At 36.2% G+C, this 144,179-nt stretch overlaps 2 protein-coding genes across 2 annotated transcripts; both read left to right on the forward strand.

Annotated features, from left to right (window-relative positions):
• The first annotated feature begins 6,236 nt into the window (after positions 1-6,236).
• Positions 6,237-93,957, forward strand: LOC149230282 (transcription factor bHLH36-like). The gene is made up of 5 exons (XM_089381264.1): positions 6,237-6,391; positions 92,790-92,863; positions 93,060-93,253; positions 93,401-93,768; positions 93,849-93,957. The coding sequence occupies exons 1-5, from the start codon at positions 6,237-6,239 to the stop codon at positions 93,955-93,957; spliced, it is 900 nt and encodes a 299-aa protein (XP_089237390.1).
• Positions 93,958-120,398: 26,441 nt separating this feature from the next.
• On the forward strand, positions 120,399-121,731 carry LOC149230283 (transcription factor bHLH36-like). The gene is made up of 3 exons (XM_089376029.1): positions 120,399-120,851; positions 120,999-121,361; positions 121,456-121,731. Exons 1-3 carry the CDS (start codon positions 120,468-120,470, stop codon positions 121,543-121,545), a joined length of 837 nt encoding a protein of 278 aa, XP_089232155.1. The 5' UTR covers positions 120,399-120,467; the 3' UTR covers positions 121,546-121,731.
• The last annotated feature ends 22,448 nt before the right edge of the window (positions 121,732-144,179 follow it).

A 144,179-nucleotide genomic window follows, 5' to 3' on the forward strand; every position in this document is an offset into this window, starting at 1 on the left:
AACTTCTAACGTGATGTTTAGTATCTATTTTTCACACACCACACCTAATCCAAAGCCATAAATCCAACAAATAGTATATATTTGTATCACACCACACCTTAGCCAAAGCCATAAAATCCAACAAATTCATGGAAATTTTGTGTTTGAGGGTATAAAGTTGATGGACACTCTTAACTTTTAAGTAATTATTTTTGGGATGGTATTTACTTACTATTTCTGTTTAGGTGATGTTTAATATTTATTTTTACTCATCATTTAAATATGATGCATTATATTTATTTTGCTAATTTTTTGTTGTGAATATAAAATCATTTTTCTTGATATAAGTTTTTTTGTTCTACTTTATATGGAAATATTTTTCTTCTACTTTGACAATAAAATAAGATTCAATTAAGTAAAATCATAGATGAATTTTCAAAACATCAGACATATGTCATTGTTGTCCATTTCTATTACAAAACTCATCAATGATTTGTTGCAATTATATATAGTAATTGTTTATGTAATTTCAAATATTTTACATATAATGTAGGTCAAACCCATTAACAATGATGCATTTTGAAGAGGGACAATGAAGCTCACTTTTCCTATGATGAGTTGGATTAAATAAGTTCCTTATAAATAATAAAACAAGTTTAAATATGCTTTTATATAGGAATTTGGGACGATTCCAACATTTCAAGCAATAATAATACACAAAGTATGTGAAGAAATTATAAATGTTACATAATTATAAACACCCTGACTCCAAAAAGGCTAAAAATGAGTTGTCTTCACATTTATCTATTAATGTAATGAACAATCATAGGCATGGGGTATTAGAGATTTGAGATTTCAATATCCAGCCATGAAATGAATCTATTTTCTGATCAAATTATAAAGTCATACAAAAAACTAAGATCTATCACCAGCACACCAACACTAAAGAAACTACACCAAATCTCTTAATATTAAATAAAGTATAGCTATTTCACCCATACAAAATAAAATGGTCATTTTTATTACTTCTATTTAGAACTGAAAATCCCTTCCATTTATTTACTTTATCCCTTAAGTTAATGTTGTATATAGCACACCAATAGCTCATGGGTGTGGGCATGCTACATGAATATCAACATTTAACCTTCAAGCTTCTATGTTTAGGCTTTAGGTTCAAGCATGCACAATAAAGATTGAACGATGTAGCGAGACACAAAAATAGACATTTTTTAATCAAAGACCTGTTGTGAATGAGTCTATGTTTATCTTGATATCTTTGCATTTGAATACATTCTATGCTTGAATTATTTTATTTTATCTGCCAATCCTATTTAAAAATATATATATATATATATATATATATATATATATATATATAGAAAAGTAACCTATCCAATCAAAAATATATATTTTTAAATAATCTATAAAATTAAAAAATTAAAAAATTAGATAAACATCATCAATAATTTTTGAACTTAGACTTTTGTGATCCATAATAATTATCATAACATTTTTTGGAAGAAATCACATAAGAGAGATTCTCATCGACGCGTTTCGAACCAGCCAGTGTGGTTCATCTTTAGGACAAGATGAGGAATTTGGTCTAGGCATTTAGATAAATAGATGTAGGGAGCTGCTAACTAGCCATTAGGGATAACAACTAGTTTGACTTAGGGTAGGAAATAGAAAAGGTTAATGAACCAAAAAGGAAGGGAAAGAAATAAAACGGTTATTATTATTATTATTTTGGATTAAAAAAGTTATAATTTAGAAAAATAATAACCATTTATAACTAAATTAATTAATATATATTAAAAATAATTTTAAGAGTCATAAATTGGATACTATTCTAAAAGGAATTAATATTTTAATCTTATTCATATAACTATTAATTAATATTCGATAATCAAGCTTATAAAACTATATAATATAATCATATTGAATAGGGAAAAAAATAGAAAGGGGTTTTACCACAAGGTTAAGGGAAACTAATTAAGGATAATAAATTACCAAAAAAAGGTTAAAAAAAATTACATTTATTTTAATATATATAAATATGATAAACACCTCATTAATGAATATAATATTATGTTAAATAACCTCATTAATGAATAAAAATTACAAAAATATTAAAGATTATTCATAAAATAATAATAATAATAATAATCTATAAGAAAAAAAAAATTAGGAAGAAAGCTTAGGAATCTATTTTCTACTGATACTTCAACCATCATCTCTATTTAAATTAATAGGTCTCTTTTTAATTTCTAAGGCCTCCCTGAATTTACGATGATGAAAATGATCAATCCTCGCAATAACTTCAGCTTCTTCGATGTGGATGTGATGATTTGTTTTTTCTGCATGCTCTGCCAAAGCAGAGGAGCGAGCTCTTCGGTGCCTAAGGTTGGCAGCATGTTCATAAATCCTTTGGTTAATGGATCGACCAATCTCACCAATATAAGGATTTCCACAAAAACAACGAATAATGTAAACACCCTTTCCATCCCTAGGATTAATCAGGTCTTTAACAGAATGAAGAGAACTTCAGATAGTGTTAAGGGGTCTAAAGGAAGAATGAATCTTATGCTTCCTTAAGATCCTCGCGATTCTATCTGTGGTCCCTTGAATAAAAGGCAGATGAACATCAAAAGACCGATCCTTGGGGTCAATTTTATTCTTAGGGCCTTTTTTAGCATTTTGAAAAGCATTAAGACCTTGGGACCTACTATAACCATTCTTATTAAAAACTTTTAGGAGGTGGGATTTCTCATCTTCGAGGTGATTATCAAATCCAAATATTTATTCAGATTATCATAACACTTCTTTCGATGCTTGTACAACTTTTTCCTTTCACTTGTTTTTTGTTCGTGATGCTCCTAAAGTTATTTGACAATTGAATCTACACAACAAAAAAGAAAGCCATTAAGAAATATGTTTTCATAGTTTATGACTATATAATTTTAAAATTTAAGGTTATGAATGCTTACCTCTTTCTGAACCTTCACATTTGTCCCTTTTTTATTTAAGAGAAGAACGTTTACTGGAAATCCCCATCCTTGTCTTCTTAGGAATACAGACATTGTTGAATTCTTTCTTCCATACCTTCACAAAATATTGATATGTGATAAACCGACCATGTCCCTTAGCACCTTATCCATATTCTTTGTATAAGTTGTAGATTTCTCGTGTTGAAAAATTATATGGAATATGTATTGTCTCTCTATTTGGTATACACTCTCCATGCTTTGAAAAGAAATCTTTCATCCATGAAATTGCAGTATTTGATAATGGCCCAAACTGTCGTTTATGACGTACTTCTGAATAAAATGTGGGATCCTTTTCCAAATTTTCTTGGATTCTCGAGAGACAAAAATTACCCATCGAATGAAATGTTTTAAAAGCCTTTCTATAGATAAATAAAAACCCAATATGATAATCATAACCTGACAATGTAGATTGCATGCACCCAACTAAATATGAATTTTGCATGCTTTTATTCATTGACAAATATCTCTTCCTTTTCTTTAATGCAAATTTGAAATCCATATGTTTCAAGAAATATTTTTGACAACATTCACTTGAAATGAGAGCACTGATAGAACTTCTTCTCGTTAGATATTCTACTCTACCCCTTGTATAACTAGAACATATTTCACTGATACGAAAAGGTTTTCTCCTACTCCTCAATACAATATTTCTTGGCAACATCTCCATCATTGGATCATCATTTCTATAAGAATTTTCATCATCATTCTGAGGAATGTTATCCACACTATGATCAGCTATGCTTTTCAAATACTGACTTGGAGGATATTCTTCATCTTCTCCTTCTTCAGTGCTACTGTCATAGTCCTTAGAATTGGGACTAAATGGAAAATTTGACTCGATATTTATTGGATATTCTTCCTCATGTGCATTGCCAGTGTTGTTCTCATAGTCCATAGAATTAGGACTACATCGAAAATGTGATTGTTTACTTACTAAAAATGCTACATCCTACCCTTACTCACTACTACTCTCATAGTCCTTAGGATTAGAACTAAGTGCTGCATCCTTTCCTTCATCACTACTGCTCTCATAGTCCATAGGATTAAGACTAAGAGGACACTGTGACACTCCATTCTTTTGAAATTTTTCATCATGCTCTTCATCACTGCTGCTCTCATAGTCCATAGGATTAGGACTAAGTGGACATTGTGACACTCCATTATTTTGGAATTCGTCATCATGCTCTTCATCATTGCTACTCTCATAGTCCATTAGATTAGGACTAAGCGGACACTATGACACTCCATTCTTTTGAAATTTTTCATCATGCTCTTTATCACTACTGCTCTCATAGTCCATAAGATAGGACTAAGTGGACACCATGACACTTCATTCTTTTGAAATTCTTCATCATGTTCTTCATCACTGCTGCTTTCATAGTCCATAGGATTAGCACTAAGTGGACTTTGTGACACTCTATTTAGTTGAAATTCTTCATCACTGTTGCTCTCATAGTCCATAGGATTAGGACTAAGAGGACACCGTGACACTCCATTCTTTTGAAATTTTTCATCATGCTCTTCATCATTGTTGCTCTCATAGTCCATAGCATTAGGACTAAGTGGACACCGTGACACTCCATTCTTTTGAAATTTTTCATCATGCTATTCATCAATGTTGCTCTCATAGTCCATAAGATTAGGACTATGAGGACACTATGACACTCCATTCTTTTGAAATTTTTCATCATGCTCTTTATCACTGCTTCTCTCATAGTCCTTATGATTACAAATAAGTGGACACCATGACACTCCATTCTTTTGAGATTCGTCATCATGCGCTTCATTACAGCTACTCTCATAGTCCATAGGATTAGGACTAAGTGGACACTGTGACACTCCATTCTTTTGAAATTTGTCATCATTCTCTTCATCACTGCTACTCTCATAGTCCATAGGATTAGGACGAAGTGGACATTGTGACACTCCATTCTTTTGAAATTCGTCATCATGCTCTTCACCACTATTGCTCTCATAATCCTTGGGATTAGGACTAAGAGGAAACCATGACTCTTTATTTATTTGAAATTCTTAATCCCCTCTTTCATCAGTGTTGCTCTTATAGTCCTTAGGATTAGGACTAAGTGGAAGAATTGGATTTCTATTCATAGTGGAAGAATTTTCGTTATATTTATCAATATGAATATAGTTGTTACGTGATGAAGGTGTTGATGCTTCACAAAGAGAAACTTCACTATAAGAAGAATCCATCCCTTTCAAATAGAAGAGGTTGAATGATACAAATGCAGACTCTCCTAATGATATTATATAGCTTAGAGAATGAAATTTTCCCTCCAATTTTTTTTTCCAAAATTAATCCCTTCAAAAATTTCGTTTCATGTATTTCCCTCCATTATTTTATTCTACAATTTATTGAAAAATGTTAACTATTTTTTTTATGAAATAAATCTTTAAATTTGAAATTGTAAACTAAATCTTTTACTTGAACTATATAATATTTACTAGACAATTGAATGTTTTTTTTTAATTTTTATAATACCTTCTAAAACAAATTAATCTCACATTCACTGAGCTATAAAACAATTCCATAATATTTGCTTTATCATAGTTTCCTATATCGCCGTAACAAAATGAACATGTTAAATTTTTTTAAAAACAAATTAATCCCACATAATCGTATGGTAAAACATTTATGTAATTTCACCTATATAATAAATTTCATTATCACTATTACTCACATCACATCAAGGTTTTCTGAGATTCGTTAAAAGACTTGGAGTGAATTTGTGGAGTAGCTACATTGTTATCAACAACATATTCAACAGAGCATTCTGGCATTTGAAAAGCTAGCTAATTTTTCTGCTTTGCAAATTTTAAAATTAAATAAGTTTAATGAAGTTTAATTTTTTTTTTTAAATTAAAAATTTTTGTGGGTCAAATTTACCCACTACGTTCGCAGTGGGCATGGTGGGCCCAATAATGCTCACAGTGGCCAAACGGGTTCATAGGTCAGGGGTGGTGGGGTTGGCTACTCGGAACCCTACCCCACCCCAATGGCCCAACAGCCCACGGGGTCGCGGAGTGATTCCCCGAATCGCCCTGCCACCCCCACAAGCCGTTGGGCCGCCGGGGTGGGACGGGAGCTAGTAGCAGCCCCCTGCCCCACCTCGATGGTCGAACGACCCGTGGGGGTGTTGGGGCAATCCATGGAATCGCCCCGCCACCCCCACAGGCTGTTGGGTCGTTGGGATGGGCCGGAGGCTGTCTGCAGCCCCCCGCCCCACCTCGGCAGCCCAATGGCCCACGATGGTGGCAGTCAATTCTAGGAATCGCCTCGCCACCTGCGTGGGCCGTCTAGGGGCGAGACTATGGTTCGGGATGGGGGGTAGAAGTTTGGCTCCAAGGTGGGCTAGGGGTGTCGGACCCAAAGGCTGGCTCGGTTGGCCGGCCGATTTTCAGGGTGCGATGGTAGGGCGATGTATTTTTTTAATTTATTAACTTTTTTTTAAAATTGTTATAGTTTATAAAATTAATTATCATTTATCGTTTTTGTTCTTAATTTAAGTTATTATTTTTTGTGATTTACTGATTTATATGTGTTTCTTTTCTTTAGGAAAATGGCATCAAAGAAGATTTTTGTGAATCTTTCTGGACCAAAGACTCTTAAAGGTGGATCTTCAAAAAACATTGGTGAATGAACCCCACCTGAGCTGATGGCTATAAATATTTTAAGTGCCTCAAACGATAAGAAGATGATTTCATACTCGAAGAAATCAAAAGAAGTGAAACTTCCATCAAATGTCTGGTATGTGAAAGAAACAAAAAGCCAAAATGTGTAGATATATCTATATGTTGATATACCTAATGATCATGGAATTTATAAGGTGATGGGAAAGGTCATAGACATGTGTTCAGTACTGGACAATGAAGTTATTTACATACTTACAAAACCGCCCAAGTCACATGAAATGATTAAATACCAATTATCACATTCATTGTATGACACGAGAGAGGTATCTACAAAGTTGTGTGAACAAATCGTAAATGAGATGACACAAAATATCGTAAGTATTGTTATTTATATTTGTGTTTTGCATTCTTGTAACTGTCTCACTATATTTTTATAACTTTGTTTTTATTGACATATGATATTTTGTTTGGTAGAATTTTGTTGAAAGTTTTTCAATTAGAATGGGAGACATTCATTTCATAGAACATGATATTATGAAAGTTGTCAGCAGTTTCTACTCAGTGTTAGAAGAAGATATGCCAAACAAGAAAAATGTAGTAATTCATGATGCTACAAAACTACATCCAAGGGATCAGAAAAAAAAAGCCTCTAGTGGATAAATCTAGCAAAGGTAGACAAATTACTTTTGAAGACGAGGAATTTGAAACTGGCAGTGAAGAATATGTTGTTGTTACTGAGGATGAAATTGGAACTGAGAAGAGCCATAAAAGACCAAAATTAACAATGCCCAAGAATAAATTTGTTCCAATTAATGCTGAGAATGTTATGAGGAAGAAAAGTAAAGTTGAACATTTTGAAGTAGTCATTACCAATAGTCAAGAACCTAGTGAAACTTCAAAAGAAGGCAAAAAATCATTACAATAGGAGTTGATTTAGAAGATGGCATTATCAAAACAAAACAAAATGTCATTCGACAGAACTTGACAAAGAGAAACTTAATTGAGGGTGGTCGTACATTTCAGCTTAATGTTAGACAAATCTATAAGGCAAGTGAAGGACAATGTAAATATCAAATCAGAAAGCCACACCATCTGCATGTTCACAACTTGAAGACATTGATGAGGTACAATCCATATGCTTATGTGGTTAATTATGTGTTTCCTTTTGATCTAGTTCAAGTTCCCAACAAAGAAGCATTTGATAAGTCAAAATGTTTTGAATTCAATTATTATGTGCTTGGGGGGAACCATTCTGTAGAAGCTCAAAGACAATTGATGAAGGAATATCCCAATAAACCACGTTTTGGAACAATTAATTGTACCATTTATGCTGGTTTATCAGATACAAAAGCAAAGTTAGTGGCATGGGATCATAATTTAGATAATGAATATAGGATGTCTATGACTTTTATCCAAAGGGTTAGATTTTTTCATAGTGAATTTGAAGAAAAATGTGGTGGGATAGGATAAATGTTACTGTAGATTTCGGAAAGGAATGTTGTATGGAAATAGGCTATCAAATTGAAGAGAAAATCAATTCAAAAGGTAGAAAAGGCGGAAAAGTTAGTGATTTATTCAAAGGTGTTGATAACATTTTCCAGTTGGCATTTAGAACGAGAGAGATATGGGAGTTGATTAATGAGATTTTTAGCATGTGGGAGAACATTAGCATTAAAAACCAGAAGGTCAAAAGGTCTAAACCATTGATATGTAGTAACAGTAAATTAGGTCCTAAAATGAAGAAGCTTCTAGAAGATATGATTATCACACCTTGGAGAGCATTGCAAGGAGTGAAGGATGAGAATCTTGTCAAAGAAATATTATCTTGTGTGAGGTCAAGGGAATTATCATTGAAGGAAATGTCTGAGGAATTTCAAAAGTAAGTTTGTTGAATTATTTTTATTTATTTCTAAATTATAATTTTATTTTAAATATAACACATTGTTATTGGTAGTATTTGTTATGCATATCATTATATTAACTTTTTTTACTTTATCTATGCGGTGACAGATTTTACATGAAAAATCAAGAACAAAAGGTTAAATTGTTGAATGAAGATAGTTGGGATGATGTTGTACTCAATTATCCAGATTCAAGTTCTACATCAACGTTAAAAAAAATTATCTTGCATTTAAAAAGTTATGTTGATTTATCCATTCATTTTATTCATCTGTATACTATTTTTAATTATAACTTACAATATTTTGTTTATTTTATAAAATATGAAGAAGGATGCAAATGGAGCACCAGATAGTTTTAGAACCTTTACTGAAAAAATTAAGATGGAAAGACTAAAGAAGCATTTTTTTAAGAATGTTGAACTTGATCCAACTCTTACACATTTCATTTGGAATGGGCTTGACACTATTCAATATCATGTAATACAAGGCAACTGGGAAGACATTGCTAAACTCATACCTAAAATGGATTATGGCCCAGTTATTGGAGATATTCCCCATGGTTTCAATATTTCAAACATCCACTATGATAGTGACCCTTATACTTAACAAGCTCTTAGTAAAGTGGTTGTGGGATTTCCAGAAGTCACGTCATCACCATTATGGAGATTTGTGACATTTCATCCAGACACACAATTGGAAATGTTATTGTCAAGCTTCAAGGGGAGAACAAATTCAAGGATGTAGCTTACATGGTAAGACGTTTAAAATGTATATTTGATTAATGTTAAAAATTTCATTTACATACTGTAAGTTAATTGAACTTTTACTATTTCATGTTATAGGCAAAAGTCAAATCTTCTTAACCGTGAAGATCAACTATTTATAAATAATTGTGAGTTTATTCATATTGATAGTTGAGCAAAAGATGATAACTATATGTCTATGATTTTTAATCGGGTAGATGGAAAGAGTCATAGCCAAATACTGACTTATGATGTTGCTGTGAGAAACCTAACATATGAAGACAAAGAAGCAAAAGGAGAGATAGTTAACATTTATCAAAAGCCATAGTTATTGATAAACTATCTGATAGACATATGTTCAAATGAAGGAGATTGGATTATGGATTTATTTTCTAGCTCAGGTAAGTTTTATTATATGGAATTGAATTTCAACATGTTATTTCTTAGTTTATATGTCATTGTAGTAATTTACTTCATTATTTCTATTGTGCTTGATAATTAGGTACAACACTAGCATGTTGCCTTCAAAAAGGAATAAATTTCATTGCCTTTGAAAAAGATCCAATACAGTGCAATTTTATTCAGCGAAGAATTAATGCTCTTCAATTTCTTCTAGATGCAATACAAGAAATTGGGTTGAATGAAGGGGACTTTAGTGAATCACATGTGGCAAAAATGAAAAGGAAACCCAACCACCATTACATGGAACGATTGGAAAGGCATACATTGGGAGATTTGCAGACATCAAAGATCCATTAGAAGAGGAAAATGAGCAAAATGAAGCAAAAAATATTGTGGAAGAAGACAATGATGAAACTCTAAACGACGAAGAGTTTGGATTACATGACATTGTTGATTAAATTTAAGTTATGCTTGGAAATCAAGATAATTTTTTGTAACTATTAATTAGCTATAATTGTAATATTTTGACTTTGACATTTTATGAGAAGAATCAGCACTCAATTAAGGTTGTTATGCATTCAATATTTGTATTATGTGATTTTTACATTAATTTTTATGTTAATCATTATTTTTTGAAAGAAACAGTGATTATTATTATTATTATTTGACATGAAATTCATAAAAAAAACTATTATTTAACCATTTTAGTTAAAATTTTCCGATAAAAAATGTGATTTTCACATGTCATTTCTAGCAAAAAATTATCAAAACGTGTAGTTTTTTAGTTATATTTATATTAAAAATGGTTATTATTATGTCAATTGTTAAAAATTCTTGTTTTTTAGAGACGATTATTTCATGTGGATTGAAAATTTAATTAACGGTGTATTAATATGTAGAATTCAAAATATCGACCTTCTTCTTTAAATATGAAAAACAATAAAAACCTCACTACATATATATATATATATATATATATATATATATATATATATATATATATATATTGTAGTGAGGTTTTTATTGTTTTTCATATATATATATATATATATATGAAGAAGAGGACCACTTCAAAAATTATTAAATTTAGAAAATAATTATTTACTTTCATACATTAGAAAATTTAAACTCAAAAAATAGGTCTTTTAAAAAAAGGGTCTGATGTAGAATTACCACTTTTTAAAATTAGCATGAAAATCACTACCATTCTAAAATGCAATGTACATAAAAAAATTTAAAGTGCCAAAAACTATGCTCTAAAAAAACATGTGTGTTCTGCATCACCCTTTTTCAAAATTGGGTCACTTTTTTGCTATCTCTTCGAAACAGGTAACAATATCAATTCTCATTTCAAAGTTTACATTTTTCTCATTATCATGGGTTCTAATTGGTTGTTTTATTTGTGTTGCTCGAATCTACTAATAAAGGTTTCCCAGTGTACATCTCATTATCATGGGTTCTAATGGGTTGATTCATTGTGTTTCTCTAATTTTTTCATACAATTGCTAGTGTGCATTTCATTATCACAGGTTCTAAGGGGTGGATTGATGGTTTCCTTTAATTTGGTGTTGAAATTTTTGATATGATTTTCAGTTGGTTTGTGTGGGGTTTAGTTTTTACTGTTCAAATTTTATAAAGAGGGGTGGAGAATGGGAGCCACCTTTAAGGAAGAGAGAAACATAAAAAAAAATGTTGAGATTATAATTGACCATTTTAATTATATTTTTAAATATAAATTAAAAAAATGGTGTTATCTAACTATTTTATATTTTAGGGTTTTGTATGTAATTTGATTAATTTATTTTTAGTTATATATATATATATATATATATATATATATATATATATATATATATATATATATATATAAACGTATTCAATACCAAGAACTCAATTGACAATTGTTGCTCATAGTTTTGCATCAACATCTGGACCCTTTCTTTCTCTAGCTTTGCCTAAGGCTTCATGATCTCTGGAAAGTGAAGCAAGGCCTCTTTATACTGCATTGTCTACTCTTGCACATGGGCGATGTCAGCATGTATTTTCCTAAGAGTTTGAACAAACTCTTTGCTCCTCTACTCCAAGGCATGCACATGGACAACTTCTTTATGCACCGTGACAAATCCTTCATATAGCTTCCACATGGTGGTCTCAAGTGTTGATACTTCATCAGGTATCGCTTTCCTCATCTCTACCATTGCGGAAACTGTGCTCTGCCATTTGAATTGTTCTGCCTCTTTCTTGGCCACCAACAAATTCTTTTTCATTTGTTCATTCTCGACCAACGAGAAATTAACATTCGAGCTCATTGATCCTGCATAAGTCAAAGTGGAATTGACAATTACAGCTAGATGCTTTCTGACATCTAACACTATCACCCTTTCCTTCATGAATGCAGGTGACACATGATCATCCGAAAAGTGTTTCCTCCACACCTGTACAATCTTCTTTTGAAACTCGTTAAATGAAATATTATACACATAAATAATTGGATCATCATCATCAAGGAGAACAATGTATCCTTGCTCATTCAAGACTCGTTCAGACACTGGAGGTGGTGGAGACTAAGAGGTGACCTCTCGTTCTCATGGCATAAGGTAAGTGTCTTCATTATATGTCGGAGACTGGGTTGTGACCCCAGGTGCTCACGACATAAGGTAAGTGTCTTCATTCTGTGTCTCCTGGTCCCACTCCATGTCTGTCACTTCAATCAATTTCTCAATTTGTTGAGCCAACTCCCAATCCTACATATGTTCACCCTCTTCTTTAGCTGCTGGATTTTTTGACTCCTCAACATGTATGGGAGTTTTTTTCTCTATGATCATGCCTTGCCTTTCTTCTCCCTGTTGTTTCTTCTACTATTCCCTTTCCCTCCTCATCCCTTACTCTTCCTTCAACTTCTTCTTTGCTTCCTGCAACTTTCGTTCTACTTCCTCCAACCTTTGTTTTTCTTTCTTCCTTCACTCTACCCTCTTTATCTGCTACTCCCTCTTTACCTCTGCTGCCAAAGCTACTTTCTTAGTGATAGGAATACTCTCATCTTGTACCTTTTCTCTGCCTCTGGGTTTTGGACAATCTTCCTCTTTCCCTTTTCCTACACCGGATTGCTACTTATTATTGATGTTGTTGTCTCTTCCTACACTACTACTACCTACAGAGAAGCCTTCCAAGTTGTGGCTATACTAATTGACTCATGGGGCTTGGAGTCATTGTAACAGTATCTCCAAGGGTCCTCCTCGTGCGAGTGAAATTTCCTATGGATCCATGGATATTACACCTTTGCACAATCGTTATTGAAAATACCATGGGGATCATACGAGTAGAAGTATTTGGTACAGAATTCAAACTTGAATATATCCTTGGGTTCGAGATCTTCATCTTTCAAGCTCTTAATCATTTATAACTTGATCTACAAAGGAAAAGCGGGCCATGGGGCCTTCTTCTTCCTATGTTGTCCTCATAATAACCCTATGGATAGGTGATATGAGACCTCTTGCATGACCAACTTGTTCGTGGCATACCTTGGTAGAAAATATGGAGGCCTCTCTCGACCAAACACTAATGAATGTGCCACTGGGAGAGGCATACTGTTATAGAAATTTTTGGGAACTACAACCCCAAGCATGAAATGTGCATAAACCAAGGGATCCTAAGTCCCTAAAAGTGTTGTTATAACCCCTAAAGGAACAAGGTCCGCTGGTTACAGCTTCTCCCAGAAGTTCTCCATGAAAAACTGCTGAGAATTGGTCAAAACAGGATCATTTCAGCTGCTCCACAGGCCAAGTGCGTTGCATCTTACCTAAATACTCTGTGTTGGTGCGTTGTATTTCAAAAATTCCTTCTATGGGGTGCGATGGGCGAGAAATGACAAATGGCAGTGTCATTCGGCGAGGTGGAGAGGCAATGGAAGCTTCCAGAAACTTCTCCTGTCACACTTGCCTCTCTGAATTCGACCAAGGATGAGTAAGAGATCATCAATCTCCAAGTGGAAGCAAGAACTATCAGAGGGAAGACACTAATCAAATCACAATCTCACTCATCCCCCTTACAGATATCTATATATGGATCCCTCATCCCAAAGATCCAAAGGCTGGAATTTTGCATATTGTAAGGAATTGTTGTTGGTTTCTTGAGATAAACACCAGATTGTTGGGTGATCTAAGCTTTGTATGAGGTGAAGAGGGGCTTCCTTGCTAAGAGGTTGATGATGGGTTAGAACAACTGGTTGTAACTCCTCTTGGCTCTTTCTTGTTTATCAATAAAAGCTATTCAAGTTTTCCTCCATACTCTTGTGTCATTTATGTTTGCTGCATTTGTATGGTCAATTTACATCTGATCATAGATTGTTTATGATTATAGATCCATGTTCTTGTATAGTGCTATGCTACTGTGATCTTACAGGTACTCTGTGAAGCTGGGCGTGCAAGAGAACAAGTAGCGAAAGACTATCAAGGAAGAGAGGAATCGAACCAAGAGATTAGCGCAAGACAGAGGTCGGTCTTCTTTGTTCCTCTCTATCTATACTTCATAAAGGAAAAACGAAAGTAGCTTTACTTTGTTTTTTTCTAAGGCAGCTATCACACCTTAGTGGGATAAGCAGTTCTGAGTAGACACTTTTCCCTGTAACAAAATGGCGAGTCCACTGGGGATGAATTAGTTTGTTTGTTTATCTTCCTTGTTGTCTATTTCATAAAATTACAGACGGAGTCTGAAGTTGTGCTAGGTAGCTTTCGAACTGCATTTGCTATGCAAATGCAAAGTAGATAAATGCCGCTTCAGTCAATCTCTGGGATCTTTTTATGATTTAAACAACTGATTCACAAACTCTCTGATTGCCCCTTGTGGTAGCTCTTAGATCCTCCTTAGATATACCCCTGATTGTTGCATTACTGATTACCATTTTCTCAACCAAAACCCATGAACTGAACTGCAAACTATGACCTGGAACCCAAGCAAAGTCTCATTTCTGGCCCAGCGCAGGTACTATTCTGAGAATCTGAAATTTAGCGCACTTCCCGAGTGTAGTAGGTGCGCTGCATTTCAAATTACCTGTGTTACAGGTGCACTGATCAGACTAGGCATTGTGCAGTTTTGGTTTCTGTTATTCATTCTTTCCGGTTCTATTCATGAATTTTGCTGCCAGTGATCAGTATATCTCTATTTGAAACCCCTTTTCCTTGCTGTTATTCCGCCTCCTTTGTATAAAAGAACTGTGAATGTTTTTATGTGTTTGTTGAGTCATTTTCAGTTCTCCTTTACAAAAAGTAACATCATCGCACTGTCGTCCTTTGATTAGAAAGTGTCGATTTCAATCATAGGAAAGAGTTTGATTGCTGTTGATAGTCGGTTATCTTGTTAGTATTGTTTTGGGTCTGAATTTGTAATTTTTCTAGTGTCGAAAACAAGTATTCATTTCCAAATCGTAAGGTGTTGTGATTGCCTCCATTTTTTATTTCAAAAAGAAACTTGTTGATAACTGTCGCTTGAAAAGAAATTCAGATTTGCGCATCAACTTTCTTTTTATCTTCCATATACTAAGAAAGTCGAAAACAAATACATGCATGTGCATTTGCATTTAGACAGTCTGATTGGTTTGATTTAGGAAAGTTCATTTAGAGTGTGCTCTTTTCTCTTTGTGAAAGGATTCTGTCTTTCTTTCCTTAGTAGCTAGGATTTTCATTGCACAAAGAAGATAAAAAGATTGTTTATCATCTTAGATTGCATTTTAGGAATTAAATCTACATCTCGCAGTGAACCTGAAAGAAAACTTCATAAACAAGATCAACTATAAAATAAATTCAATGAATCTAACAACGCTTTGGAACCTAACGCACAACATTTAGAAGTCTAGGCTAGAGACATATTCCGGCGTCGTAAAACCTGGTAACTGTTGTTCTCACTGATGGTTGGGTGATTCCTCCACTTTGAGATGATAAGTGCCAGTACGGACTTGTGCTCCCACGTACTGTTGAGTATATTTTGGGAGACCACAATAGACTTAATCCTTTATCCATAGGAAGCCGTGTTTGCCGCCCTATCGATCGCAATGCACTGAACACAACATTCAGGAAGATTGACTGTCGTACCGTAAAAAGTATTCTGCAGTTTTGCGATTGGTTTGGTAATCCCTCTACCTAGATTTCCAGAACAGTCCCTTTCATTCCTTTTCAGAATCTTTAACAGAATAGGTCCATCTGAGCACTTGTCACTTCAGGCTCATTAAAAATCGGAGGCGACTAGAGTCATCTTTTGTTTTTTCTCAACTCTTAAAAATTGAAAAAACAAGTTGTGTCAAAGCGTCTAAAATTCAGTTTAAACGGAATATTCATCACCCTTTCCTATGTTGATCTTGGGTTGAGAAAATGGAATCCACCAACCAAGGAATTCCCCTTGGAGGAAATCCTAGTCCCTTCTCCTCTTGGGGAGATGTTGGTGCACCCCATATGGCCACATTGTCACTTCTAGGACTGACAATCGGCTTTCCTGTATGGCTCTTCTCAACCTCTGTCATTCAGAACACCGCAATTCCTGAACAATCAAGTCAGCAACTAGACGAGTCTAGAGTTACCGACCGACCTTCTACTTCCTCCAATTCTTCCTCTCCTCCTTCCTCTTCGCTTGATGGGGATGATAAAGCCAAAATTCAAGTACCTGAGAAGAAGAAGGAAAATAAGAAGAAATAGAAGAAGAAGAAGGAGCCAAAAGCGAAAGGGGGCAACCAAGCATCGTCTAGCGAAAATCCACACACTGCACCGACTAGGCCTAAATCGCCATGTGTCATTTGCAAAGGAGACCACTATCATAGAGATTGTCCTTGCATCCCTCAGATCTTAAGGGACTCGTCTCCTTGTTTGCACAACCCGGTGTTGTCAACCTCTGATGATCATGTTGAAAACACATCGTCGACTAGTGAAAGTGAAGCCCCAGGACAAAAAGGAAAATATAGATTTCCTTGTAAACTGTGCGAAGGTGATCATGCCGTCCATCGTTGTCCCTTCTTAGACGAGGCTACAAGAGTTTTGGACGATTGTCTGGTTTCACCGTTACGACTTCCTCCTGGATATAAAAAACTCTTGCCGAGTCCATCACTAGTTGAAAATCCGGCTGGCCCACTCAGGTGGTTGGCTAAAGCATCTATCATTGAAGACAAACCATCTAAACCCATACCAGACGAAAGTCAAAAGGTCAAGGTGGCAGTTGACCCGGTCTTGCCTTCAGAGGTTCCATCTTCAGATGATATAGTCATCGGGGAGAACAAGGATGACACCATCCAAATTTTTTTCGTAAGTACAGACTCCGATGAACATGGGGGCAATTTACCCATTCCTTTACCGCAGGAAGGAAGTTCGTCAGAGTCATACCCGGCCGTCTCTTCGGTCCCACCTCCAAGCAACCTAGTTGTCTCCTTTGATTGGAATCAACTAGGCAGACCCCATTTACCAGCTAGTATACCATTCCGAATCATTGTTCAAATATATAGAATGGTTATGGCCGGTACCATCATATATGAAGGGGCTTCTGTGAGTATCCTTTCCTCAACTACTTGGAAAGCACTTGGTTCACCATCGCTTTTGCCTGAGATGAGAAATCTAACAGGCTTTGACAAAGGAACCAGTTGACCGTTAGGGATCCTTCCCAATGTACCCATAACATTGAGAGGGAAAACCATTCAAATGAACGTAATGGTAGTTCAAGGGCCCCTGAATTATAATCTACTCCTTGGGCGAGACTATATTTATTGCATGGGAGCGATTGTCTCCTCACTCTTTAGAGTAATGTGTTTTCCACACGAAGGAAGAGTGGTCAAGCTCGTAGACCAGCTTTCATTTCCCGGATCACACAAAGCAAATAGTCATATACCATCCCTGAATGGTCTTTTCACGCAACAAATGTCTCAATCCCCAGTCTGTCTGCCCGATGAGCGCGAGTGATTCGAGGGACATGACTGAAACCCAGGGGGCATGCACCCTGGTCTGCTTCAGCAGGAAAACTTCAGGTATAGGGTACGTTTCCGCGAGAGTATATGACCTTCGTACTCCCGTCCGAGATTGGAAGAGGGAGTTGGACTGGAATAAGATCCTGTTTTCAAAGTTATGTGGGTTGGCAGGCATTGTCGCTCACCTTTGTTTATTTCGATAAACATCGCCGAAGAAGTGTTTTGTTTACGCCGTGAATAGAACAATCTTTGGTAACCTGTAAGAGGTATACCTTTCCTGATAAAACAAATGTTTTGTCAGTGATTTGAAGGGTGACCTTGAAACTCTGTTTTATACCTGAGGACATGCAAACCTTTTGGCGTGCAAGTGAAGAGCGACTATTTATTTTTTTAAATTTGTAGGTCCTCTAACCCTTTAAACTCGTAGGATTGGTCGTATCCTAACTTGCATAAAGGAAGGATGTGGGGCAAAACTCTATAAATTGCCGTTTTTATATATGAGACATTCTTATTATATGACTAGATTAATCGAGCAGTTTTAGCGCGAACTTCATGCTCGTTAAAAAATAAACATAAGCAATGAGCACATGTTCCTCCAGAGTTTAAGCTCATTAAAAAATGAACCAATTTCCGGTAAATAACCATCGTGAATGTAATACTTTAGCCTTTAAAGCCCTGGTCGTGTTTGCACCGTCACCTCCACTTTTGCATTGGCTGATCATTCACCTCCATTTGATTGTTTACCTATTTTGAGGAACAACTGCGAAGAGTGATCTCACTAGCCATCCTTGTAACACTGTCGTGATTGGAAAATTCCAAACCTTACCTCGAATCAGTTGCTACCCATTTTATCACTCGTTCCTCAAAAGACGAGTCTCCTTTGAGCTCTTTTCAGTTGACTCATAAAATATGAAAAGATTGCCAAGCCATTGGCCTCTCCAGCTCGTTAAAGGGACTGGAAGTGCTATCCCTCCTCTAAATTTTAATCTTTTTGGACATGAGGGATTATTACACAAAAAGATCGAGCGCTTGTTTTGTTCGGCTCGTTAAAAGTATCGAAAATTCATCCCTTCTGTATTGTTTTATACTTTTTCGGACTTAAGGGATTAGATGACAAAAAAGGAATTTTGGAGTTTCCTTTATGTTCCTTTTCAGACTCTCTAAAATTGAAAAGGACTGAGTTATCTTTGTCGTTAAACTCGTTAAAATTTTAATAGCGACAAATTTGTCTATAGACGAGAACGAGTTTCACTATCGCTAGGCTCATTAAAACATAGCGATGGGTTTGACCGAAGGGAAAAATATAGAACAAGCATATGTTATCCTCCTCAAGCTTGATAAAAATAAATAGGTACTGGTCAGCAATGACTGGGGAAAATTGGGAAGAAAACTTGAAGAAACTTTGTTGGTAGCAAGTCGCTCTTGAACATGACACTTTCACTCCGCATCCAAGTCGGGTTGGGTTGTTTCATTCACCGGTCACATCACCATGGTCCCATCATACCATCCACATTTGGGGTTAATGCTACCAATCCATCACGTCAGTGTCGCCGATATGTTCAAGAGAAGTCATTCAGAGAATTCACCTGTGTCTCACCCACTACAATACATTTATACTCCGTTCTTTCATGACCGCCACCTTGAACCTTATATCACTAGATCGTTTTCACCTCCATTAAAATCATTTGCTATGTTCCATGTCATTGATGTGGGATTCATTAAGGCCCTCCTGTGACGGATCGCTTTTTGTCGACATCAACTCATTATCCAAGAAGTTGATCTAGGAACACCCCATTCAGTACTTTGAAGCTTGCATGCCTCAATGGCAAGTTTCTCACTTCCGGCGACAGGTTTACATCAATTACCTTCGACCGAAAGATTTTGCGTGGTGTTCAATGCCAAGTCCTTTATTCACACCACGTGAATTGTACTGCAGTACCTTGAGGGTCATTATCATTATCGGTGATTCCTCTCGTGCTTGTTAACAACTTATATCATTGGCTGGTAATCAAGTGATGTCTTTCCATGTTCGACTCCAGAACATCTCTCACATGGATAGATTTGTACTTCGAGTGAAGATCGAATGAGATTGAAGACCCTGGATCTAGTTTCATCCATCTGGGCTGAGATATATATTCAGGGAAATAAAGACATCAAATGTACATCATTGCTGCACAGATAATCATCCAATCAAAGGGATGATGGCTCTATCTGAATCATCAGTCTACACTCAGACGATTGTCTGTCCTATGTACATGAAAATGAATTTATAATGTCGAGCATGGGAATGCCCACCTCATCTAGATCATGAAAATATTATGAAGATAATGTATTGTATTGTATCTTATTACAGGTCTCCTCCCAGCTTGAAAGAACTTCGGATCCTCATAATAAAGCATTTCACCCGACATCAAAAGATTAACGACCTCATGCTTTAGGGGGCAACTGCTATAGACATTTTTGGGCACTACAACCCCAAGCATGAAATGTCCATAAACCAAGGGCTCCTAAGTCCCTAAAAGTGTTGTTATAACCCCTAAAGGAACAAGGTCTGCTGGTTATAGCTTCTCCCAGAAGTTCTCCATGAAAAACTGCTGAGAATTGGTCAAAACAGGATCATTTCAGCTGCTCCACAGGCCAAGTGCGTTGCATCTCACCTAAATACTCTGTGTGGGTGCATTTCATTTCAAAAATCCCTTCTATGGGGTGCGATGGGCAAGAAATGACAAATGGCAGTGTCATTCCGCGAGGTGGAGAGGCAATGGAAGCTTCCAGAAACTTCTCCTGTGACACTTGCCTCTCTGAATTCGACCAAGGATGAGTAAGAGATCATCAATATCCATGTGGAAGCAAGAACTATCAGAGGGAAGACACTAATCAAATCACAAGCTGACTCATCCCCCTTACAGATATCTATATATGGATCCCTCATCCCAGAGATCCAGAGGCTGGAATTTTGCATATTGTAAGGAATTGTTGTTGGTTTCTTGAGATAAACATCAGATTGTTGGGTGATCTAAGCTTTGTATGAGGTGAAGAGGGGCTTCCTTGCTGAGAGGTTGATGTTGGGTCAGAACAACTGGTTGTAACTCCTCTTGGCTCTTTCTTGTTTATCAATAAAAGCTATTCAAGTTTTCCTCCATACTCTTGTGTCATTTATGTTTGCTGCATTTGCATGGTCAATTTACATCTGATCCTAGATTGTTTATGATTATAGATCCATGTTCTTGTATAGTGCTATGCTATTTTGATCTTACAGGTACTCTGTGAAGCTGGGCGTGCAAGGGAACAAGTAGCGAAAGACTATCAAGGAAGAGAGGAATCGAACCAGGAGATTAGCGCAAGATAGAGGTCGGTCTTCTTTGTTCCTCTCTATCTATACTTCATAAAGGAAAAACGAAAGTAGCTTTACTTTGTTTGTTTCTAAGGCAGTTATCACACCTTAGTGGGATAAGCAGTTCTGAGTAGACACTTTTCCCTGTAACACATACCAATATGCAATGTCAAGTATCACCTCGATTGCTTCTTGGGACATGCAAGGTGGATCCTACTAAAAGATCAACTTGTACAATGAGATGATGAAATGGTCATTCAGCCTTGTCATTACTCCTCAGTAGCTACAATCAGAAAGAAATTTGCAAGAAACGGTGACGATAATCTCTTTCGGTGTCCATTTCCATCTCATGCGATGAAACTGTTGTTGGTCATAGATTGCATCCAGTAAGTATGCAAAGTTGTATAATCTCACTTGCTCATCCTTGGGAATATTTGTGACATCAGTCATATGTACTTTCAACTGATAAGCCAACAAGTCTGACAAATTTAATGGCCTTTCATCAATCACCAACAGGTCCAATACAAAAACCAAACCTTAAGGAAAGGTCTTTGTGCTCTCTTGACTATATATTCAGCATGCAAAGATGATCAAGAACTGGTAGGAATTCCTAAGATACTTTGTCTTGTAAACAAGATTGAGTGTCTATTTGAACTTTGATTGTTCTTTCACCCAGCACTTGACTATATCTCTCATGTTCACCTCGTTGTTGGTGGCAAAGAAAACTATGTCCATCCGCCTAGCCAAAAAAGGTAAATGATACATCTGATGATAGTTCTCTACCCTGAAGGTGGAAAGATTTATTCTGTTGGCACTAATCAGTGTCATAGTCTCTCTATTTGTGTGTGAGACAATTCAGCTGATAATGTATGCACATGGGAAGGCCGGGTACCTCCACGGAACCTTGTAAGAGCATGATCATTGGATAGTAATATAAGCATGTTGGTCCTCTATGTCTTTCCTGAAGTCCTCTACAAAAGTATCCTTAATCTGATTCCATGTCAACTTGGTGCCCTTATCAATGAATAACTAAGTGTATGCATAGACTAGCAATTTAATTAAAACTTTCTCAACTGCTTCCCCACTACTACTCTTGACATTTTCCTTTGATGTAGCTCTCTTGGAAGCCATGTTTAACTATAACTGCTAGAGAGATGCTCAACAACTGTTTTTCCCAAAGGCGGAGAGGACACTCATGGCATGCAAATGTTAGCTTAAAACTAAAAGCACTTCAATACAAGATCAAACAACAAAGCACGATAATTCTGGGAGAGATTGTGCAATCCTGGTTCACAAAAGTGACTAGTTGATTGTTAGAACTATTCACTATGCAGTCCTAATAGTCAGTGTAGGAGGCTTGTTGACTAGAACTGTGTAATGTGTTGTTCAGTCTAGGTACATGCTAGAAGAGACTGTGCATTGTGCAGTCTCATTGGCCAGGAATGGGAGACTTGTTCTTGGAACTGTACAACGCGCAGTTAGAGCTAGGCCAAGGCAGCCTCTACGCAGTTCCAGAAGCCAAGTTAGAGGCCTTGAGCTCCCAGAATGCAAAGTGCATGCAAGGGAAAGTGAGATCCAGGAAAGGGAATCCCAAATTTGCCTAAGGGGAGTGTGAAATCATGTAGATATGAAGGATGGTGAGATTTTCACTGAAGATATGACTAAGTGATGATGCATGCAAGTTTGCAGGAATCAATCAAACTGAAGGAAAATGAAGCAAGTGGAGAGAGTCATCGCAACGATGACCGTTAGTGCAAAAACTGGGTAATGCATGCGATAGTTAGGAAAGGCAATGAAAAACTTAAAACAACACTTCTACAAGCTAAAAAAAAAAGTTAAATGCCAACATTCATTCAAAAAAACAAGTGAAACAACAATCTCACAAGCTAAACAAGAAAAAGCAACAAAAAAACGGCAAAAGGCAAGAAAAGCAAAACATACCAAAAATGTGATGACGATCACGATGAAGGTTCCTTGATCTCCTTGGGAATTCCAAAGATCCAAGATCGAATTTGAAAATGAGATCTGGTAACATCGATTAAATAGTTTTGGCTGATTTAGGGTTTATGACGTGAAGGAAAAAAATAAGGAAAAGAGACACTTGGAGGCAGTTTCCAAAATAACTCAAGTGCCTCCTTCAGACTGATAAAAATATATCCCCATTTTCTAGGGATGATTTTTCTCTTTTTTAATTTTTATTTCTTTTTTGGGAAATGTTGTCATGCATTACTTGGAGATATTGTGCAGTTCTAGGAAGGACTAGGCAACTCACCAGCTCGTGCATTGAGCAACTTCTAAGTAAGAGGCTTCTGCACAATATCTGGGTTGAGTGGATCTGGGTTGCCTCTCATGCTCTGCACAATTTCCCATCTCAAGGTTGGCTGTCAACTAGCTCTGGGAAAATTTGGATTTGAACTCTCACTGTCAGCTTGAAGTGTGCAATTCCCCAGAGCAAGGTCGGTTTCCCTTAAGGATTGTGCAGTTCTCTTAAGCAAGCCTAGAACTGGGTGGAAGCCAAGTTAAGAAATCAACTTGTGGTTTAGATAGTCAATCAAGTAAGAAAGAACAAGCCATGATGCAAAGGATGAAGCATAGTCAAAGCACAGGTACTTGGGTCAATGCAAGATGAGTTGTTGTAGTTTAAAAGGGAGGATCCAAAATCAAGCATGGGAAAATTATTGGAAGGTGGTTGTAGCAGCTACAATAGGACCCTCTCTAAATTGTTTTATTTTATAATATTTTGTAAATAAATAATTTTCCAAGGAAGCCAAAACACAAAAAAATTCTAGAAAAATTAATCAAAATACTTAATAAAATTTTGGAATTGAGGAGGTGAGACCATTTTTAGCTCTCAATATAGTAAATAAGAGCCAACTCCTGACTGATTGGTCACTCTGACCTATCATCGATGGAAGTTAGACCTAAAACACTTTTCTTAAAAAAAACATTATTTATCTCCTTGACTCCTGACTTTGACCCTATCTTAACTCAATCTTAAGTTGGAGTCAGAGTCAATAAAGTCATCATCTGTTTTGAAATATTTCTCGACCTCTTGACTACTCAACTTGCAATTGTTCTAATTATGAATAAAATAAGTATTTTTCGATTAAAGCGCCTGATATTTTTTTTTTTAATATTTTTTGGTAGATTAAGTAGTTAGTTACATTTTCTTATAGGTTTTGAATAAAAAAATTCCCCGAATTCAATCTTCACAACCTTGCCTCGTATTTTGAAATTTGGTTGAATGTCCTTTATCATTTATACAAAATTCAATACTTGTCATGCGAATTAAATGTCCCAAATTTCAAGATTTAATCAAATATTATCAAAGATTTTCCCATTCCGCGTGTTTAAAGTTTGCAGTTTTTCATTAACACCCTATCTCAACTATTCATTGAAACCACGATCTGGAACTCTAAAATTCAATGAGAAGTAGTGACATCCTGCTCCATACCCTATAAATTATAGTAAATTCTTATGTTCTAAAGGTTTTTAATCATGGAATTAAAGGTTTTTAGATAGATAAATTGATTGATTGATTTAGTTATTTTATTTCACATGTAGGACATAAAAAGGGGAAAAATAGAAAATATACCGACTCAAGACAAGAAGTCTAGCAAATTAAGGAAAGACTTAAGGAAGTAGAAAATCTAGAACATGAGGACTACAATTTTAACCCGAGTGTTATCACTGAAACCACTTTCAAGACACAAGATGAAGGTACGATGAAATGGTAAGAAATTTAAAATTTCTTGAGGATAGAGAGTGATTAAAGTCAGAGAATTCAAGTAAGGAGAAAAATACTCAATTTAAGAAGATTAGAATAACAAAATTACACAAGATTGCTACTAGGGCTAAAATATTTCCATAGTATGACATGATAGCATGAATTTTAGAACATGTACACATTCATACATGCTTAGTTGTATACTATAATAAAAATGTGATAGAATCCTCGAAGCGAGAGATCCTTACAACAATTTATAAGCTTAGTTCCCATAAGGTCTTCTTTACTACTCAACTTCTAGAAAATTTCATTAATACAATTCTGAAACAAAGTGGAAAAGATTATGATAGAAACATTGAATTTTGGTTGTGATAAGATAAATATGGATACAAACATAAGTAGTCTAAGGATTATCTGGCTATCATTTAAAATACCTTTTAGGTTTATCATCAAAAAGCTGTCAATATTGTATGGAGAATAGGGCTCTGAACATTGTAAAGTTTAGTGGATGTCTTTAATTCACAATATTCACCATGTGTCAAATTTTTTTAATTGGGATAACATTCTATCTCAAAACCTGACATACTCCTAAAGTTATCAGTGTTATCAAATCCAGGTTATGAACAAGTGTTTTGTATGTTTGTGTATCTTATGGATTTTTTCATTGCCTCTATCCATTTTCCTCTTATGAAATTGAATTTTCCCACTAACTAGTCATTATATATTCAATATTATGCTTTAATTTTGTGGGAAATTAATTACAAATTTCATTTTTATGAATTTCCAATTATGTAAGGATCCATTCACGTGAGGTCATTTTTGGGAATGCTCCTCCAAGGATTAGTCAATACCTTAAAGAGGCATTGGATAAAGTAGGAGTCTAGTGTGTTGAATAATTGTTGACCTACATTAGAATATATGGAAGTGAGATAGGCCCTCATGAATTTCGTAGATATATTCCTGAGAGAATTGCTCTTAGAGAGGCAATGAAACAAACTACAATGAATGGTCAAGCACGAAAATTAAGTAAACTTCAAAAGAAAATGTAGCTAAATTTTCCAATCAAATTTGGAAAATAAGATTGAAGGACAAAGGACATGCATTCAAAGAATATGAAGAAATAGAAAGTGTTTGGTTTTACCCATTACCCCATTATGATTATAACCCTAGTAGAATAATAGATTATCATTATAAGGATGTGAGTTATATTCAAACTTTCACACATCAAAATCCTCCTTTTGATGATGTTTTTATAAACATTGATGATTTTAATCAGGTATTTGAAAGGGGAAATTTAAAGAGTAATAGAGAGAGCCAAACTTCAAATGTTTAGAGAAAATAATTATGAAGAATTTCTAAAATATAAAATTCTCCATTCTTTTGTCTCTATTCAAAATTTAATATCTCTTGAATATTTGAAACATAGATTCAATAAGATCCTTTCAGAGCCATCATCTACTTCTGAGCAATTTCAAGAGATTAAAATTGAAAGTGTGCCTAATTCTTATGTTACATTCGAGGAATCAACCAAATTAGATTCAAGAAAGCATTATAGTGCTAAAGAAAATGAGCAAAAGAGTTAGACGATACAAAAGAACCTGACAGATGCATAGGTTAAAGATCAAAATAAAGAAACAACAAATCAAGTAGAACAAATAGTCAAACAAGGCACTCCTCTACTAGATATTATTGTCATTGATTCCCCTGAAAAAACATGTCAACAAAATTCATAGTTTAAAAAATACCCTGCACAGATTGAGGAAATGGAAATTGATAAAAACAAGGATGAGAAAGAAACTTCTCATACAACATTGAGAGATACTTCTGCTAAAGAAAATGATTCAATACAACAATAGACATAATCTACTGATATTTGAGTACCAGAAGTATCTCCCAAAACCTCCATGACTCCCATTTCCATGAAAAGTCCTTTGATCTCTTTTCTTTTTAATCCTGTTACTAAAATGGAACCAATGTATGAGACTATTCCTTCTTTAACTGAATATTATTTTAATTCACAAACAAAATCAGCCATAACAAGAACCAAAAAGACAAAGTTTCATAGTTTTGAAATAATTTCATAATATAGTTGGCAAGATACATGTGACGTGAAAGACAAAGCTAAATAATCTTCAAAATCTATAGGAGCCTTTGTTAAGTATCAACAATATCATGTCAATGAACTTGCAACAACATATGAAAACAAGCTTCAAAGAATCAAAGAGTTGGAAATGCAAATAGAGAAGAGAAAAGTGTTCAGTGGGGAAAATTAGAAAACCCATTATGCATCCCTTGTGGCAGGATTTGTTATTGAACAAGCCAATTTACGAAGTCAATTTCAAACTAAATTGAATTATTTAGAGGTCAAGCATTCCCGACAAATTGAAGAAATTAGAAAATCATATGAATATCAAAGCCATATGTTGAAAGAAGAATTTGAAAGGAAGTTAGAATATGCAATCAGGGCTTGGTTTTGCAGAGTGTATAGCCATTTAAACGAAAATGAGTCTAATTAGGACCTTGATTGGGCCAATACAAACTTGTTGCAGCTAGGAATTATTCCCGCTATCAACACAAAGAAGTTTTAAGCTCTCTCTCTGTCTCACAGGTTATGTTCTACATAATCGTGAGACCCACATGACTATCTCTGCAAAATATTGCGATACTGGCTCGAAAAAAATAACCATAGGTACTTTATGGCCATGCTTAGGTCCAAGGGAGGCTTACAAAACTGTAGAAAGGTTATGGGATAAATACATAGTGGAATAAAAAATAAAGAACACTTGAAAACCAATTGATTAGACTAAAAGAGGCAAGCAAGTGGAGTCTCCATTTTTATGGTGTGTTTGGTTGCTTAAGAGTCCCAAAAACACCTTCCTTGTAGTTTATTGCTTCTTACAAGGAGCATACAAACAAATGAGAGATGTTAGTGAGTGAAGATGGACTAGAAAAACATTGAATAGAATGAAAAGAATTCATGGAAAAAACTAAGTTAAAACTAAACAAAAAAACACAAAACAAACTTGTGAAGAAACACAAAGGAATAGGAAAATGATCCTCTTTATGGATTGTTGGTGGTGGAAGAGTTACAATAAATGTATGAAAGAAACTTGAAAAGAGTTTTTTGAGCAATTATTCTCAATAGATCTCAACAAATATTTCACCTTTTCAATCTCTTTTGCAAGTTTTTTCTCTCTCAAAGAAGCATAGAAAACTCTTTACAATGGTGGAATTCTCCTCACAATGATATCCTAGATTTCTTGGGAGCAATTTTGGGAGCATAAAAATGAAAAAATTCTTGTTTTCAGCTCTCCTTGAACTTGTATTTATAGAATTTCTAAACACTCATTTCCTCCTTTGACTCATAAATGTGGTTGTTTGCCTCATAAATGAAATGAGAGCTACCATCCTCTTTCATTAAGGCTTATTGGGGCTCAAGGATTGAATGCTCAACCCATCATGTCAAGAAGTGAAGTTCTTTTAGAGAAATTTCGCATCTCGAGGTACTAACTAGAGTTCTCGTGACCCACGTGACTATCAAAGGAATAGTTGTGATGTAGTTAACTTCCAGTTTTTGTGCACCCACGAGGATTTCTTTTTTAATACCAACCTTTGGGAAGCTTTTGATTTTTTCCTTTCATAATTTTTTTAGCTGGAAAAACAACCCCTGTCTGTGTTGATCAGTGACTCTGAGTTTCTTCTATTGTGTACATGCAAGCGCACCATTTTTGGTGGTAACATATATGTATCTCTCTCAATCATTTAGCAATTACAATTATTTACAATAAGAGAAATATTAATCAAGGGAAGTCACATGTAGGTTGATTCAACACCATTACTAAAGCAAAACCATATCACCTAGAATTACGCACTGGTATTTTGTAAGCGAGAAATATTTGGCTCTTTCTAGATGTCTTTGGGTCATGGGTCGTTATCCTAATTCCTTACATCATAAGAAGACAAGATCTCACCTTTATTTGACTGAGCGATGTGAGAATGACATCAATAGGAATATATTTTGAGGTGTCACATGGAATAGACAATGAATTCCATGTGGATGCCTATAATCATAGTTTTTATAAAGAATTTTGAGGTGTCACATGGAAGAGATAAATAAATCCATGTGGATTCCTATAATCATAGTTTTTATAAAGAATTCTATGTGGATCCATGTGGAATCTTTGTGAAGGTGCTTTCCATAAAGACTGCCGACTTAACTTTATGCTCGTTAATTTCGAGCGTTGGACCTTAGCCTTTGGATAGGTTGGACGGAAATTGTATTAAGATGGGTGTACAACTCTACTGCAGGAAGGCAAGGCAGACAGAATCTACACATTTTCTGGAACAAGCAGGCAGTAAGGGCTTGAAAAAAAAAATTGCGCAATTTTCTGGAGGAAGAGGTCGGGCTGCATGGAGGATCAGCAGGTAGAAATTGCACAGCTTTTTGGAGGAACTGGCCGGGGGCCTGGTAACAAAAACTACGCAATTCCTAGAGGGAACCATCAGCTGGCTCCTAGGTCACTGGCAGTAGAAACTGTGCAATAGAAACTACACAATAGAAACTATGAAATTCCTAGAGGAAATAGTCAGTCTGCTGCTGGCGAGAGAAATTGCACTAAGGCTGGGAGGTCGACCTTCTGATCATATCTGCACAATTTATGAGCTAAACATACTGTTGGGTAGCAGAAGGCCTACTCATGAAAACTCCGCAATTTCTTGAATGAGTAGTTGGTCAATTGTCAAGAGGATTGACTGAGAAAACTACGCAATTTTCTGAGGCAGACAGGGACGGGCACTAGGTGTCTGTCCGATCTTTTTGTGCAATTTCCTCAATTGGCAAAGTAGCCAAGGTCAGTAGCCTCTATGCAATTTTTGAGCGGAGTCAGTCTTGGGGTGGCTATTGGGTCTGACTCTCCAGGTGGCCAGTATGAAGGTTGAGTGAAATGCTTGCGAGCAATGCAACTTGAGAAGATTTTCTTGGTGCTTCTGCATTGTTCTGGGTGACAATCGATCGAGTCAATGGTGGGGTGATGGTTCAGCTATCAGAGGGGAGTCTGGTCACTAGAAATTTAGAAAAATGACTAAGTGTGTGAATGAGTGAAAGATGCAAATGTGATCTTACAAACCCACACCCTCATGACTTGACGATGAGATGACTCAAACCAACCAGGCACACATGTTCAACATGACTAACCGACGGTGCAAGCGACAAGCACGACACTCATGATTGATCATTGATCGACTGTGACAACACTTCCATGACAGTGAATGTGACTCTGTGTGTGAGTGTGACAGATGTTTTCATAGCAAACGTAACATGTACACATGAAGTGAAGATGTTGAGCATGACCAAAACATGGTCGCAAGCAAGATATTGACATCACATGCAAAAGCTTGGGTGGAATGAACAAGAAAGGTGGGTACGAAGGCTCACACAAGCTCATGGAGTGAACTCGAGTGTATGCAACCATCAACTGAAACTCTTGAGGGAGGTTTCGAATTTGGGTGCAGAACAAAATTTTTGGCGGTGGTTGTGGCACTACAACAAAACATTATTTTATTTTTGGGGCTTATATAGGCGAAGAAGTTTAATTCAAACTCCCCATTAGTGTATAAATACAAGTGAGATGAGCTCATTATCTTATCATCACTTTGGACTAGATCTCTTCTCTGTCTTGATAATTTGACACTTTTTCTTAGTGGATGAATTCGAATTTTATGGATGAATTTTGATGTGTGGATTTGGTCTATCTTATCTCGGAGCTTCTCTCTTGTAAAATTGTGGATGGTTGGATATATTACATTAGATGTAAATACATTCTTTTAATGTTATTCTTTTTTTACTTTTTCATATACATTGGACTGTCATTTTCATTGTTCTTAGGGCTAACTATTGCGTGCATTTTTAGCTTTATATTGTGGAATTTTGTCTCTATTATAACATCTCCCAATGTATGGGCCATGTAATGTGAACAAAATCTCCTAGGGGTAGTTCTATCATTGAATTTATCTCGATAATCCATCAACTTTTTTCACATTGAAGTATAAAAGTTGGAAGATTGCTTCTGTTTGACCTAGAAGGCTAGAGAAGTATTCTTGAGGCCTCCTTGACCAAAAACCAAAGGTCCTCACTCATATTCATCATAGACCCCATTCTCCTATGACCAAGGCATTGATATACCAAAATTTGGTCTCCTTAAACCAACTTCTTTCACCTTTTTCTAGGTCTAGCCAAGTTGGGTCATCTAGGGCATGATTTCCCCGATGAACTAGCCCTCCAAAAAGTTTTATCTCCTAACCCTTCCTGGGCCAGTTTTTCCTCTAGACCTCCTCAAAATTTTTGGTCATTCTGATGGTGGAGTTGTGAAAAAATCCAAGCCCTTGCTCTGAGATCAAACTTTTCCCTAGCATCCCCAAAGGCTAATACCTTATTGGATCAATTCAACACCTTCAAGTGATTATTATTTCTTTAATATTTTCCCTAACCTTTCCTATGTTAAGGACACGATTGGTTTCTAAACTGCTTCCTACTAACTGAGACTAGGTCCACTTGGTTCGTGTGGTCCTATTGCTTTAAAAGGCAATTCTTATGTAGGTTTTAACCCCGTACAGAAATTACCTGCATACGAATTCTAAAACGCAGAAAATAAACAATGCAAGAGAATAACACATAAAACACATATACACAGAGATTTTCCCCTAGATCCCAAAATCAGGACTACCAGATTGATTTTTCATTATGTTCATCTCAATGTAACAATACATATTTATACATGTCGAAGCATCCAATACCATGGACCGAAAACCATTGCGGCCAAAACCATGGACCAAAAACCATCACATCCAAAACCATGTGCAAAAATCATGCACAAAACCATAGGTAGGTCCGCCCAACCTAATATAGGGTCTAAAAAAAAATCATGGGGCGCTGCCCCAAACCCCATAGAGGGGGGCTACCCGCCCCCCTCAAACCCCTGTTGTGCAATCGTCGCAATGAAGGGGGCGCGGGACCTCCCCTCTAACCCCGTGGTTCACTACATGGGCTAGTCGTGGAAAGAATATAACACAATCCAATATTCTCCCACTTGTTGTTTTCTTTCCACATGAGAGCTTAGTCATTTATCTAGCCCTACAATGCCCATTGTTTCTCTACACCAAGAGAACTTATCAGAGCTCAAAACACCTGTAGTATTATTCAAAGTTTCCACCATTACTAGCAACACCTTTTTTTCTTCTATCATATCCCTCACAAAGTGATACTGAACATCAATGTGCTTTGCCTTTGAATGGTAAGCAGGGTTCTTTACCAAGAACATTGCACTTTGGCTGTCACAGTCTATCCTTATAGCTCCCTGTACTAACCCCATACTTGAACACAGTCTCTCCATCTAAACTGCTTCATTGCTTGCATGAGTGGCTGCAATGTATTCTGCCTCTATAGTTGATAGTGCCACTACAGATTGTTTCTTAATCATCCAATTGACGACACCTCCAAATAGGTTAAACACATACCCACTTGCAGATCTTCTCTGATCCAGATCTCCAGCCCAGTATGCAACAAAAAAGCCACGAATATCCAACACTCTGTCCAATCTTGGTCTTCCTTGGTAGCACAAGCAATAATCACTAGTTCCATGCAAATACCTGAAAATCCGTTTCACTGTTGTCTAGTGCTCCTTCCCTGGTTTTAACATAAACCTCCTCAATACTCTCACTACATGTGCAATGTCTGGTCTAGTACAGACCATTGCATACATTAGGCTACCCACTGCACTTGCATATGGAACACATGACATGTCCTCTTCCTCTTCTTGTTTCTTTGGACATCGTTCAGCAGATAACTTCACACCTATAGGAATAGGAACCTTCACCAGTTTACTATCCTGCATATTAAACCTTTCTAGTATTGTGTTGACATACCTCCTTTGGTTTAACTAGAGCTTCCTCTTTGCCTGATCTCTTTTAATTTCCATGCCCAAAATATAGTTTGCAGCACCAAGATCTTTCATGTCGAATTTGGAGGACAATTCGGTCTTCAATTCCTGGATAATTTCTTTGTCATTTCCAACCAGCAACATATCATCTACATACAAGATTAGATAAATAACGCAGTCGCTAATTAATTTAAAATACACACAATGATTTTCTTTGCTTCTGGTGAAGCCAAGTCCTCATATAAATGTATCAAATTTCTGATACCACATCCTTGGTGACTGTTTTGACCCATACAAAGACTTCTTTAACTTGCATAACTGTTCTTTCCTACCCTTCACCGCAAAGCCTTCAGGTTGCTTCATGTAGATCTCCTCTTCCAGATCCCCATGAAGAAATGTTGTCTTCACATCCATCTGTTCTACCTCAAAATCAGAAGCAGCTACAACAGATAAAAGTAATCTAATAGAAGATACCTTGGCAACAGGAGAAAAGATATCACCAAAACCAATTCCTGGCACTTGGGAATAACATTTTGCTACCAACTAAGCTTTGTATTTCACCATCTTTCCTTCTACATTTTTCTTCTTCTTGAACACCCATTTGCTGCCAATGGGTTTCCTTCCAACCGGTAACTCCACTAGATCCCAAGCCTCATTTTTGTGCAAAGATGTCATTTCATCAACCATGGACTCTTTCCAGAGTTTGCCATCCTTTGAATCTACTGCTTCCTTCACAGTTCTGGGATCATTGTCAATAATAGATAAAGAAAAAATTAAACAGAAAGCAGATGGAATATACCTTTCTAGCTTCCTTCTTTCTCGAACTGGTCTTCTCACACCCAGAGTTTGTGGCTCTTCATCTTCTGATTCCTCCTCTGCTGTAGACTCTGATTCTTCCTCCTTAAGCTCAAACTCTATCTTCTCAGGTTCCTTTGGTTGGACTTCATGTTTAATAACATATTTTACCTCTCTGAACACTACATCTTGGCTATACACAACCTTCCTTGTTGTAGAAATTTCACCTATAGAAAAAAACCGATATATGCAATGTCCTAAAGCATAATACTTGTTCTACTTCTACAAAACATTAAGCGGAAGCATAATTGAATTCATGAGCAACATCAAGTAGAAAACATGCATAACCGATCAAGAGAAATCAATCACACATAACACAGAATATATCACTCTTGAAAGAACCAGCATAAAACCCCAACACTGTATTATCAATTAAGTGGAAATCCTATTCAACATACAAAAAGAATCAACTCAATAGCTATCCTGCTCTCTCTGTACTCTGATGCTCTTCAATCAGAAGATGAAAATCATGGACTACATAGGCTCAATATATAGCCCACAAGTCCTCCAATCTCCTATAATATATCCTTCTCCATGCAAGGAATACTTACTAGAAATATCCAAGCATCTGATAGTACACTATCCCATATTTTATCTCAACTGGGTCTCTGACAGAACTGACATGCAATAGTTATCCATGAGTGAATCTTCACTTATCTAAAATAATAGTTGTCACATGCATGCAAGCATTAACAAACTATATTTTATTATTTTAACAACTTATGAAAATAATCTAACTGGACTTGTCTAGTTAGAACTAAGTCAACGGATTCTCTCATTATAGAACTCATACTTATTCCCTCAATCAGTGGAGGAAATTAAGGATAAATTCCTCAATCAGTGGGACAACTCATGTGCATGCTCACAAAGACTTCAAATTCGAATTTCCTTAACTAATTAACTCAACTGAATTAATTAATTAATATTTCTAACTGTTGTTAAGACCAAAACTAATTTTACTTCCTATAGACAGACTAGGGAAGGGACCCAGAAATGCTATTTTTAGAACTTTATATTTTTAGCAATTTCACTTTTCACCCAATGTGGCCATTGACCTCACTGACCAAACTGTTATTTTTAGACATGCTATTTTTAGCTAGTCTATTTTTAGCACATTCTAATTTAACATTTCTTGTTGCACATTTTTCAACACTCACTCTCAACAAGAAAGGCTTTCTCTCGAACCTGATCCTGTAACTCTAGAATGTTCTGCATGCAACACATCTACCTGGTAAACTTGCTCCAACAACACTTGGAACAAAAACACTCCCAACCGACCACTCTGTTGGGCTAGGAACATACTCTGATACTGAAGCTCTACCTGTTGCTGACAAGTGCTCCCTATCTGACATCTGCACTACTGCAACATCTCCATGAATCTCGCACCATTGCACACCTCTCTGTGCCACCTAGCACTGTGAAAAAAACTTGTGCCTCTCGCATTGTTGCAGCCTACTAGCTATGTGTTGTCCTGGGATTCCTTGCACTATCGTTCTCTGCTGCTCCATCCGCATCTGCCTCTACCCAATAAGTCAGTTCCTGCTACTCCACATTGGGGCTCCTGTAGCAAGGTCTCATCCAAGAGGTTGGGTGCCTCAAGGATCCTGCCTCTCCTCCTTGGGATAATCACTCTATATCGCCCCACTCCTACCTGGAGGTATGGCTGCAGGCGATCCCTCCACCCACTTGGCTCAAAGTTTCCCCCTATTGGAAGTCTCTGTATGAGTAGATGCCTCTACTCGATCTCCTCTTAGCTTCCCCTGTTGTGGTTTCTCCACAACCTCCTGAAGCTGCTACACCAATCGTGGCTCGTCCACAACCACCAAGTCTCTAACCTTTGCCTTGCTCCTCAAGGCTTTGCATGCATCTTGTACCTCAAGTGCATACAGGTTCTTGGCTAGCGCACTAGTCTATTTCCACTTTCCCGCCATCACGAAATTTTCTAGAAAAGGAGCTGATTTTAAATCAGCGATATCTCCCTCATCCGAACTCCGATTTCCAAATCTGCTATTTATTTCTGAAAATTTTGTACAGAAATTTTCAGATCTACTCTGCAAACTTTCAGCCCAAAACTCAAAACTTTGAAATCTCCTCTCAGCATATTGTTCTCTCCTTGATCACCTATGCTCTGATACCATGTAGAAATTTCACCTGTAGAACAAACTGATATATCCAATGTCCTAAAGCATAATACTTGTTCTACTTCTACAAAACATTAAGCGGAAGCATAATCGAATTCATAAGCAACATCAAGTAGAAACATGCATAACTGATCAAGAGAAATCAATCACACATAACACAGAATATATCACTGGGGAAAGCACCAGCATAAAACCCCAACACTGTATTATCAATCAAGTGGAAATCCTCTTCAACATACAAAAATAATCAGCTCAATAGCTATCGTACTCTCTCTGTACTTTAATGATCTTCAATCAGAAGATGAAAATCATGGACTACCTAGGCCTCAATATATAGGCCACAATTCCTCCAATCTCCTATAATAGATCCTTCTCCATGCAAGGAATACTTACTAGAAATATCCAAGCATATGATAGTACACTCTCCCACATCTGATTTCAACTGGGTCTCTGACAGAACTGACATGCAATAGTTATCCATGAGTGAATCCTCAGTTATCTAAAGTAATAGTTGTCACATGCATGCAATCATTAACAAATTATATTTTATTATTTTAACAACTTGTTAAAATAATCTAACTGGACTTGACTAGTTAGAACTAAGTCAACTGATTCTCTCATTATAGAACTCATACTTATTCCCTCAATCAGTGGAGGAAATTAAGGATAAATTCCTCAATCAGTGGGACAACTCATGTGCATGCTCACAAAGACTTCAAATTCGAATTTCCTTAACTAATTAACTCAACTGAATTAATTAATTAATATTTCTGACTGTTGTTAAGACCAAAATTAATTTTACTTCCTATATATAAACTAGGGGCTGTTATAAATAGGAAGGGACCCAGAAATGCTATTTTTAGAACTTTCTATTTTTAGCAGTTTCACCTCTCACCCAATGTGGCGAATGACCTCACTGGCCAAACTGCTATTTTAAGACATGTTATTTTTAGCTGGTCTATTTTTAGCACATTCTAAATTTAACATTTCTTGTTGCACATTTTTCAACAACTGTGTTTCAAAGCTTATAACCCTTTAAACCATCCTTATACCCAATAAAGATGCACTTTTCAAATTTAATATCCAGCTTGGTTCTTTTCTCCTCTGGAACATGTACATATGCATCACATCCAAATACCCTCAGATGTGAAAGAGAGGGTTTCTTACCAGTCCATACCTCTTGTGGAGTCTTATCCTCCAACGATGATGAAGCTGATTTGTTGACCAGGTAACATGTTGTCTCCATCGCCTCTACCCAGAATTCATGTCCTAACCTGGCACCACTAAGCATGATTCTTGCCATTTCCATCAACATCTTGTTCATTCTTTCTGCAACTCCATTTTTATCAGGTGTGTATGAAGTAGTATTCTGTTGTGCTATACCACACTTCTTACAGAATTCTTCAAATTCCTTACTACAAAACTCTCCACCGTTATCTGTCCTCAACACCTTGATCTTCTTCTTTGTCTGGTTTTCCACCATAGCCTTAAATTCTTTAAACCTGTCAAAGACTTCAGATTTCTTCTTAAGGAAATATATCCATGTATTCCTTGAGAAGTCATCTATAAATGATACATAGTATATAGACTTACCCAGTGATGTAGACTTACCCATTGATGGAACCTTCATAGGTCCAAACACATCATTGTGCACAATCTCTAATATCTGTTTCGCCCTCTTACCACCAGAGAGGAAACTCACCCGATTTTGTTTCCCATATACACAATTTTCAAAAAAATCAAAATCTAGAGAGCTATTACTCATACCTTATACCATACCTTTACCATGAAGTATTCGAAGGCCCTTCTCTCCAATATGTCCAAACCTTTGATGCCATAACATGGCCTTCTCTCCATAGACCACAAGATTTTCTGCTCCACTTTCAGGATACACAGAACTGTTGCACCCATCAACAACAGTGCTACCTTGCAGCTTGTACAGAGTTCCAATGCGAAGTTCCCACATCAATACTAGTGCTCCCCAAACCATCTTGCAGGTATCCTTCTCCAACACTATTTTTACACTTGCATCATCTAGCTTTCTTACAAAAATCAGATTTCTAGCCAATGCAGGAATTTTCAGAACACCTAGAAGTGTTCTAACCCTTCCACCTTGCAACTTCAACATCACTTTTCCGCGACCAACAATTCTAGCCTTCCTGTCATCCCCCAATAAGACATCACCACCATCATATTTCTCATACTCACAGAACCACTCTCTATGGGGAGTGAAGTGAAAGGATGCACTTAAGTCAATCAGCCATGCATCATGATCTACATGTGTACTTGAAGAAGCCAAGTACACATCCCCACCTTCATCTGAGGTGGTTTTTGCATCTACAGAAGGAGCATCATCAGATACCTTCCCTTTCCCGGAAGCTTTAGATTTACAGTCCCTTTTGTAGTGCCCTTCCTTTTCGCATTTCTAGCACACCACCTTTATAGTTTTTCTTGGAGATTTAGATCTCCCTCTAGATTTAGGTGTCCCACTCAATGACTTATTTTTGTTTCTGTTCTTGGACCATCCTCGTACAGACAAGGCATCACCATTCTGGCTCTCCATATTTTTCCATTTCATCTCCTCCATCAACAAGGATGAAACTAATTCATCAAACTGCAAGGTAGTTGCATTGCTACCTATTGTAATAACCATACTATCCCACGAATCTAGTAGAGAACAGGGCAAACTGATGCACTTATCTTCATCTGAAATTTTAATATCAACAGATAATATCTAAATTACCATAGTATTAAATGCGTTTAGGTGCTCTGCCACCGAGTCTCCATCTTTCATACTCAAGCTAGATAGCTTTTTACGTAGGAATAGTTTATTCACTTGAGACTTAGATTGGTACAAAGTCCCTAACTTGTCACACAAAGCCTTAGTCGTAGCTTCCCCTGATACATTCAGCAATACTGAATCTGAGACACACAATCGTATTGTGCTCTTTGCCTTCTGATCCACCTTCTTCCATTCTTCATCAGACACTCCCATTGGTTTAGTACCTGGATCTACCGCGATCCACTGGTCTTTATCCACCAACAGATCCTCCATCTTGAATTTCCACAACTCAAAACTCTAACCATTAAATTTCTAGATCTCTATCTTTTCACTGCTCGCCATCTTCTTTCACCACCAAAATCAATCCCGCAGATCTCCAACTGAACAAGGTCTACCACAGGCCTAAGCGAAACCCCTCATTAACAAAGGTGTCCCCTTGAAGCCAAAATAGCTCTGGTACCAAACGTAGGTTTTAACCCCATACAGAAATTACCTGCATATGAATTCTAAAACACAGAAAATAAACAATGCGAGAGAATAAAACATAAAACACATATACATTGATATTTTCCCCTGGATCCCAAAACCATGACTACTGGATTGATTTTTCATTATGTTCCTTTCAATGTTACAATACATATTTATACATGCCGAAGCATCCAATACCATGGACCAAAAACCATCACATCCAAAACCATGGACCAAAAACCATCGTGTCCAAAACCATGTGATAAAATCATGCACAAAACCATAGGTAGGTCTGCCCAACCTAATATAGGGTCCAAGTGGAAAGAATATAACACAACCCTACATCAAGAACCATTAGGGATACCAAATTTTAAAAATAAGTTTAGGGATTTGGAAACACGTTCACAAGTCATATGCCATAAACCTAACCCTCAAATCCTCCCTTCCTTCTCCTAGAATACATTGTACCTTTCTTAGAAAGAAATCAAGCTATATCTTTCAAACTCTTCTTGAAAGTGATTATTTGGGTCACTCCACATCCATTCATTGATTTATCCTTCACCAATGACTCCATAATATATCGAGTCTCCTCCCATCAGTGAAATTCCGTAAATAAAAGGGAGCCTTAGCTGAGGTGACAGTGGGCTAAGTCTCCATTTGTTGCCCTTGATCTAACATTTTCCCTTTAGGGATCCCGTTCAGGTCCCCTACTATTTTGAGCGGTAACGGGTCCCATCAGCCCCAACACTTTGTGCAAGTGATGGTTTTACATTATAGGACTTATCCATCCTTCAGTGGAACTAGCCTTCAAGCCCCACATAATCTCACCCTGTCTTCTCTCTCGAAATTTGAAAGGATCTACCTCACCGAGGGCCCACGACTGAGATGCAAATTTTTACTCCTTGTCAAAAAATGGGGTCCAATCACAAGGTTTATCAATCCTGAGCCTCACCATGGCATTCCACAATGGGTTTACCCCTATGAACGACTGTTATGAGACATAGAAATGTCTACCACTTAACGAGAACTTCCTCGAGCTTGTGCCTTTTTTGATACATAATTATTTGCAATCTCTTTCGGATTCAACAATAGTTCGATTGATAGTTAGGGTTTTCTACCCCTTGGTCAAGTTCCTCTTGACACTTGGATAATTACAATTGGCTCCCGAGTTCTATGCAAACACATGCATATGTTATGTTAATTAGGTAACCGTGATACTCAACTATATATATATATATATATATATATATATATATATATATATATATATATATATATATATATATATATATATATATATATATATATATGGTTTTAATGTGACACCCTCGAAACTTAGTTAAACACACGGTGTCCCTCCTGAGTTTAAATAATGTTAATAAAGTAATTAGCCTAGCTCTCAAGCATTGTATAGCTACTCTCGCCACCAATTGAACCATAGTCATGCCCATGATTCTCCACAGTTATATATATATATATATATATATATATATATATATATATATATATATATATATATATATATATATATATATATATATATATATATATATATATATATATATATATATATATATATATATATATATATATATATATATACTGACATGTAAGGGCATAAATTCGTCACATTTATCTCAATGACACTAGGACCTCGATGACACAATCCATGCATCACAGAATTAGCTAGTGAAAGTAGACTTTACAAATGTATGACACCATGGAAATTAATAGGAATCAATCTCTTTCATAATCACAAAAAATGTGAATTCCTCATCAAATTAGATATGGATAGATATTCCTTTTCAAATACACAGGAATATGCATTCCCCATTAACAACACAAGTTATATGGTGATACAAATTTTTGTTACATTGAGATACACAGTTACACAAGTAAGAAAATTATCTTATGAAGTAGATGGATGACAACTAGGATTCAAACTTCAACTCTCCACCCAATTGTAGGCGGGCTGCAATATTTTTCCTTCTTACAATCAACCACCCCTAGGGCTGATACAAATCATATGAAGGGAAGTGTTGAACGGATATTCACACCAGTCATATGCATATTCACATGGGAGCCCAAAGCCCATAGAGCCTCCGCTTGACTTCGAGGAATCCAAAGTGCATCGTGTCTCCACCCAAAATAGTGAATGTAGAGCATCTGAAGCTCCACATCAAAATAGGTTTAGGGAATCCATAGTTTTTGTAACACCACCCCATAACTAGTTTAGGGTATCCAAAATTTTAGTGCTCCACACAACACAATAAAATTGGAATCTACAAAGTCTAATATCCACACTATAACTAGATCAAGGAATCTAGAACTGCTCAAGCTCCATCCCACAACTAGTTTTGTGATTTTGGAACACTATTTCTTCACTGGAACAACACGAAAAGAGTACAAAGTCCCAATATTGTCCACCAAATTTTCACATTATAAATCCATAACACATTCCCTCTACCGATAACACATTCCTCCTACAGGAATCCAAAGCACACTATCCATTCCACTTGGAAGCCTCCATGGGAATCCAAGGAGCTAGCCTCCACCTATTAACTAAGAACTAGATATCAAGATTTATATTGAAGATTAACTTGATACCTAAGAGGGATTAAAAGTGATCACTCCACATGCAAATTTCCACCACAATCATTGTTTCCTCTTGCCCTTGCACTCATCTTAGGAACAATGCTTTCTTTCATCTTTATTGTCTCTTTCCAACACATTTTTTGATGGCTTATTGATCAGAGCTTGCCATATCAGTGGGTAGTCTCGTCCTTAGTTATCCTAGCCCAAATGTTTCCTTTAATTTCCTATACATTTTTTTCCCTTTTTTCAACAACGGCCCATACACAAGCTTAAATGTCATGACCTATGATTTGGATGCTATGTTGAGTTTAACTCAAGGGAACGTTAATGTAGTTTCTAATTGTAACATCCTCGGTAAAATATCCATGTAATAAAGTTAATAATGTAAAAAATAAAACCAAGGCTATGGGACACGTATTCCAAAAAAATGTTAGGCAAAACATGCTTGTGGGTGTTCATTTTGGTTATTATGGCTAAAGGAAATTGGTAAAGGAAACAACAAAGGATTTGAAAAGGAAAAGTGGAATTGATTGGAATTTTGTTTATGAAAATAAAGAAAATTAAGAGAACAGGAAGGTGAAAGGTCACAGGTTGCATGTGCGAAGAAAATTGAAGGAAAATAATGGAAAATGAAGAAAATAGAGTCCTTATTAATAAAAAGGCTTCTGAGGATCAGTTCACATGTTTTTTGATAGTTTTTGGGTGTATCTCTCTCTCCATTCTCTCTCTCACACACTTAGATCATTCTTAGAGCACTCTAGCATTAGATCAAGGAAAGAAAAGGAATGAAAAAGAAGGCAAAGGGAAGTAAATATCAAGCAAGGAAGAGCAGGATCAAACTGGTACAATAGGATTACATGCAGGTATCAATTTGCATGTGTGATTTCCTTTCTATATTTGGAATGAATGGTACATGCATGTACATGTGTGTATGTGTATTTGGTTCTCTTTCTGTCATTGGCATGGGTTTTTCCGAGTGTGATAGTGGTTTTCAACCTTTCCTTTCCATTTCTGAATAGCCATGGTGTGATGGGTTCTCTTTTATTTGGTTCAGATGGATTGTCAGATGGTTTTGAAACTAAGTGAGGTGGTCTCAAAAGAAGAAAACATGACCTAGGAATCCTCAGCCGGTGATTGGCGAGATATAAAGTTTAGCCTAGAGGTGTGATCCCTTGATAAGGCTTTGGAATCCTCGACCATTGAATGGCAGGATATAAGGTAAAGCCTAGAGGGTGGATTCTTGATTAGACCTAAGAATCCTTGACCAGTGAATGGGGAGATATATGGTAAAGTATAGAGACTAGGAGATAGAAAAATTCATCATAGTGAAGGTGGAGAGATTAAGAGGAATCCATGCTTGTTTAGGGCCTAGTGATCTGGTGGGGATTGCGGTAAAGCCTGAGGAAACCTAGAGCTTTTTTCTTGTAGTCCCACATTCATGCTTAGAATATGGCACATGCGTGATTGGCTAAAATAAATATATGGTTCATCCCATTCTACAGTCGTGTGGGTCGTGGAAGTTCTAGATGTAGTTGGATTATGAATTCATTAATAAGAGATCCTTATCCTTGGTATTACATCTGTAAAATGTATTGGTTCATATGTGATTTTTATGGTTGTTGTATCCTTGTTATTTTTGTTGGTTATATGCTGGTTATGAGTATGTTTTATGACAGACTTGATTTATGGCTATGATCATGCTTTGATTAGTAAATGAATGTACAATGAATATATGACCTAATAGATGATAATGCAGCTATTGTGATAAGGCAACAATGCTTCTTTATGAATCTTAGATAAATATGAGACCCCTATGCTCAAATCTATTGTTATGACCTATAGATTACATATTTGTGACATGTTTGACGAAATTCTTGTCATGGATAGTATGGTAAGACCAGGTACTTGTAACAATGATTGCATTAGTATCCTTATTACGTTGTTATTTATTATTTCTGAAAGTTACATGAGGTTCTGGATAGTGACATGAGACTTCGCCCTAAAAAGATGGCTCTGAATCCAAGGTCGCTGGCACAAAACTGCCTAAAAAGTGCATAGTCACTGGCATGCCTTGCTATGGGAGAGACTGAAATGCCTCAGTCACATACATGGATTGTCATGGGTGCAGCTGAGGGTCTAGATTAGTAAAATGTCAAGTTGTATCAGAGGTTGGTCACCTGGAAGGGTTGGTTTGATCCTGAAGGTTCTATAGCATGTGCAAAAGGTTAGAATGATTTTTTTGTCGGTTCCACTTCCTTAACTGTACATGGGGAGTTGAATGACATCATAGTAGTCTCTCATCACATGTTTTCCCCAGTGGACTACTTAGCTTGGGTAAATGTGGCAGAAGGGTGTTACAAAGTGGTATTAGAGGATGGTTCAACATGTGGACTAGATGGGCGGAATGTGTTTTTCATGCATGCATAAGGTTGTATATGTGCTTGTTATGTATGCATGGTAGTAGTCATTGTTACAGTTGTGTTTCCATGTAGGATTTTATGATGTTGTTGTTGGGATGTGTTTTGCATGAATACAGGTCAATTGTATATGCATTTGTTATGCATGTTAGTTTCTATATGTTGCTATGCATGCATTGTCTTGGTTATAGTTATGCATGTATAGTAGGTCAGACATGCATTGGGAGGTCATTGTATGTAATTTGTGTCATCATGATGTTTTTGGTTGTTATGATTTTAATGTGTTGGCTGAGATAGAGCAGGAGATGCATATTATTAGAGTGAGGTTGCATCACTAGACCTTAGGGTAAGAGAAGATCGTCATACATGTATTATATGTTTGGCATACAGGTATGTGGTTATTCATTGTTATAAGCATCAAGATTACTTATATGCTTGCCATTCTATTATTATTATGGTTACATGTATGATAAATGATAGTTGATTAGTGTATTCATATGAACATGTGTCAGATAGTCATAAATGATAGTAACTTGTTGTTGTATGCATTTTGATCATCAAGAAAAAATTTCAGGGCTAATATTCGTAGGTGGGCCAATTTTTCATGTTTTTTTGCAAAAAAAAGGATTCACCAATTTCCAGTTTTTCTAAAAAATATTTGCCAAAATTTTATACTATAATTTTTTTTCACCTTAAAATTCACCAAATTTTTTTAAAGGTTGTATAAAATCATCAAATATTTGAATATTTTTATAAGAATATTGCCAAACATTTTATAGTTTGTATGTCTGAAACTAGTAAGGTTCGCTACCGTTTCTAAACTTTAAGATAATTTCCATCCTTAAAATTTTCACTGTTGGTCATATGCCTAATGATTATGGTCATTGCAGTTGAGGTATTGATGTTATTATGTTTTCTACTAATTTTTATTGACCTATGTAGATGATTATGGTTATGACATTCAGGTATGAGCTAATATATTGTGATATTACGTCATACTAATCTAGACTGACTGTGCATATGTGATTTTAATGCATGAATGAAATTTTTTTATGAGCTTATGAGGCGAACATGTTAGCTAGTTACAGTTATGAAGATCATGGCCTTATTTATGTTTGATTTGATGTGTTGTGAAGTTATGTCATGCTAATCTAGATTGATTGTGCAGACAAGATGGCCTCCCTTGAGATAAATTAAGGTATGAGTTTGATTATGTCTTCTATTTGGTGTTTGAGTGTTTGATTATGTCATCTAGTTGATTTATTTAACATGGTATGTTTTCAAGTTATCTGAATTTTTTATTAATTACATGATATGAGTATGTGTTTGTAAGATTGCATGAATGAATGGTCTTGTTTTAAGATGGTTGTACTAACGCATTATGTTCTTACACAACTGATATGTACTTGAGTGTAAGTGTGTGCTAGTTGTAGTATTATGATTTTGACTATTAGTTGATTAGGACATGGTTGATTAATATTGGTAAAGGTTGATTTCAAATTAATAGATATGATGTCGTGATGTTTGGAACATGTGATTGACATATGTGAACAGTTGTACGGAAACATGCTTGGTATTAGCATGACACGATAATAGTTGATGTGTTTATATAAATAACAATTGGATGATGTGATATTACATAATAAGACTCGGTTGCAGCAAGGAAAAAGTTAAAATGAAGGAATTGGGTGAGAATTACTTTGGCTCTGTTTGGAAACCACAATTCCACATGAATGAGTTCTTTCCATGAATACAAGGATTCTTCTTAACCTTGATTTTTTCTGACATTATGTGGATATGTGCTAGATTCATGAACATGTATTTGATAGGTATAACAACTGGTTTCTAGTTATATCTAGATTTGTCAAGGGAATTGGATTCCCTTGACAAATAATATATGTACATGTTCAGTTACAAGGGAACTTGCTTGGCACAACAAGTTAAGGTAACTAGTATGTTGTTACGTTTATTTATGCACTAACAATTACGTGTTTATGGCAATACGATGTAGGGAATTACATGGCAAAAGAGACTGTTATGAAACCTTGAAGAAGGCTCGGGTTGAGCTTTCCCTTGTAAGAATTGGGAATCCATGTGGATTGAGTCATGGTGTCTATTAAGAGCCTTGTGATTTCAGTTCTTTGTGATTTATTTGTGCTTGATTTGAAATTTTGTTTATGACTAGTGTATGACCATACCACTTTTCTTGTGTTGTCGTTTTATTATTGGTTTTCATGCTTTTATTCTTGTTTTTTTCCTGTTATTTCATTTTATGTTTGAGTCTTGGGAATTGGTTGGGAAAGAGGAAATTTAATGGGTCTTGGGAGGAGCTAAATGAAACCCATCAAGTAATGTAAGACCCAGATGTAGCTTAGTGCATGAGTAAAGGGAAGCTTAAGGCAAGAGTATGATAGTTAGTTGGATTGGTTGGGCCCATTGGGGTAAATGGATGGTGGCAAGATAATCATGAGAAAGGTAACACGAAAGGTAAAGTTAATGGATGTGAGGCATCTAGTGCCTTAGATATGTTGGGAACTGTTGTTCTCAATGTTGTACATGTTGTGCACAGATAAGGGGAGTTTTCTTAAACTTGACCTTATGATATGTGGTAATTATGTTGTGATCATGATTATGATGATGTCTATATATGTATACATGTATGCATGTATGTAGTTGTTTACTGGGGTCATCAGAAATCATAATTTTTTAATGCTAATGTCTATATGTATGTATGTATGTTGTTTCTTGATAGAATCATGATTGTTTTATGCTAATGTTTATATACATGTATGTATCTATGTTACTATATGAAAGGGTTGTAAGGGATCATTCTTGTGGAAGAATGGTTGCTTATGCATGTGAATGGCATGAAAGAGGTTCCTGGTTTTATGGGGAATCAAGTGGGAATAACAGACTCAACAAATTTATGAGGTCAATATCATGGGGATATGAGTTGATATTATGTGTTTATATTATGCCTATGTTTACGTTATGGATAGGTAATGTTGAGAGATACATCAGCAGAATGAAACTAACGTAATCTAAGACATGCTAAGATAAGCATGGACAACAAAGAGACACTGGAAGCAAAGTTGCTTAGTAGAGACAATGTGGTTTTGGATGTGCAGTGCTACTGTGGTGTATATGTTGTGCATATTGTATATTCAGTGATTGTAGCTATGGTGTTGTGTTCCTGTTGTATATACGGTGTTGCGTGAATATTGCATCTATAGTGTTGTGCACAAGTTGTATATGCAGTGCTATGTACATATGGTGTTGGATGCATGCTGTGCATGTTGTTCTATGTACATATGGTGTTGTATGCATGATTGTACATGTGGTGTTGTGTACATGTCATGCATATGGTGTTGTGTATATGTCATGCATGTGGTGTTGTGTACATGTTGTACAGTTGGTGAGGTCTACATGTGGCATTGTGTACACGTTGTACATATGGTTCCATGTACATGTGATGTTGTGTACATGTGTAGGTGGTGTTCTGTACAGATAGTATTGTGTACATGTTGTGTTTTGTACATGCGGTACTACATATGTGCATTGTGTAGTCATGGCATCGTGAAATGTGTATTCGTTGTGTTGTACTCTGTATATGTATCTATATTTTGTTGTACACCGAATGCATGAGTATGTATTGTGTTGTGTTCTACATCGAGTGTAGGTGTATATGTCACAATGTATATCAGGCATAGGTGTATTCATTATGTGGTGTCGTACACTGTGTGTAGATGTATTTGTTGTGATGTACATTGTGTATGTGTATGTGATTGAACAAAAAAGAGGCATTGGGTTCTTTCCAGATGTGGCAACTGATCCAATGTGCACCATGTACGAAAGGGATAAAGGTATAAGCAACAAAATTATTGAAGGATAATTATCAATATTTTATTTTGGTTTTACTATGCATGTTATCTATGATTCTGATTTATGATGGTTACATGTGATCTATCATTCTAGTTTATGATGATTGCATGTGAGTCATGATTTTGATCTATGATGGTTGTGTTTCAAGCTAACCAGATGTGATATGTTTATACATGATGATTTGATCAAAGAGTTAGTTTGACTTGTTGTGATAGGAAGTAAACAGAGTTGCAGAAATACCTTATTTATGAGCTACAAATGAGGTATGATTTGAATTTAGTTAAATTTATTTCAATCTAATGGCAGTTATGTGCTTGGTATAGGAAAGCATGAAAATTCCCGGTTTGGGTGGTTAAAACTAAGTGCAAGGATTAGCAGCAATAACAAAAGGAATTGGAATAGGAAAAATAATGTTGGTCAAGCACTTCAGGAGCAAGGCCATTGTGGGAAACGGGTACCCAATATTCTCCATTGATTTCCATGAGCATGCTATGACCTGTATGATGGTTTTGAGGTAGAGATATTCCTTGGCTTTTGGACCTTCTGATGAGAGGAAACCTTTGCCAAGGGATGGATCACCTGGGATAAAGGATGTCGAGGAACTTTGAAGGTGAGTGATTGCCTAAAAGGGGGTGACTAGATTTCCTGACGAACTATGTAGCAAAGAAGGGAAGGTTGGGAAACAATGAGCTGGTAAATCTTCATTGATAGACAAGTGGCACAGGATTGTAGAACTAGACATTAGATGTAGCTTTGACTTTGGCAGTGTATTTTGGACTTCCTGGGAAGGAGGTGAATCCAAGTACTACTTTTGAGGGTGGTGGTGTGAGCCTTTGGATTCCCTTGTTGAGGATGTAGACATCATATCCTTTTATTTGTTGGTTGAAAAAATGTGCATATGTGTATATGTGTATATTATTGTAAATACTATATCAAGATAGATTTATAAAGCTCCATATACAGTATGATTATTTGTTGGTTGAAGAAAATGTGCATAAGTATATGTGGTGGTTATTGTAAATACCATAATGAGTTGTGTTATAAACCTTCAGTAAATGATATGCTTGTCATATTTCAGTAGGATGTCATTGTAAATGCAGCAACAAGCTATGTTATAAAGCTCCATGGGCAGTATGTTTTGTTTTCAACAGTTTACTAGTTTATAGGTGTCATTGAACACCGATGATGGTGTTCCCCCAAGGGGGAGGGTTTCGTAACAACCTCGGTCAAAGATCCATATAATAAAGCTAATAAAGGAAAAAATAAGACCAAGGTCACGGGACATGTATTCTAAGTTGAATATTGGGAAAAACATCCTATTGGGTGTTCATTTTGGTTATTATAGCTAAAGGAATTTGTAAAAGGCAATGGAAAAGGCTTTGAAAAGGAAAAGTGGCATTAATTAACATTTTATTTATGAAAATAAATGAAATTAGGAGAAAAGGAAGGTGAAAGGTCACAAGTTGCATGTGAGGAGGAAATTGATGAAAAATAATGGGAAATGAAGAAAATAGATGCCTCATTAATAAAAAGGCTTCTGAGGATTAGTTCACAAGCTTTTTGACAATTTTGGGTGGAGCTCTCTCTCAATTCTCTATCTCACATTGTTGGAGAACTCTTGGAGCACTCTAGCATAGGAGCAAGGAAAGTAAAATAATGAAAATGAAGGTGAAGGGAAGAAAATATTAATCAAGAAAGAGTGAGATAAAGTGGCTACAATAGGATTACTTACAGGTATAGATTTGCATGTGTGATTTCCATGCTAGATTTGGCATGCATGGTACATGTATGTGTGTATTTGGTTCTCTTGTTGTCATTAGCATGGGTTTTTCTCAGTGTGACAGTGGTTTTTAGCCTTGCCTTGCCATTTCTAAATAGCCATGGTGTGATGGGTTCTCTTTTATTTGGTTAAGCTGGATTGTCGAACAATTTCAAAACCGAGTGAGGAGGCCTCAGAAGAAGAACAAAAGGCCTATGAATCCTTGGACCGAAGAAGGTAGGATTTTACTAAAGTCATATTTTGTGTACCTCAGTGGGGGTAGGAATCCTTGACTGGTGAATGGAGGGATATATGGTAAATCCTAGAGGTGTGAGCCCTCGATGAAGCCTAGGAATCCTCGAGTGGTGAATGGCAGGATATACGATCAATCATGAAGGGTGGAGTCTCGATTAGGCTTATGAATCCTTGACTGATGAATGTCGACATATATGGAAAAGCATAGAGATTAGAAGATAAAAAAAATTCCTCATGGTGTAGGTGGAGAGATCCAGAGGCACCCATGCTTGTTTAGGGCCTAGTGATCTGGTGGGGATTGTGATAAAGCCTGAGGAAACCTAGATTGGTTTTGTTGTGAGTCCCACATTCCTGCTTGGAATATGGCACGAGGGTGATTGGATGAAATAAATATTTGGTTCAACCCAATCTATGATCGGGTGGTTCGTGGAAGTCCCAGACCTAGTTGGCTTGTGCATTAATTAATAAGAGCTCCTTCTCCTTGGTATTTCATGTGTAAATGTACTAGTTCATATGTGATTTTTATGGTTGTTGTATCATTTTTATTTCTATTGGTTATATGTTGGTTACTATTATGTTTTATAACATACTTGATGTATGGATATCATGATGTTTTGATTAGAAAATGAATGTAAAATGAATATATTACCTAATAGATGATAATGAAGCTATTTTGATAAGGGATAAATTCTTCTTTATGAATATCAGATAAGTATGAGACCCTTATGCTCAGATATATTGGTATGACTTGTAGATTACCTATTTGTGACATGTTTGACAAAGTTCCTTTCATGGCTAGTAGGAGTCATATCAATTACTTGTACCGGTGATTGCATTAGTATCATTATTCCATTGTTATTTATCATTTCTAAAAGTTCCATCAAGTTCTGGGCAATGGCATGAGAGCTAGCCCTAAAAAAGTGGCTCATAATCCAGGGTTGCTAGCACAAAAATGTTTGAAAATGTCCACATTCATTGGCATGCCTTGTTGTGGGAGCAACTAGAAGGTGTCATTCGCATGCATGGTAGTGAATGAGGGTCTAGATCAGTAAAATTTCAAGTTTTCTTAGGCATTTGTCACCGAAAAGTGTTGGTTAGCTCCTAAAGGTAATGTAGCATGTGTTTAAGGTCAAAATGATATTTTTTTCTTAGTTCGACTTCCTTAACTATACATTGGGAGTTGAATCACATCATAGTAGCCCCTTGTCACATTTTTACCCAAGTGGCCTGGTTAGATTGGGTAAATGTGGGAAGATGGTGTTACACCAATAGCACACTATTCTTAGTCCTTTTACTTAAATATAGCTCAACGACACCATTCCTCAAGCCATAAAAAAAAAGTGACAAATTAAATACAAGATTGGCTTCATAAGAAATTCCCCCAACAACCCCCCCCCTTCCCCCTTCACCTTCACAAACTCTGAATTAATGTCCCTCTCAATCCAATCATCAATTTTTTTATTTACATTAATTTACATAATTATACACATTCATGTGCATAGAAATTCTTACAATAGGGTGACCATGGCGTTGTTACATCCCTCTGAGGAAGTAACCCTTTATTTTTCTCGAACACACTCTTGTACACATATAGAAACTTTTCTAGTCATTTTTTGTTGCTTAGCACACCTCTCTATGGATGAATTGGATTTTCTATTAGAAAAAACAAAGCATACTTCTTATTAGAACTGATCAATATCTTAGTCTCGTTCGCACTTACCAATGATATATTTGATTTTCATTTGTGCATGTTGATGATGAGTAATTTTTCATACTTGATAAGGCGGTACTAGTTGGATCTCTACATGAATATTGCATCCAACATTTATATATAAGAACTCCCAAATACAACTCCAAAAACATCAAGTTGAACTATATCCAACTATATTTTATCAAAAAAATCATCAAAAATAGCAAATTTAGTTCTACACTATTTGGCCGCCTTTATCTTCTCCTCCTTTTTTATGCACTCAAATGAATATGGGATAGGATGGCCATGAGCATCCATTCCTAGTTTCTTTACTAGATATGTTGCTATGATATTTTCCTATTATCCTAAGTTAAAAAGATCATCAATGTTTGTATTCCTAACTTTTCTCGATGTTTGGAATATTATATTTGTTTCCTTCTCTTCTTGTTGTTGAAGGGTACTCATATTCATCTACTTTTTCATTAATGTACAAGGAATCTTTTCATCCATGTCTAAGCTACATTCCACCTAGTTTCTTGAATCAGCGCCATAATATTCTTCATCTTAGCATATTTATTTACATTCTTCAGGTTGGGCTCTAAATGCAACTTCTAATACTTCTTCTTTGTATTACCATCAAATTTGCATTGGTTGTAGTGATTACTAGTATTTTTCTTTGGTGTGTTGTGGTTTTTTTCTTTCTGTTTTATCCCCCTATCCACTTCTTCTTCCCCTCCTTAGAAGCTTCCTAGTGCTCCTTCTACTTTGACCCATTTGTTTTCTTTTCTTTTGGCCGATGTTTTCTAGGTGTTGTTCCTATACAAAAGCCCCATCCATTTTCCTAGGTTTGAATAACATCATTTTATTTCATATATGGATTTGTAACCCCCCTAGATACTTGAGGTGTACATCTTGGTTCATTGGGTAGATATCTAACATTATTGTCATCATCTTAAATTTGGTGGTGTACTCCTATACACTCTTCCCCTATCTCAATAAGTAGTAATGCAACTAGATCCTCTATTCCTATAAATACTTGATAGGGTATATCTTTAAATTTATGAGATCTTTGAAATCCTCCCACTTATTTACTGGAGGATATCCCTCCAATATTAAGGATTTCAGGTGACTTTCCCACTAGGTCAAGGCATGTCCCTATAATTTCAAATGCACAAATGAAATTGTCTATTCTTCCTCTACGTTGTGAACACTAAAATACACCTCTAACTACTACAACCAACGATTTGACTTCAAATCATCAATATCACCTTGATACAACTCGATGTCATCCTTCACTTCCATCTTAAATTGGGACTCTAAATGGCTTATGACACATGAACTGGGTTGTCCCTTTTTGGGTCCCTTCTTAAGCTCCCTCTATGGTTCTTCTTGATCCCCCAATATCCCCTCTGTTATGACCTCTGCATTATAACCTCCATCCTCTCCAAATAGCTTGAGTTTATTCATGAATTCCACTATGAAGACGATCACATTATTGTGTATATCTATGAATTGTGCTTTCAACTGCACAAACCTCTCCTCTATGAGTTCTTGATGGTTATTAATAGAGTCATTGACCATGGCTGGGGTTTTACAACTTTCTACTTAAACTAATATGGACCCCCTACAACGTCCCACAAATACCCAAATAAATCTTCTCTAATACCAATATTATTTGTAAACTACCATGGATATTCCACTATATATTTTGTCACAATAGATCTAGAGAAAATATATTTTAAATTTGAAATCTCCAATATGAGGGTTAATATTTACTTAGTTTTATTGATTCATTAATTACTATTTAGTATGTATACATATGATTTATAAATTTGTAGAAAATAGAGAAACAATATAACAATAACTCACAAAACCATAATAACACAAGATATGACTTGGGAAACCTTTTTTAGAGAAAAATTAATTGGACAATGATGCTACTCTCCTCTTTCTTTCTCTAAATGAAAATGGATGCAAGTAGTAAGAGGTGAAACATGTGGCTCTTGGGATGCCACAAGACACAAATGATCTATTTTTGTTCTCTCCCTCGATCCACTCTCAACTTCTCTTGTTATCTATGGAAGAAAATGCATTAAAATATAATGAATCCCTTTTCCTCCAAGTGGTCTAGTTATAACACAACCCAATAAAAAACTAGGGGTTAAATTTGACCCATTCAAATCTCAATATGAGTTACAAGTCAAAAATTTGGGAGTCTTCTTCATAGTTCCCATGTGGCTATCCCATTTTCCATGAGTAACAATGGCTAATATGGTATGTTCTTCAATTATGGTGGTCAATTTAAATAGGTCAAATTTCGAGAGGCGCAACTTTCAAATTTGAGTTTTGATTGAGGGGATTATTGTGCCATTGGAAATGAATCCATGTGTATATTATGGAATCAGTTTCAATGGTAAGGTCCATACCATAAAAAGCAATCATTTAATGCATCAAAATGGATCATAATGTTTTTCACCTAAAATTTCCAAACTGGGACGACTGGTAAAAATGACATTGCAATATGATTCCTCCACATTTTCCACTATAAGAGAATCAATAGGCATGAGAAATAATATGTTGATCCAATATATATAAGCGAGTAAAAGTGGTTTCTCTATGTTCATAGATATTGGTGTAACATAAACCATCTACCAATTAATGTATGCAAATGAATGCCTTATGAAAAAAAATGTTTTATCATTCATCAATGCAATATAATGTATTTTTAGGTATTCAATCAATAATTCAACATTACTAATGCGATGTTTAAGATAATTTTACCATCTTCTTATCCAACATTTATCTAATTTTTGAAGCATTGAGTTAGTGATTGATTTCAACCCTCAATATAGTAGCTTTTATTAGGAATTTTTTTTTGTATATTTTCATCCATGGATATTACTAACTAGAATATACCAATCTTAACTCTGAGTCTATCAAGTATTGTGAGCAATCAAATCTATTGAGTTGCAAACCTTTCTCCCTTATAAAGTTTTCACCTTTATAGATTTTTCCTGTATTAACACTCTATAGAGTTAAAATTAAGATGAATTTACGTATATTAATTGCATTGAGAAGCATTCTACAACCTAATATAGGGTAGATTTGTGGCATTAGATGTAAATATTTTTGCATTCTACCACCCAATATAGGGTATATTTGTAGGCGTTAAATGTTACATGTTACATGTTACACATTAGATGTATATATTTTTCAAATTGATTTTTTTTATATTTTGATTTTGTTTTTTTAAATAAAATTGGAACACTTTTTTAGATAAAAGAAAATCATAATATGCATATGAAATTAAAATATATAACATATAGATAGTAGTTACAAATTAAAATAATTATTTTGTAACCATATTTAAATTCAATTAATAAACAAATAGAAAATTAATATTTACAATATCACAAGATTCTTAACTAGGAACATTCACCCAATTTTACCATGGATAGCTTTCTTACAATACCATGGCCATGGCTTATGAATTTGACCATGGATATTAATAATTTGCAAATAGGTTTTGTTACAACATCATGGGCCAATATGATGACTTATCAATGCCACTTGGCAAAAAACCATAACTCATTTCAAAATCTAAACACTTTCTTTTAACTTTATTTCATAACATTTTTTAAAAATTAAATATAAAAGCAAATATCCATGGGGCAAATGTTGTAGTGGTGTAAATGTTTGTAAACATTTACATGTGGGCTCAATTAAAAAATAATAAAACCTTAAAAGTAATTTCCTAGAGAGGAGCTCTCGAACCCAGTAGGTAGAGATGTTGTAATGTCCTCTAAACATTTTTTGTCAAATTACATAAAACTAATAAAGATATATATATAAAATCTTATATCCATCTTAACTCTCGATCTAGCAAGCACTAAGAAGGATCAAATCTCTTAAGATGTAAAACTTTTGTTAAATCGAAAAGATAATTGATCCCTCTGAACACTTGGTAAATCCACATTTAAAATAAATCTAGATGAGTATTTATCACATTGAATACCAAAAATACTTTCCTATTTTATATATCCTATTTATATCCTCTTCATGTTTAATTTAAATATAATCCATTTAATTAATTTTAATATATAACATATACGCATAACTATAATCGTTCATTGTCATTAACTATAATCGTTCATTGTCATTTTAATTGGTGTATATTAATATATACACAATACTATAATCCTTCATTGTCATTTGAAGACCTTGATATTTCTTTTTTTAAATGACTTTCATGATTGGTACGCAAACCACTATTGACCTCCTTTCTATGAGATCTTATGGTGAGTTTTATAATGACAATATGTAAAATATTAGTGCGACATCAACGAGAATATAATAGAGATAATGGCTATCCTTTCTGAATAATTTGGCTAGGTAGCTTTGCGTTTAAATATATTTTTAATTTTTTTAAATAATAAAATTATATCTATATATATTAAATTAATAGTTGCGACAATTATTATTGTTTGTTAGCTTAACTCATTATCATTATGGAGGGAAAACAATGCTATTTGGAATTACCCACCAGTGATATTTAAGAAAGTCAGATTTCATTCATGCTAAACGCCTTTAGGACTTGAACCTTTAACCTATTTTCTTACATCATAAAAAACAAGAACCTCACCAAAATATATATATATATATATATATATATATATATAACTCAATTAATTTATTAACATATTTAAATTTAAAATTATATGTGTACATATGTGGTTGAGGAAAGAAAATGTTTTTCTATTATATATTAAAGCTCTAAATTATATATAAATTGATTAGAATGATCATATATATATATATATATATGAAATTTACTATGAATAAAAATAAAAATATATTATTATTAGTGATGATAAGATATTCAATTTTTTTTCACTTTTAATTTTTTAAATATAATGTGAATAAAAATATAATTAATTATAAATATGTAAATTATTTGTTTTTGCTAAAATAAATAGTAATAATTTTATAATTTAATAAATTCCAAATTTCAGATTTTTTTTGTTTGACATTATGTATAGAATATAAATTCTTTTCATTTCAATTTATTGAAATGAGGTTATATGTGAAAATGAAAGTGTTCAAATGCAAATGCACATGTCATCCCTCACATCATGTGTGAGGATTGGGGTAAAGGTAAAGGTGTTTTGACATCTTTACTCTAGTGATGGTTATAAGGTGTGTCAATATAAATTTCCACTTTAACTTCCAAGTCTATGAATTTAGGGTTAAGGAGTTTTCACAATTTTTTTTTTACAAATCTTATTCTTGATGTGAAGTCACCCCTTCAATTCCCCTCCCAATCGAAGCAATATATTGAACTTGATAATGATAATGATGGAGTCTAACCCAAACTTTAATATATGTGTGTGTGTGTGTGTGTGATCAAAGTAGTGTTTACAAAATTTCTCTATTTAAACTTGTAACATCTTATAAAGAACTATATATTCCTAGCTATTAAATCTATTTAAAGTGTAATATGTTATTTTTTTATGATACATATAGTAAAACAAAACCTTAAAAAAAGCATTAACTTAATGAAAATAAATAGAATTTTATTTTCCAACATTTTCTAAAATCAACACCATACATAAATAAGTAGAATGATTTCTTCCTTGCATTTTCTAAAATCATGTACAATCAAAACCTCATACTGCATGATGTCACCAGTATTTCACCAAGCGATATCAAAATGACTTAAGTGGGAATAAATTTTGAGGTGTCATTAAGGGAGATAAACAATTCCATGTGGATGTCGATAATGGTATCTTTTATATTTGACCAGGGGATCTTTGCAAAGGCAGTCTCGTCCTCTTTTTATAAAGACCATCCACTTAACTTTATGACTGTTAATTTCAAGCATTTGACCTTATCCTTTCAATAAGTTTGACGGGAATTGTAATAAGGTTGGTTTACAACTCTACAAAAGAAAAATAAAATATTTTCACTCACTTGTTGCCCCACAATAATTGCACTATAATATTAGTAATGGTCCTATAAATAGTTTTTGATACTCTTGAATGTTTGGACAATTTTGTTAAACACACGAAGTGGAAACCAAATAAACCATATATTATTGATTTCAATAAATGATTTACAATGTGTACATATTAATACATGCACGAAATAGTTGAATTAGTTCCTGGGCCTTCTTAGACTCCAATAACACCCAAACTAACCATATCATTAACCCTGAGGATGATTTGTCTAACATTCCCCCCTTAATTAGAAGGGATGTACCAAAGTCCAAGAATGAGAGCTCAAAATGTAAAAATTCATCTCAAGCAAGAGTTGAATGTCTCTCAAAAAATGGTTTTTAAGGATAAGCACAAACCAATATGGGAGAACTCAAGGTCTCAACTAACACCAACTTTGGAACCTTCACAACAGTTCTCAAAGAAAAAAATTATGTGGTTTTAAGGTGACCACAAACTATAGAACTATCACAATAGTTCCTCGAAAAATTCCAAATATGGAAGTGATCAATCAACTCAATCAACTCCACTCTGACTTAGGCTCACTTGACATCTCGAAATCGAACCTATAGTAGTCCATCGACAATTCCCCCCTTATCGGATACAAGGTGAGAAGTATTCTTCATCACTGCAAAGATGGTCATCACTCTCGAACATATTCTTCGATATGACTTGTAAATATTCTTGGTTGTTTTCATCCAATCCCAAGAAGAAATCCATCTGAAATTTAACTTCTCTCTTGCAATAGTCTTCTCTTTGGAACAACTATTCATATGATTATTTCTCTTTCCACAATGCTCACACGGGCGAATATCAAAACACTGATCTTTTACATGTCCAACTCAGTGAATGTGAAAAGTTACATCCATAATATCCTTGTTGTAACCCAAACCAGTTCTGTGTTGATTGTTTGTAATCCCTTTCCATGGTCTTATAAAGGTCTTGGGAACTATATGCTTCACATCTATCCACAAATGACTCTTGCATATGCTTGCCTAAGCATGACTTTCCACTGCACCCAAATTTTCCTTTGAAATCACATCATTACTCTGATCATTCTGATGATCAGGCTCAAACAAATTGTTGCTCTGAACAAGAACACGTTCAAAATTATTCTTTTGTAGTTCTTCTCTCTATAACTGCGACTCTAGTTGGAGAAAATAAAATATCTTTCATACATCACGTAAATCAGATTTCATATCTACAATAACAAATTTGTTGATAATTACTCTATCACTTTCATTAGATTTAATCATTGTATTCAATACTTTTAACACTTTATCAAGATTAGTGAATCTAAGGGTGTTGGCTTCAACCAAAAATGCACCCATTTTACAAAGTAATTTGACGGATAAAAATACAGACAACTTTAAAAAAAATTGGTCAAAATTATCTCATAAAGATTTTAACTTGTGACCTTGTGATATTTAACATACCAAATGATCTTTTAACCGTAATGCCTTTCCAATGAATTTGTATCTATGACTTGTCACACTAATGAAACACAATAATAAGCTATCCAAATCCCTACAAACTTCAACATCCAAATAACTCTAGGAAACATTTTCTTTTACTAAACAATATTCATTCTTTCAAAAAACTTCTTTGGCCATAAAAATATTTTTGTCTACTTTATAATTTATCTCTCCAACAAAATTATTCCTCCAATAATGTTTTGATTTCAAAATATGTGTGCTACTCTATTCCAAGGTCTCACGACTCAAACACTGCAATTTCACTTTCATCGATTTGAAATTAGTGAACCATTAAAAGATATGGAATATGTTCATACCCATTGGGCCATCGCGTACTACCTACCGTTTAAAACATATCAAATTTGTATGGATTGCCTTTGAGAATAATCAGTCATCATCCATATAATCCCACTATAATTTATACAAACCAATGCATTACATCAAGGCTACTTGTATGCAATTTATCAATGCATATATTAATGCCCAAAACAACCCATATATGAAACCATAACTCCAAGTCCACAATTAGAAATATTGCAAACACTTCAAAACATATGTGTAGATATGTAAACTCAAAATAGTTCGATGAGCTTCCCTTTATGATTAAACAATTCATTGGTCACTGCACCAAATCTTCGTCAATTATAAATATTTTTTCACAAAGGTAGAGATGGGCATTCAACTTACCGCTCAGTTTAATGAATTCACTCACAGTGGTACAAAATGTTAGTCTTCCCTTTCTCACTAATACGCCTCCTATTGATGCTTGTACCCCTTTGATAATATGTTGTTAACCCATCTTGTGGCTTCTCTACTCACAGATATTACGAGAAAGTCATCCTTAGTGCCATTATTATTTCATGTCCAGGTCCAACGGGTCTTATTTTCTATGTTTTCTTAGTAGCCAAGCAAGACTACAGATGATGGCTTTCGTCCTCACACTATCAAATTCATAAGAAAGAACACATAAGGTGGTTTCTGCAACAAATCTCTATTTAGCCAATCTTTGTCCTTATCACTGAGTGCCACCAACACAATTTTGCAACCAACTCAAACATTTGAATGGCACAGCACCTAGATAGGTCCAACTTGGCGTCAGGACCAACCCCTTGAGTATCGTCTAGGTAGGGTTCCACAACTTCTTTCTAAAAAATTATGTTTTATCTGGTAAATGACTTTCTTTTCACTATCACTATTCTGGTCATGGAGTTTGATGTTTGAAGAGGTAAGAAAATTCTAGAGAAAACACAAAATGGAAGGTTCAATTCCTCCAGCTATTTACTTTGCTATCCACAACCAGCCGATGCACAACCAATTATTGGTGCTTTGAAAATAGAGTACCATTGATTTCATCTCACAAAAATCTAATTGTCCCCACAACAAAAAAAGAATCCCTCTAAAGGAGAAGATTCAATTACTACACATCGCTGATAAGCCATAAATCGAAATTCAAGATATTTTCTCCAGAAATCAGCCAAAGGCCCTCATTATTTCCTCATCTAAGCTTGTGTTGTCACCAGAATTTTTTAATCACCAATACCAATAGAAACTCCAAAAACCTTTAATTAACAGTCTCCACAGATTCAGAAACTTGGAAGATGAAAGAAAATGTCGAAAATGCTAGACGATTATTCCAACCTTTAAAGATTTTGTTACATATAACCAATTAGTATCTAAGGAAATCCGAGTATGTATGTAAATATTACGAGAAGGCTGATTCAAGCCCATCAATCCTCGTTTCTAATGCGAAATTCACCCAGGCCTCTTCACTTCTAGCAGGGCTGCATTCTACATATACAATTTCTCTCCACCATTTACCCATCATAATAGAATTCAACCTGGTTTCAACGACCTTTGTTTCTAGGTGAAAATGTAGACACATCCACCATAGATCCACCGACACAGTCTCAATATGATTCTTCTTCTTTTTTATGGACTAAATATTTCTTGTTTTGCATGCCCAAGTTTTCCATACAAATATTCAAACTAGGAAGCCACAAATCTAGTGGCTCAATTGACAGAGCATTTTTACCCGCTCTAATACCACTATTAGACACATGAACTGGAAACCAAATAAACTGTATATTAATGATTTCAATAAATTATGTACAATGTGTACATATTAATACATACAGGAAATAGTTGATTTAGTTCTCGAGTCTTCTTGGACTCCAATAAATACCCAAACTAACCATATCATTAACCCTGAGGATTAGTTGTCTAATAGATTTCCTTTTATTTTTCATATTGCTCATAATATTAATAATTGTGCCATCAGATTGGGTTATTGATACTCTTGGGATGTTTGGACGATTTCCTCTTATTTTCCATATCGCTCATAGTATTAATAATTCTACCATCAGATTGGGTTGTCAGCAGTTTTTTGTACAAGTGAACATCTGAAGGACCCTCTCTTATCATCTTTGACCACCTTTTGTTTCATTCATGGGGAATAAGTCATATAAGAATTCTCCACATATTTATTCACATGTTATTGTGATCTGCATATGTTTCTTAGGATTCAATTCTAGATCTGGTCGCTTACTAAAAAGACAGAGCAGATCAAATAATAATCTTAAGGTAGAAGATCACAGACCTAGTTGCCCTTTTAAATCATTGGCAAGGTCTCATTCGCTTTTTAGGTATCACAGGTTTTTTCTCACCGAAGAGAAAAATGAGCATTCCTTCTTGTGTGGATTCACAATTTCTCTCTTATAGCGATGTCATAGAAAAATTCAATGGAGAAAGTGTTTTAAGTTCCAATCCATTTCTATCAACACAACCTGTTGAATATTCCCCAGCTCATTATGCCCATCACACATCCATATGTAACTTTTTTCATGGCTCCAACTTTGGAACCCTAACCGGTCATTCCAGTCTTTTGAATCCTATTTTAAAGGCCACATTTTGTAGTTCTAGTCCTACAAATAATAATCAATCTCAAGGCTTGGTCCCGTCCGACAAAAGGAAGAAAAACATGACTGAAAGGAAGCATCGTAAAGAGATGAATGGTCTCATGTCAATTCTCATATATTTTCTCCCAGAATAAAATCTCCAGGTATGTATTTCTTCGAGCAATCACAAGGGTTTTCTGCATCATATATGTCAACAATACTCACTAGGTTTTATATGTTTTCTACATTAGAGATGTCAACAGTACTGACTACGAGTTTATTTTAATGGAAGTTTTGTCTTGTGCTATGTAGGGAAAACGTGCAGTGTGAGACCAAGTGTAGGAAGTTGTGAAACACCTTCAACATTTGCAGCGAAAAGTAGAATATCTTTCGATAGAAAGAGATGAAACAAAGTCTAACTCTAATGATATTGGAAAAAAATAATTAGAGGAAGCACGATTGTCATGTAACGATAAATTTTTCCATAAATCTCTGACGATTGGAGGATCAGATGAGGAATTCCCTATGGTGAAAATTAAATCTATAAGTTTAGATTATCAAGTCTTGACGAACATGTTTAAACATTAGATTGTGTACTCTCATCTACTTATGGCATTGGATGATGGTGGGCTTGAAGTTGTGTGCACTACTTTTTCCATCGTTAACAACAGAATCTATCATACCATATATACCAAGGTACTATCCTATATTATGTGGCAACACTCTTCTGTCGTGAGTCTGGTGCAGCGAATCTGGTGGAGTGATGGGGTTCTTAAAGAAATCTACCTATCCTAGTGGTAGAAAATATTTGGTCTCTGCTACGCAAATGTTAGGGCTTGGTGCTTCACTAGATGAAAATTGTTTTTTTGTTAAGAAAAAAGAGTGATGATACATGTTGTCCCAAGGGAATTTTGGTTCCATCATAAGCTCTAGAATATCCTTATCCGAATGAAAGAGGTTGTTGAAAGGTGATAGGGATGGGTGAAGGTCATGCAACTCGGTTTGGCATCTTGAGGTGCTAGTTCAGAAACATGAAAATGATTCAATGGTTACTACTATAGAACCTAATGACGTTGAAAATGAATAGATGGAATGAGTCAAGGAATTCATGGGTGGTGAAACCTTCACAATGGGAAAAGCGATCTCGATAGTGAAGAATGATGAGAAAAAAACATGAATCGGGGTTCCTACAGTTGAAGATATGAATAAGATGTGGTGTTGGGTGTCATCTACACTAGGAGGTGGGATTATCTCTGAATGGTCACCTGAGGCTAAGTGGGAGAATGTTCCCAAGAAGGTGTCAAAGTATTAGGAGGCAAGGGGTCTTCCTCTCTAAGAGGAAGATATTTAGGAATTGTATGGAGGGAGCACTGTCTATACTAAGATGTCCAAATCTTTGAAGAATTGACAGGTAGCTAAGATGTGAAAGGTGCTAGTACAAATATCACAAGGATGCATTACATTTAATCCAGGTCATGTTCCTATGTAGTAGATGGTGTGTGTGGTAGCATCTCTTGTAGCTCACGACGATGATTGGTGAATAATGTCATGAGGTGGGGTGCTTGTGGAAGGTGGAAGCCACCTATCGATCTTAGCTTTAATAATGGGAAGAGGGACCAAGGCCCTTTGTCAGTTTGTTGCAATGTTGTCCATGCCTTTTGAAATTGAGGGAGGTATGGGAACTTCTGTGTATGGTGTAATTTGCAAGAAAATGAGATAATTATTTCACTCCTTCCTCAATTTATTTAAGAAAATAGGTTTAGAGATATTGACGACTAAGAGGGAAATCCCCCTAAGTGCTTTTAAATATGTACATTGGTTGATCATATTTCTAGGTCCGTCACATAGGGTGATGTGTGGGGAGGTTTTGGTGAGGATGAATTGGGTTGCTTCACTAGTCTAGTGGAGACTCACATAGGGTGTCTAGTTGAATGGAAATGAGCACAAGGGTGAACCATGCATAGAGATTCTTCCTCAAAGAAACAAAATTATCTAAGAAATGTCATCCAACACAGGAGTAGGTGGAAGTGATGGTGTCATTGTATTGGTCTGATGGAGAGCCACCAATGCATCCTGATATATGGGGAGTTTGAGGAAATGTTGTGTGTAATGATCATGCTATGCGTAAATAATGCATGGGTGGTTAGTGCATAATCCCTTACTATGATGGTGTGGCCTTGTCTCCTGAAGGTGTAGGTGGGGCCACAAATGCCTTTAGGGCATGAAGGAGGGCTATCAATTCTTCCAACGTTGGGAATTGGTTGGTAGGGTGTCCCGTTAAATTACATAATGCACATAAGGGAGACACTCTAGGAGAAGAGTTAGTAGAGGTGTCAATATTTTTACCTTTCTATTTATCCCTCTTGAAAGCACCTATTGGTGCCGATGCAGGTATGATTCCTTTGGGTGTGGTTTCTTGAGGAGTGCTTAAGGGAATCACACTAGTCAAAGTAATACCTAAGCTTGTGGACATGGCTTATGGGGCAAAATGCCAAACAAGTACCACGAGAGCCATATTAGGAAATTTGAGTGTTGCCATGACTTGGTGTGAGAAAAACGTGGGTGGAAGGTATAGGAAATGTTCTTGGGTTATTGTGTAAGGTAACAAGGGAGGTTCAATAGTCATGTCACTGGGTGTTTCTGGAGTTGGTTGAGAGTCCTGGGAATGGGTAGTATTTGATGAACTCATCATGCATACTAGTGTTGTGAAAACTGATGTGACTATTGGTGGATCTCCTGGATATGTGCCAAGGGGTGATGATGCTTTAAACATCCATGGAATGACTTTGGTTAGGGATGGGACCAATTAATTCTGAGACCCAATAAAGGGTAATACACCATCAGGGGAAGGAGATGCTTGCATCTTGTAATGTATCAATTACTCAATGGTGATGATTTTCTCATTGTGTGGGAACGTCATGGTGCAAAATAATGATGACTCTATTGCTTTCATCACATACATATAGTTATGTCCCAACAAGGTATTGTAATCTAGTTGAGTGTTGAGGACCTCAATATCTATGAGAATGGTTTTGCAAGCAAGCTCTACAGGAATGTTCTAAAAATGTATTATGGGTGATGAAGGGAGTTTATCATATGCCTTCAAAGTGATAGGGGAAGCAATGAGCTCAAGGGATCCAAGTTTTTGACAAACTAACTTGGACATGATACAAGTGGATTCCCCCTCATCTACAATGCACTGATGGATGGTGATATTTCGAATGGTGACATGAATATGAAAGGTTAATATTGATGGTAGTCGTGTTTCTGATTTGTCAAAATCAAATGTTATCAATCATGAATCATATGGGTTGATTGCACCTAATGTGGAAAGTAGGGATTTTCGCTGAGTTGGACAGGTCTGTAAAAGCTCTAATGCTGACATGGAAAAGGAAGAATACACAAGGTCATCAATAATATTGTAGCTATGAACATCCTTTGAATTATAAGTAGTAGTACGTAATGCCCCTTTGACCATCTTTGGGATGGGTTCGATAGGGGGTCATGGAAATGTCAAAGGTGGTGTAATTGTAGTGTTAGTTGATGTCGAAGGATTTGTTTCTAGAGGGGTTCCATAATCACAATTTCGTGTTTGTAAGATAATGTTTGTCCCTACCATGTAAATTTCATGATTTTCCATGTCAATATAACTACCTCTAGATTGATTTTGATATGGTGGAGGGATGACCTCGCGTTGCATGGCTACTACTCCTTGGTGAGGGAAAAGATTCTGCATTACTGTAAGTTGTTGGTTCATTCTGCCTTGCCTCCTAGCCTGCTTCAACTCAGGGAGTTGAGGGAAATGATGGGTGTAATACCCTTACTCTTTATAAATAGCACAAGCATGGTTGGTCCAAAGAATGACATTCTTGTTTTTATTTTTTGGGTTATTTGTACCTTGATTATGATTTAGGTTTTGGTTAGGGGGGTTTCCCCCAGTTAGTTCCCATGGAGGTTATTGTTGCTGGTTTTCCCCTATCCTTGTTCTCCATTTCTTTTTATTAGCATTTAGATGGTTTGTAGTGTTGAGTTGCTTAAAAGAATGTTTCTCTTATAGGGGGTTAGTTTGTTGAGGTGCTAGGAAAGGATAGTAGGGAATTCCTTGACAAGGATTAGTGTAACTAGTTTGGGAGGTTGAAACCATGTCTACAGTACGTGAAGGGTATTGGTTACCCTTAATGGGAGGATATTGGTTACCCTACATGGGAGGGTATTGGTGACCCTGCATGGGAGGGTTCTGAGAAGAAAAACATTGATTGGTCTAATACCCCATGTTTGATGGGACTAGTGTTGTGAGTGGCCCACCAAATGATTGGAAGTGAGGTTGAGAAGCATACACATTTCTATGTTGTTGGTAGGTACTTCCAGATTGACTTTGGGTGATGTTCCTAATTAAATCATCCATGACATTTGATGCTCTAGTTTTATTCTCTCTAAAAGACTATAAGAGGCAAGTGTAGGAATTTACAGGGTAAGTTCCTCAGACAGGACACCAAAGGACACCGCTCACAAATAGATCAAAGATCAATACACCAGTATTTTTGACGTGGTTAAAACCCTCAAAGAGGGAAACAGTCCACGACCTAAGCCAACACGGCCACTTCAGGCAATTTATTAATAAAAGAATGAAAATTTACATAAGCTTCTCTCATGGACAGTTGCCCTAGAAATGACCCTCCATTCTCTTTAAATAGAGATCATGGACCAATCAGGTGTTAAGCCATGGATCAAGTGTCGGTAACACTGAGGAGAGAATGAATCGTCGGATCACCACATCTCATGACCATCAGATTGTAAGTTACAAAAAGTACATAGTAAAGAAACACACTTTACCTAACTCTACAGTAGACCAAGTTATACTTAACTACTTCCTATGTGTCGGAATATCCTAACATCCCCCATTAAGAACAACTTGGGATAGGATTGAAGGATGTACAAATATGACACAATAGGAGAAGGAAGGAGGCACTAGAGCCTATCCCCCCTTAGTGACAACTTCCTGAACTCCAACCATAAATCGAAGTTTAGTAAACTTCGCCTCTGTGAGAGCCTTTGTAAAGATGTCTGCAACTTGATCATCTGTTGAACAATATTGCACTTCAAGAACATGGTCATGAATGAGCTTTCTGATGAAGTGCATGTGCAGTTCAATGTGTTTGCTATGCTGATGTTGGACTGGATCTTTGCATAGTTGAATGGCACTTTGATTATCACACCAAAGTGTAGTCGGATGTTGCTGCTGAAAGCCAAACTCTGACAGGATCTAACGAAGCCACGAGGCTTCCTTACTAGCTTCTACGGCACCACGGTACTCTACTTCTGCTGAAGAAAGAGAAATGGAACCTTGTTTCTTGCAATCCCATGTAATAGGCCCTGAACCAAGAGTGAACACATAACCTGCAGTAGACTTCTGATCATCAGGGTCACCAACCCAATTGGAATCAGTGAAACCAACAAATAGAGGAGCTGCTTCGGCACTGTAATGATGCCCAAAATGAACTATACCTCGAACATAACAAAGTATTCTTTTAGCTGCTTTCCAATGACTTTCATGTGGGTTTTTCATAAACCGAGCAACAAGGCAACCAACAAAGGAAAGGTCAAGATGAGTATGGGTTAGATACAAAAGTTTTCCTACAAGTTGACGGTATAAGGTAGCATCAACTTCAGGAGAATTACAAGTGACTGAAAGTTTGACTCCAGACTGAAAGGGAGAAGGGGCTAGCTTACAGTCTTCCATGTGAAAATGGCGTAGAATATCACAGGCATACTTGGACTGGGAAAGGGAAATACCTTCCTTGGATTATAAGACTTGAAGACCAAGAAAATAATGTAAGTGTCCTAAGTCTGTCATTTCAAACATCCTTTTAAGGCTAGAATTCACATGGTTTATAGGGTTGGGATCACTACCAGTTAGGATAAGATCATCAACAAAAAGAACAAGAATGATAAGAGACTTGCCCACTTTCTTGGTGTAGATAGTATTGTTAGAATGACACCTAGAAAAGCTAGTTTCCAAAAGAAAGTTATCCATTTTGGCATACCAAGCTCGAGGAGCTTGCTTGAGACCATAAAGGCATTTCTTAAGCCGACATACAAGGATGGAGTCTGTTTGTATAAAGCGAATAGGTTGGTCCATATATATTTCTTCATGCAAGTCCCCATGCAAGAAGGCAGATTTAACATCCATCTGATGGACTTCCCATTTGTAAGAGGTAGCAAGGGAAAGAGCAAGGAACATAGAGTTCATTTTGGCAACAGGGGAGAAGGTTTCAGTGTAGTCAATGCCTTCAACTTGTGAAAAACCCTTAGCAACAAGACGAGCTTTATGTTTATCAACTTTCCCATCTGGTCCATACTTGGTTCTGTAAACCCATTTGCATCTAACAAGTTTTCATCCCTTTGGTAGAGGAACAAGATCCCATGTATCATTTGCCAATAATGAATGATATTCTTCATTCATAACTGCTTCCCAATCTAGATGGCTTGAAGCTTTTGCAAAGGTGTCAGGATCATAATTCACTGAAGCTTGATCCAGTAAAGAAGAGGCTCTATGAAACTGAGAACTTGTACGTCGTTGATCTGTAGGATCACCGGCAAGATCACCTGCTACATCTCGAGTAGCATGAACCCATTTTGGAAGCTGAGGAGCTAAAGGAGGATCCTGAGAAGGTGGGGGAGGATTTTCATCCTCGCTTTCATCATTTGAAGAAGAAATATTTTCAAAAGTAGAAGAGATAGGGAGAGGTGGCACATCCGCCGAACTAGGCTCGTAGGCCGATATATTTTCAACAAACTTTACATCTCTTCTAAGGATAACATTCTTGGACTTAAGTGGAATAAGTCTATATGCTTTGACATCTTCAGAATATTGAACAAAAATACATTTTTCACTCTTAGGTTCTAAAGCTTTATGTTTCTCATCTGGCATATGGGCCCATGCTTCACTTCCAAAAACACGAAAGTGACTTACATCTGGTTTAATTGAGCTCCATGCTTCTTCTGGAGTGATATTATTGAAAACCTTAGTAGGAGTGCGATTTATTATGTAATTTGCATAGTTAATTGCTTCTGCCCAAAAATTAAGACCAAGTCCTTTAGATTGAAGCATACAATTAGCCATTTCCTTTAAGGTGCGATTCTTCCTTTCAGCTACACCATTTTGTTGTGGAGTATATGGAACAGTATGTTAAATTTGAATTCCATTCCCAGTGCCAAAGTTGATGAATTTGTTGTTAACATATTCTCCGCCATTATCAGATCTTGGCTTAAGAATTTGATGTCCAGATTGTTTTTCAACAAAGGCCTTAAAGGCCAAGAACATGTTAAATACTTCACTCTTGAGTTTTAAGAAGTATACCCAAGTGCGTCTCTAGAAATCATCAATGAAAGTTAAGAAATACTTGTAGCCAGATAATGAAACAATTGGAAGTGGACCACATAAATCACTATGCACAAGCTGTAAGGGGCTGAGGCGTGCCAAGAGGCACATTTTTCAAAACTACCCCGATGATGTTTTCCAAGTACACATCCAGAACAAACATCATCTCTGCAAGATACCATTGGAAGAGCTGTCACCATATTTTCTTTACATAGATTTTGAAGGGAGTGAGTGTTTAAGTGACCAAATCGCTCATGCCAAAGTTTGCTCACTTCATCGTTATGAGCAACAAATACCGAGGGAAGATTTGATGACCCAAAGTTTTGAAACTTATACAACCTTGTAGAATCATCAGCAATGCCAATAGCTAAAATCTGTCTAGGATCTCTTAGGTACTTAATTACAACATCATGAGGTGAAAATTCAACGATTTTACCTTCACCTGAATGAGTTATCTAATATATAGATAGAAGGTTGCAGGATAAGGTTGGAACACATAATACATCATTAAATTGACCATTGTCTATATGAACAGTTCCAGTCCCTACAACACTAAGAGATCTATCATCACCAACATATATATTTTTGGTGTTACAATCATTTAAAGAAGAAAACATGGCTTTATTTTTGGCCATGTGATAAGAGGCTCCAGAATCAATGAGCTACTCATGAGAATGAGAAGAAGAAGATACATTTAGTGCATAGCCAGACCGAGATGCTTGACAACCACATGCAGAAAGTGCTATTCTTGAAGATTAAGTTGAAGTTGAAGAGTGCTCCAAATGGATGCTATGCTTCTTAATTGCTGCTTCCAAGGCTTCCATATTCTTAAAGCATTTGGATTCTAAGTGGCCATCTCGATTACAAAAGTTGCAATGTCTATCAGTCTTCTTCCCTTTGTTTTTATTTGTCTTATCATTTTGTTGAAATGATTTTTCATTTTGAGGCTGAAATTGCTTAGGACCCTTGTTTGGTTTAGGACCATTCCTTTTAGGATACAAGTTCATAGGATTCTTTGAATTTGGTTGCTGCTGGGCGGCTAACACTTTCTTAGAAGAGTTTCCAAGATTAAGAAGACCAAGGTGTAAGATTTTTTCTTGTTCTCTTATTGAAGAATCACAAAAGGAATCAAAGGAAGGGGACTTGTAGGCTTGTCCTTGAGAAATGAAGGCTTCTCTTGTAGAATGGAAGGTGGAAACAAACACAGAATAGGCTGGTCCCAACTTAGTAAGAATGGAATAAATAAGGTTACTATCTTCTTTCTTAACCTTAACACCTTCCGAGAGAAGTCTAAGGGTCTTGAAATTGGACAAAAAATCTTCAATGCAAGAAAAATTATTGGGGTCCAATGTAAGCAACTCATTTTCGAGTTGATGGGCTTTAAGTTCATTTTTAATTCCAAAAGCTTTAGTAATCTGTTTCATTTCTTCATAAGGAGTGTCAAGTTCTACAATATGGAATCTAAGATCTAGAGAAATAGACATCCCTATCAACCCTCGTGCTTGATCTTGCCTATTTTCCCATTTAGCTTCCTTCTCTTCATCTTTCGATTTGGTTTCTTGGCCTGAGGCTATTCTGTAGAGACCTTTACTTCTAAGTAAATCAACAATGTAGGACCACCATTGGAAGTAGTTGGTGCTGTCAATAATAACTTGGCATGGACTTTCCATTTTAACAGAAACTGAAGCTATAGATGCTAAAACTAAGTGCTCCAATGGAGATCTTGAAAAATTAGGCTGGTTAAAAAAAAGGCTCTGAAGACGGCTTCCGGATGAAGAAGTTATGGCTTTTTGAAGAAAACTTGATGAAGATACCGACGAAGTGCGGGAATGTGCGGAAATGAACGATAATGTTAAAAAAAAAAAATCCTCCCCCTTTCCAAACTTAATCTAATTAGCTCAACAAAAAGAAGACTTGAACTCAAGACCTCTACTCTCATAAAGTAGCTTTGGACCAAGTGAGTTTTTTTTTTTTAGTTGTTGAAGCTTTGGGCTGCATGCTTACTTGAGAAAACTATTTTTCCCTACAAAACAGAAAACAGAAAACCCAACACGGACATACAAAAAAAAACAAACCTCACGGCTTGAAGTTAGCTTTACCCAGAAACTAAATATTTTCCTCAATGTTTCTGGATTTCCGAGATCACACTAAGGCGCGGCGGAAAAGAGCATACACATGAGAAAAATCCTTCCTCTTTGTTTCTGATTTTCCCAGATCGCACAGAGTCGCGGGGCAAAGAGCATACACAGAAATGAAAGGTATAGATCCGGTAATAAAAAAGGAGCTAAATAAACCGAAATAATAAACAGAGAGAAAATAACTAGAAACTGAAAAAAAGCATTGTATACCTCCAGATCTTAAAAATGATGTAGCTAGGGCTACTAGAAACCTTTTCGCGTGAAACGAAAGGGGTTCCTCACTAGAACAGATGCTCCTAAAACAACAGAGCATTCCTCTCGGCCCGAAAGCAGTCAGAAACAGTAGATCTAGGAAACGGTAGTCAGATGCAGTTCTATCGGCTTCAGATTTGGATCACCAATGGACGTGGCCCTCAAATAGCTTTGATACCATGTAGGAATTTACAAGGTAAGTTCCTCAGACAAAACACCAAAGGACACCACTCACAAACATATCACAGATCAATACACCAATATTTTTGACATGGTTAAAACCGTAAAAGAGGGAAACGGTCCAGGGCCTGAGCCAACACGGCCACTTCAGGCAATTTATTAATAAAAGAATGAAAATTTGCATAAGCTTCTCTCATGGACCGTTGACCTACAAATGACCCTCCATTCTCTTTAAATAGAGATCATGGACCAATCGGGTGTTAAGCCACGGATCAAGTGTCGGTAATATCGAGGAGAGAATGAACCATCGGATCACTACATCTCGTGACCGTCGGATTGTAAGTTACAAAAAGTACATAGTAAAGAAACACACTTTACCTAACTCTATACTAGACCAAGTTATACTTAACTACTTCATATGTGTCAGAATATCCTAACAAGGAGCATCGAGGAGTACAAAGTAAATGTATCCTGACTATGTCTAGATAAGCTTAAATTGTCCTCTTCCTCTGTCTGGGGCATAGTTGTAACGACGTATTTTTTGATTACTGGAAAAAAATATTTCAAAAATAAATTGAGGTGGAGGTCCTTTGATATGTTCACTCTACAAAGAATACAATGGTTTCACCATTCATGGACATGGTTTGAAATGTATGTGGAGGTAGTTTGTTGGAGTGTGTTTAGACAAACTGAGAGCTAGAAAAAAGTGAGGAATTATCTAGCTAAGGAGACAAATGCTCCAAGGGAATGAGAAACCTAGCCTACATACCATTTCCTTGCAGGGTTGATGAAGGTGTGCATTAAAAGTCTTAGGCGAATTGATTCCTCTATGATGCTATTGGATGAGAACCATAAATGAAAAGTGATAATGTGGTTGGGAAGGTCCTCCCCCTGTTTTCCTTCAATCTTAGGGATGTCTGAAGAAATTTGGTTGGCATAGGGGACCATTGCTCATTGTGAGAAATGTGATCATTTGTAAGCTTGGTTAGATCTGGATGATATAAGGAAGATAAAAATGGGATTCGGTTTTTATTTTCCATCATAGGATTACTTTGAAATGGAATGTGCAATGAAGTCCCTTGTGGGAAGGTATGATTAGGACTACCTGGAGGGGTAGTATGTGGACTTCTCTGAGGGGTGGTGAATGGGGTGCCTTAAGGGGGAGGGGTCCCAATCAAAGTGGCACTAGGAAAGGCTCAACTAATCAAGGTGGATGTCTATTTTCTCATGCGTTGAAATGGAAAGAGACCTGGCACAACTCCTGGTAATTGGGGGAGATTTTGGATGTGTCTAGAGTGATGTGTGACTCTTGTGTCCCATATGGTGCCCTAAAAAGTGTGGGTTACTTATATATGGTGAGGGAATATTTTTAGGAAATCAAATGAATCACATACATAAAACAAAGCAAAAAATAAGTGGTTAATTTTCCCTTTATCTAGCTAATATGTGAAATAATCAACAAAAAAGGTTTTGTGTTTTTTACATATGATAAAAATCCTATAAAGACCTAAACATCCTTTTCACTAAAATAGAAACTGGGCCATGAGAAGATTCCATTGTAGGATGTTGGGGCTATGTCCTGAAATTATTGGTGATGTTTCCAACAACCAAGAATCAACCAATGTAAGAGAGGGTTATAGTGGGGGACATTGGGGCTACGTCCAAAAAGAACTAGAAATTCTTCCAACAGTCTTACCAAAATCGCCTCAGCACACCTCAACCTATAGGGAAATATGCCCTAATTGTTTGCCACTAAGTCACCTGCGTCTTGTGGGAATGAGTGAATTTGAGCTTCTGGTTGTCAAGTTTGGACCCAATACCCCTACCACGTATCGGGAGACAACATGAAGGTATGTGACAATTCACCCCCTATGCCTTACCCCCTTCACGTGTTTCTTCTCATATACCAAATTTGTCACTAGATGATACAAGATTTTCAAATCCCTAAAAGACAACTTTTATGTTTCAAAATTTTAAACAACCATGGTGTCTGTTGTGTTGCCTACCCCCGTGGTCCTAACCTAAAATATAAATTTATCTTGTGGTCACTATGGGGAATTTAAAATGTTCAAGTTAACATTAATTTTAGAGTATTTTCTTTATATAGGGTGTGGAAAATGTAAGCTTGATGAAACTAAGTACAAAGTTTCCAAAAGGAGGATACTGTTTATACAAAATTTAAGTTAGCTTAGTGTGTGAAGTGTAAATGTGTGCAAGTGAAATTGTGAGCATACAAAGTGTGAAGTGATGTGGATATGTGATGATCCTTTACAAATCCCCTAATTACACTATGTTATGCTTGTTCCTTGCAAGAAAATAAATAATGTGTTGATTATGGGCCACTTCCTTCCTAATTACGCTATGTGAGCATATAGGGAGATGGAAGCCCCATGCTTTGAGAAAGAATTTAGATGCAACCAAAGCTTTGCCACAAGGACATAAGGTAAGCATGGTCAACTCTCTATATTTACTAACACCAAGTCATTGGTCCCAATAATAATTGAAATGAAATAAAAATCTTTAGTTATAAAAAAATATGTGCATATTTAAGGCCACTTACTTTCATTCTAACTAAGCTAGGTGTGGTGTGAGTTTGAAATGAGAAAAACAATTTGAAAAGATATGTGGACTAGGGCCACTTACATTTCTTCTAGTTAAGCTATGTTTTGATGCAATTTTTTTTGAAAGTAAAAGATAAGAAATTTCCCTACTAATAATGGTTAGAAACACAAATTGAAAGCCTATCTGATCTAGAAAAAATTGTAAAAGTGCAAGAAAATTGCTAAAGGCTACCACAACACTCTAGAAAAGGGAATTACAATGTGTTTTTAGGGCTACGATAATCTCTTTTTATTCATTCTTTTGTTTGTGTAAAATAAATAAAAAGGGACCTATTGACGGTTTTCGACCCGCCAACATTCATGGGATCTCCCCTATAACAAGCCCCAACTAGATCTCAGGCCGTTTGGAGTAGGAGTCCCAGGAGTGGGTGGTAATGTAATGCCTTGATCATAGTATCGCGTAGAGATAAGTATGATAACTTTGGACTAAAGAAAGTATGTGACCTTGCAGCGATTCAAGTAGGATTTTGGGGGTTTTAACACATGAAGGGGAAAGGAAGTGTGCCCCTTAGAAGCCTGAAATAGTACACAACTTGAAAGGAACACACAAGTGGAATGAAATCACAAGATAAAATGCAGAATAGTACACAAATTAAAGTGATGGGTTAATCCAACAACACAAATTCAAAAATATTCATACACTTGCATACAAAGTAGTTCATAAGCAAATGCGTAAGTTAAACAAAATACATTGCTAAAGTAACTAGAATAGTCCAACTACATACACCATCCATACATACACCATGGACGACCACTAGCCCCAATACATACACCATGGATGACCACTAGCCCCAATACATACACCATTAATGACCATTAGCCCCAATAGTGCAACATTACAGTCAAGAAGACCTACTCCTCCAAATAAGTACACCCTCTCTACACTGTGGAGAAGCCAAGGCTCATCATAATATTCCCAAGTCTTTTCTAAGCCTAAACTTAGCCAAAAGCTTGGCTCCCAAAACCCTGTTCTATAAGTTATGAGGTTCTATTTATAACAAAGGGTGGGGTGACCCTTGACATTCCCCTTTGTGACTCTTTGACTACCCTCTTTACGAATAACTCATTACATGACATGATGAACTTTCACATTCCACTAATGACACTTGGAATTTCACTTACAACATATTTACAAATAATATTACATTTTCCATATGTACCCATGTGAGACAAAATAGGCTAGAGATAGCCAAGAAAAAATGTATGAATCTGAAGTTTGGGGAAAGGCCAACTCAGAAACCTTCACTTTGTGCTTCTCATTCACATACTCATGCGAAGCTTGGTATAGTGTGATGATGTCCCCAAACTATTTGATATTTTTTATGATAGTGGACTCTCTCCTCCATAGCATCTTGGTATATGGTCTTAGAACCTGTATCCAACTTGTCCTGAAGAAATTGTAGCATGGTGTTGACCATGATGGGACCACCAATGTATTTCTACATGTGATATTTTTTGAGCTCCAAGTCATTCCTAGTGGCCTCTCACCTTAGCTATTCCATGTACCTGTCGATATCTAGTCAGACTTTGTACTTGTGTTTAGTGTCAGTGAGGGAACAGATTGAAGGGATCCTATGGGTTCTCACCATGACATCCAAACTCTTGTACAACCACGCATATGAGGCCTATATGTTGGTGATGAATGGGGGCGAGTTGCTCATACTTTTGGATCAACATCTGGACCCTTACTTTCTCTAACTTGTCCTGAGGCTCCATGATCTTTGGAAAGTAAAGCAGGTCCTCTTTAAACCACATTGTACACTCTTGTACATGGGTGATAGTAGCATGTATGTTCTCGAGAGTTTGAACAAACTCTTTCCTCTGCTGTTGTAAGGAATGCACATGGACAACTTCTTTATGCACGGTAATGAATCCTTCATAGAGCTTCCACATGGTGGTCTAAAGTGTTTATACTTCATCAAGTATCGCTTTCCTCATCTATGCCATTGCAGAAACTGCGCTCTTCTCTCTGATTTGTTTTGCCTCTTTCTTGGTTGCCTGCAATTTATTTTCCATTTTTTCATTCTCGACCACCAAGAACTTAACATTCAAGGTTGTTTCTCCTGCATAAACCAAGTTGGCATCGACAATTGCAACTTGATGCTTTCTGACATATGACACTATCACCCTTTCCTTCATGAATGTAGGTGACATGTGATCATCAAGAAAGTGTCTCCTCCACACTTGTACAATATTCTTCTAGAACTCGTTGAATGAAAGATTATATACATCCATAACCGGATCATCATCATCAAGGAGAACAACTTATGCTTTCTCGCTTGGGACTGGTTCTGACACTGGAGGTGGTGGAGACTGATAGGTGACCTCTGGTAATCATGAAATAAGGTCAGTGTCTTCATTCTGTGGTGCCTGCTCCAACTCCATATCTGTCACATCAATCAGTTTCTCAATCTGTTGAGCAAGCTCCCAATCCTGCAGTTGTTCACGCCCTTCTTTAGCTGCTGGATGTTCTAACTCCTCAACATGTATAGGTGTTGTTTTCTCTGTAATCATGCCTTGACATTCTTCTTCTTCCTGTTTCTGCTACTCTCCCCTTTCTCTTCTTCTCAGCCCTTTCTCTTCCTTCAACTTCTTCTTTTTTTTCCTACAACTTTCATTCTACTTATTCCAGCCTTTTTTTCTTTCTTCCTTCACTCTACCCTCTTTATATGTTTCTCCCTCTTTTCCCCAACTACCAAAGTTGCTTTCTAAGTGATAGGATCTACTATAATCTTGTATCTTTTCTCTCCCTCTGTGTTCTCGACAATCTTCCTCTTTCCCTTGTCCTAAGTCAGATTGCTGCTTATTGTTGTTGTTTTTGTTGATTCCTGCATTGCTACTGCCTACAGGGAATTTGTGGCTATATTGAATAGCTCATGGGGCTTGGAGTCATTGTAATAGTATCTCCAAGGGTCCTCCTCATGTGAGTGAAATTTCCTGTGGATCCATGGATAGTACACCTTCGCACAATGGTTCTTGCAAATACCGTGGGGATAATACGAATTAAAGTATTTGGTACCGAACTCAAACTTCAATATCTCCTTGACTTTGACATCTACATCTTTCAAGATCTTAATCTCATATAACCCGATCCGCAAAGGAAGAATGGGCCATGGTGCCTTATTCTTCCTATGCAGTCCTACTAATAACCCTGTGGAGAGGTGATATGAGACCTCCTGCATGACCATCTTGTCAATGGCATACCTTGGTAGAACATGTGGAGGCTTCTCTCCACCAAACACTTTGATGAATCTACCACTGGGTGAGGCATACCAATTTTCAATGTTAAGTATCGCCTCCATCGCTTCTTGGGACATGTAAGGTGGATCCTTCTCAAAGATCAGCTTGTACAACGAGATGATGAAATGGTTAGTCGGCCTTGCCATTACTCCTCGATAGCTGCAGTCATAAAGAAACTTGTAATAAACGTTGATGATAATCTCTTTCGGTGTCCATGTCCATCTCATGCCAAGAAACTCTTTTTGGGCATATATTGCATCCAGTAAGTATGCGGACATGTAGAATCTCTCTTTCTCATCCTTGGGCAGATTCCCAACATTAGTCACATGGAATTTCAATTGATAAGCCAACAAGTTTGACCAATTGAATAGCCTTCCATCACTCACCAACTGGTCCAATACAACTACCCAACCTTAAGGAAAGGTCTTTGTGCTCTTTTCACTGTATATTCAACATGCAAAGATGATCAAGAACTGGTAGGCCTTCCCAAGAGACTTTGTCTTGTAAACATGATTGGGTGTCTATCTAAACTTTGACGTGTCTTTCACCCAGTGCTTAACTATATCTCTCGTGTTCACCTAGTTGTGGGTGGCATAGAAAGCTATGTCCATGTTCCTCACCGCCTGAGGTTAATGATACATCTGATGATATTTCTCCACCCTAAAGGTGGCAAGCTCTATCTCACTGGAACTGTTGAGTGTCATAGTATCTTGATCCGTGTGTGAGATAATCTAGCTAATAATGTCTACACATGGGAAGGTAGGGTACCTACATGCAACCTTGTAAAAGCCTCACCACTGGATACTAATATAAGCTTGTTAGTCCTCTATCTCTTTCTTGAAGTCCTCTACAAAAGTATCCTTAATCTACTGCCATGTCAACTTGGTGCCCTTCTGAATGAATAACTAAGTGTCTGCATAGACTTGAAAATTAACTGACACCTACTCAACTACTTCCCCAGTACTACTCTCGACAGTTTCCTTTGATGCAACTCTCTTGGAAGCCATGTTTAACTGTAACTGCTAGAGATATTATCAACAAATTTTGTACCTGGAGACAGGAGACAGAGAGGAAACACATGGCATGAAAATGTTAGCTTAAAACTAAAAGAACTTAAAGACAAGATCAAACAACAAACTAGGCTAATGCTGGCAGAGATTGGGCAATACTGGTTCATAGAGGTGACTAGCTGGTTGTTGGAGTTGTTCACTATGCAATCCCAATAGTCAGTGGGGAAGGCTTGTTGATTGGAACTACACAATGCGTAGTTCAGTCTGGGCACATGCTAGAAGAGACTGTGCATTGCGCAGTCTCAATGGCCTGGATTGGGAGACTGACTCCTGGAACTTCATAGTGCGTTGTTGGAGCTAGGTGAGGGTATCCTCTATGTACTTCTAGAAGCCAAGGTAGAGGCCTCGAGCTCCCAGAATGCATAGTGCATGCAAGGGAGAGTGAGATCCGGGAAAGGGAAGCTTAGATATGCCCAAGGGGACTGTGAAATAAAGAAGATATGAAGGATGGTGAGATGTTGAGTGAAGATATGACTAAGTGATAATGCATGCAAGTGAAACAAGTGCAGGAATCAATCAAACTGAATGAAAATGAAGCTAGTGGAGAGAGTCATCGCAACAATGACCATTAGTGCAAAAATTAGGTAATGCATGCGACACTTGGGAAACTCAATAGCTAAGAAAAGTTAAAATGTAGTCGTTGTTCAACAAAATAATTGAAACAACACTCTCACAATCTAAACAAGCAAAAGCGGTAGAAAAAACAACAAAAGGCTGGAAAAGAAAAACTTACCTAGAAAAGTGTCAATGATCATGCTAAAGGTTCCTTGATCTCCTCAGGAATCCCAAAGATCCAAGATCAAATGTGAAAATGAGCTCTGGTTATGTCGATTAAATAGTTTTGGCTGATTTAGGGTTTATGATGCGAAGGCAAAAAATCAAGGAAAAGTGACACTTGTTGGTAGTTTCCAATAGTTTCCAAAATAGCTCAAGTGCCTCCTTCAGAATGCTAAAAATAGATACCTATTTTCTAGGGATGATTTTTTTCTTTTTGTTTTTTATTTATTTTTTGGGAAAAGATGGCATGCATTACCCAGAGAGATTGTGCAGTTCTCAGAAGTACTGGGAAACTCACCGGCTCATGAACTGAGCAGCTTGTGAGCAAGAGGCTTTTGCATAATTTATGGGTTGAGTGGCTTTAGGCTTCCTCTCATGCTCTACACAACTTCGCAGCTAAAGGGTGGATGTCAACTAGCTATGCGCAAATTTGGATTTGAACGCTCACTATCAACTTGAAGTGCGCAATTCTCGAGAGCAAGGCTGGTTTCCCTCAAGGATTGTGCAGTTCTCTTAGGCAAGCCTAGAACTGGGTGGTAACCAAGTTAAGAGATCGTCTTGTCATTTAGGCAGTCAAACAAGTAAGAAAACACAAGCCATGATGCAAAGGATGAAGCACAATCAAAGCACAAGTACCTGGGTCAGTGCAAGATGAGTTGTTGTAGTTTAGAAGGGAGGCTCCAAAATGAAGCATGGAAAAAAAATTGGAGGGTGGATGTAGCAACTACAATAGGACCCTATCTAAATTTTTTTATTTTTATAATATTTTATAAATAAATAATTTTCCAAGGAAGCCAAAACAAAAAAATTTTGTAGAAACATTAATCAAAATACTTAATAAAATTTTGGAATTCAGGAGGTCAAACCATTTTTAGCTCTGAATATAGTAAATAAGACCTAACTCCTAACCTCTCAATTGCTTTCTCACTCTCACCTATCATCAGCGGAAGTTGGACCTAAAACACTTTACTTGCAAAAAACATTATTTATCTCCCTGACTCTTGACTTTGACCCTATCCTAACTCAACATTAAGTTGGAGTTAGAGTCAATAAAGTCATCAAAGTGTTTTGAAATAGTTCATGTCCTCTCGACTACCCAACTTGCAATTGTTCTAATTATGAATAAAATAATTTTTTTTGTTCAAATGCCTTTTATTATTTTTTAATTCCCTATAATATTTTTCGGTAGATTAAGTCGTTAGTCTCATTTTCTTATAGGTTTTGAATAAAAAATTTCCATGAATTCAATCTTCACAACCTTGCCTCATATTTTGAAAAATGGTTGAACGTCCTTTAGCATTTATATGAAATTAAATACCTGTCATGTGAATCAAAGGTCCCAAATTTTGATATTTAATTAGATATTATCAAAGATTTTACCATTTTGTGTGTTTAAAGTTTGTAGTTTTTCATTAACGCCCGATCTCAACTATTCATTGAAACCACAATTTGGAACTCTAAAATTCAACCAGAAGTAGTGTCATCATGCTCCATACCCTGTAAATTATGGTAAATTATGTTCCAAAGGTTTTTAATCATGGAATTAAAGGTTTTTAGATAGAGAAATTGATTTATTTATTTATTTATTTTATTTCACATGCAGGACATAAAAAGGCGAAAAAGAGAAAATCTACCGACTCAAGATAAGCGATCTAGCAAATTAAGGAAAGTATTAAGGAAGTAGAAAATTTGGAACGTGAGGACTACAATTTTAACCTCACTATTATCTCTGATGCCACTTTCAAAAACCAATATGCAGGTATGATGAAATGGGAAGAAATTTACAATTTCTTGAGGATAGAGAGTGGTTAAAGTTAGATAATTCAAGTAAGGAGAAAAAAGTCAATTTAAGAAGATTAAAAGAACAAAATAACACAAAATTACCACTAGGGCTAAAATATTTCCATATTATTATATGATAGCATGAATTTTCAAACATGTACACATTCCTACAAACTTAGTTGTAGACAACAATAAAAATGTGATAGCATCCTCAAAGCCACATATCCTTGCAACAATTTATAAGCTTAGTTCCCATAAGGTCTTCTTTACTACTCAACTTCTAGAAAATTTCTATAATACAGTTATGAAACAAAGTGTAAAGCATTATAATAAATTCATTGAATTTTGGTTGTGAGAAGACAAATACAGATACAATCTTAAGTAGTCTAAGGATTATCTGGCTATCATTTTTTAAAATACCCTTTAGGTTTATCATCAAATTGTTGTCAATATTGTATGGAGAGAAGGACCCTGAACATTGCAAAGTTTAGTGGATGTCTTTAATTCATAATATTTACCACGAGTCAAATTTTTTTAAATGGGATAACATTCTATCTCAAAACTTGACAAATTCCTAAAGTTATCAATGTTATCAACTCCAAGTTATGAACAAATGTTTGTATGTTTGCACATCTTATGGGATCTTTTTGCATCTATCCCTTTTCCTATTATGAAATGGAATTATCCCACTAACTAGTCATTATCCATTTAAAATTATGCTTCAGTTTTGTGGGAAAGTAATTAAAATTTTCATTTTTATGACATTTCCAATTATGTAATGATCTGTTCACATGAGGTCATTTTTGGGAATGCTCCTCCAAGGAGTAGTCAAGACGTTAAAGAGGCGCTCAATCAAATAGGAGACTAGTTTGTTGAATAATTGTTGACGTACATGAGAAAATATGGATGTGAGATAGGTCCTTATGCATTTCAAAGATATATTCCTGAGAGAATTGCTCTTAGAGAGACATCGAAACAAACGACATTGAATGGTCAGGCACAAAAATTGAGTAAACTTCAAAAGAAATTCTATCCAAATTTTCCAATCAAATTTGCAAAATAATCTTGAAGGACAAAGGACATGCATTCAAAGATGATGAAGAACTACAAAGTGTCTAGTTTTACCCATTACCTCATTAAGATTATAACCCTAGTGGAATAATAAATTATCATTATAAGGATGTGAGTTATATTAAAACTTTCACACATCAAAATCCTCCTTTTGATGATGTTTTTATAAACATTGATGATTTTAATCAAGTAGTTGAAAGGGGAAATTTAAAGAGTAATAAAGAGAGAGCCAAACCTCAAGAGTTTAGAGAAAATAATTATGAAGAATTTCTAAAATATAAAAATCTCCATTCTTCTGTCTCTATTCAAGATTTAAAATCTCTTGAATATTTGAAACATAAATTCAGTAAGATCCTTTCAGAGTCATCATCTACTTCTGAGCAATTTCAAGATATTAAAATTGAAAGTGTGCCTAATTTTTATGTTACATCTGAGGAATCAACAAAATTAGATTCAAGCAAGGATTATAGTGCTAAAGAAAAGGAAAAAAAGAGTCAGATAATACAAAAGAACCTCACAGTTGCATAGGTTAAAGATCAAAAGAAAGAAAAAACAAAGAAAGTAGAAAAAATAATCAAACAAGGCTCTCCTCCAGAAGATATTATTGTCATTGACTCCTCTGAAGAAACTAGACAACCAAATTCATAGTTCAAAAAATATCCTGATCAGATTGAGGAAATGGAAATTGATAAAAACAAGGATGAGAAAGAAACTTTGCATACAACATTGACAAATACTTATGCTAAAGAAAAGGAGTCATTACAACAATAGACAAAAGCTATTGATATTTCAGTACCAGAAGTATCTCCCAAAACCTCCATGATTCCCATTTCCATGAAAATTCCTTTGAGTTCTTTTCTTTTTAATCATGTTACTAAAATGGAATCATGTATCAAACTATTACTTCTTTAACTAAATATTATTTTAATTCGCGAAAAAAATCAGTTGTAAGAAGAACCACAAAGACAAAGTTTCACAGTTTTGAAATAATTTCAAAATATAGTTGGCAAGCTACAAGTGACGTGAAAGACAAAGCTAAATAATCTTCAAAATCTCTTGGAGCCTTTGTTAAATATCAACAATATCAAGTCATTGAATGTGCACCAACATATGAAAACAAGCTTCAAAGAATCAAAGAGTTGGAGATGAATAAATAAAAGAGAAAAGCGGTCAGTGAGATAGAAAACCCATTATGCATCCCTTGTGGGAGGATTTGTTATTGAACGAGCCAATTTACGAAGTCAAATTCAAAGTAAATTGAATTATTCAGAGGTCAAGCATTCTCGACAGATTGAATAAAGTAGAAAATCATATGAAGATCAAAGCCATTTGTTAAAAGAACAAGTCAAAAGGAATATTGAAGTTATGACTACAACATTAAAAGAACAATTTGAAAATCTTCAGTTTCAATTGAAAAAGAGTAATCGTGATGAGAAAAGTAAAAATGTTTTCAAAGAACATGTTGTTGAGCTAATTTGTGGACCTAAATTAACACAATTATTTCTTATCAATCCAGGTTGTTTATGCTTTGAGGCAAGTTCACTATATGTGAAGATCAGATGTAATCAAACCTTGAAAGATAAGTTATTCAAAAGCTAAAAGTAATACATTCTATAACTCTAATTCAATCAGCTTAAAAAGAGAAAAACATTGAAAGGGTTCTTGACCTCAAGAAGTCCACCTTCACCTCATTTATCACTTAATGAATCAGAGATTGAAACCAAAAGCTTAAGATGGATAAATTATTAATGAAAGAAGCTCTTAACTTAAGAGACACATAAGATATTCCATCATAATTCATTCATCTCAATATCCAAATCTCAATGAAAAACTACTTGCATGCAATCAAAAGAAACTAGTTTTGATTCATCATTTTAGCAGAAGGGATGCTCAACTTGAACACCTGTTTTTACAACTAAATAAAGTGATGAATAAGCTATTAAATAATGAAATCAATCACTATGCATAAACCATAAAGCAAACTGAAATAAAGCTTTGAAAAACTAGTGCTACAATCAACCGGATTACAAGGAAATGAAACTAGTTAACAAGGAAGTGTACTTAGCTTGGAATGGGGGCCCTCCACCCTTGCCTTGCACACTTGAGAGGTGATATCAGAAGCTTAAATTCAGTCACACATCCATAGTATTGAATAGAAAAATAATAATAACACAAGTCTTCAAATTAACTCCTTAATCCAAAGATGTCACAACATAAAAGTATATCACAAAATCAATACATAAGCCATCAAAGTTTTGGCTTTAAATAAGAAGTCTCATGAACAAACTGATCTATATTCACTCAAACAAACCCATCTACTCTCATCCACCTATCTAAGTCGAATTCATTACTCCCATCCCAAGAAAGATGACCATTCCTATGAAATCTCAAAACTGCCCTATTTCTATGGGATTCCTGAATGACTAGTCATGGTTGACTAGCACCAAATGGGCCTAATAAAGCTTGTTCTGTTCGAACTAAGCATTGCTGGCTTAGTCCTAGTTCCCAAGCTGTCCATACATGCATTCCATTTGTGCCCAAGTGTCCTGCAACCATATCAACCATAGAGCTATTACGAGAATTTCTGAATCTGCCAATTTTGCACTAAAAACCAAAATTTCATAAAAACTTTAGAAATTGAAAAATTAAAATTAAATACCTGAATGGATATCAAATATACATCAAAATGGGATAAATGAAGGGAAAATGGATGGAAAATAGATGGATAAGTAAGTTTCTTTGAGCAAAAATAAGACCAAAACTAAGGCCCAACATCTCTCCCTTGCTTATCATCAAGCATGTCCCCATGCTTGCTTGCTCCTCTTTGACCTTCATCTTTCTGTAGTAGATGTTGTACCTGTAGATGCTTCCTGTTGTGCTGCCCTGGCCAAACAATCCAGACCTGTATCATGTCTCTCCCTAAACAAAGCTGCCTTGACCTTTTGTTTTTCATACTTTGCTTGCCACATGTTCTTTTCCTTTAACCATTTAAATGCTTGCTTAGAAAGTAGATCATTTTTCCTTTTCAGCCTCCCCAATTCTTCATTTAATTTTTCGTTTGCCTTAACCAATTTAGCATTATCTTTCTTATTTTCCTTGTTTTCTTCTTTTAATTGTTTCTCCAAGATTTTGCTAATTTCCAATTGGTCAGTTAAATCCCTGATTCTTCCCATATTGATTTCCCTCTCAAAAACTTGTGTTGTTTTCATTTGTGATGCTACTGCTACATCTTCATATGAAGAATCCTTCTCAAATACCTCTTGTGCAATATCATTTTCTACTTGCTGTCTAGGGGAATATGTTTCTACTTCCTTGTCTAAATCAATGGGACTTTTATTCCTAAATCTTCTAGGAATAGACATAACAGATGTTTCATTTTCTTTCATGGCCATGCTATTCTGTTGTTTGGCTCTTGTTCTAGGATACAAAGGTGAGTTCATTAATCCTCTATTTTCCTGCTCTGTTTTATCCTGTACCTCATTAACCTGTTCAATGAATTGATTTTTAGAAATGAATTCTCGCCACACTATGCCCTGTGATCTCACCTGATACTCAACTAGGATTTTGATTAATCCTTGGTGGTAAATCTGTCCTGCTTTAGGCCTGTGTTCATGTTTGACTGTTTCAATCATTCTCAAAAGGCTCCTATATAGGAAATAAGGCAAGTTAATCCTATCCTCCCCTTTTATATGCTATAGAAGTCGACATGATACAAGTGGGCCACGCTATATCCTTTATCACAGGTCAAAAACTTTTGGATAACCAAAACCAACTCACCCCATGGTTCATTAAACCATTCCCTGGGTATCCCTTTTGTTCTATCAAATGTCCCTTTCTGGTTCTTCTCAAGAAAGAAAGTCCAAGCTTTCTCCTTGAAGTGCAGGCCTTTGTAATACTTCTCACCTATCATGGGTAGATCTAAAGCTTGGGAAAGATATTCCTAGGTTATAGGAATAATGACATCTCCCACCCGTGTCTGGTCTTGTCTGAAATTGTTTATAAAATCCCTGGTTATTTGTTCAGAGTGGCCATCAAATTTTTGTAGGAAACTTATCATCCCTGCCTGGTAAATTTTTTCTATAGTTTCCTTCCCCCAGCTCTCTATCTGAAATTTTGGCTCTACTCTGACTGACATTGCTTCTGTAAACCAATGAATGAATTCTTCTGCTATTACTAATTTCATTTTGACACAAAAAAAAAGATATAATTATTTGTTTGATTTCAAAATGAAATTTTTGAAGGCAAAGAACCTTACCTTCCTCCTTTCAATCAACTTAATTCTAACTTTGTTAACCTATGTTTGACTCTGCTCTCAGCAACAACCCTGTTTTAATTCCCTTTTCAATGCAAACAAATGCCTGTATACCCCTGTCAATATGCTGCTCTCTGTTTTTGAAAACAAAAATACATATATAAACATTGTTCATGTATGCTCATCGCCTTATTTCATTGCCGAAATTCAAACGATTGTTTTACTGTGTGTGTGTTCGACCAAGAAAACTTGAAGGAGTGTTTATATGGCATTCGGTCTCATCATAAAATAAAACAATTTCCAACATGCTCTCGGCCTCATCAAAATATTTGCAAAAACTGCTCTCGGCTGTATCATAAAAACTTAAAACTCTCGGCCTCAAAACACAGATAAAAACAAATAACAGCGCATTTAAATTAGATTTTAAATGGCTCGGCAATCAATCCTTCTTTGGAAATCAGAAATTTCACATGGCATTATTCATTCAATCCTCAAGCATTTCAATCCTCTGTTTTGGTGCAAATGAAAACTGCAAATGAAAACAACAGTGCGTAGCAAGGGTATGGACGCATGTCATTTCATGTTTAAAACGGCGCATAATCAAACAAGGTGTGACAACAACAAAGCGCAGTGCGCATTCTACAGCACTTCACATTACCATTCACCGCCATTCAACATAACAATTTAAGTTTCGTGCCTCCTCTGTTCATAGATTTCATTGTTAACACGGCAAACCATAACAATTCCTCATAATAATGCCAAATCCTAACATGTTAACCATGCACTGCATTCGCATTTAAGTGAAGCGTGATCCACTAAGGGTTCACACCAAGATTCACGCAGCAAATCAACGGATTTGAGGCTATGGTTTCGGCTTACCTGTTATTAACGAGCGCTTTGAGGGATATCCGGCACTCCAAATCCTTGTTTCAACTTGTGCAATTGGCTGGTGGCAGGGACAGAGCAATCGTAACCATTAATTCAGATAGTTCATGACCTTGACTTACTATATGCCGAGCTTTAAACAACTAGCACTTACTTGGTTAAATCCCTGAAAATTTGCTCTCTCTGAACGTCAAACACGGGAAGATTTTCTTCTTTAAATTCACCCAACTCAGTTCACTCTTCTTTTCACTAGGCTGCGGCTTCAAACACCATTTCTCTGAGCTATTCGGCAATGAGGATTATGGTTTAAACAACGATGAGGCTTATTGTTTGAACAACGCAAGAGCTTAGTGGGTTCATGACCGTTTCAGGGCTGTACTGCACTTTGTGTCCATTGGTGTTTACAATGCGTGGTTTATATGGCCATCCTGTTTGACCAGTCGCCTGACTGTGTCATGAGGATGGCCGAATTATTGTTTTCATACGCATGACCCCCTGCACAGTATACTGTCCAATGACCATGAGTTGTCGTGCCACCGTGTTAAGCTCGTACCTGTGTGCTGGTCGGTGGTTGTTTGGGGTTAACGTTTTATTTATTACGGTTGTTTTACCATTATGCCCACCGTCATGCACTTGCAATGATATATAACCATTGCTTGTTTTGAAATGATTCACATGCAATGATATTTCAACCTCCCCGCCGTAACGTTTCAATTGTTGTTTTATATGCGGCCATCCACCATTTATATCATACCATTGTGTTATGAACCGTCACTTATAGCTGCATCATATACCATATGTTATGTTGTGCACCACTTATCGTATGCGCGTTGGGTAATATAAATAATTTGAGCGCATTCACACATTTTGTTTTGAACTATGGTATATGTTGTATGACATAACTTTTGATTTCCATATAGCGCATATTTGATTTGTATAACATAACTTTATAATTTTAAAATGACCATTTGGGTCATATTTAAAATTATCACCATCACTAATGCTTTGAGTTGTATGTGCAGGTTGAAGGTTGTCCCAGTTTGGTCTTTCTAAGCTCGTAAAGAAAATACTTTTAGGAGTAATAGGGAATATGTATGGAAATGAAAGGGAATAGGGTTATAAGGTATAAAAGTATGGAAATGAAAAGGAATAGGGTTATGATGTATAAGGGTTATAGGATATGAATGATAATGAATATCCTCAGGTACTAATTTCAATTTAACAAAAACTAAAAATTTCTAAGAAAAATTTGAATTTTTAAAGCACAAAATGACTATACATATACTCCCCTAGATGATGGCTGTACAAGTGAGATGAAATCAATTGATCAGATGTTGTAGATTGATCAAAATGTAAACTTTATTGCTACTCCTTGTTCTTCATGTTCTAGTTCTTGAATTGATAATCAGGTCCCTCTGTAATGATTCGTTGTTTCAGGTCCCTTTCACTGCTTACAAAATATGCACATGTTGTGTTGACATTGGCAGGTCTTTCAGGTCCCTTGGCAATGATTTGTTATGTCATGTCCCTCTATTGACAATACAAGTCCTTCAGCATTCCAGCTTGTTCCAGCTAAAGAGCTGATGTTTGCAACTTCAGCTGTCCACTTAAAGAGCGAATGCAAGTCTCCCTCTTGTTGAAGATATGACTTGTCCTCAAGTCGTTGGTTGGTGGAGTGTGCCTGCATTAAATGTATCTGAGAACAATAGAACAAGTAGAAGGAATTCATAGAGTCCAAGTTGCCCTGGTTTTCCCTATGAATTCGTGCTTACAAAGTGCCAGTTGCCTGGTTTTCACTTGCAAACAATTTATTTGTTTTTTTTTGTTTTATGTTTTTTTTTGTATATTTTTTATGTTTTTGTTTTTGTTTTTTATTTATTTATTTATTTATTTATTCAACTACTAGAGTGCAAGATGGTTGATCCTGTGCCATGAGTTCCAGTTCTGTGTCTTCAATCAGTTGTTTCATAAATGCTTCTTTACTGATAGGCCTATTGTAAACTTTGAGCCTATGTCCATTCAATATAAATGAGGTGGAATCCTGGTCGATTGTCTTGATCCTAACTGCTCCATTATCAAAGATTTCGCCAATTTCATATGGGCCTAACCAGTGTGTTGTGAACTTCGCTTTGAAGTCTTTGAATTTCGAGTCGAAAAGCAATGCCCAGTCTCCCTTGTGAAATGTCTTTGTTTTGATATATCTGTCGTGCCACTTCATTCTTTGTTGTTGCACCAATGTAGTATGTTCCATAGCTTGCTGACAATGCTCATCTAACTGATTCAGTTCCATGATCTGCTGATGTTGTGCTTCTGTCAAGTCGAGTCCTAGTTCAGCTGCTAGTCTGTATGTATGTATCTGAAACTCTATAGGCAGTAGGGCCTCCTTCCCATATACTAACTGGTATGGACTGAAACCAGTTGTAGTTTTCCATGTGATCCTGTAGGCCCATAGTGCATCTTTTAATTTTTCAGACCAGTCTTTTCTGTTCATCTGTACTGTTTTTGTCATAATATTTTCTAGGACTTTATTTGTTGATTCGACTTGCCCATTTGCTTGTGGATGATATGGTGTAGATTTCCTGTGTTTGATCTTGTATTCATAATTTGGTGTCAATGTACCATGTTATCATAGTTCACTTTCATCTAATTCACTTCTCTATAGTTACTCAAGTATATAAATATTATCTTTATCCAAACAAATGTTCCATATTTTCTCAATGTTGAAGATAAGGACTCTAAATATAAGGAAGAAGTTTGAAACAAATTACCAGTTTTTGGGAAAACATCCTTTGATAAGGATAATATTTTATTTTTAGCATCATTTTGTATCAGAGAAAATCTTGATTATTTTCTATTTTTAGATGAACAAACAAAATTTATCTTATTTTACTTTAGGATTTATATGACTTCTTATTTTAGTGTAAAGGTCGATGAATTGTAAAAACTCAAGACTTTCATTTTATATTTAGATTTTATAGTGAAGGTTTTTTGAAGACCAAATTTAGAGTTGAATGTGTCTATGCATTATGTGGCTGATATCATGTCATCATTTTAATTAATTAACGGATTCATATGGTACTCATTTTCTAACTTTGTTCATGTTTACCTATGAATGAATGTTGGGATATTCTGGTTAACATTTCTTAAGACATGTTATAGTTTACTTTTTTTGTCAAAGGAAAATTGAGATATATTCTTTATCTATATTTCTATTTGATGGTGAAGTCTTATGTTCAAACAATATAATATTAAATTTCTCTTATTTTCGAGATAGGACTCCTTTCAAGTTTTTGTTCTCGTGGTTGCATGAAAATAAAAAGAAAAAATCTTAAACATATTCATTGGGATTTTAACTTAAAAGTTCTCCCAAACCATCTTGTGTGGTTAGCTGAACCCAGATTCCTGCCAAATTCAAACACACATAATATTTTATTTTAAATATTATGCTTGAATGAATTTCTTATCCCCCCACCCTCACCGTTGTTCGTTCCATTAGGTCAAATCTAACGTACATCTACAACAATTTGTATATTTTGTAGTTAATTGTAAATATTAATCTATGTCATATATTTTCCCTAAATTTTAGTTTAATTTAATTTAATTTTAGTTTTAGTTTAAGTTAGAATAGGCAATCAACCATTGGTTCTCGAGAGTGTATAGCCATTTAAATGAAAATGAGCCTAATTAGGACCTTGATCGAGCTAATACCCACTTGGACTTATTCCTCCTATCAAGAAAATGAAGTTTTAAGCCCTCTCTCTGTCTCACAGGTTATGTTCCGCACAATCGTGAGACCCACATGACTAGCTCTACAAAATGTTGCGAGGTTGGCTCGAAGAAAATAAGCATAGCTCTTTTTCGACCACGCACAAGTCTAAGGGAGGCTTACAAAATTGCAAAAAGGTTATGGGATAAAGACATAGTGGAATAGAAAATAAAGAAGACTTCCAAATTAACCGATTAGACTAAAAATGGAAAGCAAGTGGAGTCTCCATTTTTTATGGTGTGTTTGGTTGCTTAAGAGTCCCAAAAACACCTTCCTTGTAGTTTATTGCTTCCTACAAGGAGCATACAAACAAATGAGAGATGTTAGTGAGTGAAGATGGACTAGAAAAGCATTGAATAGAATGAAAATAATGCATGGGCAAAACTTGTTAAAACTAAACAAAATAACACAAAACAAGCTTGCTGAGCAAAACAAATCAACAAGGAATACGAAAATGATCCTCTTTATGGATTATTGGTGGTGGAAGAGTTACAATATATGTATGAAAGAAACTTGAAGAGATTTTCTAGAGCAATGATACTCAGTAGCTCTCAACAATGATTTCCACTTTTCAATCTCTTTTGCAAGGTTTTTCTCTATCAAAGAAGCATATAAACTTTTTACAATGGTGGAATTCTCCTCACAATAATATGCTAGATTTCTTGGGAGCAATTTTGGTAGCATAAAATTCAAAAATTATTGTTTTAGGTTCTCCATGAACTTGTATTTATAGAATTTTTGAACACTCCTTTCCTCCTTTGACTCATCAATGTGTTTGTTTGCCTCATAAATGAAATGAGAGCTAGCATTCTCTTTCATTAAAGCTTCTTGGGCCTCAAAGCTTTAATGCGCAACCTATCATGTCAAGAGGTGGAGTGTTTTTAGTGAAAGCCTCATACTGCATTATGTCACCTTTATTTGACCGAGCGATGTGAGAATGACGTAAGGAGGAAAAGATTCTGAGGTGTCACATGGAATAGATCAAGAATTCCATGTGGATGGATATAATCATAGTTTTTATAAAGAATTCTATGTGGATCCATGTGGAATCTTTGCGAAGGTGCTTTTCATAAAGACCACCGACTTAACTTTATGCCCGTTAATTTCGAGCGCTGACCTTAACCTTTGGGTAGGTTGGACGGAAATTGTATTGAGGTGGGTGTACAACTCTAGAAAAGAAAAATAAAATATTTTAGCTGGCTGGTTGCCCCGCCATAATTTCACTTGTAACATTAGTAATGGTCCCCTAAAGAGTTTTTGATACTGTTGAATGTGGGACGATTTCCTTTTATTTTCCATATTGCTCATAATATTAATAATTATGCCCTCAGATTGTGTTGTCGATACTTTTCGAATATTTGGACGATTTCTTCTTATTTTCCATATCGCTCATACTATTAATAAATGTGCCATCAGATTGGGTTGTCAGCTGAACATATGAAAGACCCTCTCTTATGCTCTTTGACAGCCTTCTGTTTCTTGAGATGTTATTGTGATCCTCATATCTTTCTCAGGATTCAATTCCGGACCTGGTCCCTTACTGAAAGCCCGGAGCTGATCGAATACCCATCTTTCGGGCCTGTGAATCGTAGGGTTTTTCTTACCATAGAAAAAAATGAGCATTCTTCTCTCTTGTAGCGATGTCATAGAAAATTTTAATGGACAAAGTGTTTTGGGTTCCAATCCATTTCTATCAACACAACCGGTTGAATATCCCCCAACTCACAATACCCGTCATCCCTCCATATGTAATTTTGTCGATGTCTGCAACTCTGCAACCCCAGCCGGCCATTCTTGTCTTTCGAATCCGGTTTTAAAGGCCACATTCTGCAGTTCTAGTCGTAGAAATCATAGTCAGTCTCAAGGCTCGGACCCGTCTGACAAAAGGGAGCACAAAATGACTGAAAGGCAGCGCCGTAAAGACATGAATGCTCTCATGTCAATTCTCAGATCTTTGCTCCCAGAAGAAAAGCTTCAGGTATGTATTTATTTGATCAATCACAAGGGTTTTCTGCATCAGATATGTCAACAGTACTAACTAGCTTTTATGGTTTTCTGCATTCAAGAAGTCAACTGTACTCACTAGGGTTTTATTTTAATGGAAGTTCTACCTCGTGCTGTATAGGGAAAACGTGCAGCGTCAGACCAGGTTCAGGAAGCTGTGAAATACGTTCAACATCTGCAGCGAAAAGTCGAAGACCTTTCGATAGAAAGAGATAAAATGAAGGCTAACTCTGATGATGTTGAAAAAATTTCATTAGAGGATAAATTTTGCAGTAAAGCTCCGTCGATTGGAGGATCAGACGAGGAATTCCCTACGGTGAAAATTAAATCTATAGGTTCAGATTATCAGATCTTGACGAACACGTTCGAAAATCAGATTGTGTATTCCGATCTACTTATGGCATTGGATGATGGTGGACTTGAAGTTGTGTGCGCAGCTTCTTCCGCCGTTAACAGCCGAGTCTATCATACCATATATACCAAGGTACTATATTCTTATGCTGTCTTTCTATGATTCTTTTACGATATTGCAGGTGTCTGATCTTAATATTTTTAACATCGACAACCTCTGATCTTAATATTTTTAACATCGACAACCTCTGCCAGAAACTTTGGCATTTGATAAGGACTAACCACAATCAAGATCAAGACTGGCAGATGGTTGAAGCTCAAACCTGATGTTTTCTGCTGTACTGTCACTGTTTTGGTAGTACAGTGGACTTTAGCAGATTTGATCTGTTCGGAATGCATGACCGTCCATGCAATCTGAAAGAATTTTTTAGGAGTGCATATTTCGTGATAGTACAAAGAAGATTTCTTAAAATGAATATTGAGTAATATTGGTGTTAAACCCTACAAAACATAATCATACCATTTTTCCAACTCAACGAATGCCCGGAGACAACTTTTGATGCATATTCCTTTTCTTTATAAATTTACAGGAAATTAAATAATTTCCATATGTATTATTTAATAACTAAAAAAATTAGAATATATCATAGAGTTAAATTCCTTTACACCATATTGTCTGGCTATTTACAGCAAGCTGGACTGGTACAATCGACTCAAGGATTACACTTGCCACTCAAGTTTATACTAGTTAATAGACCAGTTCTTAAAGCCTATATGATGAGGTATTTTACTATATGGTATCGCAAATCATTAAATAGTATTCATTATATAAAAAGGATATGAGCGAATGTTATGAGTGTGTAATATTAAGAATGGTAATCCATTTTTCATTGTGTTTATATTATTTTACTTACTCTTCAAGTCGAGGTTAACCCATGTATTTATCTTACCAAGTTATTTTAGTTATTATTCACGTCAAGGTTAACCCATGTACTTGTCTTACCATACACCATTATATGTAGGTAGATCTGAGCATCCAAATCTCCCGTAGTTCAATGTCTCTTCGTGGATATTCTAGGCCAAATACACATGTTTCAAGCTAGCTATCCATTTCAAAGTGTTTTTTTTTTCAACCAATTTTCGTTATCCATAATTCACACTCAAATAAATATTAATAAAAAGTATTTTCCATGACATTTTCAATTTAAGGTGATCAAGCTCATACTAATGAAAGTAACCCTTAATACACTTCCCACAATAATCTACTCAAATTTAGAATAGAATGGTTGGCTAGTTAACTCTCTCGTACTTGTTTCTTTATATTAAATTAGACATATACTATGAAATCCAAAACTACAATAGTTGAATAGCCAACTAGAGCTATATATGCTAAGGCTATATATCCTAAAGCTTTTTCAATGAAGGTCATTAATAGATTTCACATATAAAATGTCATGAGAAAATGTCATGGATTAATCAATACTACTAGTGAATAAGCTTATAATAGTTTAATAATATCCATAATAAAGTGATGGTTCCATGTTTTTCTAAATGTATATTGGTTTAGTTAATAATAATAATAATAATTATTATTATTATTATTTAGTTAAGTTTTATAAAAAAAAAATAATCTTGAAGATGTAAACTATATCATGAGATAAGTGTATTGATAGCTATAACATTTTACCAGCTATTTAATTTATATGAGTGCACTAATATTTAGCACAATATTAAGAATTTGAACATAATAAGCCTAAAGACCTTTTCAAGCAAGTAATATCAAAAGTGGAAACTCAAGATGGAGCATTCTCATAGCTATTTGTCATCCCTAAAATTGATTGAAGTCCTAATGTAGACATCTTCCTTGGACACAAATTCACCTCTATATGCCCAATTCTTCCTAATCACAATAAAACATAAATACCAATATGAAACCCTCTAAATGAATAGATATGTTGACAAATTTCAGATCTAAATAGATGTACTCAAACAAGATCATAACTACCATTTAAATCCATATCATATTAAATGCACATGATATGGATAAGAAAATCATATAAGAGAGACATTATATTAGACAAGTTTCATTACTCTTTTCTTACTACATATAACATAAGTTGTTTCATGAATATCTACATCGTTGTAAATCATCTAGACTCATTGATTTATTTTACATACTTTCTATACATAAGAAGCTAATATGGATTAGAATTTTTGTGACTCATTCACAAACATACTCCTCAATTTCCCTTCGGTTGGGAGTGTTGGGTACATTGCACTTACCAGTCAAATTGGAATTTATTAGGGCTTACACTTTCAACATAATTAGGGTATATTCCATTCATTATTAGAGGGATATATGAACACTTTTAATACACTACTAGATAATTCTTATCATTTGGAACATTTTCTATTTTTAGCAAGTTTGTTTCTACAAGGGGATGCCACCTATGATGACATGTGGCACAGACTGGACATAGTGTAGACAATAATATTACTAATTTTTATCCATTAATTTGAATTATCTCATGCCCAAGACTTGTTACAATGGGTATCCTTTTCGTCTCTACTTTGTAGCAAACTTTAAGAACCATTATGTCTCTCCTCCCCTTGTTAGTTGACTTTTAGTCTTATTCTAGAATTTAACTAAGTTTCACTGGTTAGTTTTCCTCACGTGAGAGTTATTAATTAGTTCTAACTAATTTTTAACTCTACCTACTTCCAACTTAATCCATTTTAGCATATTTTTCTAATATTGGGTCTCCCTCAAATTTTGACTCATTTTCGCCAAACTAAGGAGAGTGTTTTTTGAGCTATACTAAGTTCATGCACTTGGAATTCACAACTTAATTAAAATTGGTTGCCCCCCAAAAGAATTTATGTATTCCATTCATGTTCATCAACAACATATCATAAAATTTTATGAGTAATTTGAATTGTCTATGTTTATTAGTCCATTTTTCAACATTTTTATTCTCTCTTATTTTTATTTTTATTTTTCAAGTAGGTATTATAGTATTTTCCAAACTTAGATCATGTATTTGTGCTTAAAATCCAATTGTTCCAATCTCATCATACTTCATATAGATAAGGTAGAATTTCACAACCCATTCAAAATTCAACAAAACTAACTATTATTAGGATTTAAAAATTGATGGGATTGCAACATTTTTATTCAATTCTATCATATATGATGGCATGTCATTGGAATTTAATCACAAGAAACAAACCTTATATGAACCCCAATGTTGTTGATGTGTATTGTTGAACCTTATATGAACCCCAATGTTGGTGGTGTTGATTGTTGAACCTTACATGAACCCCAATGTTAGTGGTGTTGATTGTTCAAATCCTATGTCATGTCCTTAATGTAAATATACCTCTCACTCAATCATAAACAATTGATCAAAGGTGCTAAGCTTTTTCTATCAAGTTTCGAGGCATAGATTAGAAAGTTTCATCAAAATTGTGTAGTGTTAGTTAATGTTCATAGAGAATCAAGGTGGAAATAAATGTTGAATGAATTAATGATTTTAATGACGTCCACGAGGCTGAGCAACCTAAGGGACCCAATGATTAACAATCTTAACTCATTTTCATATCCCTTTCAGTGTTGGATGTTCTGCTATGGATCTTGACTAGAAGGCTAAAAATTTGATTGATCTTATGTTTGTCAAATAGATGGTGCATTGTGTCAACCTTTAGATTATTTTCATATTGAATGTGGATATCCTTATATGTTGCACACGCCATGACAGTGCCATTCCGTCTTCACCACACCCTTATCGTAAAAAATGCAAGTTCTCTCTTCCCAAACTTCCTTGGGGATCTTCCATCTACTAGTCTCACATATAAGGTGATGTCACCCTATCCTCATTTGTGCCACTAGCACCCTTTCTTTTCCTTCAATATCTGCTCCTAGATATGTTTTTTCACCATGGTCACAAGTTGGATTGAACTCTTTGATGTAGTATGCATTTTTACGTCCGTTGTGATTGGTTGACATGGCAATCCTGAATTTTTCCATCACAATTTTTTTATTTTTTTGTTGGTGGTAGGGAATTCATGCAGCTTGATATTCCACTTACTCAACCACTTTTGGTTTTGCTTCATCCAAGTTTTCTTCCTACGCTTTAATCCCTCTTCCATAGCTATCTTGGGCCAACGTTGGTTATCCATTTTTCTACTCTTATTTAAATAGCTTATTAACCTGGTTATTGTTGTTGCCTCCAATGGAAAAGTACCTACTTTAGCCTAAATGATTTTTATCGAACTGTGGATTTAACTTTGAGATTGCTAGTAATTAGTTGCTTCTGTATTCTTTCTAACTACCTCCAACTCCAGGTTGACATGCTACTTCCCTATACTTTACAACCATAGAGAACAACTGACGTAACCAATAAATCAAAAAGGGTTTCTTGATTTTCCAACCCAAAGTTTAGCTTTTATACACCTATTTTGAAGTATGAGCCTCTCCATCCTCCCTGAATTCTTTTCATCCTACAATTCTCAGAACTAAGCTTTTGGTGCAATTCAATCCCAAGATATTTGTGATTGAACAAGAGGAAAAGAATGAGATGACTATCATGATATAAGTGATGGTAGAACATTCATGATAGCACTAACTCACAATTACAACATTTGGTAACATGGATGATTTTACAATTCATGAAAAGTTCTTTTATATAGAAGTGTTTAGCAATTAGCTAGGCTTATTGTTTTTAAACTTTTAATATTCATACTTAAGTGTAAAAATAGCCTATTTTACAAACATAACTATGGACTAATATTATAATTGATAATCGGTAGATAACCTATTTTATTCCATAACTTAATAGTGTACTTTTTATTATATAACTAAAAAATAATTATAAATAAGTCATCCGAAAAACTATTTCTATATTCAATAATATAAAAAACGTGTATTTTTATACATTTTGTAACTCATTTTATATTATTCATGATATCTATATATATATATATATATATATATAAGGGACACTATCAGCCCCAAGGGTTAGCTCAATCGGTCAAGCCGGGGCCTCGCCAATGGGAGGTCACAGGGTCGAAACCCGAAAGCCCTTGGGGTTAGGTCTGTGATGGCCGAGGGGTGTGACCCCCTTCGGGTGGGGTCCACTCTAGAGACTTTCGATCCTCGACGTAGCGGACCACTGACCATGGTATCCGTGAACAAGAAGTGAAAAAAATATATATATATAAGGGACACTATGGCTACCGAGGTTTTATTGAAAATAACTGTGCTCCAGCTCCATTATCGAGCAACTATGTTCTCTACTGTAATAAATAGAACCAACCGTTACAAGGGAAGAAGGAAAGGTTGATGTTAGCTTACCTGCTTCAAAAGACATGTATATCCGTTCAAAATGTGCATCAACACCATCATGTTATTGCGTAATTGGTCTAGTTGGTATACTTGGTCATGTTGGTCATGCTATTGCTTAGTTGGTCTAGTTGGTCATGTTATTGCGTAATTGGTTTAGTTGGTATACTTGGTCATGTTGGTCATGCTATTGCTTAATTGGTCTAGGTGGTCATGTTATTGCGTAATTGGTCTAGAGCATAATAGAGATAAGCGCTCTGAGTGTTGTCTTCTATATGCGCTCCTTCCGGTGGATGTCGTGGTGGTGGAGGCCGTTTTTTTTTTCTCAAGCAAACGAGGTATTCCTGTGTTGTCTTCTATATGCGCTCCTTCCGGTGGATGTCGTGGTGGTGGAGGTCGTTTTTTTTTTCTCAAGCAAACGAGGTATTCCTGTGGTGAATTGGCAAGCTTAAGGAGAAGACCTCTACTCTTGTGAGAGGAAGACACCTTCCATGTGAGAGAACAGTGGCCAACAGCAGTCTATTCGGCAGCCATAACTGTGAACAAGACCTGAGCATATATTTTTTTGATTGGTCACAAGGGTCAGAAGTGAGCTTAGATTTTAGGAATATTTTGAATCTGTTAGTTAGAAGGAGAAGTCAAATAATTGATTTCTCTTGTGAAAACCAGATTCTAAAATATTTCTGGAATTTATAACAGACATAATCATTGAACTTTCAACTCTTAGATTTGTTAAGAAATAGAAAACCTTATACTCTTTTCAATATTCAAAATGAGTTAAATGTATTGCATAAAAAACATTAACAATAAATAACTGAATTGGAATTCTACTGAAACTAAATTTTAACTTGACTCTGAGACTTAGATGGACAATTATAACACCTAATGGGTGATTGGAGAATATAACTGAACTATACTCTCCAGCAAGATTTTGAATTACGTTGGCCAGTTTACTCAGTAGGGTTTTTCATTTTAATGGAAGTTCTATCTTGCTATTTAGGGTAAACGTGTAATGCCAGACCAGGTGCAGGAAGCTGTGAAATACGTTCAGCATCTGCAGCGAAAAGTCGAAGATCTTTCGATAGAAGAGATGAAATGAACGCTAACTCCGATAATTCTCCAATGTCTCATTAGAGGGCGTGCGATTGTCCTGTAAGGATAAATTTTGCTTTAAAGCTCTGTCGACTGGAGGATCAGATCAGGAAATTCCCTACGGTGAAAATTCAATCTATAGGTTCAGCTTATCAAGTCCATAGGAACACGTTTGAAAATCAGATTGTGTACTCTGATCTTCTTATGTCATTGGAAGATAATGGGCTTCAATTTCTGTGCACACTTGTTCTGCCGTTAACACCAAATTGTATTATACATTATATACCAAGGTAATATTCCAGACTATGTGGCAACACTATAACACTTTTCTGCAGTGTTCTCTACCCAATATAAGCGTGTCTTTCCATGCTTCTTTTACGATATTGCAGGTATCTAATCTTAATATTTTTAATCTTCAAATCAATGTTGTCTCATGTACTTATCTTACCGGTTTAGGGTGGAAACTAAACACTTAATTTACCATTATATGTCAATAAGTCTAAGAATCTAAGTGGTCCAAAACTCAATGTTTCTTCATGCATGTTTTAGGCCAAATCCACATGTTTGAAGCTCACTATCCATTTAAGTCTTTTGCTGCTTGCATTATTTCGTGCAATAAGTGTTCAATATATGCAAACTCATACTCAAACAAAGATTAGATCAAAACTCTTCTCCCTAGCATTTTTAGTTCAAGGGGATCAAGCTCATATTAATAAAAGCAATCAAAGGTGCATAATACATTTCTTACAATGATCAATGAGATATTGCAATGATCAATGAGAGAAGAATATGTTCAAGTTTACAATGAGAGAAGAATATGTTCAAGTTTACAATAGAATGGTTAGAAAAAAATGAAATAAACAACAAACCATTAAATAACATCATTTTCTAGGAAAATCATTTTAAAGAAAAACCTCACATTTTGAAGCATACTCAATGTATATTTGAGGAACTAAATGGTCATAATATATTGTAGTCTTCTTTTTCTCAATAAGAATGCTCATTAGTGAGCTCCTTCTTACTAGACTCTTTATATCAAATAGGACATGTACTATGCACTCCAAGACTACAATAGGCATGTGGAGCTACACATGGTAAGATTCTATATTCTAAAGATTGTACAATGAATTATCTTACAAAAAAATACCACAAGACATTAAGAGATTTCACATACAAATTGTCATGATAAAATACCATGGATTAATCAATATCATGAGTGCATAATCTCACCATTGATTTTTGCCCAGTCTATCCGAATTACTTTATGAATGAGTCAAGGTTAACTATACATACAACACAATATTTTATAAGAAGCTTGAGATTTGTAATTACACCGATAGGAATATCTATTTTCGAATAGGGCTTCTAGAATTTTAAACAATTATTAATATTTATCATGTTTAAGCCTATAGGAACATTTGTTTTGAAATAGAGCTTCATAATTATATGGATGGTATAGATTTAACCACCATGAAATATTCTATAATGTTCATAGTAGTAGTCACGATAAAAATAATTGAAATGTTGAGGAAGAAGTTGAAAGGGGCATTTGACATTAAAGAAGAATTGATTAGGGCTCTATATGCACTATGGAAGACCGGAAGGAAGAACAAATGGTTGAAGGAACAATCAAAAGATACAAAATTATGAAGTGTAGGTGAAAATGAAGGCTTTGTGGTTTTTTTCCATGCTCGTTCACACACCGTAGGGCAGAGGGCTCATTTAGGGTTTTGTCCTGCAGTCTGAAGGTGGGGCAAGGGAACTATATAGTCTAAAAACAACACAACTTTTATGGATTTGGTGTTGTCGTTACTGTGTAGTCTCCCGAGAAGGTTGTATTGGAAGTATTTACCTTAGCCTGCAGGGGTATCAACATCTTACTCGTTATAGATTCAAAGATTCGCAACATGGAGATTAATGATGTTGATTACTCTAAGGAACCTGTTGTGGCCAGCAACAACCCCCCTTCTTATTTAGTGTAATTCATAATACTAAATAAGTGGGGACCCTTAGCAAAAAATTTAAAAATCAAAGTAGTGTTTAAATTTCCTTTTTCGAATAAAATTGCCATCATAAGCTTAGGAAGCCCCCTTTCAAAATTCAAAAAAATCTAAGTTTTATGATAAGGTAAGACACAAATATTTCCTTAGGAATATCGCATCGCAAAAAGATAATGGGATACCTCCTTATGAGCTTAATTTTAAACATTGCGAGATTGCGATGTGCGATAATGAAATATCGCATCGCATACAGCACAATTTACAACAAAACACATTAATTTGCCGATATGCGATGACGTCGATCGCAAAATCGTATTTTGCAGAAAACAGGATAACAAAGATTGTAATGTGTAACATTCCTGTGATCTGCGATATTGCGATTTCGTGATACAGTGACAATGCGATAATGCGATATCACGAGCGACCAACTCTGCGATGTTATCATTTCGCGATGCTGCGATCTGCAATATTGCAAAGCAAATCGCAAAATCGCTTCATCGCAGATCTTTAGGGCTCGTTATTCAAGAAAAGTACTTTCCATAAGCTGACACCTGGTTATGCGCTTTAATGCTAATAAATGAGGTAGTTGCCAGTTATTAATGGAATATGGGTTCTTGTTTATCAAAAAATCATCTCACGTAAGGTGGTATATTTGATGTGTCTTCAGCATTTAAAAAACTTTCACATCACCCTTCCTTGTCATTCATTTTCACTTGTGAATTGCAGGAACGGAGAACAGAGGCCAATACAAAGCAATATGCAGGATAAAATGGGAAAGAAAAGCAAAGCCCCGAGCTCAGAAGAAAAGGAAATGGTGCCCTTGTATACAGACACAACATGTAATAGAGACGCGAGAATTGCTACGTGGGAAGGCATGTATAATCTGCTTGAAGAAGAGAATCCCAGAGTAATGGAAGTTGCTGCTACCGCGGGCTCAAATAGTTCTTCTGAGGCATCCATCACAGAGCTAGCTTGCTCATTCTTGCACCAGATAGCAGCAAGGCCCAAAATTCTCCCATACACGGACATGGTGAAGTGGATACTGGACAGCACAGATATCAAAAATAGACAGTTTAAAACTCAAGGTCAAGGACTCATCGGCTCATTCGCTACACAGGATTTAAGGCTCATATATCATTTACAAGAGCCACAGGCAACTTATAACAAGCAGTTTATGGAGAAATTTGTAAAATAAAATTAGGACCTCGCAAAAACCACCAAAGACAGGTCTAGGAGGTACGAACCGCTAAAGAAAGATAAACACGGTATGTATAGTACTGGTTCTCTCACATCCCCATATCGCTTTGCTACTGCCATGCTCTGTAGATTGTTTGGAATGCCAGATATCAACAAATTTTCATCTGAATGGCTACCTTATTGGATGCCACCACAAATTCCACTATTATAGATTGGGCCAAAATCTTGTCTGAAAATCTAGTCACGGCCATTGTAAGTTACCGATCTAAAAGAATTGTCTCTCAAAGAATCTATCCTCCTTTTTACATATCTGCGTATGTAATGGATGCGATATGTTATGTTTCTAAGTTTCCTGTAATGGGTTGGAAGTGGACAACTCAAGACCCCTTACCTATTCATGTCTATCATAAAGAATTGTCGGACTCTAACTTCACTCCATACTTCTACCAGATTTGTCATGGAATTATGTTGCCCTTGTATAGAATGTTGTATGATAAAGAGGCTCTGAGATGCTCTCCTGAAGCAAAGGTAGACATCCTCCCTGTCGCGAGATGGTTTTGGGAGGAATTGTTTACTTATGTCAGTGTATTTGGAAGTTCTGCTTCCCCTCATGTCCTACCTTTGTATATCCCTGATAAACTCTTGGCTCGAGAGATTGCCTATCAAACCTGTGGAGAAGGCAGTCTGACTAAATATTTGAAAGACAAAAAGAAGGCTATATGGCCACAGTTTCCTATAGCCTGTGGGGCCTTTTCGCTTTTTGATGTAGGCCATGCATTCACAGAAGTAAAAAATATGACGTGTTTACAGTTATTCAAATTTTCAGGAAGACCATTTGACCCTCATGATGTTGCCAAGAATTTCACTACTGCAGTCAAGATAAATGTGTTTTTTGGAGAAGATGATTTATTCGATGACATTCCAACAGAAAAGCACACTTGAAGAAATTATGCATGCAGCCCAATGCAATTCTCTCCAGAAGAATTTCAAAAGTTTAAAATATACAGGGAAAGGAGGTTAGCCAGTATTCCTTTGGAGAAACTGTGTCTAAAACCCACAAGGGAACCAATTCCAAGCGTTAGTATTAGTGGAAGTTCAGGCACTAACGGATCTAAATCCAAGTCTCGAAAAGAAACATCTGAACATTCTAAAAGATCCGTAAGTGAACAGGATAAGAGTGAAGAGTCAGTAAAAGATACTGCCCAGTCAACTGAACTTCTACAGCAACAGGTTTTTACCTTCCTGCAAAGAGATTCTCCCCCTCTCATCATTCAGCAGCCATCAGTCACAACCGAACTAGATAAAGAATGGGAAACCTTCAACAACTTGATCAATCTTGAAGGGCAAACCATAAAAACACCTACGAGCAATGCACAGACAACAAAAGTAGTCATAAGAACAGTTAATAATGTCTCATATATGGAGCATATTCCTATTGCCCCATCCTCTGAGCTTATGCTCAAAATAGAAGAAATTCCTCCCCTTGATGTATTTTATAGCCCACAGCACAAAGCAGTAGTAAGAAGACAGAGGAAGAAAAGGAAATTGGAAAACGTGCTCCCTCAAGACGCAGAACAATTAGATGTCCTGTGGCAAGATCCCACTGGCAATCCCATTGAGAATCTCACCAAACTATCTCAGATCGCAGGAGCATATGCCTCTGCGACTATTGATAAAGCATCTAAGGTACAACAATTGCTAAAAGAAAAGGAATACTAGATACAAGCATTGCAACAACAGTTGGAACAAGCTAATGCCAACAACGAAGCACAAAAAGAGCTTGAAAGGTTACAACAGGACTTCCAACAAATGCAGATAGGATATCATAAACGTTTGGATGAAAAAGGAAAATAGTTATAGGATTTACAAGAGATGCACAAGGACAATCCTAAACTTACAGAATTTATCACGGAGTCCATTTCCTTGAATGAACAATTACTACAACAGCAGGAAGCGTTGGGCCAAAATATATCGCAGTGGAGCTATTATTGTGAAATAAGTGATAAAACCACTAATCAAGTGGTATATTTACAAAGTGAGTACGATTTGATTGATAAACAAGTGACTGAATATTTGTTTTGGCAAGAAACGAACGAAGGAAAAAGAGCAGGTGCACCAAGAACTAATGAAAACCACAAAGAAATGCTCTTTAATAAATGGGACGAGCAAATCAGGGAGGTAGAGCAAGCAGCAGAAGGAGCAGCCACGACAGTAAGAAGTATTATTGATTGTGTAAATGAAAATTTGCACAGGGAAAATTTGATCGCAGAAACCACTCCAGGCTATTTACCTAATGCACAACAACTAGAGACATATTGGAATATAATTTCCTTATTATTAGATTAGAATTAGAGTAGAAGTATTCCATTTAGAAACCGTTAGAAACAAAAATATCCATCTTTCTCACGCACACACTTAAATTGGGAAATTGGTCCCATATCCCCAGTCGGACCTACTATACCAAACAGAAAAGGAGCTGCTAACCAAGGTCCGGACCGGGCGGGTACCCCCCTTGTTGTAGACCCAATTTTCGAGGCTCCAACATATTTGGCGCTGGAAGGAGGGCCACGAATTGTGAATGGCAAACAAATCTAAATCTAAATACCATTCTGAGAGTAAATCGCCCTCACCATCTCCTCCAACTTCTCCATTGCATTCAGAAACCTTAAATCCAGAGTTAGAAGTCGCTGGAGCAACAACCGCTGCTACAAACCCTAATATTTCAGAACAATCTACTATTGAACCTCTTGAAGTTGAATCTTTGATTCACAAACTTCAGCGATTTTCTATATCTCCTCAAAAGTCTGATAAATCTCAAGGCAGCGTGACTTCGCAATATAACCCTGCTCATCCTCTTACCAGGTTAAAGAGTGAAAAGTTTGGTGTTCAACCAACCGAATTACCTCTACCTACTAGGAAGAGAGCAAGGAAGTCTCCTAAAGGATCCGATAGCGAGGCTCTTTCATCATCATCATCCATCTCAACCTCTTCACCGCGAAGTCAACCATCCACTCCTCTACTTCAGATCATCGTCCATTAGCCTATTGCAACTTCCTCAACTCCTTGTCAACCATCTAGAGTCATAATATCCTCATCTTCTCAACCGCGGGGATCATCTTCTACACGTTCCTCTGTTAGTAGTTCAGCAATGGCCCAAACTCCATGGAATAACCCAAGGGCAGTCTTAATGCTTGAACCCTTGAGTCAGTTACTGGCCCATCCTGAAAAATGGCTGCCTAAGTTTAACCCTGAGGCAAGCATGCTAGCAGAAGAGCATATAAATAACTTTATGTTATCTATAAATCTTAATGGAGTTGTTAATGAGGATGCTATTGTTTGACTTTTCCCTTATACTTTACAAGGAACAGCCAGATCATGGTATTTCTCATTACCTTCTAGATCTATTACTAGTTGGGACATCTTCCAAGAACAATTTTTGACAAAGTTTGGTGATGACAAGTCTACAACGACACTGATCAATGACTTGTCTAACCTTAGGGCCGAGTCAAGAGAACCTATCAAAGATTTCAATTTACGTTTCAATAAAATCTTAAACAAAATTCCTACTGCTTCTCAGCTTAGTGAAGAAGTGCGAAGTGAATGGTACATTACTGCTTTACCATCAAACTTAGAAATCTTTGTTGATAGGGCTAACAAAACAACCTTAGTTGAAAATATGAAAGAAGCAATAGCAGTAGAGAAATGTATTACGGCCCTAGAAAAGAAAAACGCGATGGAAGAACGAAAGTCTAAGAAAGTATCTTTCAAATAAGATCCCAAGAAAAAACAACCGAAAGATCCATTCGATTTAGAAGGATTACAAAAGGTTTTGAAGACCATGTCTAACGAAATGGTTGACATCAAGAAACAAGTGGCAGAAACTTCTTCTAAAAAGCCATATAGGCCTTTTAAAAGAAATCCTTCCACTGATTCCAAAACCCCTAACGCTATTTCAAATGTTGAATCAAAAGAAGAAGAAGAGGAAAACACTACTGAAGAACATACCGATGAAGAAGAAGTTGTAGAGTTACAAGGTATGTGGGATTTCATCCTCCCAAATGAAGAAGATCAAGAGCCATTCCCGGTTAGTACTCACAATAGAAATCAACTTGATCCTCCTCAACCTGCACCTAAGCCAAAGAGCACAAGCTCAATGTCTAAGGATAAAATCACAGCCAAGAAAACATCACCTAAAGCGACTCAAACCAGCCCAATCCAAACAGACACATCTACTCCATCTAAAATGCTAATCATTTCGGATGAAATGGAGTATAATATTGTAGAAGATATGAAAAATACTAGGGCTAATATTACTCTTTTTGAATTGACCAAGTTAAAACACTAGCAGAAAGTAATTTTGAAAGAATTACATGCTGTGCCAGTTGCACCTTTACCAGTTACGGTAATCTCTCAAGCTTCCCATGACATGGGAAGACCTCCAACTAGTACGATGAATAAAGTTTATCCAAACGATATCGCATTAATTGGAGGAAGATCGAGATCACATACTCCCCCATTTCTCCTTGCTTATGGAATTTTCAATAAAAATGTGCATAATTACTTAGTTGATCCTGGAGCTTCATCAAATATTTTACCAAGATCAATTTGTGCACAATTGAATGTTCAACCATAGAAATCTGCTGTACGCATAGTCCAATTAGATCGATCGCAAGTCGAAGTGATTGGCGAGTTAAATCAGGTTACCATAAGGCTGTCATCCAATCCAAAGGTATGTCAAGTTATCGACATTTTAGTTGTTGATATTCTTGAATTTTACGACTTAATTCTTAGCAAAGATTGGTTAGAAAAACTTCATGGATACTTTGCAACTGACTGTTTGCACATGTGGCTCCCTTATAATGGTAAACCAAACCAGATAAAATTTGAACGTGTAAAACATCAAAAATACATAGTAACGGAACTCGAGGGAGAAAATGAACCAATAACATACAATTCTAACATTATTGGCAACTATTCAGTAGATTCTTTCCTAGGAAATTTTAATGCTCATACTTCACCTTACATAGAACATTTTGTTTTATCTCAAGTAGAAATTTTTTCTCAAACAAATAGTTCTAAATGCATTAATTTTATAGATAGTCCTGTAAATAAATCTTTGTTTTGGAAATTATTTTTTGATGGTTCTAAGTCTAACGAAGGAGCAGGAGTAGGATGCGTGTTAGTAAGCCCAGAGGGAGATAAAACCATGCTAACTTGCAGACTCGAATTCGAGTGCACCAACAATACGCAGAATACGAGGCTCTAGTCCAAGGGTTATACAAAGAAATCAGATTAGACATCAAATACCTGCAAGTTTTTGGAGATTCTGAAATTGTAATCAGACAGGTACCTAATACTATACACTATTTATCAAGTCTTTTAAAACATTATCAATCTTTAGTTCAATATCTGACTAAACATTTTATAGCATTTAATATTTCATCAGTTCCCAGACTCCAGAATGCTAGCGCAGACCTCTTAGCCAACGTAGCTTCCAAGCTCATTCCTTTAGAAGATTTTAGCCCTGACTGATTTTCAATTGAGTTAATTTTTAGACCATCTATCCCTGATAACATTACCAATTGGAGGATTTTTAACGACGATCCTGATATCGTGAGTTTTCTCACATCTGAAGGATCCTACACCAATCAAATAATTGACGAAGACCAACATGACCAACAATTGCAATAGAATAGTACTAACAATGCTATACCTAAATCAGTAGTCAAATTAGAAGACCTTTATGATTCGAAAGATCGATTCAAAAGATCTACCAATTCAAAAATCCAAAGTTCAACTTTGAATTATGAATTAGTAAATCTAGGAACTGATGCCAAACCGCAAAATATCAACCTAGGCCTTGGCCTAGCCCCTGAAGAAAAATTAGCATATATCCGTCTCTTGAAACAATACAAAAGTGTCTTTGCTTGGAATTACGATGAACTCAAAACATACAACACCTCCATCATCCAACATACTATCCCAATGATTGATAATGAAAAACCTGTCCAACAAAAGTTGAGAAAGATCCATCCAAATTTAGAAAATCATATCAAAAATGAACTCAACAAGTTATTGAAAGCCAAAATAATCTTTCTCGTTAGACATTCTAAATGGGTCTCCAATATGGTACCTGTTAGAAAGAAAAACAGAGATATCAGAATCTGCATTGACTTTCGAAACCTTAACAATGCCTGCCAAAAGGATAATCTTCCTTTACCTCCCATGGAACAAATACTACAGGCAGTTGCGGGCTCAGAATTAATGTCATTCTTGGATGGATTCTCAGGATACAATCAAGTGTTGGTACATCCCGACGATCAATTAAAAATGACATTCAGAACTAAGTGGGGCACATACGCATATCAAAAGATGCCATTTGGTTTGATAAACATGGGTGCCACATTTGAGAGAGCCATGGACATTGCATTCAAAGGGTTAGTTAATAAGTCAGTGGTAATCTATTTGGATGACATTACTTTTTATTCCAAGAAACGAAACAACCATCTTAGGGATTTAAAACAAATCTTCCAACGTTGTTTAAGGTATGGGATTTCGCTTAACCTGAAAAAATCTTTTTTCGCATTAAGTGATGGAAAGCTTCTAGGATTCATAGTGTCAAAATCTAGAATTCACATTGATCTTGACAAAATCAAGGATATTTCCGCAGTACCCCTACCTCACAACAAGAAAGCCATGCAATCTTTCCTTGGCCAGATTAACTTTGTAAAGAGATTTGTTCCAGATTTTTCAAGAATCGTGTCTCCTTTACAAGCTATGATTAAAAAGAACACAAAATTAAATGGGGCCAAGATGAACATGAGGCATTCAATCTGATTAAACAAGTAATTATCAATGCTCCATCTTTAGCAACTCCAAATTTTTCCAATCCTTTTATTTTGTATACATTTGCCTCAGATAGATCATATGCTGCGATACTCACTCAAGCAAATCAAGGAAAGGTGGAAGCCCCAATTGCTTTTTTTCAGTTCCAATTTACGAGGTGCTGAATTAAATTATTCAGATGTGCAAAAACAAGCTTATGTTGTTTTTAAAGAAATTAAATATTTCAGACCTTTTTTACTCAAAACACATACCAAGATCATAGTACCATTTCTAGCGGTAAGAAATCTTTTAGTACAGAAGGATGTGGGTGAGAAAAGGGCAAATTGGGTTATTGCCTTACAGGAATACGACGTAGAAATCAAACCAGCAAATATTGTAACAGGTCAAGGCTTTTGCAAACTGCTAGCAGGAGCATCACTAATGCCCGAAAATCCATCTGAAGAGGTACAAGTGTACGAGGTAAGCCTAAACGATACTGACTCATATATGTCGATATTATTCATTATCTAAAGAATGGATATGCCCCTTCAAACCTCGATCATACCAAGAAAAGATCCCTAAGGTTAAAATCCAAACAATATCAACTCGTGTATGACGTTCTTTTCAGAATAAATTATGATTATGTTCTCCTTAGATGTCTTGAGAAATCTGAAGCTGAAAAAGTCTTGCAGGAACTCCATGATCGGCCAGCAGGCGGACACTACGCTGGAGACACCACTGCTCATAGGATCTTATGCGTAGGCTATTACTGGCCCACATTATTCAAAGACACACACAACTACGTAAGGAAATGCCAAGTCTGTCAAACTGCTGCTGGGAGACAAAAGAAACCATCCTTTCCACTGCAACTAGTTATCATTGAACAACCTTTCGATCAGTGGGGATTGGACATAATAGGTGAGATCGTTCCTCACTCTTCTAAATAGGATAGATACATCCTGACAGCGACAGATTACTTTACTAAATGTGTAGAAGCAGTTCCACTCAAGACGGCTAACGCTGAAAACATCATTGAATTCACAGATCAGTTCATAATCACCAAGTTTGGATTGCCTTCCAATTTAATGTTTGATAATGCATCATACTTTTCTGATAATGCGATGATTGAATTTGCACTCAAAAGGGGTTTCAAGCTTAAATACTTGGCCAGTTATTATCCACAAGGGAATGGGTTAGCTGAATCTACAAACAAGAACTTAATTAAAGAATCATTAAGTGAACCATTGACCAAAATCATAAAAATTGGAATAAGTCTTTAATATATGCTTTGTGGGTAGATCGAATAACGCAGAAAGCCGCTATCGGCACTTCTCCCTTTAATTTAGTTTAAGGGAAAGAAGTTGTTCTTCCAACACATCTGGAAATTCCCTCTTTAGCCTTGGTCCAATATATTGATGAAGTACCAACTTCCTCTTTACAACTTAGGCAGGTGGAATTAATTAAATTAGAAGAACAACGAGAATGGGCTAAGATTACTCACGCTCATCATCAAGCATTGGTAAAGGCCTCTTTTGATTCCAATATGATATCCAGAAAAGATTTTCAGATAGGAGATCTAGTTTTAAAATGGGACAAGGCTCATGAGGAAAAGGGAAAACATACAAAATTTCAAAGAATGTGGCTTGGTCCTTTTCAGATCATAGAAGTCATAGGTCCATCTACCTTCATTTTACAAGATTTAATAGGAAAAAGAGATTCTCTACCTGTTAATGGTCAGATTCTTAAGAAATATTTTCCATAGAAGAACATTCTTCTATTTTCGTAAGAGTAGTTGGTTTTTTTTTCATAATAAAACCAGTTGTGAATGGTTACAATAGGAATTTACGAAAAAGACACCAATTCCCTTTCAAGAGGTTTTTTTAGAGTGTTGGATTTATATATGTAATTAAAAACATATTTTATACTCTAAAAGATAAAGAGATGTTGAGTGAAGATATGACTAAGTGATAATGCATGCAAGTGAAACAAGTGCAGGAATCAATCAAACTGAATGAAAATGAAGCAAGTGGAGAGAGTCATCGCAACGATGGTTGTTAGTGCAAAAATTGGGTAATGCATGCGACACTTGGGAAACTCAATAAAAAACTTAAAACATCACTTCTACAAGCTAAGAAAAGTTAAAATGCAGTCGTTGTTCAACAAAACAATTGAAACAACACTCTCACAATCTAAACAAGCAAAAGCGGTAGAAAAAACAGCAAAAGGTTAGAAAAGAAAAACTTACCCAGAAAAGTGTCGATGATCATGCTGAAGGTTCCTTGATCTCCTCAAGAATCCCAAAGATCCAAGATTAAATGTGAAAATGAGCTGTGGTTATGTCAATTAAATTGTTTTGGCTGATTTGGGGTTTATGCTGCGAAGGCAAAAAATTAAGGAAAAGTGACACTTGTTGGTAGTTTCCAATAGTTTCCAAAATAGCTCAAGTGCCTCCTTCAAAATACTAAAAATAGATACCTATTTTCTAGGGATGATTTTTCAATTTTTGTTTTTTATTGATTTTTTGGGAAAAGATGGCATGCATTACCCAGAGAGATTGTGTAGTTCTGGGAAGGACTGGGAAACTCACCGGCTCATGAACTAAGCAGCTTGTGAGCAAGAGGCTTTTGCCTAATTTACGGGTTGAGTGGCTCTAGGCTTCCTCTCATGCTCTACACAACTTCGCAGCTAAAGGGTGGATGTCAACTAGCTATGCGCAAATTTGGAGTTGAACGCTCACTATCAACTTGAAGTGTGTAATTCCCGAGAGCAAGGCTGGTTTCCCTCAAGGATTGTGTAGTTATCCTAGGCAAGCCCAGAACTGAGTGTTAACTAGGTTAAGAGATCATCTTGTCGTTTAGGCAATCAAATAAGTAAGAAAACACAAGCCATGATGCAAAGGATGAAGCACAATCAAAGCACAAGTACCTGGGTCAGTGCAAGATGAGTTGTTGTAGTTTAGAAGGGAGGCTCCAAAACGAAGCATGGAAAAAATTTTGGAGGGTTGATGTAGCAATTACAATAGGACCCTATCTAAATTTTTTATTTTTACAATATTTTATAAATCAATAATTTTCCAAGGAAGCCAAAACACAAAAAAAATTCTAGAAACATTAATCAAAATACTTAATAAAATTATGGAATTCAGGAGGTCAAACCATTTTTAGCTCTCAATATAGTAAATAAGACCTAACTCCTAACCTCTTGACTACTTTCTCACTCTCACCTATCATCGGCGGAAGTTGGACCTAAAACACTTTACTTGCAAAAAACATTATTTATCTCCTTGACTCTTGACTTTGACCCTATCCTAACTCAACATTAAGTTGGAGTTAGAGTCAATAAAGTCATCAAAGTGTTTTGAAATAGTTCATGTCCTCTTGACTACCCAACTTGCAATTGTTCTAATTATGAATAAAATATTTTTTTTTGTTAAAATGCCTTTTATTATTTTTTAATTCCCTATAATATTTTTCGGTAGATTAAGTCGTTAGTCTCACAACCTTGCCTCATATTTTGAAAAATGGTTGAACGTCCTTTAGCATTTGTATGAAATTAAATACCTGTCATGTGAATCAAAGGTCCCAAATTTTGATATTTAATTAGATATTATCAAAGATTTTCCCATTCTGTGTGTTTAAAGTTCGTAGTTTTTCATTAACGCCCGATCTCAACTATTCATTGAAACCACAATTTGGAACTCTAAAATTCAACTAGAAGTAGTGTCATCATGCTCCATACCCTGTAAATTATGGTAAATTATGTTCCAAAGGTTTTTAATCATGGAATTAAAGGTTTTTAGATAGAGAAATTGATTGATTTATTTATTATTTTATTTCACATGCAGGACATAAAAAGGCGAAAAAGAGAAAACCTACCGACTCAAGACAAGTGATCTAGCAAATTAAGGAAAGTCTTAAGGAAGTAGAAAGTTTGGAACGTGAGAACTACAATTTTAACCTCACTATTATCTCTGACGCCACTTTCAAAACCCAATATGAAGGTATGATGAAATGGGAATAAATTTACAATTTCTTGAGGATAGAGAGTGGTTAAAGTTAGAGAATTCAAGTAAGGAGAAAAATAGTCAATTTAAGAAGATTAAAAGAACAAAATGACACAAAATTACCACTAGGGCTAAAATATTTCCATATTATTATATGATAGCATGAATTTTCAAACATGTACACATTCCTACACACTTAGTTGTAGACAACAATAAAAATTTGATAGCATCCTCGAAGCCACAGATCCTTACAACAATTTATAAGCTTAGTTCCCATAAGGTCTTCTTTACTACTCAACTTCTAAAAAATTTCTATAATACAGTTATGAAACAAAGTGGAAAGGATTATAATAAATTCATTGAATTTTGGTTGTGATAAGACAAATACGAATACAATCTTAAGTAGTCTAAGGATTATCTGGCTATCATTTTTTAAAATACCCTTTAGGTTTATCATCAAAATGTTGTCAATATTATATGGAGAGAAGGACCCTAAACATTGCAAAGTTTAGTGGATGTCTTTAATTCATAATATTTGCCATGAGTCAAAAAATTTTAAATGGGATAACATTCTATCTCAAAACTTGACAAATTCCTAAAGTTATCAATGTTATCAACTCCAAGTTATGAACAAATGTTTGTATGTTTGCATATCTTTTGGGTTTTTTGTGCATCAATCGCTTTTCCTATTATGAAATGGAATTATCCCACTAACTAGTCATTATCCATTTAAAATTATGCTTCAGTTTTATGGGAAAGTAATTAAATTTTTTATTTTTATGACATTTCCAATTATGTAATGATCTGTTCACATGAGGTCATTTTTCGAAATGCTCCTCCAAGGAGTAGTCAAGATGTTAAAGAGGTTCTCAATCAAATAGGAGACTAGTTTGTTGAATAATTGTTGACCTACATGAGAAAATATGGATGTGAGATAGGTCCTTATGCATTTCAAAGATATATTCCTGAGAGAATTTCTCTTAGAGAGACATCAAAAATTGAGTAAACTTCAAAAGAAATTCTATCCAAATTTTCCAATCAAATTTGCAAAATAATCTTGAAGGACAAAGGACATGCATTCAAAGACGATGAAGAACTACAAAGTGTCTAGTTTTACCCATTACGTCATTAAGATTATAACCCTAGTGGAATAGTAAATTATCATTATAAGGATGTGAGTTATACTAAAACTTTCACACATAAAAATCCTCCTTTTGATGATGTTTTTATAAACATTGATGATTTTAATCAAGTAGTTGAAAGGGGAAATTTAAATAGTAATAAAGAGAGAGCCAAACCTCAAGAGTTTAGAGAAAACAATTATGAAGAATTTCTAAAATATAAAAATCTCCATTCTTCTGTCTCTATTCAAGATTTAATATCTCTTGAATATCCTTTCAGAGTCATGGTCTACTTCTGAGCAATTTCAAGATATTAAAATTGAAAGTGTACCTAATGTTTGTGTTACATCCGAGGAATCAAAAAAATTAGATTCAAACAAGGATTATAGTGCTAAAGAAAAGGAAAAAAAGAGTCAGATGATACAAAAGAACCTCACAATTGCATAGGTTAAAGATCAAAAGAAAGAAAAAACAAAGAAAGTAGAAAAAATCAAACAAGGCTCTCCTCCAGAAGATATTATTGTCATTGACTCCCCTAAAGAAACTAGCCAACCAAATTCATAGTTCAAAAAATATCCTGATCAGATTGAGGAAATGGAAATTGATAAAAACAAGGATGAGAAAGAAACTTTGCATACAACATTTACAAATACTTCTGCTGAAGAAAAGGAGTCATTACAACAATAGACAAAAGCTATTGATATTTGAGCACCAGAAGTATCTCCCAAAACCTCCATGATTCCCATTTCCATGAAAATTCCTTTGAGTTCTTTTCTTTTTAATCATGTTACTAAAATGGAACCAATGTATCAAACTATTACTTCTTTAACTAAATATTATTTTAATTCACGAACAAAATCAGTTGTAAGAAGAACCAAAAAGAAAAAGTTTCACAATTTTGAAATAATTTCAAAATATAGTTGGCAAGCTACAAGTGATGTGAAAGACAAAGCTAAATAATCCTCAAAATCTCTTGGAGCCTTTGTTAAATATCAACAATATCAAGTCATTGAATGTGCACCAACATATGAAAACAAGCTTCAAAGAATCAAAGAGTTGGAAATAAAAAAATAAAAGAGCAAAGCGGTCAGTGAGAAAAATTAGAAAACCCATTATGCATCCCTTGTGGGAGGATTTGTTATTGAACGAGCCAATTTACAAAGTCAAATTCAAAGTAAATTGAATTATTCAGAGGTCAAGCATTCCTGACAGATTGAATAAAGTAGAAAATCATATGAAGATCAAAGCCATTTGTTGAAAGAAGAAGTCGAAAGAAATATTGAAGTTATGACTACAACATTAAAAGAACAATTTGAAACTCTTTAGTTTCAATTGAAAAAGAGTAATCATGATGAGAAAAGTAAAAATGTTTTCAAAGAACATGCATTACAAGTCAATAAGATATTGTGGAAGGATCATGGTAAATTCTACAAATGAATGGATAAAATTTGTAGATTTTATCAAGATAATTTGAATCTCGATGAAAGAATTAAAGCTTTGGTTGAGGAAGATAGAAATATTAAATAAATATTTACATTAATTCTTGAATGGGAGAAATAATTATAGCTTGCACAAATTCCCAAAACTTCCAAAACATATAGAAGACTGTTGTATGCTTCATTGAACCAGAGGGAATGAGAGGCAAATGAAATCCAAGTATGGACTAAGAAGGCCATTGCACGTTGTATTAGAGTATGGGAAGCTAGAATATATTTCATTGAAGATTTTGATCTATCACGGTCCAAACCATTAAAAAAAGAAGTAGCCGACTCTCTAAGGCAACACAACAGTGGATGAAAAGGGAATAAGCAGAACCAAAATTTGGTCTCAACAAACCTTTGAGAAATTTCTGCAATTTCCTTTTGAACAAATCCAGTTAATGTCAAAATTTGTTATTAAATATAGATAAAAAGAAAAGGTTTATTCATAATTTGGTGTCAATGTACCATGTTAGCATAGTTCACTTTCATCTAATTCACTTCTCTATAGTTACTCAAGTATATAAATATTGGGAAATCTTTATCCAAACAAATGTTCCACATTTTCTCAATGTTGAAGATAAGGACTCTAAATATAAGGAGGAAGTTTGAAACAAATTACCTGTTTTTGGGAAAAGATCCTTTGATAAGGATAATATTTTATTTTTAGCATCATTTTGTATCAGAGAAAATCTTGATTATTTTCTATTTTTAGATGAACAAACAAAATTTATCTTATTTTACTTTAGGATTTATGTGACTTCTTATTTTAGTGTAAAGGTCGATGAATTGTAAAACTCAAGACTTTCATTTTATATTTAGATTTTATAGTGAAGATTTTTTGAAGACCAAATTTAGAGTTGAATGTGTTTATGCATTATGTGGCTGATATCATGTCATCATTTTAATTAATTAATGGATTCATATGGTACTCATTTTCTAACTTTGTTCATGTTTACCTATGAATGAATGTTGGGATATTCTGGTTAACATTTCTTACGCCATGTTACAGTTTACTTTTTTTGTCAAAGGAAAATTGAGATATATTCTTTATCTATATTTCTATTTGATGGTGAAGTCTTATATTCAAACAATATAATATTAATTTTCTCTTATTTTCGAGATAGGACTCCTTTCAAGTTTTTGTTCTCATGGTTGCATGAAAATAAAAAGAAAAAATCTTAAACATATTCATTGGGATTTCAACTTAAAAGTTCTCCCAAACCATCTTGTGTGCTTAGCTAAACCCAGATTCTTGCCAAATTCAAACACACATAATATTTTATTTTAAATATTATGCTTGAATGAATTTCTTATCCCCCCACCCTCACCGTTGTTCGTTCCATTAGGTCAAATCTAACATACATCTACAACAATTTGTATATTTTGTAATTATTGTAAATATTAATCTATGTCATATATTTTCCCTAAATTTTAGTTTAATTTAATTTAATTTTAATTTTAGTTTAAGTTAGAATAGGCAATCAACCATTGGTTCTGGAGAGTGTATAGCCATTTAAATGAAAATGAGCCTAATTAGGACCTTAATCGGGCTAATACCAACTCAGACTTATTCCTCCTATCAAGAAAATGAAGTTTTAAGCCCTCTCTATTTCTCACAGGTTATGTTCTGCACAATCGTGAGACCCACATGACTAGCTCTACAAAATGTTGCGAGGTTGGCTTGAAGAAAATAAGCATAGGTCTTTTCCGGCCACGCATAAGTCTAAGGGAGGCTTACAAAACTGCAGAAAGGTTATTGGATAAAGACATAGTGGAATAGAAAATAAAGAAGACTTGCAAATGAACCGATTAGACTAAAAATCGAAAGCAAGTGGAGTCTCCATTTTTTATGGTGTGTTTGGTTGCTTAAGAGTCCCAAAAACACCTTCCTTGTAGTTTATTGCTTCCTACAAGGAGCATACAAACAAATGAGAGATGTTAGTGAGTGAAGATGGACTAGCAAAGCATTGAATAGAATGAAAATAATGCATGGACAAAACTAAGTTAAAACTAAACAAAATAACACAAAACAAGCTTGTTGAGCAAAACAAATCAACAAGGAATAAGAAAATGAATCTCTTTATGGATTATTGGTGGTGGAAGAATTACAATATATGTATGAAAGAAACTTGAACAAAGTTTCTAGAGAAATGATACTCAATAGCTCTCAACAATGATTTCCCCTTTTCAATCTCTTTTGCAAGGTTTTTCGCTATCAAAGAAGCATATAAACTCTTTACAATGGTGGAATTCTCCTCACAATAATATGCTAGATTTCTTGGGAGCAATTTTGGGAGCATAAAATGCAAAAATTATTGTTTTCGGCTCTCCATGAACTTGTATTTATAGAATTTTTGAACACTCCTTTCCTCCTTTGACTCATCAATGTGTTTGTTTGCCTCATAAATGAAATGAGAGCTACCATCCTCTTCCATTAAGGCTTCTTGGGCCTCAAAGCTTTAATGTGCAACCTATCATGTCAAGAGGTGGAGTGTTTTTAGTGAAATTTTGCGTCCCGAGGTGCTAACTGGAGTTCTCGTGACCTTCATGACTATCAAAGGAATAGTTGTGATGTAGTTCACTTCCAGTTTTCGTGCACCCACAAGGGTTGCTCTTTTAATACCAACCTTAGGGAAGATTTTGATTTTTTCCTTTCATAAGTTTTTTTAGTTGGAAACACAATCCTTGTATGTGTTGATCACTGACTTTGAGTGTCTTCTGTTGTGTACATGTGAGCACACCATTTTTGGTGACGACATCCGTGTCTCTCTCTCACCCATTTAACAATTACAATTATTTACAATGAGAGAAATATTAATCAGGGGATGTCACATGTAGACTGATTCAACACAATTACTCAAGGAAAACCATATCACCTAGAATTACGCACTCGTGTTTTGTAAGTGAACGAGATTTGGCTCCTGCTAGATATCTTTGGGTCATGAGCCGTTATCCTATCTCCTTACATCGTAAAGAGACAAATTAAAAAATCTAAATTTTACTATCTTACCAACCACAAAAACAACTCTACGAAATTTTATTTTTTCATAAAAACTCCATTAATTTATAATAATAATATATTTTTAAATGTAAAAGATCAAAATAAGGTATGAAACTTCTAGTTTATGGGAAGGGATTTGTATAAAAGTTTACGGAAATTTTTTATTTGACCTTATACATCTTATAAATAACTACATGTTTCTTAGCAATTAAATCTATTTAAAGTGTAATATCTTATTTACATTTTTATAATATACAAAAACATAATCTAAAAAACTATCTTCATGAAAATAAATAGAATGATTATTTCCCAACATTTCCTAAAATCACGTACAATCAAAGCCTCATACATAAATAAGTAGAATGATCTTGTCCTTGCATTTTCTAAAATCATGTACAATCAAAGCCTCATACTGCATTATGTCACCTTTATTTGACCGAGCGATGTGAGAATGGCATAAGGAGGAAAAGATTCTGAGGTGTCACATGGAATAGATAAAGAATTCCATGTGGATGAATATAATCATACTTTTTATAAAGAATTCTATGTGGATCCATGTGGAATCTTTGCGAAGGTGCTTTTCATAAAGACCACCGACTTAACTTTATGCCCGTTAATTTCGAGCGCTGCCCTTAACGTTTGGGTAGGTTGGACGGAAATTGTATTAAGGTGGGTGTACAACTCTACGAATACCCCCCTTACTGAAAGCCCGGAGCTGATCGAATACCCATCATTCGGGCCTGTGAATCGTAGGGTTTTTCTTACCATAGAAAAAAATGAGCATTCCTTCTTGTTTGGATTCACAATTTCTCTCTTGTAGCGATGTCATAGAAAATTTTAATGGGCAAAGTGTTTTGGGTTCCAATCCATTTCTGTCAACACAACCGGTTGAATATCCCCCAACTCACAATACCCATCATCCCTCCATATGTAATTTTGTCGATGTCTGCAACTCTGCAACCCCAGCCGGCCATTGTGGTCTTTCGAATCCGGTTTTAAAGGCCACATTCTGCAGTTCTAGTCGTAGAAATCATAGTCAGTCTCAAGGCTCGGACCCGTCTGACAAAAGGAAGCACAAAATGACTGAAAGGCAGCGGCGTAAAGACATGAATGCTCTCATGTCAATTCTCAGATCTTTGCTCCCAGAAGAAAATCTTCAGGTATGTATTTATTTGATCAATCACAAGGGTTTTCTGCATCAGATATGTCAACAGTACTCACTAGCTTTTAGGGTTTTCTGCATTCGAGACGTCAACTGTACTCACTAGGGTTTTATTTTAATGGAAGTTCTACCTCGTGCTGTATAGGGAAAACGTGCAGCGTCAGACCAGGTTCAGGAAGCTGTGAAATACGTTCAACATCTGCAGCGAAAAGTCGAAGACCTTTCGATAGAAAGAGATAAAATGAAGGCTAACTCTGATGATATTGAAAAAATTTCATTAGAGGATAAATTTTGCAGTAAAGCTCCGTCGATTGGAGGATCAGATGAGGAATTCCCTATGGTGAAAATTAAATCTATAGGTTCAGATTATCAGGTCTTGACGAACACGTTCGAACATCAGATTGTGTATTCCGATCTACTTATGGCATTGGATGATGGTGGACTTGAAGTTGTGTGCGCAGCTTCTTCCGCCGTTAACAGCCGAGTCTATCATACCATATATACCAAGGTACTATATTCTTATACTATGTGGCAACACTCTTCTGCTGTGTTCTCTACCCAATATAAACATGTCTTTCTATGATTCTTTTACGATATTGCAGGTGTCTGATCTTAATATTTTTAACATCGACAACCTCTGCCAGAAACTTTGGCATTTGATAAGGACTAACCACACTCAAGATCAAGACTGACGGATGGTTGAAGCTCAAACCTGATGTTTTCTGCTGTACTGTCACTGTTTTGGTAGTACAGTGGACTTTAGCAGATTTGATCTGTTCGGAATGCATGGACCGTCCATGCAATCTGAAAGAATTTTTTAGGAGTGCATATTTCGTGATAGTACAAAGAAGATTCCTTAAAATGATTATTGAGTAATATTGGTGTTAAACCCTACAAAACATAATCCTACCAGCCCGGAGACAACTTGTGATGCATATTCCTTTTCTTTATAAATTTACAGGAAATAAAATAATTTCCATATGTATTATTTAATAACTAAAAAATTAGAATATATCATAGAGTTAAATTCCTTTACACCATATTGTCTGTAATGTCTGGCTATTTACAGCAAGCTGGACTGGTACAATCGACTCAAGGATTACACTTGCCACTCAAGTTTATACTAGTTAATAGTCCAGTTCTTAAGACCTATATGATGAGGTAGTTTACTATATGGTATCGCAAATCATTAAATAGTGTTCATTATATAAAAAGGATATGAGCAAATGTTATGAGTGTGTAATATTAAGAATGGTAATCCATCTTTGATTTTATTTATATTATTTTAGTTACTCTTCAAGTCGAGGTTAACCCATGTACTTATCTTACCAAGTTATTTTAGTTACTATTCAAGTCAAGGTTAACCCATGTACTTGTCTTACCATACACCATTATATGTAGGTAGATCTAAGCATCCAAATCTCCCGTAGCTCAATGTCTCTTCATGCATATTCTAGGCCAAATACACATGTTTCAAGCTAGCTATCCATTTCAAAGTGTTTTTTTTCAACCAATTTTCGTTATGCATAATTCACACTCAAATAAATATTAATAAAAAGGTATTTTCCATGACATTTTCAATTTAAGGTGATCAAGCTCATACTAATGAAAGTAACCAAAGATTCTTCATACACTTCCCACAATAATCTACTCAAATTTAGAATAGAATGGTTGGCTAGTGACCTCTCTCGTACTTGTTTCTTTATATTAAATTAGACATATACTATGAAATCCAAAACTACAATAGTTGAATAGCCAACTAGAGCTATATATGCTAAGGCTCTATATCCTAAAGCTTTTTCAATGAAGGTCATTAATAGATTTCACATATAAAATGTCATGAGAAAATGTCATGGATTAATCAATACTATGAGTGAATAAGCTTATTATAGTTTAATAATATCCATAATAAAGTGATGGTTACATGTTTTTCTAAATGTATATTGGTTTAGTTAATAATAATAATAATTATTATTATTATTATTTAGTTTAGTTTTATAAAAAAAAATTAATTTTGAAGATGTAAAATATATCATGAGATAAGTGTATTGATAGCTATAACATTTTACCAACTATTTAATTTATATGAGTGCACTAATATTTAGCACAATCTTAAGAATTTGAACATAACAAGCTTAAATACCTTTTCAAGCAAGTAATATCAAAAGTGGAAACTCAAGATGGAGCATTCTCATAGCTACTTGTCACCCCTAAAATTGATTGAAGTCCTAATATAAACATCTTCCTTGGACGCAAATTCACCTCTATATGCCCAATTCTTCCTAATCACAATAGAACATAAATACCAATATGAAACCCTCTAAATGAATAGAAATGTTGACAAATTTCAGATCTAAATAGATGTACTCAAATAAGATCATAACTACCATTTAAATCCATATCATATTAAATAGACATGATATGGATAAGAAAATCATATAAGAGAGACATTATATTAGACAAGTTTCATTACTCTTTTCTTACTACATATAGCATAAGTTGTTTCATGAGTATCTAACATGGTTGTAAATCATCTAGACTCATTGATTTATTTTACATACTTTCTATACATAAGAAGCTAATATGGATTAGAATTTTTGTGACTCATTCACAAACATACTCCTCGATTTCTCTTCAGGTGGGATTGTCAGGTACATTGCTCTTACTAGTCAAATTGGAATTTATTAGGGCCTACACTTACACCATAATTAGAGTATATTCCATACATTATTAGAGGGATATATGAACACTTTTAATTCACTACTAGATAATTCTTATCATTTGGAACATTTTCTATTTTTAAGGTTTTCTATTTTTAGCAAGTTTGTTTCTACAAGGGGATGCCACCTATGATGACATGTGGCACTAACTGGACATAGTGTAGACAATAATATTACTAATTTTTATCCATTAATTTGAATTATCTCATGCCCAAGACTTGTTACAATGGGTATCCCTTTCCTCTCTACTTTGTAGCAAACTTTAAGAACCATTTTGTCTCTCCTCCCCTTGTTAGTTGACTTTTAGTCTTATTCTAGAATTTAACTAAGTTTCACTGGTTAGTTTTCCTCACGTGAGAGTTATTAATTAATTCTAACTAATTTTTAACTCTACCTACTTCCAACTTAATCCATTTTAGCATATTTCTCTAATATTGCGTCTCCCTCAAATTTGGACTTGTTTTCGCCAAACTAAGGAGAGTGTTTTTTGAGCTATACTAAGTTCATGCACTTGGAATTCACAACTTAATTAAAATTGGTTTCCCCCCCAAAAGAATTTATGTATTCCATTCATGTTCATCGACAACATATCATCAAATTTTATGAGTAATTTGAATTGTCTATGTTTATTAGTCCATTTTTCAGTGTTTTTATTCTCTCTTCTTTTTATTTTTATTTTTCAAGTAGTTATTATAATATTTTCCAAACTTAGATCATGTGTTTGTGCTTAAAATCCAATTGTTCCAATCTCATCATACTTCATATAGATAAGGTAGAATTTCACAACCCATTCAAAATTCAACAAAACTAACTATTATTAGGATTTAAAAATTGATGGGATTGCAACATTTTTATTCAATTCTATCATATATGATGGCATGTCATTGGAATTTAATCATGAGAAACAAACCTTATATGAACCCCAATGTTGGTGATGTTGATCGTTGAACCTTATATGAACCCCAATGTTGGTGGTGTTGATTGTTGAACCTTACATGAACCCCAATGTTAGTGGTGTTGATTGTTCAAATCCTATGTCATGTCCTTAATGTAAATATACCTCTCACTCAATCATAAAACAATTGATCAAAGGCGCTAAGCTTTTTCTATCAAGTTTCGAGGCATAGATTAGAAAGTTTCATCAAAATTGTGTAGTGTTAGTTAATGTTCATAGAGAATCAAGGTGGAAATAAATGTTGAATGAATTAATGATTTTAATGACGTCCACGAGGCTGAGCAACCTACGTGACCCAATGATTAACAATCTTAACTCATTTTCATATCCCTTTCGATGTTGGATCTTTTGCTATGGATCTTGACTAGAAGGCTAACAATTTGATTGATCTTATGTTTGTCAAATAGATGGTGCATTGTGTCAACCTTTAGATTATTTTCATATTGAATGTGGATATCCTTAAATGCTGCACACGCCACGACAGTGCCATTTCATCTTCACCACATCCTTATCGTAAAAAATGCAAGTTCTCTCTTCTCAAACTTCCTTCGGGATCTTCCATCTACTAGTCTCACATAAAAGATGATGTCACCCTATCCTCATTTGTGCCACTAGCACCCTTTATTTTCCTTAAATATCTGCTCCTAGATATGTTTTCTCACCATGGTCACAACTTGGATTGAACTCTTTGATGTAGTATGCATTTTTACGTCCGTTGTGCTTGGTTGACATGGCAATCCTAAAGTTTTCCATCACAATTTTTTTATTTTTTTGTTGGTGGTAGGGAATTCATGCAACTTGATATTCCACTTACTCAACCACTTTTGGTTTTGCTTCATCCAAGTTTTCCTCCTACACTTTAATCCCTCTTCCATAGCTATCTTGGGCCAACATTGGTTATCCATTTTTCTACTCTTATTTAAATAGCTTTTTAACTTGGTTATCGTTGTTGCCTCCAATGGAAAAGTACCTACTTTATCCTAAATGATTTTGTACCAGACTATGGCTTTAACTTTGAGATTGCTAGTAATTAGTTGTTTCTGTATTCTTTCTAACTACCTCCAGCTCTAGGTTGACATGCTACTTCCCTGTACTTTACAACCGTAGAGAACCACTCACGTAACCAACAAATAAAAAACGGTTTTCTTGATTTTCCAACCCAAAGTTCAGCTTTTATACACCTATTTTGAAGTAAGTATGAGCCTCTCCATCCTCCTTGAATTATTTTCATCCTACAATTCTCCGAACTAAGCTTTTGGTGCAATTCAGTCCCAAGATATTTGTGATTGAACAAGAGGAAAAGAATGAGATGATTATCATGATATAAGTGATGGTAGAACATTCATGATAGCACTAACTCACAATTACAACATTTGGTAACATGGATGATTTTACAATTCATGAAAAGTTTTTTTATATAGAAGTGTTTAGCAATTAGCTCGGCTTATTGTTTTTAAACTTTTAATCTTCATACTTAAGTGTAAAAATAGCCTATTTTACAAACATAACTATGGACTAATATTATAATTAATAATGGGTAGATAACTTATTTTATTCCCTAACTTAACTTAATAATGTACTTTTGATTATATAACTAAAAATAATTATAAATAATTCATCCTTAACCCAAAAAAAAACCTATTTCTATATTCAATAATATACAAAAATGTATATTTTTATACATTTTGTAACTCATTTTATATTATTCATGAAATATATATATATAAATAAGACATGGCTACCGAGGTTTTATTGAAAATAACTGTGCTCCAGCTCCATTATCGAGCAACTATGTTCTCTACTGTAATAAATAGAACCAACCGTTACAAGGGAAGAAGGAAAGGTTGATGTTAGCTTACCTGCTTCAAAGACATGTATATCCGTTCAAAATGTGCATCAACACCATCATGTTATTGCGTAATTGGTCTAGTTGGTATACTTGGTCATGTTGGTCATGCTATTGCTTAATTGGTCTAGTTGGTCATGTTGGTCATGCTATTGCTTATGTGGTCTAGGTGGTCATGTTATTGCGTAATTGGTCTAGAGCATAACAGAGATAAGCGCTCTGAGTGTTGTCTTCTATATGCGCTCCTTCCGGTGGATGTCGTGGTGGTGGAGGTCGTTTTTTTTTCTCAAGCAAACGAGGTATTCCTGTGGTGAGTTGGCAAGCTTAAGGAGAAGACCTCTACTCTTGTGAGAGGAAGGCACCTTCCATGTGAGAGAACAGTGGCCAACAGCAGTCTATTCGGCAACCATAACTGTGAACAAGGCCTGAGCATATATATTTTTTGATTGGTCACAAGGGTCAGAAGTGAGCTTAGATTTTAGGAATATTTTGAATCTGTTAGTTAGAACGAGAAGTCAAATAATTGATTTCTCTTGTGAAAACCAGATTCTAAAATAATTCAACTTTCAACTCTTAGATTTGTTAAGAAATAGAAAACCTTATACTCTTTTCAATATTCAAAATGAGTTAAATATATTGAATAAAAAACATTAAACAACAAATAACTGAATTGGAATTCTACTAAAACTAAATTTTAACTTGACTCCGAGACTTAGATGGACAATTATAACACCTAATGGGTGATTGGAGAATATAACTGAATTATACTCTCCAGCAAGATTTTGAATTATGTTGGCCAGTTTACTCAGTAGGGTTTTTCATTTTAATGGAAGTTCTATCTTGCTATTTAGGGTAAACGTGTAATGCCAGACCAGGTGCAGGAAGCTGTGAAATACGTTCAGCATCTGCAGCGAAAAGTCGAAGATCTTTCGATAGAAAGAGATGAAATGAACGCTAACTCCGATAATTCTCCAATGTCTCATTAGAGGGCGTGCGATTGTCCTGTAAGGATAAATTTTGCTTTAAAGCTCTGTCGATTGGAGGATCAGATCGGAAATTCCCTACGGTGAAAATTCAATCTATAGGTTCAGCTTATCAAGTCAATAGGAACACGTTTGAACATCAGATTGTGTACTCTGATCTTCTTATGTCATTGGAAGATAATGGGCTTCAATTTCTGTGCACACTTCTTCTGCCGTTAACACCAAATTGTATCATACATTATATACCAAGGTAATATTCCACACTATGTGGCAACACTATAACACTTTTCTGCAGTGTTCTCTACCCAATATAAGCGTATCTTTCCATGCTTCTTTTACGATATTTCAGGTGTCTAATCTTAATATTTTTAATCTTCAAATCAATGTTGTCTCATGTACTTATCTTACCAGTTTACGCTGGAAACTAAACACTTAATTTACCATTATATGTCAATAAGTCTAAGAATCTAAGTGGTCCAAAACTCAATGTTTCTTCATTGTCTCATGAAATATCCTGTGTCTTTGATTTAATTTCCCAGCTCATGCGGTCCTTTGGTCCCACACAACCCGAAAAATTCAGTGATTCAAAAATTGCCTCTTTCCATATCTTTTTACTAGCCTAAAATCAGTTTTCAGTTTAAGTCATCTCAGACCATATTGTTTATTTCTCACTGAGCGTGACCCGCAGAGAGCCCTCTCCTCTTCTAGTAGGGCTAGCTACCAGGCTGAGCGTGGTTTGTGGTTACCTTGAAATTTTGCCTTCTTTCAGCCTAAGGCAGATTTAGGCTCTAACACTCCCCACATCAATAGCACTGCCCCCCAAATCATCTTGTAGGTATCCTTCTCGAACACTGTTTTTACACCTGCATCATCCAGCTTGCTTACAAAAATCATATTTTTGGCTAATGCATGAATATGCAGACTCGGAAGTGTTCTAACCTTTCCACCTTGCAACTTCAACTTTACTTTTCTATCATCCCCCAAGAAGACATCACCACCATCATATTTCTCATACTCGCAGAACCACTCTCTATGGGGAGAGAAGTTAAAGGATGCACGTGAGTCAATCGACCATGCCTCATGATCTACATGTGTACTTGAAGTAGCCAAGTACACATCCCCACCTTCATCTGAGGTGGTTTTCGCCTCTGCAGAAGGAGTATCATCAGATCCCTTTCCTTTATCAGGAGCTTTAGATTTAGAGTCTCTTTTGTAGTGTCATTCCTTTCCGCATTTCCGGCACACCACCTTTACAGATTTCCCTGGAGATTCAGATTTACCTCTAGATTTATATCTCCCACTTGATGACTTATTCTTGTTTTTGTTCTAGGACCATCCTCGTACAGAAAAGGTATCACCATTCTGGCTTTCCATATTTTTCCATCTCATCTCTTTGGTCAGCAAGGATGAGACTATTTCATCAAACTGCAAGGCAGTTACATTGCTACCTATTGCAATAACCAGACTATCCCACAAATCTAGTAGGGAATACAATAAACTGATGCACTTATCTTCATCTAAAATTTTAATATCAATAGATAATAACTAACTTACCACAGTATTAAAAGTGTTCAGATGTTCTGTCACCAAGTCTCCAACTTTCATCCTCAGACTATACAGCTTTTTCCGTAGGAACAATTTTTTCACGAAAGACTTAGATTGCTACAAAGTCTCTAACTTGTCCCACAAAGCCTTCGTCATAGCTTCCCTTGATACATCCAACAATACTAAATCCGAGACACACAATTGTATTATTCTCTTAGCCTTCTGATCCAACTTCTTCCATTCTTCATCAGACACTCCCGTTGGTTTAGTACCTAGATCTACCACGATCCACTAATCTTTATCCACCAACAGATCTTCCATCTTGAGTTTCCATAACTCAAAACTTTGACCATTAAATTTCTCGATCTCTATCTTTCCACTGCTTTCCATCTTCTTTCACCACTAGAATCAATCCCACAGATCTCCCATTAAACAAGGTCTACCACAGGCCCAAGTGAAACCCCTCAGCAACAAAGGTGTCCCCTTGAAACCAAAAGAGTTTTGATACCAAATGTAGGTTTTAACCCCATACATAAATTACCTGCATATGAATTCTAAAACACAAAAAATAAACAATGCGAGAGCATAACACATAAAACACATATACACAAATATTTTCCCCTGGATCCCAAAACCGGGACTACCAACTTGATTTTTCATTATGTTCCTTTCAATGTTACAATACATATTTATACATGTCGAAGCATCCAATACCATGGACTAAAAACCATCGCATCAAAAAAACCATGGACTGAAAACCATCGCATCCAAAACCATGGACCAAAAACCATCGCATCCAAAACCATGTGCGAAAATCATGCACAAAACCATAGGTAGGTCCACCCAACCTAACATAGGGTCCAAAACCAAAATTTTCTGGGCGCTACCCTGGACCCCATAGAGTGGGGTTACCTGCACCTCTCAAACCCCCTGTCACTCCCCCCAATACACAACCGACGCAATGAATGGGGGGCTCCGCCCCCCTTCTAACCCCCTGGTTAACTACGTGGGCTGGTCATGGAAAGAATATAACACAACTCAACAGTTGCTTCCCTTAATCATCACTAATGGTCATATCACTCATGAGCATCATGTTTAAATTTAGGTTTTCTTCACGTGACTCAGACCTCATCATCTATAAATTCTGAGTCGGAATGGGCTGGAGTACCCCCTTTTCGTTCATCCTCGCTCTCAGTGAAGGGCAGTTTTTGCCTCATGATCAAATTGAGTATAGTACCAACATGATGTTCTTGTCAGGTTTCTGTAATTGCAGGCATAGTGCCCTGGCCCTCCACAATTGTAACAAATTAATTGTCTGCAACGCCTTCTTGGTCCCATTCCATCTTAACCTCGACTGCACCCTTGAAATCAAGCACGCACCATCCCTGCATTTGGGTCGAGGGCTTGTGTTTCAGTCTGCACCGTGTAGGCAGGATTCCAATCCATCATTAGTTTGTAGCTTCGGCAGGTGCATTCATCATGGCCTACCGACCTGCATTCCGATCCATAATTAGTTTGTAGCTTCGACAGGTGTATTCATCATGGCCTACCGACCTACAGAAATTACAAAACAATTGTTGGGATGTCTGCGTATACTTCTGCAATAGATGACAATTATCCGTAGTGTGTTTTCCTCCTATCTGATAGATCATGCACCATAATGTAGGCGCCGTACTCAACCCTGCCTGTGCCTCAGTTCTTAACAACATCGGCCCTCCTCCTGCCAAGTAGTTCACCAACACTGGACAACGGTCCTTGTTGTGGCCTCGGCCTTTGCATTTTATGAACCATACTTCCTCACACGCCTCCGGCCGAGGTGTCTTGTCCTATTTCGAACTTTGCATTTCCAAACACAATTTCTGTAGTTGCACATGGATTTGTTGGACTCCCAACCCAAGGTCTTGTATAGGGGTCTCATGTAATCTCATTGCCATCTCCAACACTTCAGCCTGGGTGGAATTTTCTTGCAATGATAACGCCATCCTTAAGTGTGGCGTATGGGATGCTACAAACCATGCGCGATGTTGTCCATTTGTCAACATCATATTGGCTTCGCGAATCATACTCTTCAGCCTTTGGTCCAGATCCTAGGGGGTCTCACCTAGGAGCATTGTGATCTCCTTAAACTCGATGATTGATTGTGTTTCTGATTTTGGCCTGCTAAATTCCCTGTTCAGCGCGGCCTAGATCTCTGCGATTCCTGTGTTTGGGTGGTCATTAGAATGCTTGATATACCATGTTAACGCACGATCCTGCAGTATGCTCATCAGTGTAACCTTTTTAATATTTTCATCCACGACGCCTTGTGCTTCCCATACTGCTCTTACCACGAACCAGAATTGGTCCAGATATTCATTCCCCACTCCTCTGAATACTGGTAGTTTGATCACACTCACCATACTGAACTGTGGTGGTGGTGGAGGTGGGGTGGATGGAGATGGCAGTGACGAGGGTGAGATGAGTGCCAGTGTGGGTGGAGGTGGAAAACACTGAATTCGCTGCCTTATCAAACTAACCACGCTTCTCAGAGAAACTTTCGCGAGCTCTTCCTCGCTTTGCTATGAGGGTGAAATTAAGGGACTACTTTCTAATTCTTCGCTACCTCTGCTTCTATAGATCTTTCCACTTCGCGTAGCTCCAAACATTAATTTATTCGCATAACCCACTTTTCACACAACAACATCTTAATCAAAGTGTTCAAAGATTTAATATACTTACCTTGCGGTCCCTTGAGGAAACGTCACTCTGCCTCACTGTAGCTGATGGTCATGTATACCGCAAACTCAGTGATAAATCCTCATATTATTCGGTCGAGCCAATGGTCCACAGCTTGCGTGATCTTATCTCCTGACGCTTCTAGTTTGCACACTAATTGCGAAGTCCACACTATTGGTTTGTCAAGCCTACACATTCCCTGGCTGTCTGCTAACTTCACGATCCACTCATATAGCTCAGAAAGAAAGGATTCAAAGAAAATTTAGTGGATTTCTATATACAAGTAGTGCTCCAACCACTGTTCCTTAGATACTCGTGGAGTTCTGTTTTCTTGCGTCGCGAACTCATGAATCTTCTTGTCCAACCACTCTTCAATTTATTTCTTTATTGGATTCTAGTGGCACGACATCAGACAACCCATATGCAGATCGCGGTCTCGATAATGGCACCATTTGTTTGCTTGTATGGGCCTGACCCACGTTCAGAGGTGATTTAGCCAAGAAAATCCTGGTACTACTAGCCCTTTCTACAATAGTCCGTCGAACGCGGACTGAGATCTCACCCGATGTAGTAGGGGAGGGTGCTAGAACCAAGTTTCTGCACCCTAGGGATGTCTGATGAGCTTCTAGAGGTCTGCGGTTTAACTCTACGCGCACTTTTTATTCCTTCGCAACCTGGGATGCTGCTTCCATGCAGCCCTACTTAGGGTGAAACTCGTGTAATATCCAAGTTCCTTGCTATTCAATCTATTATTACTCGATTACTTAACTTATTTGTGTAAGACTAATGATTATTACATCATATTCAGCATTCATATCACTGCGCGTGATAAATAAAATAGTATAAATGTAAAGAAGGCAATGCACAAGCAGATACACAGAATAGGTATCAACTTCTCTTTATTATTCTTTGATTAATATTATAGACTCAACACTAACCTGCACACTCAGCTGCAGGGGTCCGCGCGCCTAGCTGCGGACTCTACTAGGCCTCTGTGCACTCAGTTGCAGAGCCTCTTCCTACTACTACAACCTAATACACTGAGACTCTTACTTTAGGCTTGAATCATTTGTATTCTCCCTTATCCTTCACTTTCTTTACAACTTAGAGCCTCACTCTATTTATACAATCCCATGGTTTGCAGACCATGGGTTGACATGACTGTACATTACGTTACAATAGTTTAGGGCGGAAAACCCTATGACTTAACCTATACTTCGTGCTCCGAGCCCACAATTCGCGGAGTCTTACAATACCTTTGACCAAAAGTTGGGCTTTGAGCCCAAAAACATGCTGTGGGGGTATTCCCTTCCCAACACCGTCCTACACATGTGGCGTTGCTTCCTTTCCTTCTCTCTGCCCCTGTTGTCCTTCCTATAGCCTTTTATGTGTTTCCTATAGCACTAATACTATTTCCTGTAGCACTCTCTGAGGATCCTCTAGTAGGATTTTTCCTTTCTATAAGAGGGCCACAGATGCCTTGGTTTGGTTTGATGATGCTGACCTAGTGACAAGATTCCTAACACAGGTGATGGGAGCCTTTGGGATTGCTTGTTGTGATGTGCCTTCCTCACTCTTCATTCCCAAGGAACTTAGTTCTTCCTACTTGTTTGGTGACTCTTCAATTAGGATGGGAGTTCTTGTAGGTTTTTTGATTTCCCCTATTTGATCTTGGTGCTTCTTCTTGTTTTAGAATAGAGGGGAGTCTTCCTATGTCTTTTCCTCTTGGACTTGATGGGTGTGCTCAAGGCAACCAAAGCAGTAGTTGCCTCCTTTTCAATGTTCCAGTGAGATAACCTTGGAGATCTATCACCTTCCTTAGTATGTTTCTCTAGGCTGGTCTCTGCCTTCTGTTCCTCCTCTTCTTCTTTCTCTTCTTCTTTTTCTTCTTCTTCTCCTTATTTTTATTCTTCTCCTCCTTATTTCTCTGTTGTTTTTGTTTCTTCTTGCTCTTCTTCTTCTACTTCCTCTTCATCACTAGAGGCTGGAGTCCCACCATATTCAAGGGCTTGGATTTCAAGTACAACCTCTCTGCCCATGTCTCTAAATTTGTACCAGAGAATAGAAATTTTCAACTTGCTCAAGGCATCCTCCATTATCAGCTTAATGATTCCATAATGTGCTAATTCCTGGTGTTTCCCTTTTTGCACCTTTTGGCTTATGTCTATAACTGACTGCAAAAGGAAATAAGGAACATTGGGCCTTTGGTTTATGGGTAAATCATCTCCAAAGCTCAACTCATGGAGGAGTCTAAATTGCTAGCCATAGACTACACTAAGCCTCCCTTCACAAGAAATGTATTTGAGGTTGTTGTAGCTCACCTCATCCCAAGGATAGGGAAGGATCTCCATACTGACCCCATTTTTGTCTTCAATTGGATCTTCATAATTTAGGAATAAGTTTTTCTTAGCAAAGATGTTGCTAGCGTTGTCCTCGTTCCTCCATTGTACCCATTGAGGAATTGTGGTTATTCTGTTGATCACCTCAGGGTTGATTGTGATGGACAACCTTCTCACCATAGTGGTAGCACTTGTTCTTGCCTGAGGGTTGAGTGCCATGGAAAAATCTTGGGCTATATAATCATCATACCCTCTGAGAAACTCAAATAAGCCCAACCAATGATGCCTCCTAAAGATATCTACCATATGGGGATGAACGTGAATCCTTGATGTATCTGTGAGTTCTCTTCTATTGAATCCCCCTCCCATTTCTCTTCTATGTTTATGGATAAATGCAGCAAGTTTTGAAGGCTAGATTTACTATGAGTTTCGGGTGGCTGAGAGGTTAAAATTTTTTTGATAGATGACTGCAATGTATACCTTTTCTATATCCACACAATTCCATTAAATTCCCCAAAATTCTATCTAATTTTCTAGCCCACTCTAATTTCTAGAAGATTAAATAGTCCTTTCCTTTTTCTTTTTAGTTGTAAAATAATGAACACAAAAGAGATGGGCCACTTACTTTTCACTATGATGCTTGGAATTATGAAAATTGTTGACCAATTTGACCCTAGGCACCCCCTTGCAAACTTCTTGTGGAATTCCCAGTGCTTCCTATTGCTCTGTTTCCTGTAGGGTGGCCAAAACAAGGTTCACCTCTTCGATGTCTTCTTAGTTGGTCCCAGTCTCTCTGATTTCGAAATAAGTAATAATAGCATGGAAATTTGGAATTTTATGCTATTTGTGGTTGAGGCTTGGAGCGTTGTGCTAGCTAGCATTGGTATGATATTTCCTCATTGAGACCTTCGGCCCATCGCTGGTGATCATGCTCTTTCCCCTCGTAATCATCACCCACTCCCACATAATTGAATCAACCACCTTTTTGACCAATGCCCATTCATTTGACACTCCAATGTGGCATGTTGACTGGGAGTTCACTTTTTATCAGGACCCAAGAGTGACCAAGTTAAGTAGCCACCAATAGCCTATGAAAAAGAACTTTTTTCAACATTTATACATTTTCATCATATCATTCTCGGGGAAGAGTTGGATGAGTGGCCATGCATGTGCCTACCTTTTCTGATCGATGCATGCTTGGAGGATTGGCCTTCTATGTTTTTGCTCAAGTAACTATTCATTTGTGTCATTCATGTTCATTTCCTCCTTCTTATGTAGCTCATTGCATGTTTTTCCATGTGTGTAGGTGCTTGGTACATCCTTGTTGCTACTACTATTGTGGAGCTATGGCTAGGAGAAACAAGGTCTTTAGAGATGTTGGTGCTCACCTTTGCTCTAGTTGTGAAGGAGAATGCAGGCCCAAGCTAGATGCAGTGATGGCATAGGCTGCTACAGGAGATCTTGTAGCTTCTACAAGAAACCCTGTAGTTGCCTTTTTCTTCCTTTTTTGAAGTGATTTTTCTCAGAGGGAGGTTGGGTAGTGGTGGAGAATGATGATGAAGGCTTAGAGGGAGTGGTGAATGGTTGAGGCAAGGGACGACATGTCCTCTGAGCCTCTCTTTTTTTTTCATTTTCCTGTGCTTTTTTGAATGACACAAAGCTAGGTATGGATATGATGGCTTTGAACATTGATGATGGGTGAAGTATGATGAGGTGTAGGGTCCCAAATCAACCTAGAATAGGCTTGAATAGTGATTTTTCTATTGGGACCCATTTCCTGTAGCATTTCAGGACATTCTATAGTGCTACATGATCTTCCTGTAGTAGCTACAGGAAATCCTGTAGCAAGCTGGAAAATGCCAAAAGAAATGATTTGTGATGCCTCAAAATGGAGATGAGTGATGGGGACATGGTGGCATGAATGAGACAAAGTCAATGGAGGAAAAAATGAGAATATTTTTGGCATGATGTTCCTATAGATCTTAGTCTTTTATTGCCTTCAAAAACCTACAAAATCATAGAATTCATGAGTGATAGGTTTGAGGTCCCTTCCATGGTATTTTTGGGATTTTTTTTTTTTTTGAAATACACATAGGGTGCCCCAAAAGAGGTTTTCAGCTTACCTGCCTACCCTAGGTGCCTCAAAGGAGGTTTTCACCCAGGTAATTTTTTATATTTTTTTTTCACTCTTAGGTTGCCTCAAGGAGGTTTTCAACCCAAGAGTTGGCCTCAAATGCCTCATAGAGGTTTTCATCTAGGCCCCTTATTGTTTTTTTTTTCTATTTTTTCACAAAAAGAAAAATAGTCTTCAAGAATTGTGTGACCTAGAAGCTAAGACACTTCCAATCAAATTTACCTTCTTACTAATGGTACTGATGAATTCTTCCCTGGAGATATGTCTTTTATAGGCTTTCAATCTGTATCCGTTGACAAGCAAGGGAATACCTTCCTCATCAATGGTCCTGATTTGAGCATCCCCATTGTCATGAAACTTCTCTACCAGATATGGGCGCAGCCACCTGGTCATGAATTTTCCTTTGAAGTCATTGAACCTGGAGCCATATAGAAGAGCCCAATAGCCTTCTTGAAAAACCTTTTCCTTGATGTTCTTGTCATGCCAAACCTTCCTCTATACTTGAATAACTTTAGTGTGTAGGAGGGCTTGCATCTTGAATTCAACCAAACAATAGAGATGAAGCAGCCTCTCCTGCTATGCCATTGTAACATCCAAATCCAATTGTGCTGCCATTCTCAAAGTGTTGTACTCAAAATCAATGGAGAGAAGATCCTCCTTTCCATATACCAAGTCATAAGGGGTGAAGCCAGTGTCTATCTTCTAGGTTGTATTATAGGCCCAAGTGGCCTCGACTAGTCTATCAAGCCAATCCTTTTTGTTGTTTCTCACAACCTTGGTGAGGATGCATTATAATGCTCTATTACTGACCTCTACTTCTCCATTGGCCTGAGGATGATAGGCAGTTGACTTCCTCTATTTTTTCTTATGTTGCCTCAACAAACTCTCAATAATATGTGATGTGAATTGAGCTCCCTGATCAGTGACTAGTTCTACAGGGTACCCAAACTTGTAAAATACATTATCCCTTAAGAACTCAGCCACCTTCTCTTTTGTTGCTACCTTGACAGCCTTGGTTTCAGCCCACTTTGTCAAATAATTAGTGGATACAATTATGTACTTTTTTTGCCCTGATGGTGGGTCAATGGGCCCAATGAAATCCATGCCCCACTTGTCAAATGGATCTAGGGCCACCTGAGGCTGCAAGGGAATTTCATCCTTGGGAGTAAGTTTCCCCATTCTCTGGAATTGATCACCTCAACTGGTGTATCTTCTTTCATCTTGGTGGAGAGTGGGCTAGTAGTAGCCAACTTGCAGTACCTTGAAAGTTGTCCTCTTGGTTGCAAAGTGACCTCCACAAGGCCCATCATGACAGGTTAGAAGCATGTCAAAGACTTCATCCTCCCTGACACATCTCCTCAAAATTTTATCTAGGCCTAACTTGAAGAGATTACCACCAATCCAAGTGAATGGGGTGCTCTTCCTTACAATTCTGCTCTTTTCCTTGGATGACAGATTAAATTGAAGGGAGTTGTGCAACAACTAGGTAGTTGGCTATGTCAGCAAACCATGGGGAGAGAGCTAAAATAGAAAATAAATGCTCATTTTGCAGTTGACATCAACCATTCCTTCTTCACCTACATGCAAACCAATTCTAGACAAAAACATCTGCAACTACATTTTCTCTACATGGCTTATCAATGATAGTTAAATCAAACTGCTATAGTAAAAACAACCATCTAATAATTATAGAATTCACATAAGGTTTGCTCATTAAGTATTTGATGGAAGAATGGTCATTATGCACAAAGGTTTGATAACTATTGATGTAGTGTCTAAATTTGTTCAGGGAGGGGACAACAACTGGGAGTTCCTTTTTAGTCACAGTGTAGTTCAATTCAGCCTTGGACATATTTTTGCTAATGAACTAAATGGCATAAGGCAACTTGTCATCCATTTGGCCTAGAGCTTCTCCTATAGCCTTGGAATATGCATCAACATGGATGTGTAAAGGAAGAGCCTAATTAGGGCCTCTGAGTATGGGTGTAGTAGTCAACTTGTCCTTCAATATTTCTAGGGCCTCTTGGCAACTTTCTGACCAGCAAGATTCAGAGTCCTTGTTCAACAGTCCAAACAATGGTGAGTCTACTTTGCTGAATTCTTTCATAAACATCCTATAGTATCTAGCTAAGCCTAAGAAACTCCTACCATCCCTCTACATTTGAGGAGTATGGACCCTTTTTATGATAGAAATTTTATTGGGGTCCACTTGTAGTCCTTCATGGGATATTGAGTGACCTAGAATAGTCCCTGCATTCATCAAGAACTCACACTTCTGAGGACTAAGGGATAGGTTCATTTCAATGGACTTATTTAATACTTTCCCCAAGTTAGAGAGAGCCTTCAGGAAATCACACCCATAGGGAGTGAAATCATCCATTGTTGGCTTGAGGGGTCCTAACCCAGGTTCAAAGTTAGCTACACCAACCAACAAAACCCTAATTGTTGATCCTTTTGGCAACAACCAGCATAGTGAAGGTTGCAGCCTCACCCTAAGTAGTATTAGGGGATGACAGAACCAGGTTTCTGCACCAAGAGGTCAGTGTGATGGGTTCCTATGGTTTCTTGGGCTTATTTCGATCTTCATGAACCCTAACCCTTATAATACAGATAATTGCAGTAACTCATAGAAACAAAATCTAAACCTTCATGAAATGCTTTAAACATTCAGAACGGTAAGGAAATAAGAAGATATGCTAATTTCGTGCATTATTTAAGCACTACTTCATATCATTTCAGAATAACAGAGCGAACATACAGAAATTTCATAAGTAAATATAGATGCACAGATATATAAGTATGGTTCAAAATAGTCTTTATTAGATGTATTATTTTTGTTACAGACTCTTCTTCCCTGTGCACACAGCTGTAGGGGCTCATGCACTCAGCTTGCGGACTTACCAAGGTCTTCATGCACTCAATTGAAATAGCCTTCCCCTTCGCCTAAGTATAGGAAGAACCTTCCCTACCTCATACTACTTTCCCATACAATGATCTTCTATTTTATGATTGACCTCCTAGACTCGCTATGACTCCTTTATATATATTTCTCCTTTACAATACCATGTTTCACATACATGGGCGGGTCACAAAACTACCTATCTTCTAACAAACTCAAGGACTAAAGCCCCTTTTTGACTCCTATGACCTTCACGCTCCGCTCCCTTAAAACACGGAGACTTTACAAATATACAAAAGGTAATGCAAAATTTTACTGAGGGGACCCTTTTCCAACATGCCCCCAACATAATTTGGTGATTCGTCCTTGATTCACTCCGTTGGCAACACCTCAATATTCACTTGCAGCTCACTAAACTCAATCTTCAAAACTTGTGGATCTGTTGTTCCCTGCATAGCAACTTGTTGCACTTCCTTGACCAACTTTTCAATAGTTTGGCATTCAAATGCAAGGTGCATGGTCCTTTGAGTCTATTTCATTCCTTTGAGCTTGTTATGCACTAAAAGAGTCAATTGACTCGCCTCATCATTTCGTGGCTGTGTCCTTGAAGATATGATCACTTCCTTACGACGCAACTCATTAATCTCATTCTAAATTAGCTTGCCTTCCTATAGTCTGGTGAACCTTTGCACTAGTGCTAAGGTCCGCGCTGTTGATCTGATCTCGTCAAACTAGCACTACTTTTCCAAGATGTCCACGCCAATATTTTGTAGAGTTGTATCCTCCTGCAATGAGGTCCATATCTCCATTACCTACTCAAACAACTGAGTGCATCCCTTAACTGCATCTTCCAAGGCTTACATGCCTACTTTGATAGTAGCTCTGCACTTCTCTCTAACTTTTGGAGGAGTTGTGGGTTGTAGTTTAAGCTATAACTCGGATATCTATAGCTCCAACTCGAACCACAGTCATCCGATTTCATCCTTGGACTCCTTCACTACAACGACGAGTTTCTAAATCTTTTTCGCTGAGGCTTCTTCTACTGGGATCTTGAGCTCTCGAAGCTCACTGCAGGCCTATGCAAGGGTGGCTTCCAACTATTGACTTTGAGTTTTGATCTCCTCTTTCTCTTTAAGCACCTGCGCCTTCTCCTCAAAAAAATGCTAATTGTTTGTCTTGACTTAACTGATTATCAGTAGTGCACGTTTCTCCCAAACCCTCAATTCATTAGACACCCCTTGATGTAGTTCATGTAGGGTCTGGATGGGGAGATCTGTGAGATTTAAGCTCAGGTTCTTCATTTGCATCAGTTGGGCTCTTTCTTCTTTTGTCTCGGTGCATAGAGAGCCTTCTTGTAGTTGAATGGCACAAAGATCCAAAGTCATATTTGTGTCTAGAACTGACCCACTCGCTTACTTCCAGCTCGCCTATTCCATGCTCACTTGTATTCTACCTGTTTCGATCCTCAATTCCAACTCAAAAAGAACCCAAAATATCTTCACCTCGTTCATGTGTGCTGGGTCTTTTGTAGCCCAAAGCGAAGCAAACTTTGCTACCTTCAGGAGGTCTGTCATGCGGAGGAAACTGACTGTCCTCAAGTATCCTCCAAGCCACTAGTGCTATCAATATCAACAACCAGGTGTAATGTAATGCCTTACCCTCATCCTGGGCCTCCCTGCAATTATCCAGAAACTCCTTGGATAAATATTGAGCACAGTTATACAGGATGCCTTTGGTGCACTACACAGCCAAAGAGATCACTGGTTCTGGTACTTCGTTTAAATGACACTTGTACATTATCTTTCCTACTAATATCTATGCAAAAGACTGTACCACGGGATCCAAGATAGAGTGGATGGAGTATCCTCGCAACTTCTTTATGAGGCCAAACTCGCTCTTCATTTGGTCTGTGAGCTTCTTTTCCTACGTTTTCCCTCCAAACACCTCTGTTGGGTCCACTCCTTGGCATGGAAATAGTGTATTCTGGTGGATCAACATGTTAGTTGTGGGGATGGGTTCTCCCAGCTAGAGGCACCCATCATGGACTAGTGTGAGAAATTTGCACACATAGATGGTGTTTATGTTGGTGCAACTAAAGTGCAGCACCCATAGCATATTCAGGAGCCCCGCAAGCTCAACACCGATGACCCATTTCATCAGCTCCAACCTTGTGACCTCCAATTCTTCATAATACACCTTAGAGATGTATTTGTTTCATTCCAATTGAGGGAACTTCTCATGGTACCCTAAGTCCAATTCCTCTATATTTAGGGTCAAAATGCATGCCAACAATGTGCCCTCAAATATCACTTTATCTGGTAATACGGGCGTGGACACCATGAACTTCGTGTTGTCTAGATCTTTTGGTACTTTATCTATGGCCTTTCGCAGTGGAATATATTTTGGTAGCCGAGTCATCGACTCACCCTCCTTAGCATCAATTTCTTTTATGCCTTCGTGGAGTTCTTTTTCATCTAAATCCATCATATCTATCGGCTGTTGTGACCAATCCATCTTCCCCTTCTGGCAGAATTCCATGGGGTTTTTTCTTGGTGATTGCTACACCAACACTGGATGAGGCTTCTTCTGCTTCATAGACATGGATGGTTTAGGCCTAGGTGACCTAGGTGCAGTAGTAGGCAATCCGGTAGACATAGGTGCAGCTAGCACTGCTTTTAATGGGGTTGGCTCCATCTCTAGGCAGGTTGCAGTAATTCTATTCAGAAATATCTTACGGAATATTTCAGGCACGTCAGCCAACCCTGGTCATGAAAATAGTTCCTTCCAATCTAGACCAGACATTTAGTTTGATACTTGGCACAAAGAAAGGTGAAAGATCCGAAGCCCAACTATCAGGAAGCAAATTATTCAAATGCGGAGCAACATTCCATATTTATAGGAGAATTTGAATTCAAATCCAACTGTTCCCTCCAATTTCCAGTCATTAATGCATATTTGGCAGCAGATTTCCAAAGATATGCTCCATAAATGCTTTCTCCCCGCTCCTTTCAATGGAAAATTCTCTATCCAATCATCTACAGTGCTTCCAATGGTCACTTTTTGGTCAAGTTGTGTAGGGCCTACCCACCTAGTGCATATCCTTCAGTGCAACTCTCTTCAGTGACATCCTTTGACTTGTCACACAATTCCTTCACGTTTTCTTTCTAATAGTCGGGCAGTGTAGTTTAAAGTCCTATACCTCCTTGCAGCTGCTAGGAGTACTAAGACTATCCCACAATCATATAGACATTTCCCTGTAGTGGGATCACCCCTGTATAGCTTCAAGCAACTTCCATTGACCTTTCTCGGGAATAATTCCCCATTCAGCTTCGTGAGATGAACTGCACCATTATCTGTAATTTCATTAACAACATAAGATCCCAACCAATGCATTTGAAATTTTTCGGAGAATTTCGTAGACTTACTGTCTTAAAGCAATACAAAACATTCCTTCTTGAAGGTGCTCTATTTGATATGGTGATCATGCCATGCCTTTTCACGATCCTTCTGCACCTATTGATGAAATCCTGCTAAGAAGCAATCTTCTTCCAGTTCTATGAGTTGTGCGAGTCGCTTCTCCATAGTATCATGATCAGCCATGTTTATAACTACTGCAATCCACAAACTTGGCACAATATATTCCATGGGCATTACAACCTCCTGCCCATTTTGCCAATTTGAATGGGGTTTGGCCTATCAAATTCTTACAAGTAGTCCTGTACTCTCAAAGGAACATTGGTATGTGCACATCCTAGTCATTCCTCTTCTCATTGCAAATATTTTTCAAGGCACTCTCCATAATTTTATTGAAGGTTTCCACCATGCCATTCGCTTGAGGGTGATAAGGCATACTCATCTGATGATATACTATGAATTCCTCAAGTAGTGTAGCAATTGTTTCATTTAAGAACTGCATACTACTATCATTCATTAAAAGTTTAGGGTAGCCGAACCGAGACAAGATATACTGAAAGATAAAATTCGCAGCTATAGCTACACTACAATTTTTTACAGGTTGTGCCCCCCCCCCATCTAGTCAAGTATTCAGTTGTCGTAATAATGTATCTAGCCCTTGTCTTTTTCTCTAGCGGCTGTATTGGACCCATAAAGTCTATCTCCCACTTATCAAACCCCTGCAATGTAACTTGTGGATTCAGGGCCAACTCATCTCTTCGCGATGGTATCCCCATTCTTTGACAAACATCACACACCCTGTAACAGGTTAGAGTCCTTATGCATCATAGGTCACCAAAGTCCTGCACATAGGATTTTCTATGTAGTTTTTCTTCTTGTGTAATGTCCTCATGCTATTCTTCCATGTGCTTCTACAAGAATTCTTGGCCACACATACTCCAGGACATATCTACATAATATTTCATCAGAGCCCATTTTGTAAAGTGTCCAGCAATCACATAATGTTAAAAATTGGAAACCAGGGCAAAACTTCATGTGGGTCATCTTATTCATGGCTAATAATATTTTTATTAGATTCCTCTCATCGAGAGGTGTAGGATTGATATAAAGATCATCCAATTCCGATAAGTATTCATGGAGATATGAATTTATTTTTATTATGGAATTATTATCAATCCGACCTACAACTCATGTAGGCTCAGAAGCCCAACAGTCGCATCTATTCACCCACCAACGTTGTGTATAAATATAAGAGGCCTTTTCCTCATTTTGACTCACTTACTCTCATCCCATCTCTCTCTCTACTGCGCAGATATGAGTCTCTTCTCTACTGCGCTGAAATGGGTCTCTCTCTCTCACACATGTGAAGCCGGAAGCTGTTGAAGCTGCAACTATAGAAGAAAATATTGGCTTGCTTGGCCTAGAAGATCTCCTCTTTGGAACTGCGTTGTAGGTTCATCTGAACCTCCTTTGAAAGCCGCAACTTTTGGTGGTGGAATGAAGTCAATCTGACTAACGGTTTGCAAGATATCAACTACCCTAGTTTGAAGCCGGAAACTGCTAAAACTGAAGCTACAACTGCAGAAGCAAATATTGACTTGCGTGGCCTAGAAGATCTCCTCATCTGAACTGCACTGTAGGTTCATCTGAACCTCCTCTGGAAGCCGAAACTTTTGGTGGTGGAATGAAGTCAATCTGATTGTCGGTTTGTGAGATATGGTCTGCCGTAGTTTGATAATGAAGCCGCTAATGCTGATGCTACTGATCTAGGGTTTG

Source organism: Pinus tabuliformis, chromosome J, assembly GCF_031772625.1.
Source record: "Pinus tabuliformis cultivar Carrire ecotype Pingquan chromosome J, CPIR1, whole genome shotgun sequence".
NCBI classification, from domain to species: Eukaryota; Viridiplantae; Streptophyta; class Pinopsida; order Pinales; family Pinaceae; genus Pinus; species Pinus tabuliformis.

Coding starts and splice junctions, on each gene's coding strand:
- LOC149230282 (XM_089381264.1), top strand. CDS start 6,237: ATGGGCCGGAGGCTGTCTGCAGCCCCCCGCCCCACCTCGGCAGCCCAA. Junction 6,392..92,789: donor GGTAGAAGTTTGGCTCCAAG/GTGGGCTAGGGG, acceptor TATCTTTCTCAG/GATTCAATTCCGGACCTGGT. Junction 93,769..93,848: donor ACCATATATACCAAGGTACT/ATATTCTTATGC, acceptor ATCGACAACCTC/TGATCTTAATATTTTTAACA.
- LOC149230283 (XM_089376029.1), top strand. CDS start 120,468: ATGAGCATTCCTTCTTGTTTGGATTCACAATTTCTCTCTTGTAGCGAT. Junction 120,852..120,998: donor TCCCAGAAGAAAATCTTCAG/GTATGTATTTAT, acceptor CGTGCTGTATAG/GGAAAACGTGCAGCGTCAGA. Junction 121,362..121,455: donor ATCATACCATATATACCAAG/GTACTATATTCT, acceptor ACGATATTGCAG/GTGTCTGATCTTAATATTTT.